Genomic DNA, 140,208 nt, shown 5'->3' with positions numbered 1-140,208 from the left:
CATTTTTCTAACAGCTGCATAGTATTCCATTATATAGATATACCAGAGTTTCTTTAGCCAATCATCTGTTTTCGGGCACTCTGTTTTTTTCCATATTGTGGCTATTGTAAACAGAGCGGCAATGAACATGGAAATGCAGATGTCATCTCTACTATACCTTTTTGCCTCTCCGGGATGTATTCCCAGGAGTGGTATTGCTGGGTCAAAAGGGAGCTCAATTTCTAACTTTTTGAGAATCGTCCATATTGTTTTCCAAAAGGGCTGAACCAGTCGGCATTCCCACCAGCAGTGTAGAAGGGTCCCTTTCTCCCCACATCCTCTCCAACAGTGGTTGCTTTTGTTCCTTTGGATGTGTGCTAGTCTCTGTGGTGTGAGGTGGTATCTCATGGTTGTTTTGATCTGCATCTCCCAGATGATTAGTGATGTAGAGAACTTTTTCATGTGCCTTTTGGCCATTCGTATCTCTTCCTTGGGAAAGTTTCTGTTCATTTCTTTGCCCCATTTTCTGATGGGGTTGGATGTTTTCTTTCAACCAGTGCTTTATATACCCTTGATATCAACTCCTTATCTGATGGGTATTGTGTAAATATCCTTTCCTAGATTGTCTTTGTATTCTGGTCACTGTATCTTTTGCGGTGCAGAAGCTTTTTAGTTTAATGTAGTCCCATTTGTTGATCTCTGTTTTCACTAGATTACTTTTACTAGATTCCGTGTCATCTTTGAAGATACCTGTATCTTCAATATCATGGAGGGTTTTGCCAACCTTGTCTTCAATGTACCTTATTGTTTGTGGACTGATGTTGAGGTCTTTAATCCATTTTGATCTGACTTTTGTGCATGGTGTCAGATCAAGGTCTAAAGCCCATTTTTTTGCATGTGGTTGTCCAGTTATGCCAGCACCATTTGTTAAAGAGGCTTTCCTTGCCCCACTTCACATCTCTTGCTCCCTTATCAAAGATTAGATGATCAGACGTTTGGGGTTGTGTGTAGGGATATTCCACCCTGTTCCACCAGTCTGCGGCTCTGCCTTTGTTCCAGTACCATGCTGTTTTAATTGTTACCACTTTGTAGTAAAGTTTGAGGTTGGGGAGGGTGATGCCTCCCATCGTCTTTTTTCCAAGAATTGTTTTAGCTATCGGTGGCCATTTGTTGTTTCATATTAATTTTAGGATTGCTTGATCCATTTCTTTGAAGAATGTCATGGGTATCCTTATAGGGATTGTGTTGAATCTGTATAATGCTTTGTGGAGTATTGCTATTTTGACAATATTGATTCTCCCTATCCATGAGCAGGGTATATGTTTCCATTTCCTCATGTCCTCTTTTATTTCACGGAGTAGCGTTTTATAGTTTTCTTTGTAGAGGTCTTTTACTTCCTTGGTTAAGCTGATTCCGAGGTACTTGATTTTCTGGGGCACTACTGTGAATGGGATTGCTTTTTTCATGTCCCTTTCCTCTGCCTCATTGTTTGTATATAGGAAGGCCATGGATTTTTGGGTATTGATTTTGTAGCCTGCAACTTTACTATTCATCAGTTATTTTATATTTTTCCCCTTTATATTTTTTTCCTCTTTTCCTCACTGTTGCTAAAATGATAGGAGTCACACCAAACTTAGTTTTGGTGTCTGTACACTTGACTGTGGTCCTCACGAGGGCCATGGCTTTGACTTACAATGCTAGCAACACGTTTGCACTGGACTGTCCTCCTGGTCGTGACACTGGCACACAGCTTAATTTTGAGTGCACCAGGGCTTACACCCTTTAACTGAAGTGCTCATATACTCTTAGCTGCCATGCTTCAGAGATCACAGCCTCTCTCAAGGCCCAAATATCAGGGCAGTAAGGGCCACGAATGCTGTCTGTGGTTGGCACCAGTGACCAAAGTAACCACCACCTCATGCTTGCAAAGCTGATGGTTTGACCAGTAGGTCAACCCCTAGGATCTCACCTTCTATCTCTCAAAGATAAAATATGGAGCTGGAGAGATAGTACAGGAGTTATGGCACTTGTCTTGCTTGTGACCAACACAGCATATGGTCCCCAAGAGTAATTTTGAGCACAGAGTGGGAGTAAGACTAAGCACCACTGAGTGTGTCTCAGAACCAAAACCAAAAAGAACCAACTGAGGAGGCCACACACACGCACACACACACACACACACACACACACACACACACATACACACACTAGTCAGGGTACAATTTTGGAATCAAAATAGGATAAGAATTGCATTTTTTTGTTTTTGTTTATTTATTAACTTTATTTTATTTTTATGAAGTTGTTCACAATAATTACTTACATTTAATATTCAAACACCAATCACACTACCATTGCACCTTCCCACCACCGTAAAATTTAGAATACGAATATACAGTAGATACACCCGTGGGTGAGGCCTATGGCTGCTCACTTCTGGGAGCTTTCTTTCTTTTATTGTTTGTTTGTTTTTTGTTTTTTGGATCACACCTGGCAATGCTCAGGGTTTACTCCTGGCTCTGCATTCAGGAATTACTCCTGGTGGTGCTTGGGAGACCATTTGGGATGCCGGGGATTGAATTTGGGTTAGCCATGTGCAAAGCAAACGCTGTACTATTGCTCCAGCCCCGGAGCTTTATTTCTGAGTCTCTGGATCATGGCCATTTGAGAGATCATATGGTGCCAGAGGCAGTTTGTGGGTGTGACTGCCAAGTTACTGGTAAACTTGGGAGATGGGGGTAGCAGGCCCATTCATGCTCCGAGAGGACTTGGAGATTTCAGTCACGCATCCTGCATACCTGCAGGTTCCCTTGTGGGTGAGGCTTGTCCAAGCCTATGGAGAGCGGCAGTGAGCGTGGTGGCAATTGAGTTCTGGAGATTTTCAGCTGCTGGGGCTCTGTTGGGATGGAGAGGGAAACTCACCAGCCCCTCCTCGAGTTGCCCCTATGAGGACAGCCTGTTGTGGGGTCTAGACGTTTTATGTTGCTCTCTCCTGGGAGCTTTATTTCTGAGTCCAAGAATTGCAATTATTTTAAACGTATGAAGCAATAAGTGTATAATAATTGTGTACATTATTGTACACAATAATAATATATGATCACAATTATTATGTATAATAATAATATATAATAATGATAATAGTGTATTATTATCATTATAGTGTATTATTATCAATAGTGTATTATTGTCATTATAGTGTATAGTGATAATAATAGTGTATAATAATAATAATGATCACAATTATTATGCACTTATTGCTTGGATGTGATAGCACAGCGGATAGGGCATTTGCTTTCCATGCAGCCAACGCGGGTTCGATTCCTCCGTCCCTCTCAGAGAGCCCGGCAAGCTATTGAGAATATCCCGCCCACACAGCAGAGCCTGGCAAGCTTCCCGTGGCATATTCGATATGCCAAAAACAGTAACAGCGAGTCTCATAATGGAGATGTTACTGGTGCCCACTCGCGCAAATCGATGAACAATGGGACGACAGTGCTGCAGTGCAGTGCTATGATTTCATAGGGACCACATCCATGAGTGCTAAAGGGCATAGGTGGGGAGACAACCCCTGTGGATGTCTTTCCAGGGTGCAGGCCTGACAGATGGTTGTGGGTTCCGGAGGTGTATTGTTTGGGCTGGCAGTGCTTAGAGAGTGGGGGATGTGGTACAGGGGATTGAATTTAGGACCTCGAATGTCCTGCACATGTGCTCTGATTTTTAAATGGTTTTTAAAGGGGACAGAGAGTAAGACAGACTCTCTCTGTCTTAGAACAGATTTTCAAAGGGGATTTAAAAGATTTTTTAAAGGGGACAGACAGTGGGTAAGAGGCTTGCCTTGTATACAACTGACATGGGCTCAATCCCACTGTGATCCCCCACGTCCTACCAGGCATGATCCCTAAGCACAGAGCCAAGAGCACTGCTGGGTGTGGCCCAAAAACCAAACTGGCCCCCCAAAATGATTTTTCAAATGAATAAATCATCTTGAGAGACTGATCTGAAACTAATTCATTATCTTAAGTGAATTGTGCTGTCTGTCTTCCCATATAAACTGTACCATGGGTAATTAAATAATAATAGGTTATGCATAACGGTTTTCCATTTAATAAATGAAAAAAGGAATTAAAAAATTATAATATCACTATTCTGCAGTCCCCGATGAATTAATAAATCCAGGCATTAAACATTTATACTATCATCACAAAGAGAGAGCTGGACCTTGTGTGGCATCCGGGTGAAAGAACCCACAGCGTTGGGTGATGAGTCTGAATCTGATCTGAACTCTGCATCTGGCTGCCCACTTTCAGAAATGTGAAGGACTAGAGAGATGCACTCAACTGAATCAGAAATAGGCATCGGCAAAATCTAGGATTCGTGAAACTGCGTGTCAAACTGTCCAGTTATTCAGTAAAAAGAAACAGCTGAGGATGGATTCTGTATATTAAAAGATACTTAAAAGTATGTAATGATATTTTTTAATGGACAAGACTACGCTATGGTTTCTAGAATGTATATATGGAGAATAAGACCACAAAGTAGCAAAAAGGAGTGATCACTACCCAAAACAGGATCTCTACTCTGATCAGGAAGGAGTAGCCGGGCCGGATCTAGTGAAAATAGCTAAAATACTAGACAAGATAGATGAAAAAAAAAAAAAAAAAAAACGTTTTGGCCCTGCAGCCGCGGAACTGCGCGGAGGCGGAGGCACGGGTGCGTTCAAGATTCGGCTCCACCTGTAATACACCGCCATGGCCGAGGAAGGCGCTGCTGCTGGAGGTGTAATGGACGTGAAGACTGCGCTGCAAGAGGTGCTGAATACCGCCCTCATCCGCGATGGCCTCACACGTGGCATCCGCGAAGCCGCCAAAGCCCTAGCCAAGCGCCAAGCCCATCCTTGTGTGCTTGCATCCAACTGCGATGAGCCTATGTATGTCAAGTTGGTGGAGGCACTTTGTGCTGAACGCCAGGTCAACCTAATTAAGGTTGATGACAACAAGAAGCTAGGGGAATGGGTCGGCCTCTGTAAAATTGACAGAGAAGGGAAACCCCGTAAAGAGGTTGGCTGCAGTTGTCTTGTAGTTAAGGACTATGGCAAAGAATCACAGGCCAAGGATGTCATCGAGGAATACTTCAAATGCAAGAAATAAATAGTTTTGGCTCTAAAAAAAAAACGTTTTGGATAACTCATTTTCTGGTTGTACAGAATATGATCCCAGAGCAAAGGGAAGCCAACGGAGTGAGTTCTACAATCACCCTAGCGCACTTTCTGGGGAGACATACAAAGGGAAGGCAGAAAAGAGAACCCATTTTCATTAGCTGAGAAGAAAGTTTGGAGGTTCTAGGAAGCCAAAGTAGCTAGAGAACACTCGACAATGGACTGCAAAGGCGAGGGGCCAGCAGACAGTGTGCTAAGTACTGACCAGAGTCTCCTCAAATCCAGGGAAAGTGCCACTCCAAAGGAACCAGGTGGGCCTTTTCTGGAGCTCACACAGAAACGGGGGAAGACCAGCGTCTCCGCAACCAAGTGGGGACACCGTGAGTGTAGAGATGAGGCTTCCCTTGAATGGAAGCTGCTCTGACTCCACCAAACAAAACTTCAAAGCAAGGGGCTAGAACAATAGCACAATAACGTTTCTATTGTGAGACTTGTTGCTGTGCGTTCCCCTGGAGATCTCTCCGGCCCGAGGAGAGACAACAGTGGAAAGCACTCCTAATTGGGTGGATTCTGTGAGGGTCCCGACCTGAAATAAGACTAGTGAGGTTAGTAAACAGGGGGCCCAAGACGACACATGCCAATCAAGGGCAACTTTATTAACAGCCATGCTGGTTTTATACTTTTCTTAGCGGGGGGTTGGTACATAAGTTGTCAATCATCAGGGAAGTGTCTTCTCAGACCAAATAAGGAAAGGTTCGGGGCGTACTTTGGTGGGCTTACAACATTCTCCAAGAGTAGGTTGAGAAATAGTGGGGAGAGGAAGGCAAGGGTTTATCTGGCAGGAGCATCTGTCAGGAGGAATTACAAGGTTTTTAGTGTAGAGGAAGGTATTCTACTTTAGGGCTTTATGGCATCTCTTAGTTAACTGCCCTGGGCTACTTTTACCTCTTGAGTTTGGCTATTTCCTTTGTCACAAGGGCACCTTTGCCTCAGGTCATGCAAAGCTGGTAATGGAATTTTCCGGTTTGTCCAGGGTAAAGGTTTCGGGGTCCTCTTTTGTTCAGGGTCCTGAGCAGTCCCCAACATGTTGCTACATACTGGAGTGATAGCCCAGTGGATAGGGTGTTTGCCTTGCACGCAGCCGACCCGGGTTTGATTCACAGAATCCCATATGGTCCCCTGAGCACTGCCGGGGTAATTCCAGAGTGCGTGAGCCAGGAGTAAGCCCTGTGCTTCGCTGGGTGTGACACAAAAAGAAAAAAACAAAAAACAAAACAAAAAACCAAAAAAAACTTCAAAGCAAGCGTCAAAGTCATCCAACTGTTTACAAGTAATTTTACTGAGTCCCAGAGACAAATTCAAGAGTATCTGCCACAGTGAAAACTATGCAGCATAGCACATGTTAGCATTCACACTAGCTGAAGCCAAAAGCGAAAAAGAAAATATCCAGGCAAGCAAAAGAAAATATGGCCCATAAAATGAGATGCAGACATGATGCAAATAGAATTAGTAGGCAAAGAGAGAAAAAAACTACTGTAAGTGGGAACCAAAGTGATAGTACAGTGTGTAGGGCACTTGCCTTGCCTGCAGCTTACCTCGGTTTGATCCCAAACATCTCCATATGGTCCCCCGACTCCATCAGGAGTGATCCCTGAGTGCAGAGCTAGAATTAAGCCCTGAGCAGTGCCAGGTATATGCCCCTCCAACATCATAAATATACTATATAAATTTAATCACTGTATCACTGTCATCCCATTGCTCATCGGTTTGCTTGAGGGGGCACCAGTAACTTCTCCAAGTGAGATTTGTTGTTACTGTTTTTGGCATGGGTAGCTTGCTAGGCTCTCCAAAAGGGATGGAGGAATTGAACCCGGGTTGGCCGCATGCAAGGCCATGCCCTACCCACTGTGCTATCACTCCAGCCTGTAACAAGTCTCACAATGGAGACGTTATGGTGCCCGATCAAGCAAATTGATGAGCAACGGGATGAAAGTGATACAGTGATATATTGTATAATTAGAAGAAATTTTGGGTATGTTGAAATATAAGAGATATTTACAGGGGCTGGAGCAATAGCACAGTGGGTAGGTGTTTGCCTTGCACGCGGCCAACCCGGGTTCGATTCCCAGCATCCCATATGGTCCCCTGAGCACCACCAGGAGTAACTCCTGAGTGCAAAGCCAGGAGGTAACCCCTGTGCATTTCCGGGTGTGACCCAAAAAGAAAAAAAAAAGAGATATATTCATAAAAGACTAAAATGAACACCTAGAGATAGAAACTACAATGTCTGAGATTTTTTAAATGTTTGATGTGGACAAGATAACTCAAATAACAGCACTTGCCTAGCATATGCAAGACCCTGAATTGGAATCCTGGCACCGTATGGGTGCCCAGTCACCACCAAGTATATACCCTTGGTGATCCCAGAGCAAAGGCACATGTAAACACTTTGAATATAATTTTTACCTTCTGGAAGAAAAGATCCCTGGGATAAATCTCGGAAGAGCACATCAAGCTGCAGAGATGCCTCCAGATCCTGCACCAGGCTGAGTCTCATCCAGGGCACTCTGGAGGTGGGAGGGTGAACCCACCACCCACCCAAACACAGCCCTGGCAATAAAAAACCTCCAGAACCGAACCGGCACCATATTCGCAGCCCATTCTCCACAGGCTTGAGGTCAGCCTCATCCATCAGTAAATCTAATGAAAAACTCAGGTATGTAGGCTTTGTGACTGAAATCTCCAGGTTCTCATGGAGTCGCGAATGGGTGACTGTAGGATAACATTGGGTTTGTCATTTTAACCTTGCCAAGGGAAACTTAGTCTACCTTAAAGCAATGTCCTTTCTGTATGGACACAGGAAGACAAGTTAATATTATGCTTTGTAACTTGGGAGCTGATTGACTCCAATAATATTTACTCCTGGGCATCTGCTTTCTCACTCAGTTGCCCTTAGCTCCTAACATCCCAAAAGCAGGGTTCCGATGAGGGACGGAATGGACCCAGGGCAAGATGTGAGCTACCCCGGCATCAAAATGGGCCAGGCCAAAGCACCACAATACTCAACTATAAGTTGAGAACATGGTCATAGACAAATGCTGTCATGATCTAAAAGTAATGATGAGACTATGACCCTGCTGGGTTTAGGAAGACTAATCTGAACTGAGAACTGTGGTCTGGAATATATAGTGAATGTCCTCAGGAAGAACCAAACTTTAAAATATCTTATATATCTGATATATATCTGATATATCTCTTACTGTGCTCATACAGAATGACATTGCTATAAATATTAGAAGTAAATTTACTATAAGTATTTAAGTAGTTTACTAGCTGAGGAAGGAAGAAAGCAACACACCCTTATTTGGATCCGACCCTTGAGCGGATCTCCTAGTAATCTGGAGTAATCTCCTTAGATGAGATTTTGTTAATCTCCTGGAGAAATGGTCTTACCCCTCTTTGTTGATTTGTTAATGTTCAACCCACCTTTGTGTCACCACCCCATGTGACTGCTATACTACTGTAATCGGGAGAGGGGACAGAGGCAACACAGAAAAGGCAGAGGCAAGACAGAAGCAAGGAGAAGAGACAGAAGTGGAGAGAAGAAACAGAGGAAAGGCAGAAGATACAGGAGAAGACACAAAGAGAGAAGACACAGAAGCAAGAGAGAAGACAGAAGTAGAGAGAGAGAGGTCGGAAGATACCAGAAGAGAGACTACAGAGACAGAGACAGAGATAGAGAGACAGACAGAAGAGAGCACAGAGGCACACACAGAAACAGAGATGAAGGAGGAGCCACCCGATCCGGTCCATACACAGCGGCTCAAGAACACTGAACATGAGCAGCGAGAGAGAGAGCGCTGCCTCGAGAGCCCTCGAACAACACAACACATCATCACACATCATCGCACCCTCCCTTGCACGTATTTGTATTTTTTACAGGCGACCTCCCCCCATCTCCCCGTTCTTCCGGGATCCTGGCAGTCACACCCATGAACTGCCTCTGGTGCCATATAAGCTCATTAACGGCCATGATCCAGAGACTCACAAATAAACCTTGGAAGAGAGCAACAAGCTTCAGAGGTGCCTCCAGACTCCAAAGTCACCATCCAGTTGAAACTTTAAGTCTAGCTGTATCACCCTATTTAAAATTTTAGATTCCTGGAGCACGTGGCTGTATTCACGGCCATGCGACATCTCATACCCCATACCACTAATATACCAAGAGTAGCACACCACATTGGATGGGGTGTAAAGTAGAAGGCAAATTATCTCAATACAAAAAAATAGCACACAAGACTCAATCCTTAACAACATGTTACTAATCTCTTATGCAAGGACTTAATGGCTCCAGGGTGAGATATAACACTCTACACACACTTTCTTCTTTGTTAAAATTTTTTTTTAATTAATGAATCACTGTGTGGTACAGTTACAAACTTATGAACTTTTGTGTTTGCATTTCAGTCATACAGTGATCGTTTACCCATCCCTCCACCAGTGCCCATTCTCCTCCACCAATGGTCCCAGTATCCCTCCCACCACCACCACCCCATCCTCCACAACCCCACCTTACCTCTGTGGCAGGGCATTCCCTTTTGTTCTTTCTCCTTTTGAGTACACACACTTTATTCTTCTTTTTACTTTTATTGAATCACCGTGAGAGGGTTACAAGCTTTCATGTTTGGGTTACAATCACACAATGATCAAACACCCATCCCTCCACCAGTGCACATTTCTCACCACCAATATCCCAGGTATACCCCTCCTTTCCCATCCTCCCCCTGCCTCCATGGCAGACAATATTCCCCATACTCTCTCTCTACTTTGGGGCATTATGGTTTGTAACACAGACACCGAGAGGTCATCATGTTTGGTCCACTATCTACTTTCGGCACACATCTCCCATCCCAACGGATTCCTCCAGCCATCATTTTCTTAGTGATCCCTTCTCTATTCCATCTGCCTTCTCCTCTCCACTCATGAAGCAGTCTTCCAGCTATGGGGCTATCTCCCTGGCCCTTGTATCTACTGTCCTTGGGTGTCAGCCTCATGTGATGTTATTCTATACTCCACAAATGAGTATAGTCCTTCTATGTCTGTCCCTCTCTTTCTGACTCATTTTACTTAGCATGATACTCTCCATGTCTATTCATTTATAAGCAAATTTCATGACTTCACCTCTCCTAACAGCTGCATAGTATTCCATTGTGTAGATGTACCAAAGTTTCTTTAACCAGTCATCTGTTCTAGGGCATTTGGGTTGTTTCCAGATTTGTACTATTGTGAACAGTACGGCAATGAACATATAGGTACAGATGTCATTTCTACTGTGCTTTTTTGCATCCTCTGGATATAATATTCCCAGAAGTGGTATTGCGGAGTCATATGGAAGCTCAACTTCTAGTTTTTGAAGGACTGTCCATATTGTTTTCCAGAAAGGATGGACCAGTCGGCATTCCCACCAACAGTGAAAGAGCGTCCCTTTTACCCCACATCCAGGCCAGCGCTGATTGCTTTTGTTCTTTTGAATGTGTGCCAGTCTCTGACACATTTTCTTCTAAGGAAACTTTTTTTGATCATTTTTAGCAGATTATTTATAACAAGCAACACAAAATAAATTATTTAGGGCCTGCTATTGGGGCAGGCTTGAGTGTTGGTTGGGAAACTTGAAATAATGGTGTGGGAAGGTTAATGGTGGTGGGATTAGTGTTGGAATATTGAGTGTAATAAAACATTGTGAACAACTTTATGAAAATAAAATAAAAATTTAAAGAGAAAAAAAAGAAAAGATACCTGAACCCAAAGACATAGCAACAGAAAACAAAGTGCATGAGGGCTGGAGCAATAGCACAGTGGGTAGAGCGTTTGCCTTGCAAGTGGTTGACCTGGGTTTGATTCCTAGCATCCCATATGGTCCCCTGAGAACTGCCAAGAGTAATTCCTGAGTGCAAATCCAGGAGTAACCCTTGGGCATCACTGGGTGTGACCCCCCCAAAAAAAAGAGCAAAAAAAAAAAAGAAGTGTATGAGAAAAAAGACAGTAAAGAAAAACCCACAATGTTTATACAAGAAGTAGAAATATGCCCAGGAGCATGAAAATGTAGATTGGGGGGATGGAGCAATAGTACCATAGATAGGGTGTTTGCCTTACATACTGCTAACCCATCTGGGCCAGAACTAATTCCTGAGTGCAGAGCCAGGAATAAGCCCTGAACACCACCAGGTGTGGCCCAAAAAACAAATAAAAATTGTTTTAAAAATAGGTTGGAGTTTCCAGAGGAATGTGAACAGAGGGAGGGCAAAAATTGTCATTGAAGAACTGTTGGCTGAAATTTTTCTCAGAATAGTAAATCCAAGAAGCTCAGTGAACCCAAATCAAAATAAATAAGAAAATACCACCAAATTACTCAAAATTAATCATCAAGATAAAAGTCTTTGTATACAACTATACAAAAAAACACAAGAATACAAAAATACAACTGATTTCCAGCTAGAAACAAAATAAGTCCAAAGGTACAAGTTTCAAGTACTCAACAGCAAAGAAAACTCATAATGCCATCATCATCATTTTCCACCAAGAAAAAAAATCTTTCAAAATCAAAATGAAATGAAGACTTTTTCAAGCTCCAAGAGGTTGAAATCCTTATTAGCCACAGATCAGCGTGTCAGGAAATGTTACTGGAAGTTCTAAAGGCAGATGGGGAAATTATAAGATAAAATTCTGAAACTCTGCTAAGGAATGAAGAAAAACAGAGATGGTTAATATCTGAGGAAATGGGTTTCTTCATTATTTTAAAAATTGTTTTAAAGATTATTGATAGTTTAGCACAAAAATAATAATGGGGGGGCTCAGAGAGATAGCCCAATGTGTACAGTGCTACTTGCCTTGCATGCAGCCGACCCTGTTCAATTCCCAGCATGTTACCCAGAGTTTGGGGATCATCTAAAATCAGTGAATGCAAAGTTGAGGGATTGGGCTTGCTGTGGTCATCAGTTTGTCTGAGATGTTTGGGTTTTACTTTTTAAATCGTTTTTGCAAATGCAAGGGATGTATAAACCGCAACCTGCAGTGTCCACACATTGCTGGCTCTGTACACTATACCTTATTTGATGCCCCTGAGTACTGTCAGGAATGACCCTTAAGCCAAGAGTAACTTCTGAGAGCGCTGCTGGGTATGGTCCAAAAATGAGGAAGGAGAAAGAGGAGAAGGAGGAGGCAGCTAAGCATTGCATTTATAAACTATATAGAAAAATTTCTGGGTTCTCAGCATTCCTTACAAAAACACAGAACGCCTCATAAATCCCATCTGACAGAAACTCCTTGCTTGATTTAGCTGCCCCCCAAAGCACGGGCAGACCTAGATGAAGGCGGGCACACACTTCTAACCTCACCAAAAGACCAGATCCCACAGGAGGGAAAAATCAGACCAAAGAAATTACCAGGTTGGACTAATAATATGATGACCTGACCAAGACACAGCCTTCTACAAATTCAACTGCTCACGGAGCAAGCCAGCAAGTGAAAACACACCAGGAACGTCTGTTGTCTGTGAATGTCTAGGGTTAGGCAAGTGAGATTACCCACATAGGATATCACCCCTGTAACATTTCCCAAGAAAATGCCTTATGCATTCATTGCTAAACGATTAGCAAAAATTTAGTAGTATACTTTTAAAAGCTACGATGGAGGTGGTTATTGGGGTTTTTTTTTTAACTTAAAAATGACTGTGTACTGCCACATGGACAGTCAAATTAACTCATGAAGAGTAACAGGAGGTTTGTTTGATGATAACAGGATTCCAAAATTGGGACCTTGACCCAACCTTAGAGCAATATGAGAAAAGTTGAAATAATTCCAAAAGAGGCACCAAGGGCTATTAAAGCAATTAAATCATTAATATACAAAAACATTTTAAGAATCTCTAAGTGCAAACCAAAGGGCATCGGAACATTTATTCTGCTTGGGAATTGGGAATATGCTCACAAGACGGCTCAACCACAGAGTTTATTTTGCAAAGAAATTCGAGAGCATTTCGATGGGTATACATTTGTTTCTCTGGGTTAGGTACTATAATGTTCTCAACCTAATGTTCATTACAAATGAGTCTCCGGGTTACCAAAGCAAACATATACATCACTGCAACTCTCTCTGGCTGAGCATGCGGGCCTTTATGCCACCTCCAAGATGGATCACGGAGGCCGGGAACCATTTCCTAGACAGAGGACCACTAGCCCTTAATAGACCCGGGTCCCCTGTGACACATTGAAAGCAAGATTTCTCGCGCCTGTGTTTCAGCAGCCACCGTGGAAAAGAAATAAACACTTTGGAATGGAGCGAGAAGCCCCGCTGTGCAGACAGGCTGGTTCTGAGCCAGTGGTTCCTCCCTCAGTCTCCGAGAGCAGCAGCTGTCCTCACATCCGCAGGCAGGGACGAGTCTTTTTTGAAAGCCCTTAAGGTCTTAATTGTGACTGTCCCTTCTGGCTCCAATCAGATACTTCGAGCTCACCTGTCATATTATTTGGGTGGCACTCAATTTCACAATCATCAGCACAGAACCAAGCGGTGAATGTACTCATCTAAAGAATGGGATGAGAGAGACAGACAGAGAGAGGCAGCAGCGTGGACTAGAGAGAGAGAGCTGGACTCCCCTGACCAAACTGAATTCAAAGAACAGGCTTCTGCGGCCTCAGACCCAAGGAATGGCTTCCTCAGTAAATGCATGAGTGCTTGATCTTGCTGTCCTAGATCTTTAGAGGCCTCTTGGAAGAGTCTTTATATGAAAATAAGCATGGAGAAATAGAGAGCATGGGTCATTTTCCCTTCTCCACTTAAAAGTCCCATTGAAATATTTGTCTGATGGGGTAATGGAGCCAGTTTCTAGGCTCTGATCTGCTAGAGGCATACACACTCCAATGTATGCCAATGAAATTTTGCTGGCAGAATGAGGCAGCAGGGGAAGGCCCAGCTCTGATGCCTGCTGAGCTGTGGGCGGTGTGACTTTGTGCCATAAGACAAGGTCAGGGGCTAGAGCGATAATAGCAGGTAGGATGTTTGCCTTGCACGCGGCCAACCCGGGTTCGATTCCCAGCATCCCATATGGTCCCCCGAGCACCGCCAGGAGTAATTCCTGAGTGCAGAGCCAGGAGAAACCCCTGTGCATCGCTCGGTATGACCCAAAAACAAAAACAGGAATAAAATAAAATAAATAAGCACAGCTTAGGGCGTTCGCCTTTCACGCGGCCGATCCATGTTCGATTCCTCCGCCCCTCTTGGAGAGCCCAGCAAGCTACCGAGAGTATCGAGCCCACGTGGCAGAGCCTGGCAAGCTACCCGTGGAGTATTGAATATGCCAAAAACAGTAACAATAAGTCTCTCAATGAGAGACGCTATTGGTGCTCAAACAAATCGATGAGCAACGGGAAATAAGCAGAACTTGCTGTCCCATTACACCACAGGGGGACTCAAAACATGTGTCTAAAGAGAGGAAAATAAGTTGGCCAGATTCTCCGGGCACTCTGCTTTCACTGCTCAGCTTGCTCTCCCCTCCATGCTTTCATTGCAACCGCACAGCTTTCAGGGAATCCTCCCCTAAAACAGGGCCTTGGGTCTCCTCACTCCCTGATTCAGAAAAGCCTCTAAGTGTGTCTATCAGAAAGGGCTGGAAGCAGCCAGTGCTGCTGGGACAAACATGTATTTTCCCGATTACACCTCTCCTGTGTGATTACAATGGTTAAACTGTCATTGCACATCTGCCAGAGACGCCCTGTCCCCTCGTCGCATTGACCCATGTTAAGTATGCATTGCAACAGGCTTCCTAAGTGATCTGGGACCATCTGCCAGGGCCCAGGACCAGGGATTAGTGTGGCCCTTCAAGCAGATCAAAAAGGGCTTTTTTCCCAACAACTTCCCAAACACACAAAAATACATATCTGCATATCTGTTTTATTTTTGCAGCACTTAGTACAGCGGCTGTGTAAGGAAACAACCCAAATGCCCACGGACAGATGAATGGATGGAGGTCAGATGATGGTACGGCAATTGGGGTGCATGGCAGGTGCCTGACTCCCAGCACCACATGGTCCCCCAGGAGGCAAGAGGCAGCCCTAGGGGCTGGAGCGATAGTACAGTGGGTAGGGCATTTGCCTTGCATGCGGCCGACCCAGGTTTGATTCCCAGCATCCCATAGCGTCCCCCGAGCACCGCCAGGAGTGATTCCTGAGTGCATCACCGGATGTGACCCACAAAGAGAAAAAGAAAAAAAGAGGCAGCCCTAGAGGCCCCCAAACTGCTGTGGGGGGGGCAGCAGTTTCCTTGTATTGTGCAGCCAGCCTGGTTGACTGAATTGCCTGTGGGGTTTCCAGGCCTCCTGAAGACCCCAAAGTGTTTTGGTGAGACACTTCAACAATTTGTGAGATATATATATATATATGTATACATATATATATCTTTTAAAAAAATGTATATATCTTTTAAAAATTCTATGTTATCTGATAGAACGATAGCTGTACTGTCTTTAAAAATTGCCATTTATTTATAGGATTGCTTCCCATAATTATTTTTTAAGCCTATGTTCATCTTGAAAAGAAAGATGTAAAAAGCAGTCTAAAACTAATATCCAACGCCTGAGAAAATGGGCCAGGAGGACTGGTCAATGGTTGGAAATTCCCACAAGGGTGTGGGGGTGGAGGATAGTTAAGATAGAGGAGGGTCCTTATGACAACATTAGTTGAAAATAAACACTCTGGACAAGAACTGAGTGTTGAAAGTAGGTAAAGGGACATACATGGTAACCGTTCAGCATCTGTATTGCAAACCATAATGCCTAAAATGAGAGAGAAAGAGAAAGAGAGAGAGAGAAGGGAAGCAGGCGGGGTTGGGAGGGAAACTGGGGACACTGGTGGAGGGATGGGTGTTGGAACATTGGATGACTGAAATCCATCGTGAATAGCTTTGTAAAAATTAATTAATTAATTAATTAATTTTTAAAAAAGAACTAAAAAATGTGTGAGGCCAGAGCAATGTGTGAGGCCAGTGGCTTGTCTTGCACGTAGCCAACCAAGGTTCAAATTCCACTTCTTCGCCAGCGTGAACCTGCGAGGAATGAATCCCTGAGCACAGAGCCAGGAGTAAGCCCCGGGCCTCAAAACTAATTTTTTTTTTGGCTTTTTGAGTCACGCCTGGCGATGTTCATGGCTGACTCCTGGATCTGCACTCAGGAATCACTCCTGGCGGTGCTCAGGGGACCATATGGGATGCTGGGAATCGAACCCGGGTCGGCCGCGTGCAAGGCAAATGCCCTGCCCACTGTACTATCGCTCCAACCCCCTAAAATTTTTTTTTTTTGCTTTTTGGGTCACACCCGGTGATGCACAGGGGTCACTCCTGGCTCATGCACTCAGGAATCACCCCTGGCGGTGTTCAGGGGACCATATGGGATGCTGGGATTCGATCCCGGGTCGGCCGCGTGCAAGGCAAACGCCCTACTCGCAGTGCTATCGCTCCAGCCCCCTACCCCCTAAAATTTTTTTTTTAATCAGAAAGAAGAGGAAGATGTGTTTCATGTGGGAAGTGAAAGTCAAATTTGTTTTATGACTCTTTCTGCCACTCTATGCCTTTTAACTGGTGGATTCAGACCGTTAGGCGATAGTTGCAATGCAGTTATTGAAATATATTCAAGTATATTAAAAGATAAAGTATGACATTTTATTATTTTATTATTATCTTTAGGATTTTCTAGATTTGTTATTGATCTTTTGCCTTTTACATAATTTTTTCTCTTGAATTTTAGCAACACCCTTGTATTGTGTTGGAGTTTATTCTTCACTTTCTTCTGTTTTACTTCCATAGAGTTTGTTTTAAGGTCCTGAGGTTTATATATAAAGGCTCAAGCCTATGACCTTCTAGGCAAATTAACATCATAGTCATTTAAAAATATCCAATGGTACTTTTCTGTCTCCTGGCCCTGCACTGTAAAATTTGATTTCTTACTAATTCTAGTGCTATTTGTTTGACAGGTAAATGTTTCCTGCAAGGTTGGTATGGCACTGATGAATTAGTTTTATTTATCTGTAAGACTACCAGTCCTGCCTTCTATCCTAAATTATAGCCTGGCTGAATGAAGTCGACTGAAATTCTTTTCCGGTTGGACTCGACTGTCTTTAGGGCTGGGAAAGACCTAAAGAGCTCAAGCATGCGTGTCCCTGTGAGAACTCTGGGTTTGAACCCTGACATCGCCTGGCCCCCTATCACTATCATGTGTGGTTCAAAGACAAAAACCAAAAGAGAGCCCTGGATACCTCATGTAATTTGCATCGATGCTTTCTGCGAAGAAGTGGGCTGGCGATCCTGCGGAGGCTTCCTTACGCGTACCCGCTTTCTCTCCAGGTCCTCAGTCTATCCTGGCCTTATCTCCGGCTCCCTAACACTTGATGTTATATCTTAGGTTTTGTCTGGTGTGGGCTGGTTGTGTAGGGAACTCGGAGCCTCTCGTATCTGGACGTGTAGCTCTCCTTCTGAATGAGATAACTCTTGCCCTGGGGGTTTCTGACCCTCTTCCCCTTTCCCCTTCTGGGACTCCTACACTGTGAAGATTGTGCCTCTCATGCAATTCCACTGGACTCTTACATAGTCTCTGAAATTCATAATTCTTTATTTATTTGGCAAGGAGGGTCCCCAGTGGAGCGGAGGGTACCATGTTCCACCCCCAGCAAGTCTCAGCCAACTGGCGGATCAGTGCAAGGATCCAAGGCTGAGGGGCTGCCTGGGGGCTCTGTCAGGGATTACCCAGCCCCTGAGACATGCTTGGAGGCCTCCGTGGCCACACTGGGGCCGTTTGGGGAGCTCCAAATCCAAACCAGAAGATGCTGGAGGGACCATGTGGTGTTGGGGATTGAACTGGGGTGAGCGGCATGCAGGGTGTGTGATTCCCCGCCCTGTGCTCTCTCTCTGGCTCCTGTGTTCTTTTCGGGAGCACTCCATGATCACGCTTTCCAACTCACTAACTTCCTTCTTGATGCTTTAGCTCTGCTAAAAGTCTAAACTTGTCGTACAAGTCTTTTATTTCCTTTTGAAGCACTTTAATACTCTTTCTCACTCTCCCTGTTCTAAATTTCATTATTTTCCATAATTTTTCTTTTTTGTGAGGGGGCCCTCCCAAATGGTGCTTGGGGAACCCCCCACCCAAGTGATTCTAGGCCAACCAAGATGTCATTTCAGTCAAGGACCTGAGCATGTGGTGCTACTCAGGCCCTGCAGAGAGAGGAGTACCTTAGTCCCCAGGGCCACCTCGGGCAGTGCTCTGGGGCCTTCAGGGCTACTCCAGTGATGCACGGGGGATCACATCGCACAGGTCTGGTATAAACCCAAGCAACTGTACTATCTCCCAGCCCCCTCCATTGCTATTCTGATTTCATTTAATGTGATTTTTAACAGCTCTCTCTCTCTCTCTCTCTCTCTCTCTCTCTCTCTCTCTCTCTCTCTCTCTCTCTGGATTTGGGGCCATATCTGGTGATGCTCCGGGCTTACTCTCTACTCAGGGATCATTCCTGAGGGTGCTCAGGAGACCATAGGGGGTGCAGGGAATTGATCCTGGGTCAGGTCAGAGGCAAGGCAAGCACCCTACCTTCTGTTACTATCGCTCCTGCCCCTTAACTGTTGTAAACTCATTTCCAGGCAGATTACTCAGTTCTGCTACATTTGAACAGTCCTCTGGATGTTTATTTTGCCCATTTGTTGTGGCAAATTCCTTTGTATATTTTATGTTTTATTTAATATTGTATATTAATTATTTTGTGTTGTATGAAGTAACAATCTTGATTTTCTTGTATTTTGTGAAATTTTTTTTCTATATTTTTCAGAAATATATTGCTCTACAGTCTTCTTTTTTGGGTAACATCCTTCGCATTTACATATTACATTTTATATTGTTTTATCTATTCTGACAACCTTTGAACTTACACTGGTAAGCTTAAACAGATCAAATTTAGTGCAATTACTGAGAAAGTACTATTCAAATCTCCCCTTTCGTCATTGACACTGACAATCCTTCCGATACTTTTAACAGTTGCCGCACAGAGAATTTCTTCTGTAGGTCCACATTTAATATTTTTAACCTTTCCCCTTGTTTAGAATAAGGAATAAACGGGGAATAACATTACTTGCTTTTTCCCTGAGCATCTGTCACATTGTTGAGAAAGTGAGTCTCAAAATTGGGGATCTTTTGTTGTGGATGGCTATTGATTCAACAACAATAATGATTTAGATTTGACTATATTTGACTGATTTTTATGCACATATATGTTTCTTATATCCTCCCCCCCTCTCTTTTAGGATCATATCCATTGGTGCTCAGGGCTCACTCCTGGCTCTCTGCTCAGAGGTCAAGCCTGGTGGAGCTCAGGGGACCGTATGGGGTATAGGGGTACTGCAAGTCAAACAGGATCCAGCAGCCTGCCAGGCAAGCACCTGCCCCAGTACTATCTCTGAAGTCCCTGACAAAGTACACTTTCTAGCAAGGATTTCAATAGGAGTTTATGTTCCCAAAAGTATTGAGTCTCATATATTTGAACAAATCTTTCTGTTCTTCTTGAATAATAGTTTGACAATGAAGTTTAAGTTCAAAATTATTTTGTGTCAGAATGGAAATTATTTCTACATTGTCTTCTTTGAAAACATATAGTGGAAATGACGTCCAACAGAGAAAGATTATGCCAGTGTAAACGGCCGCATATCCTTCACCAGGATCTACGAAGTGTTCACATTTCCCCTCATCGTTGTGCTATTTCATTTTGGTCTTTTATCTTTTTCTGTTTCACTAAGTGATCTGACAGCGAGTTGTGGGTATCCTTCCCCTTGACTTCTAAATCACTGTGCCTCAGTGAAGGGGGAGAATTTTCGCATAGGGCTGGGAGGACTTGCTCAGGGGCTTAGAGAACGTGTGTTTGTGTGTGTGTGTGTGTGTGTGTGTGTGTGTGTGTGTGTGTGTGTTTGTAGTGTTCAGGGGTTCAAATCCCACACGGCCCAGCACAGTCCTGCCAGCCCTGCAGTCTCTGATCCACAGTGCCATAGGAAATTTCTGGCTGCACTAGAGACCGCCATGTGAGCACCACGAGAGGAGGCCCAAGTCCCTCGAGAGCACCACAACTGAACTGTGGTGTGAGTGCTGTGGCCAGGAGGTCTGGCTCTTGGCAAGAATTCAAGTGAGCCCTCCAGGGGACCCTGGTGAGCCACTCGTCAGACTGTGTGTGAACTGCATAACTGAAGGGTCACAGACTTTCATGAGCACTGCGGTAGAGCACTACAACATGATGTGTAACCCAGACAGCTCCCTGGGAACAAAGGGAGAGTGACAAAGCCAGCCATGCATTCCACTGCAGTCACACCAACGATGGCATCTATGACAGGGAAGGGAAGGGGGATCGGGAGGAGATAGAAACCTTATTTAAAATTCACTTCTCTGACCATAATGCCATTATGGAAACTGAACGTTGATGCAGTGCTCCAGTCTCAGTATCAGACCCCATTCGGATGTTTCTACATGCCCTAGAATGAAAGAAAAAACTATTTTACTTCTGGCCCAGGATTTATTCAATTTTCATGTAATTTTTATTCATCAATCCTGATCAATCCTTCAATCTTTCTTTCTTTTCTTTTCTTTCTTTTTTACTTTTTGGGTCACACTTGGCGATGCACAGGGGTTACTCCTGGCTCTGCACTCAGGAATTACCTCCTGGTAGTGCTCAGGGGACCATATGGGATGCTGGGAATCAAACCCGGGTCGGCTGAGTGCAAGGCAAATGCCCTACACACTGTCCTATTGCTCCAGCCCCAATCCTTCAATCTTTCTTGACAGTGAATCTTTGAGTTCAGACCAGTGTTTTACTGAAACTGCTTCTATTATTTTTCTTCACTTTTGGGTGCTGCATAGTATTCAATTGTGCATATACACCACAGCTTCTTGATCCATTTACCCATAGTTGGTGTTGGGGCTGTTTCCATATTTTGGCTAAGTACAATGATCATAGGTGTGCACATATTCTTTAAAATTAGTGTTTTGTGTTTGGGGGATAGATAGCAAAAAGCAGTATTGTAGGGTTGTATGGGAATGCAAAAAGTAGTTTTCATAGAGAAAGAGCAAGAAAACACATTTTTAGGAGGGAGGATTGCAAATGGGCTTATGCCAGAATAGTAAATAAATTTTCTCCTGAGCTGGCTCCCTTATTTCTAGAGCAATCCTTTTTGCTGAAAATATAAATAAGAGTATCAGAGATATTTTTGGTTTGGGGCCCATAAATGACAGTGCTCAGGGGCACTCCGGACTCTGTGCTTGGCGGACTCACTCATGGAGGTGCTGGAAGTGTCCCCTGAGCTGCCAGGGGTTGAATGGTGTCTGCACGCAGACACCATTCCTCTGAGCTATCTCCAGCCCTGGTTTTTAATTTTTAATTCAGCCCTAACGTCTTTGGGGTCAGTTTCACTCCAAATCCAGAGAGAACAATCATCTCCTTTTGGAATTCTCGGTACCTAAACTCCTCCTGGTCCGAGTAAGCTTAAGTCTTTACAGATGACGCTGGTGTTCTTGTTTGGGGACGCTTACTGCTTTCTCGAATCAAGCGTGAGCAGAGAAAGAGATGTTTACGACCTGGTGCTCTCCAAACCAATCTCCCCCCACATGCCGCATTTCCCCTCTAATCTCCGAGTGGTCACACACCGACTTGTTTCAACCTCAGCAACTAGAAGCTCATCAGCTCAAAGACCCCGCGGCCGCACGGTAGCTCCGGCTGGCGTAATGGCCTCAGAAGAGATGTCACGTTGAATCTTTCCACTTGATGAAGAAGCAGAGGCTCTGGAAAATGAGGTGCTGATGAAGGCCCCAAGACGCGTGCCACAGCCACAGCTTGGATTAATCTTCTGATTTATTACTTAAACTTGAAACGATCCAGAAGGGAAGACTACCACTGAGCAATGGCAAGGATACAGTGACCACGTCAGTGACATGAATCCTGTGGAGAAAGGGAGTGTGGAGACCTCGCTCGTATCTCCAGACTGAGATGATAAGAATTTGCCAGCCTGATCAGAAAGTCCAGGTGGGGGGGATGAAGTTGATCATTGGATTTGGGACTATGAGGTTGAAAAAAACAACAACAACGAAAGCTTGATTCATTATTCTAAAAGTGTCTTAACTGTCAGCACATTGAATTAAGGGGCCAGTAGCAAAGAGATCCTTCCAAGTTACCACAAATGTGAAGAGTCAGGGGTCTTCAATTCAGAGGAAAGGCCCGAGCCTAATAAACATGGAGATTTATTGCTCCCCCCAGTGATGAGTGCTATGAGATCCGAGGTCAGCACCCTTCACTACATCTGCTTTTGATAAGCTCTACCGAGTTATTCACGTCGAGTCCTTAGCCCCCAGCAAAATGGGGTGGGGCTGGACAGGGATAGTGGACAGGGAGAGGGGTGGGCACAGGGGTCAGGAGGTTGATGCTCAAACAATGACTTCATCAATATCTGCTTTTCCAGGCCACGTTTACCAGCATGTGTGTGAGCTGGAAACGAGGGTGGGTTTTGATGTCTGGGAGGAAATAAAGAGGATCCTGGCTTTACAGTTGTGGGAGAAAATCGTGTTTCAGAAGGTAGCTAGACTTCATCTGTATCCTTCTGTGTTACAAGATGCTAGACCTGTTGTTGTTTGGAGAGGTTCTGCCATCCTTCCTAGCTTGTATGAATTCTGTCTGTTCTGATAATGACCATGTACTTGGGCCCATTTGCAGTTCATCTCAGCTTTCCTTAACTCCACATAACGTGGGCTCTTATTAATCTGTGTTTCTATTAAATTTTCCACTGACCTAATCCCATGCATCTAATGCATCTTTATTTTTAATTTTTTTTCTTTTTGCTTTTAGGGTCACACCCGCCCAGGGGTTACTCCTGGTTCTGCACTCAGGAACTACCCTTGGCGGTGCTCAGGGGATCATATGGAATGCTGGGAATTGAACCTGGTTCGGCCGCGTGCAAGGCAAACTGCTGTGCTATCATAACTTCAGCCCCATCTAATACATCTTTAATATGTCCATGTTTAAGTCTACGTAAGAGTCTTGATTTTGTCTTTTTTAAAAAATTCATCTCAAAACACATAATCCTGTCACCATGAGCTTGCTTGAGAGAGTTTGGCAACGCTCCTCGTCCCCTTCTCTCTCAGACTCTGTCCCACAGATTAGCTCTCTGGAACCTTCTTCACTGCAACTTGAAAACACCTTTCATTAAAAACAAAACAGTTGTTGCCTCTTCCTTTTCCTTTTTGGGGCCCTGTTCTGGGAGGCTGGAAGGGCTATGGTGGGTTTATTAGCTGGGTGTCACAGGGCTGTGTAGCTAAAGCTTTTACCTGGGCCTGGGTAATGGGATGGAGAATGTTGGGAAACAGGAGCGCATGGGAGGGCTTTTCATAGGGGTCACCCCTGACAGTTAACATCTCGGAACAGGAACGGCTTATGGGGACGGACCACAGCAGACCCAGACCCAGGTCCCATCTCTCAGACCATGGCTCTGCTCTGCTTTTGGGGATAGGAGGAGCCTTTCATTTTAGATGACCCCAACCTGACCCCCAAACTCTACAGGACACTCGCTGCTTTTCTGATGTCTTGATCCAAAGACAGAGGCTGGTGGGTGGCTATGAGGTACATGCACCAAGTCCCCTGACAGTGGCCCGCCTTTGTGTCCTGCAGAACAAAGCTCAAGAGCGGGGCCCAGAGGGTCCTACTGACCCCAGCTGTGTTTTCATGTGCTGGAAGGAGCATGATGTTGAGGGATCTTGGGTGACTTGCACCCATTAGCTGCGCCTACACAGATGAGAGGTGGCCTGTTTGTGCTGCGTGTCAGGAGCACATGCCCAACTGTTTCAGTCCCTTGGGGCGGGAGGGGATATGCAGACCATCAGGACTTTCTTTTCTTTTTTTGCTTTTTTGGTCACACTTGGTGTTGCACAGGGGTTACTCCTGGCTCATGCACTCAGGAATTACTCCTGGCGGTGCTCAGGGGACCATATGGGATGTCGGGAATCAAACCCGGGTCAGCTGCATGCAAGGCAAACGCCCTACCCGCTGTGCTATCACACCAGCCCTGCATCAGGGTTTTCTTATGAAGTCTCTTATGGAGTTTTACTCCATGTCCTTTGATTATTCTGCTGCCTCAGTAAAGTTGTTCACACCACCACCCCATGGGCTGTTAGATAGTAATGAAGAAATTCTGGTCAGTCCCAGAGCCTATTCAAACCTTAAGTATTTTGTTAACAATTGTTGAACTTTCCCCAGTACTCTTCAAAGTAATGAAATAGTTATGATTCTTAATCATGGTCTTTAGACGTGCCAATAAGAAAAGACAACTTCACACTCAATTTCCTTTTAGCTTTGTCCAAAAATAGAACTCAAGTAAGATACACTGTTGAACAGAAATCTTCTGTCTACATAGCACCCATGATCTTTTGGTCCTAATGCGTATGTGACCAGAATGACATAATAAAAACACATCCTTCCAATTCCATGTACTTTTGTTACCTTTTGGAACAACAGAGGCAGCTGTTTTCATTTTGAGATGAAGCTCCAAGAGGTTAAGTGACTTGGGCCGTCCACCTCTGGTAATGAAAGAGCCCGGACTCAAACCCACTCTTCTGACCCCTAATCTTTTCCTCTTCATCAGGCACCATTAGTCAGTTAGGAAGGCTCTCTTTAATCATGAAATTCTCTTTCCCTTCTGAAAGATATTAAAGGACAGGTATAGAGTTTCTAAAGGAAAAAGAAGACAAGACGTGGATGATTTGCATTTTTATTAATTGAGGTCAACTTCCATTTTAGAAAAGTCAGAAGCAAAATATATAATCCATATTTACATTTCTTTTTACAAAGGAAATATTTACACCAGAGATATAAAGTGCGAAATAGCATATAAACACCCTGGGACGATGCAGATGGGAAGGACTGTGATTTCAACAGGGAATTTTTCTGGCAGGTTTTTTTTTCCTCTTACAAGTTGAAGTGTAGAAGACTGTTGCCTAATCATGTCACTAAGTTCAACCAGGTCCTCTCTCATCTTTTGAACTTGACGGGCTCTCCAAAATTTAAAAGTAGAAAAAAATCTTTGTTTCATGTGATCAGTAGCCTTGGGTTTGCCGCACAATCTCTGGCTTTCCCTTTGGCTCTGTTCCATCTGTGTGAATCGGGTCTTTGCCTTTTATGGGCTCCTGGCAGGTAGGACCTCACATTAAAAGCAGTTATTCTCTTTTGCTAAAAGTCTTCACTTTTGGACAGTAGTCAGGTAGCAAAGTTTTGCTGGGGTGGGCTTATTTGAATAATCTGGGCCCAGTCTTAAGGGGCAGATTATCCAATTTACAGAGACGGTCTAGCCCTGCACTTTATAGGAAGGAGACTCAGAAAAGGTGGTCAGTGAGTGGACTATGGTACCAGACTCCTGATGCCTCACGGGACTCTGGTAGTCACTGGTTGGGATGAAGTTGCTCAGAATTCCAGGTTGTGGCCGACCAAGAGGTGGTGAGGTGGGAAGAAATGTGAACACATGTGGGTGGGCTTCGCTGGGGGCTCCTCCCGATCCTTAGGAAACACTGAAATCACTTGGGAGTCACTAAATTGTAAGTCCTCAGGCAAATGCAGTTCACTATTATACTAGAAGTGACTGAAATGGGCTAAAGACCGTTACTTAGGATGGAAAGCTGTCTTCACCTGGTTATGTTCAGGTTTTGGCAAATTTACTTACTGGCTGTTAAAAATCAAAGTCAGAATGAAAAGCACTGAATAACCATCTCCCCCAACCCTCCATGGGAACAAGTACTATTGAAATAGCACCTGATTTTGGTAAACAAACCAAAATAGGTAGCATTTAAAAAGACCGAGCATTTAATATCAATGTATCTTCCTCAAAGAGCTTTAGCTACACGCTTTCTTATGTTTACTTATGCCAGTATGTAGAATACGTCTAAAATATCCAGTTGATTAGAAAAATAAATCTAGTGCATCAGAAAAATTATTCAAAATGAATAACTATAATGAAATAATAGAGTGATCACAATGAAGAGAGACAATGCTTGAAACACGGAGATAGGTTAAAGGGTACTTACATGTGGATAGTTAGCAGTGTCACATCATATGTTAAATGGTGTGGGAGGTTTAAACATTTCAATTTTGTTGTTGGCACCACACCCAGTGGTGCTCAGAGCTTCCTCCTGGCTCTGAGTTCAGGGGTCACTCCTGGCAGGGCTTGGGGGACCACCTGGGGTGATGGCGCTCGAATCTGGGCTGGCTGTGTGCAAGGCAAATGCCTTACCTCCCTTACTATTTCTCCGGTCCAGTTTTAAACATTTTTTAAAATTATCTGAAGGCCATGGGAAACAAGAGAAACTGTTCCATTATTAAACTCATTCATCACCAAAATAAAATACCGTGCGTTCAAACGTTGTGCATCCAAATGTACCCCAAAAAGGGGGGAACAGAGAAACCCTTAGAAGAAAGTGTGAAGCAACACATGTGACAAATATTCAACCACTCCCATAAAAAAGGCTGGAAAATCAGCCAGGGATTGCTGGGAAAGCTCACAGAGTCCAGCTGGGCATGATGTGCTGGATTTAGGCGTTTTCACTCCGTCTGAAACGTGATCACATCTTTCTTAGAAAGGAAGCGCTCCAACATAGGGTGTGATTAAAATTCTTCGGGGTGGTTTTCTCGCTCGTTCATGGAAGGGGCCATGGTGGAGTGTTAGAGGTCACACGGTTGCCAGAGAAAGGCTGTGGCGTGAGGCAGGGATTCTGCCCAGAAGGGAGAGGCCAGGCCAAGAGTGAGAGGCCAAGGTGAGACGAGGGCCTTGCAGCCCCACCAGACCATGGTGCTTAGGATGTCCTGAGGGGGCGTCTTCCTGGCACTGCCTCCGGTCCTCCTGGCAGTGCTTCAGGGACCATTGGTGGTGCCAGGGTCTGAACAGGGGTTGGCCACATGCAAGGCAAGTGCCTCATTGCTGTAGTGTCCCTCTGGCCCCAGAGAGATGGTTGCTAAGCAAAAGATGAGCTCTTCCATTCTACTTTATTTTTCTCTCAAACATCTGGCACGGGCTTTCCCTAGTGTCTCATTGTAAGCAGGATTTCCCTGCAGATTCCAGCAGGCCCTGCTCGGCAGGAAACCACCGGGAGCATCTGACTGAAGGAAAGGGAAGGGCCAGCCCAGGGAATCTTAGCCCCACCCTGTCCACTGTAGCTGTTTGTCCCGGTTGGACAGAGAGAGGGCACGTATCCAGCCACTCAGGCCTGAGCATGTCTTCAGATTAGGAAGAAAAAGCAGATGCCTTGGTGGTTTGAGCCGAGCCAAGCACATCCCTTGCCAGGCATAAGGACAAATGCCGTCAACTTCAGGAGACACATTTCGGAAAGCTGCTGGACGAGAGTCACAAAACCCTACCTCGAGCAGTCCCTTTCATTTCCAAACTGGAGACACAGAAACTGCGCTAGAGCCCGTTGCCTTCCCTCTGGGTGGAGGCGTCCTGGGTCTAGACAAAGCCTGCCGAGATGCTGAACTTACAACCAGTGGGACACCCGAGACACTTGCTTATGACTGAAATATCGAAAAGCCAAGGGAATAAAGCAGCCCTTCACTAGGAGGTTCCCAGGGGCTAGCAGACTTAAACCCAAGTGAAAAGGGTGTATTTTCCTTCTTACGGAGAGTGTAGGGAAAGAGAAGAAAATCGAGTGCTCATAGAGCAACAGAGCCTGTCAGAGGCTGCTGAAACGAAAGGCACCAGCAGGGCTGGGGGAAACAGACCTCACCTGAGGTCTGGGCGGCGCCCTGCTTGGTGAAAGAGTGGGCAGCGTGGGCAGGGGGTGGGCAGGAGAGAGGAAGTTAAGAGAGCAGGAGCTGAGCGGGCTGCCGTGAGAGGTGAGTGGGGGGAGAACTGGAAAGCGCAAGAGAAGGAGGTGAGGATTCTCAGGAGTGGCCAGGAGAGGGGGTGGAGCCAGGGAAAGAGAGGCCAGCTCTGGTCACGTCTCCTGGGCTCCAGTGATTCCTGAGGGGAACCATTTGGTAAAGTGCCAAAAGGTGCAAGAAGTTATTCTTGAGTCCTCGCGACTCCCCCCATCTGTTCTGTTCTGAAGGAGGAAGCCCCCAGGCACTGTGTGGGTGTAAAATTGGGCTCCAGGACCCCTCTGGCTGGCCTCACTACCAGCAAAGGCCCTGCTTGTTGAACACATTACCCCAATTTTTTTTTTGGTCTTGGCCACACTCAGAAGTGCTCAGGGCTTACTCCTGGCTCCGTGCTCAGGGATCATGCCTGGTGAGCTTGGAGTACTCTGTGGGGTGCTGGAGATTGAACCCGGGTCAGCTGCATGCAAGGCAAGTGCCCTACCCACTGTGCTATCTCTCCAGCTCCACCCTCTTTTGGGTAAAAATAGGGAGTCAAGTTCGAGGGGCAATCCAGGAGAGGACCCTGAGTGAGGGGGCTGCCTCTGTCCAGGGGCTTAGCACCAAGTTGCCTTCACAGGAGGCGCTTTTGACCCAAAGAAAAATTTAGTGGGAAGAAGTGACTTTTTGAAAGTCATAGGAAAAATACAAGAATTCATGAAAAGAAGACAACTTGCCTGGCATTACAACAGAAGTGGTAGAAACACTTAAACCATGAACAAACTATATACAGGGGAACGTTTTCTCCTTTCATATAAAAGACCCATGTAGTGTGGATGGGTCTTTCCAGAATCACTGTCTCAAGAAAAAAAGTCATCATCGGGCTTTTTCCATCTTGAGGCTATTCTGGAAAACCGTGTTGGCTCTGGCTGCATCCATACAGCCTGTCAGACAGATAGGCTCTTGGCTGTCCTGAGGCCAGGCAGAAAACTAGGTTCTGACTTGCTTAAAAGGTGTGGGAATCGATTCACTACACCAAAATGTCCTATGAAGCATAACTAAAATAACGCTTAAAAAACACTTTAAAATCCTGAGGTAACGGTGGTGAAATTTAAGACATCTTGCGCCCCGTGTGGATGGGACCACGGGGGGATCAGGTGCTGTGTGGGAGGAAGGAGGATTCTCCTTGAGGTGGAAAGAGGCCCAGTGTCACGAAACATCTTATACCAGAGCCCCAAAGGGGGACGGCCTCAGTCAGCCAGGAACACGAATCTTAAAGCAAGATAGAAAATAAATTAAAAAAAAAAAGATGACTTTTGCTTTCAGAAAAAAAAAGAAAAAGAAACATGAACAGTGGTGGAATTGAGACTTAAAAGTGACCTCCCAGGGGTGAGTCCACACTTGTCCTCAGGTCCCACCCCTGGCCACTGTGTCTCCATTTGTATTTCCCAGCATCCTCTGTGTGAAAAACAGGGGGGCCTGCCCCTAGCCAAATTTCACCAGAAATTTGAATAAATTTGAATAAAGCCCAGTGACAACAGTTCATTGAGGTTTGATCACAAAACCCCATTTGTTTGCTGGTTTGTTTTCCTCCTGGACAGTGAGCGCTGACCACACTGCTCAGTGTCTGAGTCCTGCCCCGCACAGCCCTCCCTCCCCTTCTCGGCACAGTACCTGCCCAGGCCAGAGGGGGCAGAGTGGAGGTCGGGGCGGCCTAGGGGCCGGGCTCCTTCCCCCCAGGCCAGAGGACTTCCCTCCGGCAGGGGGCAGTTGCAGGCCCATATAGTTTGGTGAGGTTTGCGATAAAACACAGTCTTTGGAATGGCGGAGTGCTAGGAAAGAGTCTCTTAGCGGGCGAGCCCAGAGGGCCAAGTCGTTCCTCTCAGGATGTGGCACATCTCTGCCCTCTTTAGCTGCTGCTGGCTCAGAGCGCGGCCTGCTGGCAGGTGAGGGAGGCCCCTGGGCTATCCTGAGGGCTAGGATCCTGCGTGTCAGGGAAGGTCCTCGAGCCTGTTCCCCAGGCCTCCTGTCACGGAGGGAAGCCTGCGTGGCTGCACAGGGGGTGGTGAGCTAACTTGGCTGTGAGGACGCAGTGGTACCCAGTGAGCCGCAGGTCTGACCACCATCAGCCATGACTCCCCCCACATCCCTTTATGTACACCCTTGACCCTAATGCGAGCAGAAGGGTCCCCTGGCATCTGTCTGGAGCAGGCTGCTGTTTCTAAAGTGCTGTCGAGCATCCAAAGTGGGAGAGACGCGGGGTCGTCAGTGTGGCTGGGCTGAGCTTTGCATGCTGGACACTGAGGGTGCGAGCAGGGCTACCCAGGCTGCTCAAGCACATTCCCTTTAAGCCATGACTGGGCACGATGTTGTGTCTTTAAAGCTAGGATGTGTGTCCTGGTGATCCAGCCTCTGCATTCTGGAACATTCTGGAAAGGGAAGAATTCCTCCAAGACGCGCGGGTTGAAGACGCCTCTCTTCCTTTCCTGTGCCTGTCTCCCCTGTGGCTGCAGTGAACTTCGGCCCTGAGGCGAGTGGAGGTGAGACCCAGGGAGCGTTTCAGTGTCTACCTTTTGTGCGGGGGAGGCAGGCAGTGAGTGGGCCTGCCTGGCGTGACGGAGGGAGAAGGGGGTGGCCGGAGATGCCCCATCATCTGTAGTCTTGCTGCGGAAATGGGCTTGATGTGCCAGAACAGCTGCACGATGCCTCTGTCTGCCGTTGGCTCCGTGCGGGCTGGGCCCAGGCTCGGGGTGGCCCCCTGCCCAGCCTTACCCGTGGGCTGCTCCCCTCTGGGTAGCTCTGCCCCTCCCTCTCGCCGCCAAAGGCATTCTGCTTTTCCAGCTTGCTACCTTAGGGCCTTTGAGAGAATTCCCGGAGTAACCAGGTTTCTAGTGCCGACGGCCCTGGAACTGGAAGGAACTCGGTGGAGAAGCAGGCGGAGAGGTTACAGGCCCTTGGCGGTGGCCTCGGGGGGCTGCTGGGCCTGATGGGCACCTGGCAGTGCGGCACCCCTCCGCAGAGAATCTCAAGTCTCTGTGAGCAAGGGGGCCGGAGCAGCAGCATTGAGTCCAACAGAGCCGGAGGGCCGGGCCGGCCGGAGTCAGCACCCCCGAGGGGCTCCAGCCCTGGGAGAAGGGGACTGGCCCCCCTCTCCTGGGAGCACCGTGCAATCACCCCCTCAAGCAGGTCCCCCGGAAGCGCTTGGCTCGGGACCCTCCATCCAGGGTCTCCGAGCATCTCCCACCTTTTGGCCAGTCTCTGGGCTGCTGGCTTCACTTCTTGGCTACTAGCCACGGACTCTGGCCCTTGGGGGAAGCACAGAGAAGGGCGTTGAGAACGACGCTGCGGGCGTCTCCCGGGAAGGGGTCCTATAGATGCGCAGTGTGTGGCCCGTTCGGATCCTCTCTCTCCCCTCCCTCCACTTCCACGGCCCCTGGGTTTGAGAAATGAGCTTGGCTGAGGCTCACGGGAAGGTTCTGTGGCGGGTGAGTTGAGGGGACGAGAGAGGGGACCTGTGCTTGGTGGCACCCAGCTGCCGTTGGTCTGCTGTGCCCTTGCCTGCCCATCACGCCCCCCTCTTCACCCCAGCCATTCTGGTTGCCACAGCCACACCGCTGGGCAGTCAGCTGTGCAGGGACTGTTGGGTGCCAACTACTATGCTTATTCAGCCACCCCGGCCGGGCAGAGCAAGTGCTTGGGACACTGGACCGCTCGCTTGCTCTGTGGGGCCGAGATACACAGGAGCCCCCCTCAGGGGAGCCGGGTCAGGAGAGACAGGATGAGCCAGGTTTGAGGGGCCCTCCCCGCTAAGCCTTCACCCTCGAACACAAACGCGTGCTTCCCCACCCCCACGGAAAGCGGAAGAAGCACGGGGCAGCCTTCTGGCTTGCCCCAAGGAGGGAGGCTCAAGACAGCCCAGCCATCCAGGAATGCGTTGGCAGGACTGAGCTGGGGGCAGGGGTTGTGTGGGGAGGCCGCGACAGCCCCTCGTGAAAGGAACTTGTGTCCCACCAGCGTCACCCTGCAGGTGCTGGTCTCCCGCCCCCACAGGTGAGGGGCACCTGCTCCCAGCAGGCCTGCCCCGTGGCTGGCCTCTCTGCCCTGCTCCTCTCTCCAAGGGCTGCGGCGTTGGAAGGCGTGAATGCCCAGGGCTGGGGGAGGGGCGCAGAGCCCGAGGACAGATGCCAGGCTGCTGACTGGGACCCTCTGTGTGCCTGTGGTTCCCTTTACACTCCACATGAGGAGCCACAGCTAGAGAGAGGCATTCCCATGCCCGCTCCCCAGGACACTCCCCCGAGCCGTGTGTGTGTGTGTGTGTGTGTGTGTGTGTGTGTGTGTGTGTGTGTGTGTGAAGCATGCACATGCCAACACCCAGGTTTGCAGCACCAACACCATGCACGGTACATGCCAAAGGCCCCGAAGTGGGGAGAGCCAAGGATGCGCCACAGTCCTTGACCCCCCTTCCCCCCCGGTCAGCACAGGCAGTGGGAAGGGAGGGCGCCCATGTCAACACCCTTGTTTGACATTTGGGGAAACTGAGGCCTTGGAGACAGCCCAGGAGAGAACTAGAGGCTGAGCTTGTCCCCTGGGAACTCTTCCTCTCACGGGCCACCTGCCCTCCCCACAGCCTCGGCGTCACGTCCTGCCCGGTGAAGGGAGAAGGGTGACCAGTGCCCAGCCTGGGTGCGTCAGAGACGGGGCTTGTGACTCGGCGTGAGAGAGGACACCCCTTCCTGAGCGAGGCCCCGGGAACACAGAGACTCGAGCCGCCCACCCTGTGGGCAATCAGCATCTGAGCCTGGATCAGCCCGTTACCCTGTCGTCCATGAGGACGCTGGTTAGGGGGCCGGTCAAGCGGGGTCAGCTGTTTGCAAGACGCTGGAGGTGAAGTAGCCGCAGTGGCTACTTCTCGGCCCCGATGTCGGGCTGGGTGCCCCGGGCAGGCAGGACTCCACAGAGAGGGCCACCGGGAGGGCCGTGAGCCTTTCTGGCCACCCTCTGGCACTGCCCTTTGCCCCCTGCCCCCTGCAGTGAATCTTCTAGCACCCATTAGCCGGCCTGGGTCTCCTGCTCTGCGGCCAGCCCACCCAGCAGCTCCAGTCTGCCCTTCCCTGTCCCTGTGGGCACTGTATTTGGCACTTTTTGTGCCCACGCCTGCAGGGGGGCCGGGCTGATGGGGGGCGTGGAGGGCAGTGTGGGAACATAGCTCACAGCGCAGGAGGTACGGAGCTATGTGGGGCAGCCGTGCCCGGGCACAGGGATCCAGGTGCAGGGAGCACGGCGCGGGTTGTGGGCGCGATGCTCATGGATTGTCTCGGCGCCTGAGGGACAAACTTCTCTTACTCCTGGAACTCTCTTGTTCTCCCACCTCTGGGCACATTTCCCTTGACCTTGGCTTTTTTTCTTTTTGAGCCACACCCATCAATGCACAGGGGTTACTCCTGGCTCATGCACTCAGGAATTACTCCTGGCAGTGCTCGGGGGACCATAAGGGATGCTGGGAATCGAACCCGGGTTGGCCGCATGTAAGGCAAACACACCTTACCCACTGTGCTATCGCTCCAGCCCCTACCTTGACTTTTTAACTTCTGTCACTGTCACTGTCATCCTGTTACTCATAGATTTGCTCGAGTGGGTACCAGTAATGTCTCCATTATGAGACTTGTTGTTACTGCTTTTGGCATATCGAATACGCCACGGGTAGCTTGCCATGCTCTTCCATGCAGGTGGGATATTTTTGGTAGCTTGCCGAGCTCTCTGAAAGGGATGAAGGAATTGAACCCGGGTCGGCCATGTGCCAGGCAAACGCCCTACCCGCTGTGCTATTGCTCCAGGGGGAACTTTCTCTACCCAGGGTCACTGGGATACTGATAATACCAATGGGGGGCCCTCCCATGAAGGCAGATGGACCGTGGAGGATCAACAAGAAGCGCATTCTCTTGACTGATTATCACTAGGCGACTCAGGCTCCTTCCTCCATCTCTCCATTTTTTCCTTAGCTCTAAATCTGCACCTTCATTTTGCTTTATTGATATCAGAAGCCACATTCATGTAGATCATTTTATGTCTGTAATTAAATTAATTCCTCCTATTTAAAAACAATGGCTTTGGGGCCACACCTGGGGATGCTCAGAGATCACTCCTAGTGGGCTCAGGGAACCCTTTAAGAGCCGGGGATCTCACCCGGGTCAACTGTGTGCAAAGCAAGGCCCTTGCCCACTGTATATATCTCTGGTCCCCAGAACTTAGCTTTTGTTTTGGGGGAGGGGCCCAAAGGCAGTGCTCAGGGCTCACTCCTGGCTCTGTGCTCAGGATCACCCATGAAGGGTTTCGGGGGCCATATGGGCCACTGGGGATGGAACTCGAGTTGGTTGCATTCAAGGCAAGTGCCCTGCCCACAGTACTATTGCTCCGGCCTCAGAGTTTAGCTTTTGGAACAAGGCAGGAAATTAGAAAGGCACTGTCTGATTTCCAAAATGAGTGGGCAGGGAAGGAGAATGCCCGTGAGGACCTCTTGGTGTGGGCAGCAGGGTGTCCCATCTATGTAAGTGCTTGAGTGGGGAGCACCCCCACCATTCGTGGGTCTCTCCTGAACGGGATGTCTCCGCTCTCCAGTGTGTGAGCGAAGGTTTGAGTCTCCTTGGCAGTGCTCTAAAGAAAGGGCATTTAGAGGTAAGCGCAGAGGCCAACAGGATAGAGGGAGGTTTCAGCTACCCAAGCAGTATGTGTGGCACTGCAAGCCACGTTGATCTACTCTGTGAAATGAGTTTCTCAGGGGTCAGAAAGATGGTACAATGGGTAGGGTGCCTGCCTTGCATGTGATCTAACTAGTTTCAATCTCTGGAATCACTTAAGATCCCCTGAGCCTGGCCAGGAGTAAGCCCTGAGCACTGCCGGGTGTGGCCCAATAACTGAAAAAAGAGAAAAAAGTTTCTCGAGACCTTTTCTAAGCAGTGCACAGGAGGTCCTCAAACAATATTGTCTAGTTATTGATGGAAAAGGAGAAATGCCAGCTGCCCGACACCAGTAACATTATCTGAAGACTTGCTTTTCATATATGTTGTCTTGTTTAAGGCAGTATCCAAAAACCTATTTACAGTGTTAAGTGGGACTTACTGTACAATGACTAGAAAGCAGCAAAACTCTCTCTCTCTTTCTCTCTCTTTCTTTACAGGTTTGTGACTTATTTTTTAAAAAGATTTATTTTATGTTTATTTATTTTTTCTTTTAAAATACTGACTTCTGGGGCTGGAGTGATAGCACAGCAGGTAGGGTATATACCTTGCATGCAGTTGACCCGGGTTTGATTCCCAGAATCCCATATGGTCCCCTGAGCACCGCCAGGAGTAATTCCTGAGTGCATGAGCCAGGAGTGACCCTGTGCATCGCAGGGTGTGACCCAAAACAAACAAATAAGCAAACTGACTTCTCAGGGCCAGAGAGATGTGGGTAGGGTGCTTGGCTGACCCAGGTTCAATCCCCGGCAAGAGTGAATCCTTAGTACGGACCAGAAGTAAGATTTGAGCATTGCTGGGTGTGACCCCAAAATGAACAAAAACAAACAAAAATAACAACAACAACAACAACAACAAAAACCCACAGGCAGACTGACTACTCATTAGTTTACACCATTAGAGAATTCAGCTTCACCCCTTGCTATGTGCCTTACCAGCCTCAGAGTTCCAGGTCAGTCCACTGGGACCCCTTTAGTAGAAAACTTTATTTCTTAAGCAACTTCAGATTGTCCAAGTGGCCGAGATCTGTGCTGTCTCTGTCAGATCAGAACAGCCCAAGCAATAAACTTTCCCACAGCTAGTTTTGTGTGGAAGGTCACTTCTTAATGCCGTGGACAGCCATCTGCAGGCAGAGAGGGGGCCAGTGCCTGCAGTCTAACCGAGAAAAAAAAAACCCACCTCCAAGCCTCTGTCCCCCTGAGAACACATGGAATGTCCTGCAAAAACAAACTTTAAGACACTCACTGCAGGAAACATGGGGTCCAAGACACGAGACCCCTCCTCATTGCCAGACCAAATGTGTCCACACGCCACTCTCTGCCTTGGGTCCCCCAGCAGGAAGGAATGGGTGTCATGCAATGATGCGTCAGGAGTATGGATCACTCATTTTCAATTTGTCTTTAATAACCAAAGTCCACAAGTTTAAAGTGTCCATAGTCACGCGTTGCTTGGCCGATCACTGTGGCCCTCTGCGTTTCTGTGAATTCACTTGAGGGGGAAGGCAGCCTGCACCTCGGTGCCGGTGGAGCCCCCTTTTGGCACCAGAACTCAATAATTTATTAAGCGTCCATCCTTAATAAGTGTGCACAAATACCATGCAAACATCTGGCCATGCTCACGAACAAAAAGTGTATTAGGGTCCAGGACTTATGCGTCTTGTAAACAAACAAATAAAAAAACGTTATTTCTGTACAAAGTATGTAAGGCTTTCTTTTTTTCTTTTCGTTTTTTAATAATCTGTAATATGCATCATCCTTCTGGCATTTTCAGAGAGTGAAAACTGTATAAAAATAAATATTCTATGTACACACACACACTCAGGCCAATCCCAGGTTAGAGGCATCACTGCAAAACAAACACAAAACAACAGAGTTAGTGTATGTGATGCTGGTGTGTGTGTGGGGGGGGGGGTGGCCCGAAGGAGCTTATCCCACCTGACTCGGATGGGAACTAAGGAGGGGAACCTACAGGCACCTACGCTCTTGAAGGCAGGGAACCCCTGCCCCCACATTAGGTGTCCCCAGGCTGGGGGACTGGCAGGTCAGGAACTCCCATTCTCAGCCACCAGGGGGCACTTTCTCTCCACGCTGCCTGCCGCGGTGCCTCTGCTGAATCCTGGGTTTTGCCGGGCTTTTGCAGAAGGGACCATTAGCGGGAGACTCTCCTTGCTTCTCCGAGAACACTGAAGCGCTGGACAGTGATGGGGCTGCCCCCCCCCTTCGCCAGGTCCAAACACTGTCCCCCTAAGCATCAGCAGTGACCCTAAAGGCTGTTCCCCAGACCTTCCCTGGTTAATCCAGGTCCAGGGGTCTCTGCAGGAGGAGACATGGATGGAGGGACAGGCTCACCCAACCTGCACGTCCTACTTTTCCTTCCTCTGGCTCTGGGGGTGTTTGTGGGCGCTGGATTTACGGAGAGTGTTTGGTGATGCCTGTTTCTCCACTGCCCCGGGGAGAACCCAGAGTCTCACCCGCCTAAGGTGAGACTCTGACCCAGCCCAGCCTAAGGGTTAGCGTTTTGGTGGGTTTGCTGCTGCTGCCCCAATTCTATGAACGAATGAGATTGTGGGCAATCTACAGAGGGGCCTTTATTCACATAAAGGGGCCAAAATAAGGGGCCTTATTTTGTTGTTTATGGGCCACCCCCGGCCATGCTCGGGGTTACTACTGGCTCTGCACTCAGGACTCACTCCTGGCAAGCTCAGGGGACCATGTGGGATGCCAGGGACCGATCCCGGGTCTGCCGCGTGCAAGGCAAGTGCCTTAATCACGGCGCTATCACTCCAGCCCCTATTCACCTCAATTTAAGCCCAGTCCTGCCATCATCGGGACAGGGGGGATCTGTTATAAGCACAGGGTGGGCTCTCAAGCCCTTGTGGGAGGATGTACTAGCTCCCTGGGGCATGGTGCCCGGGTGAGAGCTGCCACCTTTCCCAGGGGCCAGCCTGGGCTTCGGGGTTAGCAAGCAGCAGGGACCCTTAGGCTCAGCGAGGTTGCCCTGTGCTGGGGAGCCCGGCTGGGCAGGCTGACCTCAGCGCTGCCACAACAGGTGTCATGAAGGAACCTCCCCGCTATGAGGCCCTGTGGGAGCAGGGCACCCCGACTGCTGGGTTTAGGGAACAGCAGAGCACTGGCCCCACCCCGGGAAGGTCCCAAAGCCACGTGAGAGCACAGGCCTCGTGCAGTTGGACGAACGTCATCAGACGTGGGCTTAGAGGAGCCCTGAAGCACAGCTCATGGGGACGGACTGCAAGTGGTCCACGGCGAGTGTGAATCCCTGGGTTTAACCCCGGCCTGGCACAACAGGACTAAAACCTGTGGGGCAAGGGTCTGTCTCCACGGACCACGCGGCGTCTCTGTGTGGCCGCATGAAACCACACGGGTGGGGCGGGCGCTGGCACCTCCCTCCACAGAGGGGAGAGCGTGCCCAAGGAGGGCAGGCCGGCGCCGGGCTTACCTTGTTCCAGCAGCCCTGGACGGGTAAGCCGTCTTCGCCCTGTGGGAGCAAGGGAGGTGGCGGGATCAGAATCTCCGTGAAGGCCTCCCAGGCAGGCGCATGCAGGTGGGCATGACTCACAGGCCGCCCTCTCCCCAGCCCACCTTGTCCATCTCTCCTTCTTTTCTTTTGGGGGGTTTGGGCCACACGCGGCAGTGCACAGGGCTGAATCCTGGCTCCGCGCTCAGGGATTACTCCTGATGGGGCTCAGAGGACCAGATGCCGTGCCGGGGATTGAACCCGGGTCAGCCTCGAGCAAGGTCGGTGCCGACCTGCCCTGCTGCCGCTCGAGTCCCTGTTGTCTATTTCTCTGTCTCCCAATGGTCTCCCTGCTGAATGCTTACAGGTGCTTACAGGTGCCTCAGTTTTCTCCTCTGTCAAACCCAGGTCATGAGGGGGCTCCCCGCTGAGCTCCCCACTTCTCTTCTCTCTCCCTCTGCATTGAGGAGGAAATCTCCCCAGTACCCAGCCATTCGAGGGGGGCAGGACACTCGCAGGGGATGGTGGTTCCCGGGCACGGTGACGGGACCTGGTGCCTGCAGCAAGACAACAGGACTTCGGTCCCAGCTGCGGGGTCCACCGGGTTCGGGGACAGATGGACAAATAGGGCGGGGGTCAGCAGTGTGCCCCAGCTCCTCTGTGTGGGAGACACTCCCAGAGCCTTGACACATGCTGAGTTTTCTCAGCCCCTGGTGCCCTCAGCTAGGAATCTCTGAAAGACAGGTGGGGATGGGGTCACCAGTCTGGCTCATCTTCTTTTTGTCTTTGGTCACACCCAGCAATGCTCAGGGCTTGCTCCTGGCTTTGTGCTCAGAAATTACTTCTGGCGGTGCTTGGGGACCATGTGGGATGTCGGGCATCGAACCCATATTGGCCACGCCCAGGACAAATGTCCGCCCACTGTGCTATGGCTCTGGGCAGCCTCGGTGTTCGTAGAGGCAGACACTAGAATTCCAGGCTCCCCCAGGGAAAGAGAGGTGGGAAGACTGTTCCCAGGGGTGGAGCCAGGGCTGAGCCCTGAGGTATCTCTCCTGGCCTAGCCCCAAAGTTTGACTAAACTAAAGCTTCACTACAACTCAGAGCAATAGTGCCCAGCGTCCTGCAGCCACGCTCTGGCAGGATGGCAGGAGGCGGGGCAACACTGTGAGACAGGAGCAAAGCGGCCCCCCGCAGGGAAGCCCACAGACCAGGGCATGCTGGGGCGGTGCTGGAGAGAATGCCCGTGGCGTGAGGGTCGGCTCAGATGGGCCTGTTCTTCCCTGGGCGGGAGGCCATGCACCAGGGCGACCCCCGGCCCCTTTGGGACTCCTCCCCAACTCCAGAAGCCAGAGGCGTGTCTGGGGATCACAGCGGCATGCCCACTGGTACGGGAAGGGTGGCAGGGAAGTGGGGGGGGGGGAGCGGTGGGCACAGTGGAAGGAGCAGGCAGGGCTGCGCTTGACAGCCGAGGTGCTGAGACTGGGGCCTGGGGCCGGGCTGATGGTTAATTGGGGGCTAGGAAGTTCCAGGGTGTATGCAGGCAGCATGCTGGGGTGCAGGCCAGGCCAGGAGGGGTGCAGGGCTGGAGTACAGGGTGGGAGTGGGGGGGCAGCTGTATGCTCCTCAGCCGGCTCGGTCTGGGCATGCCCTAGACCTCAAAGAATGGGGGCCCTCTGGCCCCCTCCTGCCTGCTCATGGCCTTATAAGTTTCCTTCTATCTCTCCTGTTCTAAGGTCACGAGTGGGCACGACCTGGGGGACACGAGGGGCAGGACATTCTATTAGGGCATGAATGTGGGTCCATGAGCTCCGAACTCCTGGGGAGATTTTTTTCTTTTCTTTTTCTTTTTGGGTCACACCCGGAGATGCTCAGGGGTTACTCCTGGCTCTGCACTTAGGAATTACTCCTGGCGGTGCTCAGGGGACCATATGGGATGCTGGTACTCGAACCCGGGTCGGCCGCGTGCAAGGCAAACGCCCTACTCGCTTTGCTCTCACTCTAGCCCCACTCCTGGGGAAATTGAAGGGTCCTCACCAGCTCCCCTGCCGTGGCGGGGCGTCCTCTCTGTGGGGAGGACAGTGGGTGGAGAGGCCAGAGGCTGTGCCGTGGCCACCTGGGCTCGTGTATGCAGGGACACTCAGGGCCATGTCCCCTGTGCCTGTCCCCTCCACTCCCTGTGGCCTCTCCCCAAGCCCTCCCTCTCACCCTCCCCAGACTCCTTGAGACCCCCCGGGGGTGAACCAGCTCCAGCCCGGCCCTGAATGGGGGGGGGGGTTGTGATGGATTTTGGGAATGAGGCCAAAGGGTGAAGTTTTTGGGGTCTCAGTTGCAGACCTGAGCCTGTCCCTAAGTTTGGGCTGTGTCACCCGCCACTACCCCAGGCCCGGCCTGGAAGGAAGATGGGAAGCCCCTGTTTCAGGTCATCCTGGAGCCCCTCGTTACCCCACCTAAAGTCCTCTGCCAAATCGAGCTGGGTGCTGAGGGCGGAGTGGGGAGGCTGACCCTGGCACCTCGCTGAAGCGTGTCAAGTGCCCAGTGTTCGTGCCACCAGCTGCCATGGGTGGGACAGGGGGAGTCGCAGTTCTAAGAACCTATCCAGGGGCTTCCCTGGTGCCCCCCGCACCTGGTTTGTCCATTTCCAGAGGAGCAGTCGAGGGGCCAGCACTGGATGTGGGGTGGGGTGCAGGCTTTGGGCTTTGGTGGGGAGCCAAAGGACTTCCTGGCACCCACAGCATGCAAGAGGGGTGTGGCAGGGGTCCCTGAGAAGGGCCAGAGCGGGCACTCTGGAGTGAAGCAGGGCGGGGGCAGAGGCGGTGGCTGGAGTAGGAGCAGGGAGGGGCCCCAGGCACAAACCACACATGGGAAGCCGAGTCAGTCGGCCGTGCAGGCGGGGCGGGGGGAGGTGCCATACCAATGGGCACGGGGCATCCAGTCCGTCCAGCCCAGGTAGCCCTGGCTCCCCTTTCTCGCCTTTAAAACCTCGGTGTCCCTGTTCACAAAACCAACCGTGATGATTACTGAGGCCAAGGCTGGCCACTCCGGCGGGGGAGTGGAGAGGCGCAGCCCCACCCGGCCATGATGCAGGACTCCGAGGGCGCTCGGGGGTGGGGGCAATGCCCGCTGCTTCCCGTGCTCCCAGCTCCAGGTTCTCCAGGGCTGGGGAGGACGCACGGAGTCCCTCTTGGAGGAGGTGTCATGAACCCCGAGTGTCACACCCTCCAGGCCTGGCCCCTGGGCCCTCTGCCCCGGGAAGGCTCCCCGACGCCCAGGGGTGCAGCCCCGTAGGTTCGTCCTGGAGGCGGGCAGCAGGCGGAAGTGGCCAACCGACAGGCGGCCTTTCCGCGCTGCTGTGAAGCCGGGCACCCTCAGGACGCGCTGACCCCCGGGGTCCTGCATCTTGACCGAGTGAGGAGGATTCAGCGGCTTGAGCAGCCGTCCACAGGGCGAACACGAAACCAAGAAGGCAGAGTGAGGTGAGCAGGCTGGCGGGGTGAGTGCCCTGACGCCGGCCCCGAACCCCTTCCCGCCCCGCTCCCTCCTTGACAGGCTGCCCAGAGGAAGGGGCAGAAGTGCCCGAGACTGTGCTCTTGGTAGTGCCCACTCGAGGGCCTGGGGGGCAGCATTGACCCCTGGGTCTCACCCGCCTCTGTTTGCCTTCTTGGTTTCGGACACGCCATCCCCCTCCCCCCAGGAAATAAACCCCAAACGAAGCAAGTGATAAATGCCAACATACCAACGGGCAGGGGGCATCTAATCCGGGTGCGCCTTGGTCTCCCTTATCCCCTTTAGCCCCTCGAGATCCTTTCTTTCCCCGCTCCCCCTGTAAATAATGATTTAGTCCAAGAAAACACAACAACATCAACACTTGGGGATGAGTCCCACATTCGAGTTAGAGGCAGAAAGAAATGGAATAAACAGTGGTTGTGGTTAATTCTATCCCATAGGACAGGGTTAGGGGTCAGTACTGACCCGCTCCCGGCCAGGACCCTGACAAGGTGGCCGGGGCAGGGGGTAAGAGCAAGGAGACTGGGAGAGAGAGAAAGAGAGAGAGAGAGAGAGAGAGAGAGAGAGAGAGAGAGAGAGAGAGAGAGAGAGAGAGAGAGAGAGAGAGAGAGAGAGAGAGAGAGAGGGATGGGGTGAGAAAGACAGAAGGAGAGAGGGAGGGAGAGAGAAAGGCTAGGACAGAGCAGAGAGAGAGAGAGAGAGCACTTGGCAGGGAGGCAGGGGCGGCTGGCTTGCTGACGCCACGTCCTGAGACATCTGTCTGGGGGAAGGGGGGGCCCTTCCTTCTCTTGGAGCGCACTCATTCAAGAAGTGGCTGCTAGTGACTTTTGTCCCAGCCACCCCTCGCCCCTTGCTATTCCAGGAGTCAAGTCTAGATTTGAGTTCGAGGGACTGCGCGTACATGAGTGTGGGGACGACACGTGCCCCTATACTGTGTGTGTGCCAGTGGCACAGGCCCAGGAACTTGTGTGCATGTGCCTATGTGTGTCTGCACATGTGTGGTCCCGGGTGGTCGCTGGTTCTCGGCAAGGCAACCCTGGCTCCTCCTGTGGGGGTCGGCTCCATCCTGGTCCCTCGCCTCCCTCTACTCCGGGGCTGTGGGGGCGTCTGGGGAACGGGCTGGGGTTGGCTTTTCCAGGGTGGCCCTTCATGGAAACTGTTCTCTAGGGTCCATAGCGTGGGGACTCTTGGTGTCACCCAGGGCCCGGGCCTGGAATGCTGGCAGGAGAACCTTGCAGGAGCTCCCAGGAGGTTCTGCCTGTTCCTTGGCCTGGCCTGCCTGTGCGTGTCAGAGGACACGGGACAGGGCCTGGCAGTGCTGTGGCCACACACGAGCATGGTGCCACGAATCGGCCCCAAGTAGGGGATGAGCATGGCGGCCAGCAGCCTGCTTGGAGGAGGCCCAGGATAGCTGCCACTGCCACCCCCCTGCACCCCACCCCCAGGACCCTCTTGGGTCAGGCAGTGCAAGAGGCAGCACGTACTCCTAGGTTCAAAGGGGGCTCTGGGTCCCTCTGGGTTAGTGGTTCGGGGCTGGTGGTGGCCACGGCCCTCACCTTCAGAGGGACAACTGACCTGGGGGGGGCAGTTCTGAGGGTGCAGGACATGGCTTCACATGGGAGGTCCATGGAGACATCGCAGTAGTAGCCTGAGCCATAGCCACTCTGCCTCCAAGCCCAAAAAGCCACAGGGAGGAGGGGGGGCGCCAAGAGGCGGGGGACAGGAGAGGCTGAGCGGCAGAGCTCTCTCCCGGAGGCCCAGGGCGTGGAGGGGGGACAAGAGGAAGTAGATCTGGGCTGGGGAGCAGGTGGGCAGGGCCGAGGGAGGTGGCATCATGATGGTGGGGCGGTCACATTTGGGGGCGGGGTGCTGACGGAGTCGAGGAAGGAGGAGACAGGCCTAGGCCTGGAGAGACAGTAAGAGGGAGAGGGGGAGAGGAGGCGAAGGGGCCTTGGGAGCCGTGTGGATAGATGCACGCATGCATGCATGCACCCCCCACCCCATCCCACCGGGAACAGTGCTGTCACATGCATGCCCATGCACGATCTCCGTCCCCCCGCCTCCGGCCCCGCATGCTTGACCGACAGTTGGCTGGCACACACACACAGCTGCACGGCAGCATTCATTTTCCTGAGGCCCAAAGGACTAAATCCTCCCTACCCTGGGGCTCTGGAAGAAATCCTTCATTCTAGAAACTTCTAGGCGCAGTGCACAAAAATGCGGAGAGGGAAAGGAGGTGGCCTTGGTGACGAGGCCGGATACTTCTTTCCCCTCCTACGTGTGTGCCCTTAGCAGAATCCTGCCACCACCTTGGATCTGGACCAACACAAAGGGGGGCTTCCTCCCCGCCATGACAGGGGAGAGGGAGGTCACCCTACCCCTAGTGGGATCTAGAAAAGCACTTCTGTGCTAGGTGGGTCTGGGGTCCGGGGAACAGAGCACAGGAGAGTGCAGGCCTCTGACAGGTCCCCTTGGGCCCGACATGGGAAGGAGTCCCCCACCCCATATGTGGTGAGGTAGGGGGCAGGGGGCAGGCTTTGTATACCTCTGGCCTCACCTCCACCCCTGGCCCTGTCACTCGACCAAAATCCCTCTCTTCTGGGGTTCCAGCCACCCCGCTCTGGGAGAACAAGTTCTCGGGGGTGTCGAGACGGGGGCACATTCTCCCCTGATGTTCTGATGTCCCGAGAGAGTAAGACAAGTGGCTGCTTCTTGTTGGGGATAGGGCTGGGTCACCCCAGCAGTGCTCAGGGCTGACTCCTGGGTTTGTGCTTTGAGATCACTCCTGGTGGGGCTTGGCGCCCGCACATGGTATAAGAGATTGAACTAGAGTTGGCTGCATGCAAGGCACGCACCTTCGCCCCTGTACTGTTGCTCTGGCCCACGCACGAGCTGTTTCTTAACTCAGAAACCTACTCCTTGCAGAAAGTCAGTGCAACGAGCATTATGATGCTCCCCAAATAAGGGTCCCACAGCGGACTGTTTCCTGCACTGGCATCGTCTCGCTAACTTCTGCCAGCCAGGAGAGCCGTGTAAAAACTTACACAGAGGAAGTGGAGAAGAAATATTTTCCCACCTACCCCGGGCCCCACGGGCTCGTGAGTGCTCTCTGTACCTTCAGCAGGAGAAGCTCTGCCCCCACATCTCCTCCACCCGGGCCAAGGGCGGTGCCTGCCCTGCGTGTGCCTCGGGAGCAGTGCAGTGTCGGGAACACGGCCTGTGCCCGCCTCAGTGCTGCAAGCCAACTGAGAGGGTCTTAGGGAACAGGGCTCCATGCTAGGGACCGAACACAGCGCAGAGAATCAGAAACACACAGGGAGGGAGGTTAGGAGGCTGCCAGAGGTGGAATGATCACATCTGCGAGTGGCTCAGAATGCCACAGAAGGGACGGTGGGCTTTCCTGCCCACCCTGGCAGGCAGAGTTCCTGGGAGCAGGTCTTCTCTCACTACAGCGTACTCCCACGGGCAGTCTGCAGGGCAGCCCGTTTCTAGACTGTGCAGGATGAATGGGATAGCTCGGAGCAGGGCCAGGGAGAATTCAGGGACACAGAAAAGCTCAATAAATACATCTTCCATGGACTAGGAAGGTGTTACTCTATACAAGCACGCTTATTTCTTCTCTCTTCCTTCCTTCCTTCCTTCCTTCCTTCCTTCCTTCCTTCCTTCCTTCCTTCCTTCCTTCCTTCCTTCCTTCCTTCCTTCCTTCCTTCCTTCCTTTCTCTCTCTCTCTCTCTCTCTCTCTCTCTCTCTCTCTCTCTCTCTCTCTCTCTTTCTTTCTCTCCTGTTTCATTTCTGGGCCACACCTGGCAATGCTCAGGCTCTGTGCTCGGGGATCACTCCTGGTGGTGCTTGGGGGACCATACGGAGTTCTGGGGATCAAACTCGGGTCAGTTGAGTGCAAGGCAAATGCCTTAACCTGCAGTGCTGTCTCTCTGACCCACAAGCACACATTTCTATGCATGAGCTTGGCCAACTGGGGTTCGAAGGTGAGCGTGAAGACCTGGGTTCTAAAAACTCTACCTTCGCTCTGACAAGTCAGAACCTTTCATTATCGATTTGGGTCTTGATTCTCCATTTTCCCACCACACTTCCTTTCCTATGCTAAGCCTTTAGACCCTCGTGCCTCAGAAGATGTTCTTGGAATGCATTGCCCTCTGAGGACTCATTCCAGAAAGAAACCCAAACATCACCCCTTGGTCAGCTATAGTTCAGTGATTCCTGCGTGGCTCACTGCCGTGGTCCGTTTCACATAGCATCGCGTGGGTACAGCCCTTTGAGAATGGTGTCCTTGTACAGATGCAGAAATCAAGGCAGAACAAGAGACCTGAGCAGACATAATTTATTTCCAAGTCCTGCCTCCTCTCGAGAGAAATCATGGCAGGAGACTCTTTTTAAAGAGCTTCTCACTGCTGTCTACTTATCCTGGCCACTGGCATTCATTCTCTGTCACCGGGAGCTTGAGATGCCCGGTGAGGCTAAGTTTCCGGGGGTCAGGACCAGGGGGTGATGGGTTGAAAAGCATCCCTTAAGGGGTTGGGGGTGAGCCGACCAGGGATGCAGTGTCTGGCTGCCAAGGCTAATTCACTGGCCATGGTGGGATTTGGAGCCTCCTGACCATTCAGAAAAAGTCGTGCTTCAATTTCAGGATTAGGCCCCAGGCTCCTGCCGGCCATGGATTAAGTTCCAAGACTACAAGGACTTTTAATTGAGGATGATTTAGCAGGAAAAACTGCAGGCACCAGTGAGGTCAGGGATCTCTAATTGATCATTCCACCACATCGGGAAGACATTAGTGATGAGAGAGCTGAGGCACATGGCTCAGACTCACCCGGTTTCCTTTGTCCCCAGGTGGTCCGTGTAAACCCTGCAATAAATCAGAGGGACAAAAACGAGTTCAGGATAAGACCTGGGGATGGGGGGGGCGGGGCGGTGCTTCCTCCAGGGCCCCAAGGCTCTGTCTGAGGTCTGATTCTTCCAAGATAGCCTTGGCTGGGAAGGAGCAAAGGCGAAAACTGCTCAGGGAACTCAACCTAGAAGCAAAGGGAGAGTCCTGGGCCAGGCTGACGGGGCCAGTTCAGGTTTTCCCGCTGGTGCAGGACCAGCCCCTCCCAGCTCCCTCCTGGGAGAAGGATTCTGAGGTGCTCCCCCCTGCCCCCCTGCTCTCCTCCCAGGCCCTGGGAGCAGCCTCACACACTCCCTCCCAGAGGAAGTCACTCTGGGGATTGTCCCCAGTGCCACCAGCGCAGGCAGAGACCAGGGGGGGTCACTTAGCCAGAGCCAAGCTGTCCGGGCACGGGAGGATCACCAAGCTGTTGTCGGGAAACCACAATCGTGGTTCTCTCAGGGGGGACCAAAGAAATGGTTTTGGTTTGGGTTCACGGCAAACCCGGCGGTGCTCAGGGTTTACTGCCTGCTCTGGGATCATTCCGGCAGGGGGTCAGAGCACCTTGCAATGTCAGGGGTGGAACCGGCGTTGGCTGCAAGCAAGGCCAGCGTCTAAACCTCTGTATTGTCTCTCCAGCTCACAGCAGATTGAATAAAACCTTTCGAATTGTCTTGGAGCCCAACCCTGACGGTGTTCAGGGATCCACTTGGTGCTGGGGGCTGAAGCCCACGCCTCCCACCCGTGGGGCATGCGCTTTTACTGCTGAGTCCCACCCCAGGCTCTGTTGGTCTTGAATGAGGGGGCAGTGGGATGCTGGTGGCCACACCGGAATCCTGGATGTGAGGCGGCCCCTGCCGGAGGGTCAGACCTCTGGCACATTCGGACGTGAGACATTCACTGCTCTGGACGGTCCCCGGGCTGAGGACCTAGACTCCCTCCCACCCAGGGGCCGTGTGTATTGACTTTGCCTTGTGCACTGCCAGCAGTGGGTCGGAATCTGTAGGCCCCTTGGCTTTTGGGGATTCCCACGGGGCCCCGAGTTCCTGCCGCAGGGTCTGGGGGTGGGGGAGTGGGCCGAGTGGAGGGAGAGACCCGGGTACCCAGGAAACTCACAGGAAGCCCGGCTGCTCCCATTGGTCCTGTCATCCCAGGGTCACCTTTGCTGCCCTGTGGGAGAAGGAAGTCATGAGCCTCCCCTGAGTGGTGACAGACTGGCCACCGCACTGTGTCCTCCCGGGTCCCTGAAGGGGGCCTGGCTGGGCTGAGATATGCAGGGGCTCTGGCGGCCCAGGACTGCCACTGACAGGAGCAGGGAGACCCCAGGGAGAGGGGCAGGGAAGGGAGGGGCCGGGTTCTGGGCAGCCGCAGAGTGACCACCCCTCCCCCGGAGCCTGGACGTCTCAGGGAAGCCTCTGCCCCTGGCCCTTGCTGTCCTCCCCACCCGCTACTGTGTCTCCCGGAGCTGAGGGATGGAGCATCTCGGGGGGACTCTGCCAGGCCCACTTGCTGGCCCCAAGGAGGAGCGGGGGGCACCAGGGCAGCTGGGAGGAGCCGGCACCCGGCACCCTCATGGGGGCTCATCCTCGCTGCTGTGAACAAAACCCCCGATGACTTGGCACTGTCCCCCTGCCTTTCCTGACACCTGCACTTGGCTCTCTGCGCCCACCCCAAAGCATACAAAGTTCAGGGGCGCCCGAGCATGCGGTCCCACGGGATTTGCCAGACTCAGCTGGTGTTGGTACTGGGGCCCAGAGCGGAGTGGGGGACACTCTTGGGGTCTCTGTCCCTCCCTACTGTCCCGGGGCCCACATCTGCCTGGCTCCCATTCAGGATGTCGGGAGGATCCCGGGACTGATGGAAGATAGGGGTGCTGGTGGCGTTAGGAGGAATGGACGGGAAGGCCGAGGCTAACGGGGGGATTCTGCACGGGGGTCAGCCCATGCTGGACCGACTCTTCCCTCTGGGGGTCGCTGGGCACTCACCCTCTCTCCCTTTGGTCCCACTGGGCCTGGAACTCCAGTTGGTCCCGGAGTACCCTGGGTGGGGGTGAAGGAGAGCAGAGGTGATGGTGCTGGCCCGGGGGGCCCTGGGAGCCCCGCCTGGTAGAGCCAAGCCCAGAGGCGCAGTTTTCAGGATTGGCCAGGCTCGCTGAGGGCCGTCATCCAACTGGCCCTTCGGTCGGAGAGGAGCTGTTTGGGCTCGGGGGCCAGATTCGAGGAAGGAAACCCTCTGACTTCCCAGCCAAGCTTGCCAAGGCTGAAAACAGGAGGAGTTGATACCATCCCGGGGCGGGGGGTGTCCGGGGGCTGCACCCCGGGCGCTCTCAGCTCCACATGCAGCGAGGGGGGGGTCTTCATGCCACAGACCGAGGCGGGCACAGCACACAGGCAGGCATGGAGGGTCATTCAGCTGCGGTCCCCACCCCCGGCCCTCCCCATCCCGGCTGCACTGAGAGGGGCTTAGCAGGTCTGGGGCTGCCTGACTCTGGCCTGGAGGGGGTCGGGGCCCCATGGGGTCTGTGTGGCTGACACGGGTGCATGAAAGACCCCCAATCCCTCTCTTCATTCCTGAGCCTCCATCGCTCTGCAAACCACGTTGGGCGGGTGCCAGGGGGCAGTGGCCCGTGCCGGGGGTAGGGAGTGGCTGTGAGAGGTGGGCGAGGGCCCGTACCATACACTATGCGAAGAGAGAGCGAGAGCACGTGGTCAGCAGGAGGAGGGGAGCAGGAGGCGAGCAGGGACACCCCACGTGAGCGATGTGGGAACTGCAGGGGGGATGTGGGTCAGAGCGGATGTCCCAGGGCCCCCGGGGGCTTCAAGGCCTGTCTGCAGGACCTGGGTCCTCTGCCTCTGCATCAGCAGGTGAACACACGCCCTCCATTCGCCCCCTGACACGGGGGTGGCCATGCACGCAGGTGGGCACTCTCGGGCGGGACAGGGGCCTGGGGGGCTCATTCCTCCCCTCTCCCCCTTTAAATTCCTGACAATGTTTGTTTGAGCAGAGTTAGTGCCTGGGCACGGAACACGACGGGACGGGAGGCCTGGGGGAGCATGACTTGGGCGGAGGTGCAGGGGCGGCAGGGATGTGGGGGCTGGAGGAGAAAAGCCACAGCAGAGACGGCAAACGGGAGTGTGTGAGCCAAGTGTGAAACCCAAACGGAGGGACCGTGGAGACGGGGGTCCGGGCTCGGCGTCCCCTTCTTCCTCAGGCAGACAGGCAGGAACGGGCTGAAATGCTGAGGGGTTGGCTCTCGGGCCCCCACTAGCTAAGCTCCAGGCGTCTGTGGGCGTCCCCTTGAGCCCCACGGCCTCCAGCTCCGCTCAGATCCTCAGGGAAGACTCGCATCAGTGGGCCGCGCCCCACACACTCAGCTTCCGTCCCCCCCACCCAGAGTCACTCCCGCCCACTCGCCCGAGCCTTATCCGAGGAGGAGACGCTCGCTCTGACCCTGTCCTGCAGGGCAGAGCTGGGACTTGAGCACTGCCAGGGGCAGGCCCACGAAGCACGTGGACGCTCCCTTGCGGGGCGTCCAGCCTCTGGTCCCTTGGAGGTCAGTGGCTTGAAGAGTCTCCAGGCTTTTCCGAGTCTAGTGTTAAAGCCTCTGCAAAGAGTGAAAGCTTGACCCCTTCCTTCCCTAGCTGGAAGCCCGGGTTGTCTTTTCCCTGCCCAACTGCTATGAAGGTCAGTGATCTGAGCATTGTGGGGAGGCAACTGGCCCTGGGTCTGCTGGGTGCTCTGGGTGTAGCGGGGAGAGGCCGTTTCTGAGATGTGGTCCTGGTTTGTCCCAAGTCGGGCCGAGGTGCTTCCTAGAGAGACCCGGAGAAGGCCTGCTCTCCAGACTCAGAGCAGCCGGCGGATCTTGTTTCTACTGCAGCAAGGCCCCGGCCGGTTTGCCATGGGGTGACCGGAAGTAAGAGGCATGGTCGTTACAGGCCCACGGACGCCCCTGAGGACCAGTTCTGCCCTGCCCTCCGGTGCGGCCTCCCTCCCTCCCTCCCTCCCACTGCAGACTGGAGCTCCCCCGGGAGGAGGCAGCCCTGGCAGGCAGCAGAGACAGCTCACAGCATGGAGACACGCGGCGGGGAGCACACAGACACAGGGGGGTTGGCAGGAGGAGCAGGGTGCCCCCCCTCCCCAGGCCTGGGTTCTCAGACTCAGCTCAGCCTCCCACCCCACGTCTCCCGACCTGGAGGTTCAGAGGGAGGACCTGGCTGGGTCCTGCAGCAGGTGACCTGCAGCCACCTGGGTACAGCGGGAGAGGGTGGTGGGAGAAAGCAGGCACGACTCCTCGGGAAAACAAGGCCACAGGGACAGACGAGAAGGACCACAGGCTGGGGGCGGGGGCGGGCGGGGGTGGGTGGGGGAGGGGTCAGGGGTCATGAGTGACACTCACCGGTGGCCCAGGCCTGCCGTCCAAACCTGAAGCTCCCTGGACGAAGGGAACAGTTGGGCCGAAAGAAGGGGAAGGGGGAAATGGGAGGGAGAGAAAGGGAGCGGGGAGGGGAGAGGTGAGTAAAGCGGTGGCTCCGGACAGACACACGCTGGTGCTCGACACGGGGGGGGGGGGGGGGGGGGACAGATGACGCGTCCACATGGAGACCAACAGAAGCATGGAGACGCTGCCTGCAGTGGGGAGGGCTGCCCTGCTCCTCCCTGCCCTGCGCCCGTCCCCACAGAGCACTGGGAGGAGGTGGGGGACCGGGCGGGGGCTTGCCTAGCCTTTCTGGTAAATCCCCTGGGACCCCGGGAGGCTCCGTGAGGGCCGAGCTGATGGGGCCGACAGATCCCCGACTCAACTGCCCGCAGAGCCAAGCCCGGGCTCTGGCCCCAGACGGGGGCTCTCGTAAAGGCCCGGGGACAGCTGGCAGGGACAGAGGTGGATGGCTGGTGTCCCCTGGAGCAGACTGGCTGGGGCCGAGGTGGCCAGCCGGTGTCCCCCGGAGGTTGCTAGTACAACCGAGTTGCGAGGCTGACCTGGCTGTCCAACCCCTGATCGAATAATTTCACAAATCATTTCCTTCATGTTAGAAAGTGGGGTGACCCCGTAGAGCAGGCAGGTGGCCAAAGGAGAAGATTCGAACACGGGGCCCTCATTCCCCACAGGCAACGGTTCGTTGACCTGAAGAGGCTGTCCAGGGTCTGCTCCTGCCCCTCCCTGAGGCTGTCTGGGGGCATGCACAGGCTGAGGACGTCTTGTTTGTTTGTTTCCTTCGGCTGGAAAATGTACTTCCCTGCACACCCATTTTCTGGCGCCCTGTTGCCTAGGACCAGATGTTCGAACACGAGCGATCGGGCTCTTTGCTTTTTCTGGGGCATCGTGGTGGGCTGTGCCACCTGTTTGCGTGCCAGCCCCTGCTTGGGCTCTCCAGGGTTCCCTACCAGCTGGGGGAACGTGTGACTGAGCCAGGGGGTGGAGGGGGGTGAGGGGTCCTGAGTCATTCCAGACACACTAAGGCATGAGGAAGCGTCAGCAAAAAGCATTCACTCTGGCGACAGCCAAGGGCCCAGCTCAGCTCGCCTGCATCGATGCCCACGAGAGGGACCTGGTCTTTGCTCCCATCATTGGATTCCTGTGGCGACATGAACCCCATCCGCCAAGTGGGGGGGGACTGAGTGCCCCAAAATGCCCCTGGCTCCTCACTGCTCTGGGGGCAGGACCAGCTTTGCATGTACCTGGGATGGACAGGAGGCCCCAGTGTGGCCTCTGGTCCTGCCCTGCCACTGACTTCTATGTGACCTCCAGTGACCCACTGCCCCCTCAAGGCCCATCAAGGAAAGTGACAGGAAGCCTGGTGAGACCCCTGCCAGATCTCGCGAAACCAAAAGTGTGCCGAGCCCACCGGGGCCTGGGGGATAACGGAGCACAGCGGCCCTGGACTCCAGGAAGGCAGCGAGGAGGCCAGCAGCCTTGGGGCGCTGTCCAGCCCCCATCTGGCAATGCAGAGGCCCTCTCAGTGGTCCCCCATCCCTGCTAGGGGGAGTCTGGCCCGGGCAGGCTGAGAGCAGAGATCTGGGGAGCAGAGCAGCGGCTGACCCAGGGTCCCTCCGGGGCGGGGGTGGGGGCAGGCCCTGTCCCCGTGGGCTCAGACCCGAGGGTCCGGCCTGCAGCTCTCATGGGTGCCCCCGACGAGGGCTCCCAGTGGGGCCTGGCCTGGCCAGCACCCCCGGCTCCAGGCACTCAGACAGGGCCAAAGTCTGCGGCCCGGCTCCTCGGGTAAGAGCACGCAGCTGTGGGACGCTCTGGTGTCCGGTGGTCTCCCCGAGGGCCTGCCCAGCGCCTGGCCCGCTCAGGGCCCCCGGATACTCACGGGGAGGCCCAGCGCCCCTCGGTCTCCTTTTTCTCCCTGGATGCCTTGCTCTCCCTTCGCTCCTTCCAGTCCCACTTCCCCCTAAAGGAGAGAGAGATGGGGGGTGGGGGGGTCACAGAAGGCACGTGCTGGAAAGCCCACCCGTATGTTCTGGGGTCCTGGTGAGGAGGGGCAGCAGGGAGGAGGGACTGCCACAGAGGACCCCCAGGCCTGAATTCTTAGCTCTGTTGGGAGTGTCCCAGGTCGCCCCATAGTTTGCTGCCCCCGGCCCCAGCCCCAGTCACACAGCCAAACCTCACGAAGGGGAGGGGGCTGGGAGGGATGCAGAGCCACAGGGGAGGGGCGAAACCCCAGGGCAAGGCCAGTTCAGCATTGGCAGAAGTGATCACTCGCAGGACAATGGGGGCCGGGCAGTTGCTACAAAGGCACCTTTCAGCAGCTCCCAGGCCCCCAACATCACTGGGAGAAGAAAGGGCTCTGGTCAGCAGCCCTCTATCGTGTGCCCTCACCCGTACTCAGGGGCGAGGGCGGGAGGGCCAGGCTACGTGGGACAAGGCTCCGTCCTCAGGGAGTGCTGAGTCCCAAGGCTCCCTGGTGCTGCTGGGACGTACAGGGCTCTCCCTGCTGTCCTCACACACGCCACTGGCACACTTAGGGGAGGGACCACCCCCTTCTGAAGCCCACCCTCTCTTCCCGCTGCACCCAGCCCCCTGCGCCGTCTTACCTTTGGTCCAGGAACGCCCTGGAGGCCCTGTGTGGGGAACCAAGACAGGAGGCTTAGGAGGAGGTCTGGGGTGCAGCCCACATCCTTGTCTATAGCTGGGGCTCTGGGAGAAGGCTTCGGGGTGGGGGTCTGAGTCACCCTCTCCACAGCCCCCACAGGGCCCCCACCGGCATCTCAGAGGAAACAGCAGAGAGAAATGAATAGATGTAAGGCGCGAGGATGCTCCCCCAAGTCTTGCACTCCTGGGTCCTGCTGCCACCTCGGCCAAAGGCCGGTGATGCCCACAGAACCCCGGGCACCTGCAAGGACCAGTGTCTGCTGGTGCAGAGCCGGAGGACCTCGGGGTGAAAGGCAAAGGGGCTCCTGCAAACCCCTCCTCTTGTCACCTGTAACCCGGGAAGCCAGACCCCCCCGCCACACACACACCCCCCACCACACTGGCTGGTTTAAATGGGTCCTGAGAGGGGCCTGATGAACTTCCGGAGGAAGATCCCTGGAAGTGGTGTGGGGGCTACGAGACCCCACGCTGGGAGGAGGAGATGGCAGTAAACGGAGCTGTGTGAAGCCCCTGATCGCCAGGGAGTGGGACGGGAGGGACCCAGTAGCAGTGGGCAAAGAGGCTTACGGGGGACAAGAGGAGGGCGTCACACTCACCGGAGGTCCGGGAGGCCCTTCTGGCCCAGGTGGCCCAGGAAGCTGGAATAAGAGGGAGACGGTGAGTGGACAGGGCTGTGGGCATGGCCGTGCCTTTGGTTGGGACCATGAGTCAGAGGCCAGAGTGGTGCCCTGGAGTCACCCAGAGGGAGTTCGCACAGGACAGAGACGCGCCAGCCTGCACAGGGTTGGGGGCACCAGACAGCCCTGCTGGGACCGTCCTCGAGCGTCTGGAAGACCACGGAGTGTCCGCCCTAGATCCTGCTCACTCCCGGCCACGCGGCCTAGAGCTGAGTGAGAGCTCTGGCCTCCAGGGCCCCCGGGACCCTGCTGGGCCCACCCACCACCACTCCCCGCGGTACTGAGCCAGAACCACTCTGCCGAGCTGGGGCCTGCCTGGCCCCCTCCGGGCATCTCCATTGCAGACCTTTGTTCCCGAAGAGCAGAGCTTGGTTACCCGGAGCAAGGGGGGGCTGCTGAGGAACATCCCCGAGCACCCCCAGGTTTGGAAGAGACTGATGGAGTGTTTCTCGGAGGGCAGGCGGGCACGGGAGGGTGAGGCAGGCCGTGGGGGGAGGCCAACCTCATGGCCTCTCTCCTGAGCCTGCCACTCCAGAGGCTGGAAGGGGGCCTGCCCCCTGCTTCCTGCCCTGGTCACCCCACTTCAGAGCTGCCACTTGCTGTGAGCCACTCATCTGCCCAACGCCGAGTTGCCTGCCACGTGGCCGGGACAGGGACCCCAGGCCAGACAGGCAGCCCCTCCCCCTGGGGAAATTCAGCCTGCAGAACCTCAACTCCCCTTAGAAAGCACTTCCAGTGTCTTATTATAAAGACCTCACACACCTCCACTGCGATGCCGGTTCTACAAACCTAGGCACGAGTCAGCATTCAAATAATTGCACACACTCCCTGTGCTCCAGGCCTGTTTGACTCTATGATGGTTTTGAAAATTTTAAAAATTAAATTTAAAAGTAGGAAAAACTAAAGTCATAGTTCCCATTTCAATAGTTTATAAATTAAAGAGAATCGAGGGCCCAGAGCAATTAGTACAGCGGGTAAGACGCTTGCCCTGCACGCAGCCAGCCCATGTTCCATCCCCAGTGTCCCAGATGGTCCCCCAGCTCCGCTAGGAGTAATTCCTGAGCACCGTGCCAGGGGGAGGAAGCCCTGAGCAACACTGGGTGTGCCTCCAAAACAAAACACAAACAAACAAACAAAGTTGAAAGAAGGAAGATGAATAAAAACTCACACTTATCTATCTGGCAGAAAAGGACAGCTAATATTTGGCTTTCTTTCTGCTTAAACACATAAAATGTGTTTGAATGGATGTTTATACTTAGGGTGACATTATATCTATAATTTCGTTCTCTGCTCTTTTTCACTTAACACGACACTCATTTTCCCATATTTTTCGGGGGGAATGTGCCCCACCAGGCTCCTTTTAATGTTGATGTGGATTCATTAAGTGGAATAAATGAGTTGTAGGCCAGCCAGGCCTGAGCCGTGCTTGGCATCAGGACAGCCTGAGCCTGGAGACCATTATTACCATTAGTATTATGACCATAAGCTATTTGATCATTTCCTTCTCGTTAGAAATGCAGGCTGTTTCTGATTCATCTTTAAATACTTCTGGAAGAATTTTTTTTTTGCACACTAGGCTTTACTTGCATTTAAGAGCGTTTCTTTAGGAGACAGCATCTCTCAATGAGGAACATGCATGTTCTATAATCAGGCCTGTTTTGCTAAATACTGACAGGGCTAGTGACTTGAAGTGGCGACAGGGCCCTAGGGGACCTCTCCAGGGACAACAGCTTGGTGGTCTCTGTCTCGGCTTTGAGATGGCGCCTGGGTGGCCCAGCACCCATAAAACACGACTTCCGGTACATATGCTTGTGTTCTTTCTTTTAAGTTTTATAGAATTATGGTGTTTGGGCCACACCCAGTAGTGCTCAGAGTTTACTCCTGGCTCTGTGCTCAGGGGTCACTTCTGGCAGGGCTCTGGGTCATATGGGGTGCAGGATGGTACCTGTGTTGGCTGAGTACTGCCCACTGCACTGTCACCTTTCTCTTCCTTCCTTCCTTCCTTCCTTCCTTCCTTCCTTCCTTCCTTCCTTCCTTCCTTCCTTCCTTCCTTCCTTCCTTCCTTCCTTCCTTCCTTCCTTCCTTCCTTCCCCTTTCTTCGCTTTCTTCCTTTCTTCCTTTTTCTTTCTTTCTTCCTCTCCCTCCTCCCCTCCCAGTTAAGAACCCCTTGTCCCCTCCACTGCTTGCAGGGGTTCTGAGGCCCCCACATACTAGTGTCTTCTGTAGCCTTCCTGCCTTTCTTCCTTGAACCTATAAATAGTTATCATTTCCTCCCGTCTCCAGAGAACCTGCTCCCACCCTCACCACCTGGCCTGTCCCCCACCTTGCCCTGCCCCAGAAGGCCCACCTAGAAGCTTCTAGGCAAACGTGTACAAAGCCTTCCAGATGCTGCCTAAATGTGCCTCCTTGGGGGTGCATCCCCCAGCCCCGAGCTGCTGGGGGCTGCATTTTCCTCTCTATAAACTCCAGTACCTGGAGTACTATTGGGGGCCCAATCAACAGGGGAGCCGGGAGACCCCCCATGTGGGCACAGGGAGCATTCGGCTTCCCACCCACTGAGGGCAGGCGTCCGTTTCCTGCTAGAACACGACGGTGTTGTCTTTGCTGGAGACGCATGTCTGTGTGCTGGGGTCACTCAGAGAGTCCACATACCTCTGCTCCTGAGTCCCCCTTCTCCCCGGGCTCTCCTTTCTCTCCCTGTGGGCACAAAACACCAGGGGTGGGTGCCCGCACTCAGGCCTGGGCACGTCTCCTCACTTCCGTGGCCAGGCTGGCCTCAGTCACCCAGAAATGTGTAGAGGCTGTTGCGGTCAGCGCAGAGGACAGAGCACCAAGGCTCCAGGTCTGGGGTTCCGGCACACAGGGCAGCTCCTGTGTGTGGAGCTGGCAGCACGGTCCTCTGTCCCCCAGGGACCCCATAACCAACATCCTGTGTCAGACAGGATGGACTCTGACACTCATGATTACGGGATAACTTGTATGACAGGATGGCAGCAGATTGATCAGCAGCATGTTGACATTATGTTTAAAATATATCACATGGGGCTGCAGGGACAATACAGCAGGTAGGGTGCTACACCCGGGTTCAACCCCCACCACCCCATATGGTCCCCGAGTACTGCCAGGAGTGATTCCTGAGTGCAGAGCCAGGAAGCCAGGAGTAACCCATGAGCATTGCTGGGTGTGACCCCCAAACAAACAAACTCCCAAACAAAAATATATTACACACAGACATACTTACAGAATACTCAGAAATATGCACACACACACACACACACACACATGCACACACTTGCCCCATACATACATACATACATACACACACATACGTACAGACATGCACATATATACACACCCATGGAGATAGACACACACCTCCACTCATACACAGACATACAATATACACACCCAAAGGCACATGCACACTCACACACATGTATACATGTGCACAGACTCAGACCCAGAGATACACTGGCATACACAAACACAACGTTGTCACCCTCATCTGCAGACACACGAACACACACTCATAGACACAGTCACACACGTACACAGGCACAAAGCGACACACGTGGCCACATTCCCACCCAGACACACAGGCACACACACAACCGGTTGTGCTGGCCCATGTGGACACTCCCTCTGGCCCTGGCCTGGAAGGACAGGCAGGCTGCTGGCCAGGGTCAGTCATCTGGGGCTGTCGGGAGATGGGGCGGCCTCTCACACATGCAGGGGGGTAGCCCGTGTGGGAAGCGAGAGGGTCATGCTGCTCTCGGAGCTGAGGCTTCCCCAGTGCTCGGAACAGTACAGCCCATGATGCTGATGGCTCTGGCAGAGCCCCGGGTCGGGGGATGGCTGAAACCCCAGCCCCCAGCACCTGTGGGGGAATGCGTGAGGAGCAGAGGTGGCTCCGCTGAGGGTCCAGCACAGCTGGGCACTGGCAGGAGCTGCCCGGCCGTGCAGGGGGCGCTGAGGGGGCACCCTGGGTAGCCCAGAGTTGCAGAGGCAGTGTTGGTCAGCGGTGTGAGGCGTGCCCACCTGCCCAGTGCCCGTCGGGGCGGCAGCCATCCAGGGACCCCCAGGTCTGTGTCGGGCTCTGGTGCTCGTTGGAGCTGCAGCCCTGGTTGACACTCAGACGCCCGCGCCCTGGGCAGGTCTGGGGGTCCCCCGCCCCTGGGCTGGGCTGAGCACAGCCCTCGCTCGGCCTTACCGTGAATCCCGGCAGCCCGATGGGGCCGGGCAGCCCTGTGGCCCCTGGTCTGCCTGGGCTGCCTGGTTCTCCTTTCTCCCCAGTTGGGCCATCCAGACCCTGCGGTGGGCAAAGGTCTCAGTGAGCAGGTGTGCGATTCACGGGGGCGTGTGCGGGGCCCGGTGGCATGGCTGGAGGGGACCCCTTGCATACCCGGGAGCCCCGAGGCAGGGGCAGTGGGTGTCCAGCAGGACTTGGTGAAGGTTTCTGTTCTGTGCATGCATTGAAGACCCCCCCGCTCCCCCCACCCCGCCCCCAGCAGCCCAGCGAGGAATCCTGGAAGCCGGGCTTGTGCCATCTCAGAGATGGGCCTGGGCACCCTCCGAGATGGCAGAAAAGGCCCAAGAGCTCCTGAGGGCTGCCTGTGGGGGGCCCTGGGGAAGCCCCCACCCAGCCCCCAGCCCTGGCTGTCCCCCCCAGTACTGTGCTCAGGCAGCTTGCTGCCGTGGGGGCCCCTGCGACACTCACCGGAGAGCCCGCCTGGCCCGGCTCCCCCTTGGCCCCCTTCTCTCCTGGGCTCCCCGTCTCTCCGCCTTCTCCCTTGGTGCCTGCAGGCCCGGCCTTTCCCGGGGGGCCTTGGGGACCGGGCGGGCCCATGTCTCCGGGTTTGCCTCGAGGCCCCTTTGGAAAGTAACAACACTCGTTGGAAACGCTGATGGAGAGAGGTGAGAGAGACAGAGGGACAGACAGTGACAGAGGGACGGACAGAGACACAGAGACACAGAGAGATAGACAAAGACAGATAAAGATAGACAGATGGACAAGAGAGACAGAGGTAGACAGAGAGAGAGGAAGAGAGAGAGATGGGGGGGAGAGAACACTGAAAGGAGGAGCACAGAGACCTGCTCTCGGGGTCGGCTGGACCAGGTGAATACGCGGGTCTCCGGCCACCATGAGGGCCATCAGCACCCTCTGGGCAGCAGGGTGGCACCCCCTTCCCTGGCCCTCCCTGCAGAGCTCACAGCAGAGCCGGGTGCTCTGCTGCCCTCCCTGGGCAGGGGCCCTCGATGCTTTGGCAAGTGTCCATCTGTCCTTACCTTTTCCCCGTCATGGCCTGGAGGCCCCGGCAGCCCGATCTCCCCCTGTGGTGGAGCAACACAGGTCACACTTGGGTCACGGGACACGCATGTCCCCTCAGTGCTCATGTCTCAGCACGCACCCAGCAGCAGCTGCACCTTGTCCCAATGGCAGGGGCCAGTGCTCGGGGCCAGACAGCCTGGCCACGGGTGGTGTGGGTGCCACAATCCTTGTTTGCACCACAGTGTCCACGGCCCCTTCGAGCTCGGCCCTCCCTCCTTGGGCTCCCCCAAACCTGCCCTCCAGGCCCCCTTCATCCTCACAGCTCAGGAGGGTGAGGAAGGAGAGAAGTCTGCCCTCAGAAGGCAAAATGATGCAAGTGCGGACAACAGAAAGAGAGTGGGTGTGTTGTCTGGACAGACTGTGTGTGTATGTGTGTGAGAGAGAGAGGAGGGAGAGAGAGAGAGAGAGAGAGAGAGAGAGAGAGAGAGAGAGAGAGAGAGAGAGAGAGAGAGAGAGAGAGAAGGTGTGCAAGTATGTGAGTGTTCGAGTGTGTTTGTCTGAATGTGAGTGTATAGTGTGTGAGTGGAATGTGTGATTGTGTGGTTCTGTGTGGACTGTCAGTGTGTGGGGCAGGGTGTATGTTTGTGAGCATGTGGGTGAGTCTATGTAAGCATGTGTGAGAGGATGTGTGTAAGCGTGTGTGAATGTATGTGGGTGTGTGTGAGGGTGTCAGTGTGAGTATGTGTGAGAGGGTGTGAATATGTGTTAGTGAGCATGTATGTGAGTATATGTGAGAGGGTTGTGTGAGTGTGTGAAAGGGTGTGTGAGTGTATGTTTGTATGTATGTGTGAGAGGGTATGTATGAGAGAAGGTATCTATGAGGGAATGTGTGAGGGTGTGTGTGAGGTGTGAGGGTATGTGTGAGGGTGTATGTGTGTGAGAGGGTATGTGTGAGTGTGGTGTGTGTGTGTGTGTGAGAGAGGGTATGTGTGAGGGTGTGTGTGAGTGTGGTGTGTGTGTGTGAGAGAGTGTGTGTGAGGGCAGGTGTGAGGGTGTGTGTGTGTGTGAGAGAGAGAGAGAGAGGGTGTGAGTGTATGTGTGTGTGTGAGTTGTGAGGGTGTGTGGAGACAAGCGTTACCTTTTGGCCTGGGGTCCCTGGAGCACCAGGTGGGCCGATTTGCCCGGGAAGACCAGGTGGGCCCTAGAAAAACAGAAATGGAAGTGGAGGCGCGGTCTGGTGAGGAGGGGCCCGGGCGCATCTGAGGCTGCTCCTGGGAGCTGCCTCTGGCGTCTCCCGCTGGGCAAACACTGCAGAGGCAGCGCCAGGAGCTGCAGAAGCGAGCAGAGATGCCCCAGTGAGTCTGGGTTAGAGGGGGCAGGCGGGGGGTGCTAGACCCCTGGCTGTGCTGCTATGCCAACGTTTCTGACCTGGGGGGCTCATTGCCCTCTGGGGCCCACAGGATATATTCCCAGGGGCCACAGGTGAGAAGTGCATACGTGGGGGGCCACAGCACAAGATCAGGGGGGCAGCCGATAGGAGGGGGTCACAGGAAGGAAATAGGTGGGGCCAGGCGAGATAAAGGGCCCTGGCCCCCAGGGGCTCCAGGAAGACACAGTCATTGGAAGGGCCCCAGGAAGCAGCCTGCAGGGGCCGCAGTGGGCAGCTCCTGGGAGGAGCCAGGAGGAGGTGATGAGTGCAGGGAGAGGCAGGCAGGAGCTCAGCGGGAGACCCCAACACCCTCTGCCCCTGTTCCCCCTCTCCCCCCAGGCCTCTGCCGCCCCCAGCCGGGGAGGCTCACCATCAGGGCCAGCGTGCGGATCTCCTGGAAATGAACAGCACAGGGTCAGTCAGAGGGGGCAGAGTGGGCACGCCAGCCGAGGGGCCTCCGTCCAGTCTTGGGGCACACGGACCCTCTCGGCAGGCTCAGTACCTCCCAGCCCCGCCCCACCCCACACCTGGCCCAGAGGTTTGCAGCCACATCTCACAAATGCTGCTCCGGGGTCTGTGCCCACCGGCCTCCCTGGCCCCCACACCTGCTGCTCCACTGAGGGAGGGGAGAGACCCCCTCATTCTTGTTTGCACACAGGGACCCTCCGTTTGGGAAATGGGAGGGGGGTCGGGGCCACACCTGGGGGTGTTCAGGGCTTACACCTGGCTCTGTGCTCAGGAGTCACTCCTGGCGGGACTCAGGGACCCTACGGGTGCCGGGGATTTGCACCGGGGTCAGCCATGAGCAAGACAAGCGCCCTGCCCGCCGGCCGTTCTCTCTCCTGCTTCATGGCGGCCCGCCTTTGCTTTTTGCTCTTTCTCTGAGCTCTGGCATTTCCCAGACAAACACAATATAGCAAAATAGGAGCCCCCTCAAAAATCAACCCCCGGGACCACTGTTGGCCTCCGCCAGACCTTCTGCTCTGGAAACACAGGCACAAAGATTCCTTCGAACCCAAAACTGAGAGGCCGCAAAGTGTGGTCACTCGACCTCATACCTCTTCATCCTCAGCAATGGAAAACAAATTATCTAATGCTTCCTTTTCAGCAGGTCTGACTTTAGGGGAGAGACTCTCCAAACAGTAATAGTGAGTTTTGTTGAAATATTGTATGCAATTAAAATGAAAGTAAAGTGAAATTTATTAGTTACACAGGCGGGGGGGGGGCTTAGGGTGGAGGGGCTAGGGGCGTGGGGAGGTTTGGGGTGTGAGGGGGCAGGGTGGAGCTATACTGGGATTCTTGGTGGTGGAATATGAGCACTGGTGAAGGGATGGGTATTCGAGCATTGTATAACTGAGATTTAAACCTGAAAACTTTGTAACTTTCCACATGGTGACTCAATAAAAAATTTAAAAAAAAAAAAAGATTCCTTCGAATGAGGGGTCTCGAGCCCCAGAGTCGCTCGGGGCTCTGGGGGACACCAGGCGATATCTGGGGACACGTTTAGGTGGCTCTAAGGAGGGGTGGACACGGCTGGTCTTTGGGGCTAATGAGTCAGGCCCGCCCTCCGGACACCTGCCCCCAACAACGTCCTCACAATGGCCGGAAGACCACCAGGTCCGAATGGGAACCGTGCAGGATGAGGGACCCCTGCGAAGGTCGTCCAGCTCCTGGGTGCCCTCCTGGGCAGGAGACCTGGCCAGCTGGGCTGAGAGACGGAGCCGGTGCACCCTGGGGTGCTGATCCCTCCCGCGCACCTGGAGCGCCTCGCTGATGTTGCCGTTGTAGCCCACCATCTCGCCTTTGCCCGGTTCCCCCTTGGCGCCCTGCAAGACAGAGGAGGGGGCGGGCCCGGGTCAGCGGGTGGCCCCAGCACAGGTGCAGGGGACAGAGTGGCAGGGGTAGAAACGTGCCAGCCTGTCCCGGGGTCCAGAACCCCCCGAGCAGACCCCGCATGGGCAGCTGGACCTCGGTGGGTGGACCAGCCCCCGGATTCTGCGATCCTGTGATCCTGGCCTGGTCGCAGCCTTCCCCTGGCCCCTCCCAGGCCCGGCCACGCCCCTGTGACTCCGGGGAGGCCCCTCCTGTGCAGTGCCGCTGGGTGGGACGCCACGTACCGGGGGGCCAGCGGGTCCCTGCACTCCAGCTGCTCCGGGATCCCCCTGTGGACGGAACATGGGGGTAAGGAAGGGACAAGGGGACAGGTCACTCAGGTGGCCCTGTATTTGCAGCCGGGCAGGCGGCCCGGGCACTCTGCTCCCTCCCTGGGCGGGCACAGACGCCAGGGGTCACTCATCCCTCACCCTGCATGAACCATCTCCCTTTCCAGAACCTTCCGTCCCTTCCCTGTGGGGCTCTGTGGCCCCTCTGTCCCCTCCACCCTGGACAGTCCTCTGGGGCCATGGAGGGCCTGGCCGGCTCTCCTTTTTGAGGTCCCTCTGCTTATGAAAGGCCCCATCTGCGTGGGGCGGGGGGCAGTGCGGGGCACTAGCAGGGGTCAGGCACGTGGCGCGCCCCCCCCCGGCTCGGAGCTGGGGTGTCCGTCATGGAGACCCCGATAGCGGGGAGTTCCAGCCCCAGAGGGACACAGCCTTCCACCATTCCCCGCCGCCCCCCCCCTCGCTCAGCATCGGAGAGGAGGGGAGGAGCCGGGCCCTGGTCTCTCCCCAGCCCACATCTCTACCCCTCAGCACGTCTGCTGTCTCCAGAAGGTTCTCTAAGGACGGCCCAGTGACAACCCTGCACCCGACTCCTGTGGGGGCCTGGCTGTGGGGGGTCCGGTTCCAGGACACTGACACGGCCGTGCTCATGGCCGGGCCTCCGTACCTTGCTTCCTTGCTGTCCAGGGGCCCCGGCCTGGCCCTCAGCGCCAGCTTCTCCCTGGGGAAGGAGGGCAGGGCTGAGGCGTGGAGTGCGGCAGGTCAGGCCTCTTCCACTGCATGGGCTCCTCGCTCCCCCTCCCTTGGGCCCCGCCCAGGGCTCCCCCAATATCCCGACACCCTCCTCCTCCTGCTTCCGCCCCAGTCACTAGCACCTCCCGGCCCCCTCAGGATACCAGCCCAGGAGGGTCTCAGCCCCCCACAGAAGCACTGATCCCCGCAGAGATGCTGCCCCCAACAGAGATGCTGACCCCTACAGAAACGCTGACCCCCCCAGAGATGCTGCCCCCAGCGATTCTGACCCCCATAGAGATGTTGGCCCCCCAGAGACACTGACCCCCTCACAGAGACGCTGACCCCCCCAGAGATGCCGACCCCTCACAGAGGTGCCGACCCCTCCTTAGAAGCCCAGCCCACACCTCCCAGGGCTGCTCAAATCCAGCGGCCCCTGCTCTGGGGGTCCCAGCCAGGTCTGCAGGCCCCTCAGTGCAGGGAAGTGGCGGGCGGTCCATTACAGGGGGGGCCCTGCTGCACCTGGCTGACTGCTCAGAGTCTGGGGCCGGGTGTGGGGGGGGGTCTCTCTGACTTGGTTATGTCACCGCCACTGGGATAGGGGCTACCTGGGGGCAGCCCCCCGGCCTGCTGACCCTCCTGAGCCAGCGCGGGCAGTAGCAGGGGTCTGGGACACAGAGGATGCACGTCGAGGTGCCGTTCCCCAGGAGAGACTCACCTTTGGCCCCGGGGGCCCCGGGAGTCCTGGGGGTCCGGGCTCCCCTCTGCCTCCTCCAATGGCGTTTCCTGCGTCGCCCTTCTCTCCCTGAGGGCGAGCGAGTGAGTGAGCGAGCGTCACCGTTGGCACCCCTGGCTGCCAACCCCAGGGCTCGGCAGTATCCCCGCACCCGACACCCTGGGGGGGCCAGTGAGGGCTGGTGGGCCCAGGGGCTCGTCAGGGCAGCCCGGAGCATGCTCAGTGATGCTCCGGGCTGCCCCCGCCCTCAGCGTGTGGGGAACCTCTGCACAGACCCTGACCGGAGACCAACTAAAACGGGGCGGAAGTGATAGTAAGTACAGCAGCGGGGGCATTTGCCTGACACACGACAGACCCGGGTTCGATCCCTGGCATCCCATATGCTCTCCCGAGCACTGCCGGAAGCAATCACTGAGCGCAGCTGGTTGTGGCCTCCAAACAAAATAAAGCGTAGCCACTTTCTGGCTACTCAGGCCCTCCCCTGTGGCCCCCATGATCTCCCCTCCCGGAGAATCTGGCTGTGTTCCAGTGCTGCTCCGTGCCCGGTCCGGAAGGGACGGGGTGGGCATGTGAGTGCAGTGGGCAGTGGGCATGGGCCCGCGGCCAGACTCACCTTCTGCCCCAGGAGTCCAAGGAGCCCGGGAGTGCCCGCAGCCCCCTTCTCGCCCTGCCGAGGAAACACACAGCACAGCTCTGGGATACCTCCGGAATGCTCTAGAAGGACCCAGAAGCCAGGCCTTCCTCTCCTTCCTCCCTGGCCCTCTGAGAGCAACCTCCAGGAGGCCTCTGCTTCCTGGGGCCACCCCTCGGTCCCTGCTCCTTCCCCAGACCCTTTCACACGGGTGACAGGGTGATGGCCTGTGTCACTGTCTCATGCCAAAGGCCAAGACTGTCCCTTCAGGGCTGTGCTGGGGCGTCCAGAGGGCCTTATCCAGGGAACCTCTGGGCCCTACTCTGCCCTTGCACTGCGGGTGGCCTGGAGGCCCTCCTAGCCACTTCCTCCCTAGGGAGAGAAAAGGCCCCAAACTTCTCAGAAAGGAGCACTGTAAGAAGCTCGCCTCCTTGTTTTCCCGGGGGCCGGAGTGATAGTCCAGCAGGGAGGGCGTTTGCCTTGCATTCAGCTGACCCGGGTTCGATCCCCGGCATCCCATAGGGTCCTCCAAACACTGCCAGGGGTAATTCCTGAGTGCAGAGTCAGGGGAGACCCTCGAGCATTGCCAGTGTGATTCAAAAAGAAAAACAAACAGAATCTCGTTTTCCCCAGAGCTGCCGCTGAAGGCCCTAACCCCCCCGGCCCTCCAAGTGTGGCTCCTCAGACAGAGCGGGCTGGGCTAGGAGGTGGCTGGTCAGCCTGGGCCCCTGACTCAGCAGGCCCCGTGTGCTTGTCTAAGGGGGAATCAGGACACGAACAAGTCGGGTGGGCAGAGCTGGGGCTGGGGCGCTGTGGACAGGGGCCCCAGGAAAGCCGGAGAGAGGCCGGCCCGGCTTCCCGCAGCCGGTCTCATCCGCCCACTGCCTGGCGGGAAGGCATGCCGGGGCCGGCCACCCAGTCTGCGCCCTCGGTCCGGGCAGCTGGGGCACACTTGGCGTCTCTCTGCCGTGCCTTCTTCCTCAACCCCAGCCACGGAGCCTTCTCGACGCGGGCCGGCATGCCCCCCCGCTAGACTAAGATGCTCCTTCACTGCACAGCTGGGCCCCATGGCTGACCCCCTTAAAGAAAAGCCAGGGAGCTCTGTGGTCGGGAGACGGCTTCTCTGGCCCCCGAAGGTCGGCACTGGCTCTCAGGGGTGGCAGCTGCTGCTCTGAATCTCGTATTTCCTAGATGTATCTGACCGAAGAAACATTTTTCTTTTTTAAAATTAGCAGGTTTTTGTTTTTGTTTTGTTTTGGGGTCACACCTGGCCATGCTCAGGGCTGACTCTTGTCTCTGCTCTCAGGAATTACTTCTGGCGGGGCTCGGGGGACCCTATTGGATGCCGGAGATCAAACTCGGGTCCAACATGTGAAAGGCAAGCGCCCTCCCCACTGTGCTATCTCTCCAGCCCCTGGAAAAGTTTTCAAGTCTCCCTCCCTCCCTCCCTCCCTCCCTCTTCCTCTCTGCCTCTCTCAGGGGCCACACCCAGCAGTACTCAGAGCTGTTCTGGTCCCAAGCTCAGGAGTAACCCTTGGCCCTGCTTGGGGCCGTACGTTTTGCTGGGCCTAGAGTGGGCGTGTCTGCACACAAAGCAAATGCCTTGACCCTTTTATTTACTTTTTTTTTCTTTTTGGGTCACACCTGGTGATGCACAGGGGTTACTCCTGACTCTGCACTCAGAAATTACTCCTGGTGGTGCTTGGGGGACCATATGAGATGCTGGGAATTGAACCCGGGTAGCTGCATGCAAGGCAAATGCCCTCCCCGCTGTGCTATCCCTCCAGCTCCGTGCCTTGACCCTTGTACTATCTCTCCGGCCCAAGTTACATCTTTTTAATGTGGCGTTCAGGTGGGTCCCCCATGTTCAGGGGCCTGAGGGCCGCTTCCATGGATTTGGTCACCTGAGTTGATGATTCAACGCCAGGATGCAGAGGTACAAGGGCCCAAGCGGGCACAGGCGTCTGTGCCTGGAGGTGCCCAGGGGCCCTGTGTGTGGCTGGAGGTAGAGCCAGGCTCGGCCCTGAGGAAGGCCTGTGTCCTGACCCGTGTACCGTGTCCCTGACCCTGTCAAGTTCCATCTGTTATCATCCCGGATCAGGGTCCTTCTACCCTCCGACACCAGCCTGGCATTCAAACACGCTGTCCGAGGGCAAGAGAGAGAGGACAGGGGTTAGGGACTCGCCTGGCACGCTGCTGACTCAGGTTCCATCCCTGGCACCCAGGTGGTCTTGCCAGAGTCAGCCTTGAGCACTGCCAGGTGTGTTCCCCCAACCAAAGCAGAAACCCACCAACCCCGCAATGGTGCAGTGTCCTAGACAGGCCCGTGACGTTGTCGCTGGGGTCCACACTGCTGTCCGTGGGGACTGGCCAGGTCAGGGGCAGAGGAAGGCAGCACCATCCTGGCCACAGACAGGCCTGAGCTCAGCTCAGGAAGGCCCCACTCCCGGGCTGGCCTCAGGGGGCCCAGAGCAAAGCCCCAGGAGTCCGGCCCGCCTCCAGCCCGCCCTGCTCCATGCAGCCCAGAACGTTCCCTGGGGTTCGGTACCTTGGCTCCTGGGGTCCCAGGCTCACCCTGAAGGGGGAGAAATAAAGGAAAATGGGTGAGAAAATGGGAGCACAAGGCAGGAGGAGCTTGAGCGGCTCCAGGGGCCACGGCTCCAGCTGGGCGCTGCCCACCTGCCTTCCCTGAGGAAGATCCCCCCAACTTCGGCAGAAGGGGCGGGAGGCCTGAGGGGGCGTTTGGCTGTACACAGACGCCCAGACGCCCAGGCGTGGCACTCAGTACAGTGGCGGGCCTGTACTGTCCCCTCAGTACAGGGGAACCTGCTGGGGCCAGCCGAGAGGCGCCCGGGATGCAGGGGCTGATGGGCTCACTGCCCAGTGCTCCTCAGGCCACACCCCAGTGTAAGCCAGAGGGCCACGTGCCAGCGTCAGGGTGTTCAAAAGTGAGAGCCTCATCCACTCCCAAGGAGCCTCGAAGCCCGAGCTGTCCAGCTTCCCTCTGCACCCCCAGCTCTCCACCCAGCCCCTCACAAGGCGCCACTGACCTTCATCCCAGCCACCGCGATTCCTGGCGCCCCCTGGAAGAGAGAAAAGTCAGGTGTGGGGAGGAGGGGGCGCCCCCACCCCCGCCCAAACAGCGCCCCGGGTGAGGAGCGGGATGGAGACCCAGTGGGAGGTATGCCTGTGTGGGCCTGGCACCCACCCGGAGGGGGCTGCCGAGCTCGGGGGGACATCCTAAGAGGCCCCGGGAACACCACTGGGGTCTCCTGTGGGGCCCCCCAGCTCCTGGGGGCATGACAGGCACTGTGTCCGGGGAGCTGGGCAGGGGGGTAGTGGCGTCACTGGGGGAGGGGAGGAGGGCGGGCGAGGCTAGTGGGCTGGGACGGCCCCTCTCCAGCACCCCAGGTGTGTGTGCAGGGCCCAGGGCTGGGAGAGCGCAGGGGCTGAGTGCAGTTTGCTCCTGAGCCCTCCCCGCACCTGCTCCCGGGCGGGCGAGCAGGCTGCTCACTCAGGAAACCCAGCGAGGGGCCCTGGTGGGCCTCGGGATGGCCTGACTGGGGCTGCTGAGGGCCTCGGGGTCTAGGGCAGCTGGGGGCAGGCAGGGAGGGGTCGGCTTCTCTGGCGTCCCCCGATGGGGTGCCCCGGGGCGGTGGGCACTGTGGAAGTACCTTGGCGCCGTGCTTGCCGGGCATCCCTGGCATGCCCCTTTCTCCCTGGGGGAAGAGACGAGAAGCAGCGTGAGAGGAGCTGGGGGCGCGGGGCTGGCCCTGTTTCCAGGCTAGAGCAGGTGGCCATCTTCTGGCCACTCCCGCCAACACCCTCTCTCGCCTCAGAGAGGGCTCCCTGGGAGCCCAGTCCCAGAGGGGGTCAGGGAGATGGGATGTGTGTGTGGGTCTTTAACTTTTTTTTCTTTTTGGGTCACACTCGGCGATGCACAGGGGTTACTCCTGGCTCTGCACTCAGGAGGTGCTCAGGGGACCCTATGGGATGCTGGGAATCGAACCCGGGTCGGCCGCGTGTAAGGCAAATGCCCTAACTGCTGTGCTATCACTCCAGCCCCCGGGTCTTTAACTTTAACACCAGGGGCATGGCAGGGCCCTGACTGAGCGCGCAGGTCTGCACCATGGCCAGCAGAGGGCGCCACAGGACCTCCCTGACACCGGGCAACCTTGACAAGCGGTCTCACGCCATGAAGGGTCCCATCACTCTCTTCTCAGAGGCCCGGGTCCCCTGCTAATATGCCAAAGAGCACAGTCATGTTGACTCAGAAAGAGACACTTCCTGAGTTGAGGGGACAGGTGGGAGGTCAGCTCGGGCACCCTCTCCCCGCCCCCTGCCCCAGCCTCTCCGGAGGACGGCTGTTAGTCCACCCTCTTCCTCTCAGCCCCCTCCCGCGCCCCTGCCCTCCTCGGCCTGCCTCTATTTCGGGGGGCCGGGCTGAGAGTCAGGAAAGGCTGTGCGTGTGACCCCAGATAAGCCACATTCACTCGGGCAGGACCCTTGTCTGCAGAATGAGATTAGGCCGACACTTCCTACTCAGCCAGGCTCCCTGGCCCCCTCCACCCCCCACAGCCGCCTGTGCGTCCTCAGCAGGGACTGAGGGCCGGGGAGGGAGAGGGAGGGAGAGTTCCTTCAGGAGCCCCGGGCGTGCTCAGCCCTGTGGGTCTGGAGCCCATTCACAGGAATGCCCCCTGGACCGCTCTGAGGCACCGCCCTTCTTGCAGAGATGGAGACCATTGCCCCCTCCCTCCCGTGTGCCCAGGCTCCTGGCTCCTTGCACCCCCACCCGGGGGCAGCTAGCCTGCCTGCCTGACCACACACAGCCACACGCACTCATGCGCACACATATGTAGGCACATACACCACATGCACACATGGGCACACATACCCGTGCACAGACAGATGTACACACATGCATGCACACACTTGTAGGCACATACAACGCATGGACACACACACCCATGCAATGCACACCATGCTCAGACATACGCACACACAGATGCAGACCCACACACGTAGGCCCAGACATAGCACACACATGAATGTCTGTGCATGCACATAACTGCTCCCTGCAGGCAGGCGGCAGGGTGTCCCAGTGACTTTTGTCCCCTAGGCTCACCCACTCTCATTCATCTTTCTTCAGGGTGCGTCCCAGCAGGCCGCCCCACCTGACCTCAGAACCCACCGATGGGTGCATCTGTCTGTAGCAAGCACCCTTCCTGGGCGGGGCGAGTGCAAGCAGGGGAGGGCACATGGGCGTGGGGACCCAGGCTGTGTGGAGGGGTGACTTGGGCTGCTAATGGACTTGCCACACTGCAGAGCTTCCCGGGAGCCTGTCTTTGTCACAGACCTTCCTTCCTATTTCCCTGCTACAGTGATTCTGCCAGGAAGAGAGAGAGCGATTCTGCCAGGAAGAGAGAGAGCGATTCTGCCAGGAAGAGAGAGAGCGATTCTGCCAGGAAGAAACTGATTCTACCAGGAAGTAGAGGGAGTGATTCTGCCAGAAAAAGAGAAAGTGATTCTGTTAGGAAAAGAGAAAATGATTCTCTTGGGAAAAGAGAGATTGATTCTGGTAGGAAAAGAGAAGATGATTTTGTCAGAAAGAGAGAAAGCGACTCTGTTTGGGGCGGGGGTGAGGCTCAGTGGCTGAGTACCCAGCATACATGTGTGAAGTCCTGGGTTCCAGCACCCCCGCCCTCTCTCCCATTGGGATGCTATTTAAGGTTTCTAGTGTGGCTGCATTTGGATCCACTCACCAGCTCTCGCTAACGCCACCCTCCTGTTTGTTCGTTCCTAGCCTCGGTCTCAGTTTATTCCTCTTTAGCCTATTTGCTTCCTCGGGACCCCCAGAAGCCCCCCTAGTGAGTGCTCAGCCTGTTTTGTCCTGCCTGGTAAGTGACCTGGAGCCGGAGGTGTGGACGCAGGGAAGCCAGTCTCTCCCTGTGGGAGACCATCTCTCAGCACCCCTGCTGGACAATGGCCCACAGGGGGACGGCCCCTCCCTGAGTCACGGGGAGCACAGGAGGGGGAGCGCGGCGGCCTGGAGCCCCGCACACCGGCCCGCTCTCCTGCAGGGCCCCGCAGCCCATCCCAGCATCAATAGGGTCTCTATTCTGCCCCCCACTTCCAGGTGGGGGATCCATCCGTCATGGCAGACAGGCGGGGCAGCGGGCCCTGCGGTCGGCCGGGGCCTCTTAATTTGGTGATTTATTGTTTGTTGAACCAGCGGGGCCGGCTCTTGGCTAGAAGCTGGCAGTCTGGGGGAGCCGGGGGGCTTCAAGGTCAGCTCCCAGCGAGGCAGGGTCAGGTCAGAGCAGCCGGGGTAGATGAAGGAGGACAGGCTCTGGGGGGCGGGGGGTGGGGGGCAAGGCAGACACAGACCCTTTGTTCTCTGCAGGGGGGGAGGAAGCCTGGCTGAGCAGGGGGGAGGCTGGGGGGAGCAGGAGGCTCAGGCCCCGAGCCTAGACTGGGGCCCTTTTACAGGACCAGCTCTCCCCACAGGGTTCCCAGGGCTTCTTTCCGGGAAAAGGGTGGAAACGACAGCGCCTCCTGCAGCCCAACCGGGGCAGCTGTACCTGAGCCAGGGCCTTTGGGGTCCCGAGGCCCATGGGGCTAAGGCAAGCGACAGGCTCGACCTGGGAGAGGGGGACTCTGTAATGAGCTCCCAAAAGAAAAAGTCAGTGCTCATTCATCTTTGGCCTTTGGAGGGGAGAGGGAGAGAGGGGGGGGGAGAGGGGGGAGGGAGGGAGGGAGAGAGAGAGGGAGGGAGGGAGGAAGGGAAAGAGAGAGAGAGGGAAAGAGGGGGGGGAAGAGAGAGAGCGTGGGCTGGGGCCAGAGTGTCCTCAGCGGCCCCGTGACACCTCAGATAGATCTGGGGGCCAAACGGTGTCTCAGCCCCCTCCACCTGCGTTGCATGACATGCTGTGGGTGTGCCGTGGGATTTCACAGCCTGGAGAGAAAGTGTCTAGGGTGGAGGGTTCCTGCTTCTCTGTCCTGTACGGAGAGTCCAGTGCTCGAGGGACCCTGAGGGCTGGGGGCACTAGGTGGGGGCATGGACTGCTGCAGGAAGTCCTGGGGAGAGCAGAGAAAGCGGCTCTCTGGAAGCCCTGTCCCCCTCTCCAATCTGGGGGAGAGTCCCCCAGGAGCCCAGGGGCCACAGAGGAAGCGCCCACTTCTCACCTTCAGGGACTCAGCTTCCCCCTTTCCTTCTCCTGGAAAGGAGGGGCAGGCCCAGCAGGATTCCTGGGGCTTGGCGGGGTTCCCCAGACTCCAGAAGCCAGATAGTTTTGAGCCAGGTTTGGGGGTTCAGATAGACCCAACTTCACTGCCTCCAGCCTATGATCCTTTGGGGATTCACCTTTGGGAGCCCTAGTTTGCCCATCTGTAAACTGGGGCTGAAGCCCAAACTCACCTCCCAGGGAGGTGCCGAGGCTCTGAGAAGCTGATGCCTGAGATGGGGCCTGGCACGGACCACAACCGAATACTGCCAGAGCCCCTTCTTGGCTTGGCATCACGTGGTCCTTTTGATTGTGGGACAGAGAAGGGGGACGCAGGGCGGGATGGGGGAGGGCCACAGCCCCGAAGCTTAACTTCCAGACTCCTATGGGAGTCAGCCGCAGCCCTGCGTGAGACAGACCAGCGCTGCCCAGCTCCCCGCGCCTCCTTCTACGCTCGCCCTGGCCAGTCCCCGGGGTGGGGGGGGGGGCAGCCCGGCCTCGCATCAGGAGGCAGATAGCGTCACGCCCCTGGGTCTAATGGTGTCCACGTGGGCCTGCCACGGTTCGTGCAGAGTCTGGTGTCCCCGTGAGGGGCGGGGGCAGCGCGGGGCCTGCTGGCCGTGCCGGGCTTTGATCTCCGGGAGCTGGTGGGAAAGTGGCCCGCTGGCCCCAGAGGCGGCGCATGGAACTAATCACTAGCAAATTGCACTGGCCGAGAACAGGCTCTGCCGAGGTTCCCATCCACCCCCCGCCCCCCGTCCTGCGCGCGTGTCAAGTCACAAGTGACGCAGACACGAGGGTCTCTCTGTGGCCCTCACAGCCCCCCGTGACACTCCGGACACAGGGGCCAGCCCCGTGGCCCCTCTCTGCTCGTCCTGGCCCTGGCGCCTGCTCTCTCCTGAGCAGAGACCAATCGCCTTAATGTTGGTGTCCTGAGATGCCTCAGCCACAGCAGGCAGACAGAGGGAAGGGGAGGAGGGGGGGCTTGGGGAAGGAGCCAGAGGGGCAGGGCGTCAGCGACCCGGTGGCTCAGCAGGGCGTGAGACCCTCGGAGCAGACGTTTTGCACCACGGGAGAAGATAGGCTTCCGGGCTGAACTCGTGAGCTGGAGCTTCTAATGCCAGCGGCGATGGCGCACCTGCTGTGCAGCCTCAGACAGAGCCTGTGCCTCTCTGGGCTTCTCATCTGACAGCAGGGATTTGGCCCCCAGCCCTGGCCCCTGGGAGCCAGGGACTGCGCGGAATGCAGCTAACCCGAGCTAGGAAGGATTGCCGTGTTTCAGAGGCCCCGAGGGGCGCAAAGGTCTGCGGGCACAGCAGTCCTGGGGGCTAAGCCGCCCACCGAGCCCAGGGGCGGGGCCTGGGGATGCGTGCAGTCCTCGAGGAGTGGTCCCGAGAGGCCTTTGCTGAGGGTTGCCCAGTGCACCCTCTGACCTCTGTGGACGGGCAGGGGGGTTGAGATGCTGGAGGCGGGTGGGGGCAGCACAGCGACCTCCCGTGGGCCCAGAACTCGAGAATAACAAGCTGGAGCCTGGAGGCAGAGGGAATCTTCCAGAAACCAGAGGGAGGCAGTGGGACAGGCCTCCAGATTCCACGAGGAGCAGGCCAGTTGTGAAGGGGAGCGGGGGTGGGAGCTGGCGGAGGAAGAAAGGGTGGGGGAGGGGGGCCGAGAAGGACCCAGCTAACTCCCCAGAGACCTGGAAGCCACCACTCTGACCCGACCCGGAGGTGGACGAAGTCTGACGAGGGCAAAGACTCAAGATGCCCCCAAAGCGGCAGTTCCCCCGAGCTGGAAGGAATTTTTCTTTTTCTTTTGTCTTCTGGGTTTTTTCTTCTTTTTTTTGGGCCCACACCCAGCTGTGCTGAGGGCTGCCTCCTGGCTCTGCGCTCTGGCATCACTCCTGGCAGGGATCAGAGGCCATCTGGGGTGCTGGGGACGGCCTCTGGGCTGGCTGTGTGCGAGGCAAGCATCCTACCCACTGAGCATGCGCCAAGCCCTGTGTTGCCTCATTCGCTGGGGAGAGGAGCAGCTTCCTGGGGGCTGGGAGTCGGACAGACACGAGCCAGAGGAAGCACAGTCTTGGCCGGCAGTAAGTGGTGGCCGCGACCGAGATGACTTGAACGGGGGCCAGAGAGATAGTACAATGTGCAGGGCACCTGCCTTGCATGCGGCTGACCCAAGCTCGATTCCCAGCATCACATAGGGTTCCCTGAGCCCCGAGCACAGGAGTAAGCCCTGAGTGGTACAGGACTCGAACCCTTGGAACTAAAATAACTGGAATGTTATTACTGTTAAAGGTAATGCCCACCGCTGGGCCACTGGTCGGGTCATTCTCCTGAAATGCCTCTGACTGGCTGAAGGGCTGGGTGGGAGATCTCTGCCTCGCCCGGGAAGGCTCTGGGAATGACCCCCAGCATGAAGAAGACTGGGGGAGGCCTCAAAGGCTTTGCTAGTCTGAAAGGTGTGAGGGGCAGAAGTCGCAGGAGGGGCTGCTGAATGCTCCTCAAGGGGGCCCAGGGGACATGCCAAGTGACCTGGTTTTTTGTTTTGTTTTGTTTGGGGGCCACCCCTGACCATGCTCAGGGGCTACTCCTGGCTCTGCACTCAGGAGTCACTCTGGGCGGTGCTCAGAGGGCCAGAAGGGATGCAGGGAGATCAAGCCCAGGTTGGCCGTGTGCAAGGCAAGCGCCCTACCCTTTGCACTAGCGTTCCTGCCCCTGGCCTGTTTGGAAAGGCCACGGCGAGACCCCCAGCCCCCAGCCCACGTCAACCACCAGACATGAGGCAGCTTTTCCATCCCTCACCAAATGTGGCCGTAAGTGAGAGTGTGGGGGACCCACACCCCCAGCACCTCCAGGTGCCCCCCATGTAGTGGTCTGAAGCTGGGCATTTAGGATGTTCCTTTTCTTGCAGGAGGCAGGGCTAGGCCAACGCACTGCCCAGGGCGCCCTCCCGTCTGCCTTCTCCCTGGACCCTCCAAACTGCCCCCTTGGGGCCCCCATGCAGTCAGCCCAGCGCTCACCCCCTCGACTCGCCCTCTAGGGGGACCCCGGCCTGCCTCTGCCAGACACTGACACCAGGTGGGCAGTGGACACCCTCCTGGGCCTGAGGCCCATCTGGACCCCGCGTTGCCCAGGCCACCGCCCACTTCGTGTGCCAACCGGGTGGAGACTCAAGCCTCTATATTTTGGCAGCTTCACAAACACGCCACAGCGGCAGGCGGGGGCTGAGCATGTGGCAAGGTGGTGCACAGCCAAGGCCCGCCCGGCGTGCATGGGGTCACCCCTCGAGCCCCCAGGCTCCGCTTCTTACCTTCCGGCCGTGGTAGCCCTGGACTCCAGGGTCTCCCTGGGGGAACAGACAGAGACTGCTAAGGGCAGACCCAGTGCAGACCCCCTCAACCAGTGCTTGCCCCCAACCCCGGTCCCTGCCACCGTCACAGACTGTCCCACTCTCCAGCGAAGGGAGGACATGGCAGGAGCACGGGAGAATGTGCACCAAGGGTTTGGGTTCCACACACCACCCGCCGAGGGGCCCATGAGACCTTCTCCCTTGGGGACTCCCCACGCATGCAATGTTTCGGCAGGATTGGTGCCTTGCAGCATCTCGTGCCCAGAGCCTGGGCGGTGGGTAGGGGGTCCCCAGCCTCTGCAGGCGAGTCCCTTTGACCTGTCCATCCCATCTGGTCTCCCCAGGGGCCAGGACCCCTCCCACTTCCAGCTCTCGTAGGGGGGAGGTGGTGGCAGGGGCCTGGCAGCCACCTTCCCTCCCCGACGAGCCCAGAACCAGACGGTTCTTAGGGAGCTCTGAACGTTTCTAAGAGGACAGAGCACTGGGAAGAGAGCCAGCAGGAAGCGTCTCACCATCTGTCCTTTCTCAGTGAGTGGGGGGCAGCGTTCCCACACTCCCCGCCTCACCCAGAGGCACCCTCACCTTGGGTCCAGGAGGTCCAGGTAAGCCCTGTGGAAGTGAGAAGAAAGCGTGTGACCCGGGCTCCCAGGTGGGCGGCCGAGGTTGTCAGGTCCATGGTGGCGGCTGGCTGGCCCCGGGGGCCGTGAAGGAACTGTGTGTGCTGGAAAGAAGAGGCTCCCGGATTCCCACCCGGGTCTGAGGCCTGCTGAGGGCATGTGGGGACAGTCGGCCCTCTCCCTCCCTGAGGGCCTGTGGGCTCTGTGGGCACCCCTGTGCCTGCCCGCTGGAAAATAAGTCAGTGGTGGCATGTGGAAGGGACAGTGTGGCTTGGTGCACTGGGCCGCCACCACCTGCTAATTGGAGCTGTCCCTGCGGAAAGCCAGCCTTGCTCGGGGCCCGGGCGGCCGCAGCCGCTGTGGGGGCGGTGTGGGCGCCCTGGGCGGGGGGAGGAACCGCCCCAGCCGGGCTGGAGACAGGGCAAGGATGGGGTCTGTTTCTGCTAAGCCCAGGCCTTCTGGTTGCTCCCTTTATACACAAGACCCCAGAGAAAGCCACCTGGCGGAGGTCGGCACTGTGAATCTCCAGCCCTGTTTTTGGGGGATCCTTCACCATTTGCTTTGGTTCAATTTCCCTCGCCCTCTTCCTTTTGGGGTTTCTATTTTGTCGTCTAGAAATCCCCGGGAGTCGAATGCCCCTGCCGGGGGTTAGGAGAAGTCACAGACACACACGTCTGGGGGTTTAGAGAAGCTGATGTGAGCCCTCTCGGCAAGGGAGGGGGTGCCCTGCTCCGGGGACCCTCCGTCAGCCAACACCGACGTCACAAACACGGCACCTCAGCCAGAGGCAGCCAAGGGCCCCAGGCAGGAAAGCCCGGTGATGTGAGTGGGTGCTGCTTCTCGGGGCCATGGGGGACGGACGGCCCTGGCCAGGTGACGGCCCTTCTGGGACTCTCGTTACGTATTGGAATGAGCCAGAAGCACAAGCATTTCTGCCCGAGCGACTACCTGTTGTCCAAGGGAGCTCATTCGCGTCCTTGGGAGTGGGTCCAGCAGCCAGGAATAGATGTCAGGGGAAGGCCTGCCTCAGCCATGGCCGGGCGTATGCAGAGGGGCGATCTAACAGGGATCTAATGTTCCCACAGCACCAGTGTGGGAACACGGCCACGTGCAGACCCGTCTAGAGGGGCTTTGTCGAGACGCTGAGCTACAGGCTCACACAGCGGCTAGGATGCTTCGGCCTCAGAAGGAAGGCTCTGGTTCATTTTTGGTGGTCGGTTGGTTGGTTGAATTTCTTTGTGGGTCACAGCCGGCAGTGCTCAGGGGCCAAGGCTGGCAGTGCTCTCTATGTGGTGCCCAGATTGGACACGGGATCGCAGCCATGGCCACATGCTAGGCAAGACCCTTGACTCTCAAGAAAGGGACAGTCTTTTTGTTTGTCTGGGGGCCACACTCGGCAGTGCTCAGGGCTTGCTCCTGGCTCTGAGCTCAGGGGTGCCTCCTGGTGGTGCTCGGGAGACCATAAGCTATGCAGTGCTAGGCTGGGCTGTAGCTGTGTGCAAGCCTTAGCCCCTGTCCCACCTCCCTGGACCCCCACACCTTCTTAAATGCTTTGTCCTTTTCTGCTGCCCCCTATGACTCCTGGCCTGGGTCGTAGCTCTGGGGGGGAGAGGCGTTTTCTCTGTGGAAGACCAGGAGCCTGCAAGAGACGCCCAGCCCTTTCCACACTCATTTGGGTACATTTTTGAGTCTTAGCCAGGGCTTGATACAAGGGACTTGGTGGCCGGTGGCCTCGCCCTGTCACCTGTGTGTGACAGGAGCCTGGGTCCCTCCCTGCAGTGTTTGGTTCCCACGGTCTGCAGGCTGCATCCCCCCCACCAATGTACCAGCACAGGCACTTTATTTCAGGGTGCCTTGCTATGTCTGCTGCCTTGCCCTCTGCTTCAGAACTGGCTGGCCCTAAGTCTGGTTTCCTCGTGCCCAGAGGGAAGGGCACAGCCTCCGAGGGAAGCAGGGGCTCTGCCCCCCCGCCCAGCTGGGAGGGGCTGCCAGCAATGCGTTTTCCCCTGGACAGCGATCCTGAAGTTGGGGGTCCTGCCCGGGGGGATGTATTTGCAGAACCCGGAAGCAAGCGGTGAGCGTGAGGCCCCTCCTCACATCTAGGGCCAGGTGTTCTGCTGTCTGGCGGAAACTCGGGGGGTTCTCGAGGCTCGTGGGAGGATCCCGAGATAAGCGTGAAGAGAGGAAGGGTACTTACAGGCGGTCCCATGGGGCCGGGCAGTCCTGGAGGCCCCAGAAGGCCACTTGGTCCAGGGGGCCCCGGGGGGCCTGGGGGGCCTTGGATGCCTGTCTGGCCCTGTTCGCCCTGTGATCCAAGGAGACAAGTGTCAGGGAGTGCCCAGTGCACCGGGTGCCCGCCCCGCCCCCAGCCGTGCTCTGGTGGCAGGCGGTGCACGTGGCGAGGCTCCATGCAGGGTTGGTGGCGAGGCAGTGCCCCTGGGGCGAGGCAGAGGAGAGGGAGCTGAGCCCCACCGCCCGGCCCCAGGCCTGCTCCCTGCGCCCCCCGCTGCCTCCCCCTGCCCTCTCAGGCTCCAGGTGAAGCTCGAGCTGAGATCAGAGCCCACCCAGTTCTGCCGGGGCCCCTGGCGTGGGGCTGCGGGGTCCTGTGCAAACTGGGTGGAGGCTTCTGATGGGAAAACCCCAGTGACGCTCCCACCCGGCTCCTCGCTGCCCGGAGCCCCTGCTTCTGTGGGGGCCTGGCTCTGCCACCACCACAGAGCACAGGCCAGCCCAGAGGCCCCTGGCGCAGGTCTGGGCGCTCCAAGGGCTGTGTGCCCTGGCGGTGACCTCAGCCCTCCTCAGACAGCTCTGAGGGTACAGCCTGCGCCACCCGGGGCCCCTGACGGACAGAGGGCCCAGGAGGGAGGGACGGCCTAGAGGGCCCTCGGGAGGAGGCGGGGCCTGTCCCATGGGGCTCTTCTGTGACCTTCTCCAGGGCCATCGCTCCTGAGGGGGCGCCTCAGACTGGGGTCACAGAGCACCTAGCCAGTGGGAGCTCCAGGCCGGTCTCCCCTCACAGTGCTCCAGGCTGGCCTCCCCTCACAGTGCTCCAGACTGGCCTCCCCTCACAGTGCTCTAGGCTGGCCCTCACCCCTCATGACCTCCTTCCTGAGAATGCTCCAGGCAGGCCTCCCCTCAGAGAGCTCCAAGCCGGCCTCCCCTCAGAGTGCTCTCTGACTCCCGTGCAGAAAGGGACTGGGTGGTCCCCTGACAACTGAGGGGCAGGTGTCAGGCGTGTCCAGCCCCAGGAGGCCCACTGGAGATTCTTGCAGTGCCTGCTGACGCCTTCTCCTCACAGGGGCCTCCATGGGGACAAAACCGGGGGCTTGGTCCTGTCCTGCTCTGAGAGGCAGCTGAGGGCTCAGAGAGCAGAGGCCAAGGACGTGGGAACGGGCCTCTAGTCCAGGAAAGAGGACTGAGGCTGACCAGTGGGGCTCCCTGCCCTGCCCCAGGAGGAGTGGGGGCGGGTGCCCAGCCGCCAAGTCAGGTTCAGACTCCATCCCGTTAGTTCCCATCCTGCCCCAGCCAGCACACGGAAACATCCCGGGAACACAAGGGCGGGGCTTGTAAAATCCATGTGGTGATTGACAGGGAGTGGCCGGGGGCCCTCCTGCGCTCGTGCTGGCTGAGCGGCTGGTCACTCTGTGAGGTGGCTGGGAAGGTGGCATTCCACGGGCAGGAGATGGCGTGGAGCTACATGAGATGGTCCAGAGAATCCGGAGCTCAGTGCCCGAAACCCAGAGAGGCCTGGACAAGGGCAAGCGAACGCAGTGCAGGCTGCCCCTTTTCATCTTACCTAATTTTTTTTGGGGGGGGGGAGTTGGGGTTTAAGCCACGCCTGATGGTGCTCAGGGATCACTCCTGGTGGCATCAGAGGGGCTATCTGTGGTGCTGGGATCAAACCCAAGTCAGACACGTGCAAGGCAAAAGCCCTACCCACTGTACTATCTCTCTGGCCTCCAATTCTGCCTTCTGCTGTTTTGGGACCGTTGAACATACAGTCAATTGTCCAAGCCTCCATTTAAAAATCCTGAAGGCGGAAGCCTTCCCAGCAGGGAGGTGACGTCACTTGCCTCAGGCCCCGGGCGGCTAGCGGGGAGCCCTGGCGCTCAGCAGCTGAACCAGCTGTGTGCCCTGAGCCGACCCACTCACCCAGCTTGGCCGCCTCAGCTGGGAAGTGAGGACTCACACGTCAGGCCTGTCTTGGCATACGCAGGGGCTGAAGGCGGGGGCAAGTGAGGGGGGGTCTTGGGGCACCCAGGCGCCGTGCAGACCCTGCCACTGTGTGCTCCGTCTGCTTTTGTCTGAATTCACTGGACTGGAGTGGACTGGCAGTCTGGCTCCTTCCACAGCCCCCGCCGGCCTGGCAGGGCCCAGAGCCGTGCCGACCCCCTTGGCAGAACCCTGGGGGGGGCCTGTGCAAGGGAGGGTGTCTACCTGGAAGGTGCGCCTCTTAATGACCGGGGGCGGAGCCAGGCGCACGGAGTTGAGGAGAGGCAGCAGCTGAGGAGGGAGATGGAGGTGGAAGGCCAAAGGGCAGAGGTCAAAGATCACAGGTGTGCAGCAGGATGCCAAAAGTCACCAGGAGGGCAGGTGGCCGAGAGAGAGGAAGGGCAGAGGAGAGGAGAGAAGAGAGAGATTAGCGAGCATGAGGAAGAGGAGGGTGGGGGGAGCTCTCGCTGCTGGGTGGAAGCGTGTCCCTGGGGAGGAGGACCGGACGCGGGGTGCTGGTCAGCAGCGTCCCCTTCACGGACCGAGTGTGATCCCCCCCCCCCGCTGCCCAGGCCTTCCCCCACATGGCCCTAACGCTGCCCCACCAGCCACCCTTCCCCACCCCTACCCCCGTGGGTCGGAGCCTCAGGAGCGGCTAAATTGGTACTTGAGGCCGGCGGTGTGCAGCAACCCCTGGGTTCTCTTTTGGGGTTGGACGAGAAAGCCCATGTCAGCGAATCTGGGGAGGCCGGGCAGGGGCAGTGCCAAGCTGGGTGTGGTCGGTGTGGGCACCAGCTAAATGCTACCCAGGTCTCACCCTGGGGCCAGAGGGCCTGGAACGCAGACGGCGGGGGAAGATAGCCCAGCATGTGCAACCGCTTTTTCGGGGGGCCGTGGGGGGCGGGGCGTGGGGAAGGGAGCAATTTGCAATCTCCAAATTATCTAACGTAATTTTCTTTTCTGGAAACTCCTGCTGTTCCCAGTCCTGCCGCCCACTGGGGCCGAGCTCCCCGTGGTGGCAGGAAGTGGCCCCGTGAAGATGATGTTGGCACCCGATCAACCTCCTGTTTCTGAAAGACACCCCCAAACCTGTGGAGTGTGTTCAGGCCCCGGGATGCTCTCGAAGGCCTGGGGTGGGGGCAGCCTGCGCTGCGCTTAGGGCAGGGGCTGGGCGGGCGGCAGCTGTGGGGGCAGGAGTGCGGCTCGGGCAGTGGGGGGCAGCTGTGTGCAGGCGGCCTCTGAGCAGAGCGCAGCCTTGGGGCCTCCCGGGACCCACAAACCTTCATGGTCACTATCTGGCTGGCCCGCAGAGCTGCTAGCGAGCCACTCCAGCTCGGGGGTTCCTGGTGCGGGGGGATGAAGGAGTTGTTAAAGATGGGGTGGGGGGCGGCGAGTGGTGAGGGGGCTGTGCTGGCTCCCCGAGTCCCGGGCTTCCTGGGGGGACGCTGCAGGCTGCAAAGACCAGCAGCTCGGGAACCCCCTGCCCGCAAGGGGCCCCCCATGAAGCCAGAGCCCGCACCAGATCCCATTGCTCCTCTCACCCCCGCCCCACAACTCATCAAATGTCTGCCCTCACCCACTGTGCTCCATCACACCTGTCCCCAAGGTGCTTCTAAAACCTTCTGTCCCCACCCTCTTCCTCTTCCTCTTCTTGTGCGGGGTGGGGGGGTGGGGGGTGGGCGGGGATTAGTGAGCCTGCCTGCTCATCCCCTCCCCTCCCCCCCACATCCTCTCAGGCTGACACACTGCTGAAGTGTGTGCAGTTGTGTTGTCTTTGGTGCGGATGACATAACAATCCTGTGAGCCCATCTTTGCGAATAAACACAGCTGACCTTCTATTATTGTGTCAGGATCAGGCTGGCCGGAACTCCGGGGCCCCTGTGTCCCCGGCGCACATGCCACTGGTGGCCGCCTCTGCTCGGGACGCCACAGCCACCCGCTGCGTCCCTGTTCCAGGCCCAGCTCAGCTTCTCTGGGGTCCGGGAACTCAGGGTTCAGCATGGACAGGGCCCAAGTTCACTTCGGACCGGGGAAGGTGGGTTTTGGGGTCAGGCCCGGTAGTGCTCAGAGCTTCCTGCTGGCAGTGCTCAGGACCCTTAAAGTGTCAGGGATCCGGCCTGGGTCGGCTGCATACACGGCAAGAGCCTCACTCCTGAATGATCTCTCAGGCCCTGTTTTGAGTTTCTGTTTTGCTTTGTTTGTTTTATTTTCTGTTTCTTTCTCGTGTGTGTGTGTGTGTGTGTGTGTGTGTGTGTGTGTGTGTGTGTGTGTCTGTGCTCAAGGATAACTCATGTTCAGGGGACCGTTAGGTGGTGCCCATGTGCACAGGAAGTGTTTCCCCACTCTGCGTCCCTTCAGCCTAGACCCCAACCTTCTGATTGGCCTGACCCGCAGTGAGGTCCTCCATGGGTGGACTCTGTCACCAGGTCACCTCAGCCTCAACCTGACCCCCAGGACGTCCACTGCCCAAAGTCCACTGAGTGGACGTGCTCCTGGGCACACTGAGGGTGATGGGGGTCGGCGCCTGGATGTCCTTCCTCCCGCCACTGGACCTGAGAGGCGTTCCCTGGCCACAGCCTCGGGCTCGCTCTGGGGGCAGCAGGGTCACTCCACCCTGCCTGGCCTGGAAGGGACCCTGGGCTGGTCTAAGGGGCTTCCGGGCACAGCTTCCTGGGCTCCGACCAAGGCACAGGGCGGAGCTGGGGCTGTGGGCGACCGTCCAGCCCGAGTTCCTCCCCCTGCCCCAGGCCTTTCCTCTGCTGAAAGAGGCTGGTGGACTCGATGCTTCAGTGCAGCCGGTCAGAGGGCCACATCCCCCCACCCTGGGCTGGGTCCCCGGGCCCATGAATAGCCCGAGGTTCCCCCCGATGTGGCTGGGTGGGTGGCCAGACACGCACACACAGTCCCCCGCCCCTGCTGGGAGGGGTCAGGCCCCGGCTCTGCAAAGCTGCATGGCCTCACTGAAGGAGAAGGCCATGTGTGGCTGAGACTCAGGGCCACACGCCGCACAGAAGTTTCCAGGAACACGCTCTGGCTGGGCAGGCATGGCAGCACAGCCACGTCAGGGCCCCCGCCTAGGCTCTGCTCACACCCTGGTGCCCTGGAAGGGACAGCTGGACTGCCCGATCACATACCAACCCACAACTAACTGCGGAGCAGAGGGGCTCTAGTCCTTGTCCTGAAGTCTGCATGTAGGGGCTGGGGTCCTGGAGGGGTGAGGCCGAGTTGGGGGCTGTGTGTGTGCGGGGAGCACTCAGGCTAGGGGGGTCACTTACCCGGTGCGGGTACTCTCCACACTGGCCCTGGGGATGGAGGGAGGGAGAGCAGATGGTTAGGCACTTGTGGGGGGCTGTCCCTAGGGGCCACTTCAGATGCGTAGATGAAACACACACACACACACTCACGCATACACACACATACACATGCACATACACATGCACACACAGAGACACACATATACACATAGACATGCACGCACACACACAGACACAGAAACACAGACATACAGGCACACACAGACACACATGCACACACAGACACATAGACACAGTGTGCACACATGCACGCACACACAAACACAGATACAGACACATACATGCACGCACACACAGACAAACACAGATACAGACACATACATGCACGCACACAGACAAACACACACACAGACACACACATGCACATGTACAGACAGACACATGTATACATGTAGGCGCGCACACAGACACACACATACATGCACACACAGAAACACACATGCACACAGACACACACAAGATACATGCACACACATAGACAAATAGATACATGCACACTCACACTCACGCACACACACACATACACTATTCACGCACATGCACACACACACACATACACACGCACACTGCTGGGCCTTTTGTGCACACTCTGAGGCCAGAACGAAATGCCTCTCTCCAGTCCCCCAGAGCCTCAGGCCCGTCATCCCTCCCCAGAGAATGATTGTTCATTCTCTGTTCACAGGCAGCTGGCGGGGAGCAGACAGCGAGGCGGAGGCCGGTGTCTCTGAGCCGAGGGCCCTGGATGGGTGGGTAAAGCAGGTGGCCGGGCTGGGGGGCAGGCCCACTGTCTCGAGACACACCAGTCCTAGGGGCTCAGGAGGGGATCAGGAAACAGGGAGGGAGCAGGGGGGAGGCCAAGGAGGCCGCTGGGCGCCCAGCCCCGAGACAGACCCCAGGGTGGCCCTGGGGGTGGGGCGCCCCCAGGGCTCTCCCGGCTGTTCCCTGACCATCAGGGTCCCCTCAGACTTACCTTTTCTCCTTTCTGTCCCTGAGGACCCTGAGGAGAAACGGGAGAGCCGTTAGAGAGCAAGTGACCTCAGGAGGTGCTGCCCGGGGCAGGCCCTATGGGGAGGGGCAGAGGAGGGCTGAGCAGCACCTGGGGGGACTTCTGGTGACCCTCCCACCTGCCCCTTGTCAGGGCCCCACCCTGCCCTGCCCCCGAAAGGTCACACCTGGGACCCTGACCAGGTGCCAGCCCTGGCCCAGTGGGCGGGGGCACTCCCAGGGGTGCAGAGCAGGAGGAAGTACTGGGGGTGCACTCTGCTCCTGGGGGTCCTCACACCAGCTCTGCACGCAGCTCATCCGGAGGAGGGCGGAAGCTTCCAGAAGAGACTGTCTGTCCTGTCTCCTGCCCTCCGCAACCTCAGCCTGGAACCCCGTCCCAGAGCCTGCAGGACAGCTGAGGGGTCAGTGGACGGGGACCAGGCCACAGACTTGGGGGACTTTGGGGCGAGAAGCCAGCACTTGGCAGCCGACGCCATCCCGGAGCCCCCAGGAAGAATATCGGGTCTCAGGGCTCTTTCCTGCCTTGTCCTGTTCCCAGGCCCACCAAAGACGCCGGGTTCGAGGGGGACCTTTGTCCCCGGGGAACGGGCAGCACACAGCTGGCTGTCTGCAGAGCCAGAGCTGAAGAGGTGCGAAGGACACCTCTCGGCTGGCTGGACTGGCGGGGGAGGGAGGGGCTCGGCCAGCTCGGGCCAGCTCGGGGCACTCCCAGGGGTGCTGAGCTTGCAGCCGCAGCCAGGGGGAAGATGCGAGCGTCAGCCTCACCTCCCGAAGGAGGTGACAGAGACAAGACCCCTCGGCTCAGGAGTGCTGGCCCAGCTGCTCTGACGGGCCCTGCCGGCTGCTTCCCCTCGGCCGCACCCTGAGAATGGGGCCTCTGGGTGGCGGGGCTCCCGGAATGAACTAGAACCTCGGGCCAGGGGCCTTCCAGCCAGCAGCAGAGGCCTGGGACAGATTTGCGGCCTGCAGGCCTCAGGCTCTGGGTGGCTGGGGAGGGGTCTGTCTCGGCCCCCACGTGCCACCAGGACGAGCGTCCATTCTGGGAAGTCCTCTGGGTGTGTGTGGGTGCGGACAGTGGCTTTGGGACAGTAGATGTGCTCCTCACCACCCACTCAGCTCCCCCCCACCCCCCTTTCACGTGGCTGTCCAGGTGTTCAGAGCCAGGTACCATGGGACACAGTGTCCAGTGGAGGCCGGGCTGTGGGGAACAGAGGCCATGTGGGGGCATGTGGGAGATGGAGGGACGTGGGGGATGGAGGTCAGAGACCCCAGTTGTGGATCCATGAAATTCCAAGTTCCCCTGGAGTGGTTCAAGGTCCACCCAGGCAAGGTGGCGCTGGCCGTCACAGAGGCCGCTGTCCCGTTAAGAAGGTCAAGGCAGGTGTACTCTGGGTGCTGGATGCTAGCTACTATTCGGTGGGTTGGGGGACAGCCCTGTGAAGGAGTGGGGGGCAAGCTCAGTTGGGGGTCTCCTTCCTGGCACCAGGGCCCCTCACCCGCCCACACTTCCGGCTCTCGGGGTGACTGTGGGGTGCCGGGCCGAGGGAGGGGATACTTTTCTGACACCCAAGAGAGCAAGTGCCAGGGCTGACATCTGCTTCAGCTGCCCTCCTTCAGGGGGGCTCTGGCCCCCAGCTCCGGCTGAGCCCCCAGGAGGGGAGAGGGCCCCACCTTTGGAGCGGGCCTCAGACACAGGCAGGACGGAGAGCCGAGGGCTCTTGGACCCCACAGAGGCTGGGCCAGAGGGCCAGGACGCGCCCCTCCCAGAGTGGACGAGGACACAAGAATGGGGCAGTCTCAGGGCATGCCGCCCACTCCTAATACCAACCATCTGGCCGAGAACTGGCCGGCACATTGCCATGGGAGGAAGGGGGAGCCTGGGAGATAGGAGAGAGGGGGGAGGGGGGAGGGGGAGGAGGTAAGAGGCATTCAACAGCCTTTGCAGGAAAAGGAGAGGCCGGAGGAGGGATGGGGGCACCAGGTGCTTCACGGGGTGTGCCCGGGCCAGTGGGTGCTGCTCTGGCAGATCTCCTCATGGCCTGCTGCCGGCTTCATGTCCCCTGGGTGTGTGCTGAGGGCAAGGGGTCCCGGGCAGCACGCGAGGCTTTCTCTGCCTTCTGCTGGACCACTCTGTGCCTGCCCCGCCTCCCTGCGTGGGGGTGAGGACTGAGCTGGGTCGGCCGTGGGGGCAGCGCCCACCCTCCCGGGGACAGGCGAGCCGGGTCTTACCATCTCTCCTTTGGGTCCGGAGTAACCCTGGAAAAAGGGGATGAACCAGGTCCACCTTTGGTCATCCCAATCCCACCCCCAGCCCGGCCACGTGTGGTCCCCACATCCCTGATGGCTTCACTGGCACATTTCTTTTTTTTTGTGGGGGGGGTCACACCCAGTAGTGCTCAGGACCCACTCCTGGCTCTGTGTTCAAGTCACCAGATGGGATCGAACCCGGGTTGGCCGTGTGCAAGGCAAACACCCTCCCCGCTGTGCTATGGCTCCAGCCTCTGCTTTTGCACATTTCTTCCCTGTTCCCTCGCTCACTCCCCACCCCGCTCAGGAAAGACTGAGTGGGTGGGACAGGCCGTGGGATCTCTGCCCTCACATGTGGGGCAGCCCTGAGGGCAACGGAGGGGCCCAGTCACCCCCAGCTCACTCCTTCCTAAGTGTGGAGGGGCCTCTCCTCTCCCCCTCGAGCCTGACACCAAGCCAGAGGGTTGGAGTGCACAGAGAGAGGCACCGGACTGGGGCGGGGACCCTCAGCGTCCCAGCGGTGTCAGGCCAGACCCAGGAGGGCCAGACACTCCTGCAAAGACAGAGGCTGAGGGCCTTTGAGGAAGAGGGGTGCGGCGCCCCCCACCCACGGATGCACTCACCGGCCTGCCGTCCAGTCCAATGGGGCCCTGAAAGCAGAAGGAGACGGATATCAGCCCCGGGCAGCCCCTGGCCCTGCCCAGGGGGTTACAACCCAATACGTGAGGGCTCAGGCCTGCTCGCCACTTACGGGCCATGTGACCCTGGGATAGGCCAGGCCTCAGTTTCCCCTCCTAACAGGGCATGAGAACAGCAGACCTTCCCCGGGTCCTAGTGAGGGAAGGAGGTGTTGCAGATGTGCAGGTGTCGGGTTCGAGGGAGACCCCCGTGGACAGCAGAGACTCAAGCCCGCTGTGGGTCCCCAGTGGGGAGGGGGTGGTGGGTTTCCAGGCCGCCAGGGGCTGCCCAGCATTGAGGGCTGCAGAAACAGGGGCAGATCCCTCCTCCCCTCCCCTCAGAGCCTCTCTTGGGGCAGGAGCCTCCTCATGCGTGACCTGACACCAAATGGAGGGGGCGGCCCACATCCCAGTGTCCTTCAGGGCCCCTGCCCTTCCCAGCTGGCCCTGATTGCTCTGCCGGGGGCCCTGTCCTCCCGAGTGCCTGGCTCTGCTCCTCAGCGGCTCTCCGGGCAAGGCTGCGGGAGCAGGTGCAGGGGCCGGCCAGGCTGGCTCCCCCCACTCACCGGGAATCCGGGGAAGCCTCGGGTGCCCGGCTGGCCCTGGAAAGAGAGAGAGGCGAGGGTGACGAGGAGGAACAGGAGCAACCCCCGAGTCCCTGCCCGACTCCCCCGGGCCCAGAGAGGTGCCCCTCACTCAGCACCGTGAGCAGGCTGGGAGGGGAGAGAAGGGCATGGAATGTTCTAGGTCTCCAGGCACTGAGGGTGGGGCCGGGTAACAGCCAGCCAGTATCCCTGGGTCTTCTGGAATGCTCCCTCGGCCTCAGAAGCTCTATACCTGAGCTTACGTGTAAACAAGGGATGGGGCGTGTGGGGCGCGTGGAAGGTGAGGACCTCGGGGACAGCGGGGGCTCGGCCCTACCCCCCCTGTCCTCGCTAGCCACACAATCACAGCCCAGGGCCACTTATCTGGAGATGGTCTGGATGTCAGCGACTCGCGGGACTTTGACCTTCAGCAAGCATTTGCGGCCCACTTGGCTCACTTTCCCCTGCCCGGGCTAGCAGGCAGGACCCCGGCTGCCCCCTACCCCCCGGTCCTTGGGGGAGGCTCGGCAGTTCCCGCTGCTTCCCCTGATGAGTCAGGCCGTTGCACAGATGGATTTCCAGGTGGGAGACCTGGAGGAGGGTCACCGGCCACAGCTCTTGGTTTTGTGGTCATGTTTCATGACGAGAGACTCGGGGCCCCTCAGGGTTGTGCACCCAGGCGGGAAGGACTAAGAAACAGGATCGTCACCTCCTTCCCGCCAGCTGGGGTCTGTCCCTGTGGCCTGTGTCAAGGTCTACCAGAGCTATCGTGGCGGCTCCTTTGCTACCTTGATGTTTGGGTACCGTGGCTCACCCCTTCTCCTGGAGTCCCCAAGTTGGCACATGCCTGGCAGAGTCACCGCCTTGACCGGGAGAGGTGCAGTCCCTCCCTGAGCTTCACTGGCTGAGACCACGTGACTCTATTCCCTGTGCCTCAGTTGATAGAATGGGGACACGAGGACCCCTGTAGGAGCCACAGAATCACAGGCAGGCCGTAAAGTCTCCTGAAACCTGCGGCTGTCCTTGGCCATGTGTGCTGGCTTGCGTTGAGCCCGGCACACGGAACAGAGCAGGGGAGCGTGTGACCCCACCCAGCTCAGGAGTGCTGGCTCGCCAAGCCCCGGCTGCTCTCAGAGCCAGATCCGAGCCAGAGGAACGTCTCTGCAGACATCAGCTGTGACCTGGCCACCTGGATAGAACATGTGGGTCCTCTCTGAAGCCGCGGGTGTGAGGCATGTGGGGGACACTCAGGCGAGCTGCTGGGAGAGCAGGCGGGCATACTGGAGGGGCAGGGACTCAGCTGGACTGAGCCGAAGGTTCAGGAGGGCCCGTGGCTGGCACCCGAACGCTCAGGAAGGAGGAGATGCCACAGAGATCAGAAGCGCCCCGGCCGTGCTCCTCTCGAGGGAGAGTTATGCTAAGAATAGGGCCAAGGAGAAAACCCGGAAACTGTGCAGGGTAACCCCTGAGACCTCTGAGTGTAAACTTTCAACTTGGGCCCGACACGAGAGGCCCGAGGGAAAGGTCAGCAGGACGGGGTTCCAAGGAACAGCTCCCAGCCCCATCCCAAGAATGTTTACATGGGAGGGATAATCACGGTTTGCTAATGACAGAGCCGACCCTGGTCAGGGGCACGCATCCCTGTGGCCAGAACCACATGCAGGGGCTAACCAAGGCTTTTTTGGGGATGTTGGGAAGAATGCTGTCATAGACCAAGTGGAAACTGGTACTTCACTTCCTGGAGAGGAGGGGCCGGGGTGGTCCTAGCCCACATCTGCAGGGTGAGATGCTGCGGTCGGACATCCCTTCCCGTGTTTACTGGCCTGTCTGATTTATTTGTGAATGGCCTGTTTGTATTCTTTACTGATCTCTTCCACTGGGCTGTTTGTCTTTTTCTGATTGATTTGAGCAAAGCAATTAGTCAAGCATAGGAACCCGTTGGGACTGCTCTGTGCTGCAAATGCGGCGTTTATCTTTGCTCTTGTTTACAGTACAGTTTCGGCCATATGGAAGCCTGACATGTATATCCACAGCTTATCAAGTTTTCCTTCTGGCTCTGGGTTTGGGGTCATGTTCCAAAGGGCCTTTTCTGAAGAATAATGCCTGCCATAGAGGGGGTGCGGTGGGGGTAGGGCAGAGGGAAACTGGGGACATTTGTGATGGGAAATGTGTGCGGGTGAAGGGATGGGTGTTGGAACATTGTATGACTGAAACCCAATCAAGAACAAATTTGTAACTTTATCTCACTGTGATTCACTGTCATAACTGTCATCACTGTCATCCTGTTGCTCATCAATTTGCTTCAGCTGGCACCAGTAACATCTCCATTGTGAGACTTGTTACTGCTTTTGGCATATCGAATACGCCATGGGTAGCTTGCCAGGCTCTTCCAGGCGGGCGGGATACTCTCGGTAGTTTGCCGGGCTCTCCAAGAGGGGCGGAGGAATCAAACCCGGGTCGGCTGCATGCAAAGCAAACGCCCTACCCACTGTGCTATCGCTCCAGCCCCTCATTGTGATTAAATTTAAAAATAAGTAATTTTAAAAAGCATACTCTATCAATAAAAAGTTTTAATAGTACTTACTATTATATGTGAAGCACATTTTGGGCCTATAGGCCCTCATCTAAAATCTTTCAAAGAAAAAGGGCCTTCCTATTCTGAATTATAAAACATGCATGTATGCCTTTATTCTGGTTTATTTCAACTTCATGGTTTATATCAAAGTTTTACTTCATTGGAATGGAGCCTCATAGGTGCTAAACAAGTAGAGACTCACATATATTTTTTTAAATGTTTGCTTTTGTTTTATCTTTTTTATTTTTTTAATGGCAGTAGTCTGAGTTTGATTTCCTGAACAATTTATTTTTCTCTTCCTATTGTGAAATAAAGCCTTTGTCACGAACCAAATTCCCAGATGTCAAGTTCCCCGGGTGCCTTCGCTTCATTTCTGGCCTCTCCATTTCTTCTCTAGTTGTTTTTCTTTTTTTTTTTTGTTTGCTTTTTGGGTCACACCCAGCGATGCACAGGGGTTACTCCTGGCTCATGCACTCAGGAATTACTCCTGGCAGTGCTCAGGGGACCATATGGGATGCTGGGAATCGAACCCGGGTCGGCCTCGTGCAAGGCAAACGCCCTACCCGCTGTGCTATCATCACTCCAGCTCCCCCCCCCCCGCCCGCTTACTCTATTTTTTTTTAGAACTTCTCTGACTTCCATGCAAGCTCATTTTCCCCACAAATAAAATGGAACGTTATTTTGATGGACTCCAAGGCCAAAAATATAATCACTAGGATTAGACCATTTTATGTTTATAGGTTGATCAGGAGACAGTTCACTGACTGATAGTAACCAGGAAATCTGAGAACCAGGGAAATAAGCTTTACTGATGCCCTGAAATTACCTCCCTTGGTCCCGTGGCAAGGTGAAGAGAGTCCTGTGGCTCCTGGTTCTATCTGCTCCTGCCTCCCACCTGCCCCTGGTGTGGTGTAAAGCCACACATCCAGGCTGACGATTCTAGCTGGGAAGGTTGACCAATGTCCCCCTTCTCTCTGTCTGACCCTGGAGGTCCCCTCCAGATCTGCCCGGACCTAGCCTAGTCTTCTCCCCACTTCTGGTCAGTGCTGTCTTCCCCAGGGAGCTGCCTCTGGAAATGAACCTCTGTGGCTGGGGAAGGGGAGCGTGCAGCAGAGGGCATGGGCCTGGGCAACAGCCACCATTCTCTGTGGCTCCAACACTGCCACCAGGGCGGATGCCCAGATTTCCAACACAACGGCACCTGTTCCCGGCTGTCAGACACCTCCGTGGAGGCTCCAAACATTCTGAACATTCCACATTCAACGTGCCACACTTTCTACTGCCCGAACCTGCCACCCCACAGATACACACCCACTCAGCCCGCAGTCAGGAGTACTGCAATTCCTCTTTCTCTCTTCAGCACCACCCTTGACAGCTCCCCAATATCTCTCCAGGGCCAGAGAGATAGTGCAGCACCGAGGGCTCTCTTGCTTGGCACTTGGTCTACCTAGGTTTGATCCCTGGCACTCCATATGGTCCCCTGAGCACTTCTAGGAGTGATTCCTGTGTGCAGGGTTGGGAGAGAGCCTTGAGCATCATTGGGTCTGGCTCCAAAACCAAACAAAAGCCCATCATCTCACTCGTCTCGTCTACATGTAGCCAGGGCCAGAGTCTGTGCAGGGCCAGAGTCTGCCCTCCGGGAGCCCACGCATACTCCACACACACGCATGCACACACTTTCACGCACACCCCACACACATGCCACACACGCTCCTTGACACAACAGCAGCACTGGCTGCTCCTTCTGGCTTCCCGTGCCCCCGTGGCTGTGTTCCCCACACTCTCAGGAGGGAGGGCCGACTCACAACCTCCCGTCGTGGGCCTTTGTGCATAGACCTTCCTCACAGCTCACCGCCTCGCCCTCGCTTTCTTCCGGAAGGAACGGCCCATTTCTCCCACAGCATGGCCTGGGATCCTCCTTGTCGCCAGCTCGGGAGGGCTGGGCAGTAGCAGCCACATGAAGATTTCAAAGTCCTCACAGACGTGGAGACCCGACTCGGACCGCCTCCATGTGCAGGGGGTCTGGAGGGCCAGACAGCTCCTCCTGGCCCCTGCGGCGACTATGGAGGTGTTCAGGGAGTGGACACAGTCCCCTTGAGGTGGGGAACGCGCCTGAGGCCCTACTTGTGCCTGCCGAGCCAGCCTCTGCAGCCCCGGGCACCCCTGACTTAACCGGGCACAGCACTCTAGACTCCCCTCTGTAACGGGAGCCACCCTCTGGGTGGCTTCTCCTCTGCACAGACCCTTAGCCAGCTCCAGAGTGGGGGCAGGTGCGTCCTGAGAGTGGCATGGCGGGTTCTGCCAGTGGCATTTATTCTGGGATCTTCCTGGAAAGCTGCTTAACTCCTGGCCAACACTAGCCACCGAGAATTTGCCCGCGAGAGCCAAAGGCCCTATGTCCAGGGGCTCCGCGAGGAAAGCACAGTGGCCCCAGTCCTCTAGGTGGTGGGCACAGACACGGGCCCCGGCAGAGGACACTGGGCTTTGGGAAGCTCCCGGTGCCATAAACAGTCTCTGAGCACCCGCAGGGAAGACGGGCCTTTCCTTCGGGTGAACGGCCTTGGCAGGGTAGAGCTTAGCAGGGACGGAAGGAGAAGGCAGCAGGAACACTGGTTTTGTGATGACTGCCAGCCGGGCCCAAAGACTCCAGCCCTGTCTATGGGGTGACCACATGCCCAGTGTTCCTCTGCAAAACAGGCCGGTGGGTGGGTCAGAGAGAACAAGGCCCAAGTGGGCAAGGTGCCTGTCTCCTTGGTCTAGGCCATGACAGCTGCCCAGCCTGGGATGCCGCTAGTGCTCAGTGAGTCACCCCAGGCAGGAGGTGGGTCCTGGTTAGGTTTCTATGTGTCCAGCTGTGGGGCCATGCCACATTTAGGGGTACTGGCAGGCTTCTGCTGGCAATGCGTCCAGCAGGGGCTGAGCCCTGGGGTGCCCAGCATGGCGAGAGCTGATGGTCAGAGATGGCGCCCAGGGCCGCCTGCATTGGGCATCACTCTCCCGTCCCACCTCCCAGTGGCACCCTGGGACTCTCTCCTTCCTCTGTGGCCTTGCGTGACACCCCTGGCCCCCTGCTAAACCTCACTTTTATCAAAAGCAAGTGACCTCGGGACACTCATGCCACGGTGCCCCCATCCAGCTCACAGGGGCGGTGGCCAGGGGCAAGGGGGTCAGCTATGGCAATGGGGTTAAGCCTGCATGAGCCGTCAAGCCACTGGCTCGCACTTTCTGGGTATCTGAACCGCCCAGAGGACCTTAGCCTCTGCCCAGCACAGCCGCCTGGGGTGCAAGCCTGGGGGCTGGCCTGGGTGACGTGCCAGGGTGGGGCCAGTAAGCCAGACTCAGGGCTACCGTGTCTATGCTGGGCCCAAACCCCATCTCAGATGCTAAGTGGGGCTCCGCCCGCACCACTGCTCCTCTGGCCCTTGGCTTCCCCTTCTCAGGGGGCCTGGGGTGCTCCCACTCGGTTTGCTAGGAGTGGCTGGTGCTGTGTCTGTGAGAAAAGCTGCCCGTCCACTCAGTCACTCACGTTGGGTCCCCTCCAGCTGTCCTGGCCAAAGAGAGGGTCTCTGTTTCCCAAACCCCTAGCCACGGGCCAGGCCCAGGGCGTCCCCAAGATGGGGGCTGGGGGCTGCCGAGACCGGGAGGAGGTGCCAGGCCAGTGACTCTGGGTTCTGGGTACCTGCTCCCTGGGCTTCCCGAAACAAGACTCATTCCCGGGACAGCTGGAGCGCCCACCCCGCACCCCTGCACCCCCAGGAGGAGCCGGCTCCTTCCTCCGCGTGTAAACAGCGGGGCCGCCTCGCAGCTGCTGCTGTGTCAGGGCTGGCTCGGGGCGGGGGGGGGGGCCCGGAGAGGCTGTAATTTAGGGACATCTCGGCAGGCCACTTTCTGTAACATCAACAGAAGCCCGGCCCAGGGATCACATCACATGGTGGCGGCCGGCCCTCCCCGTCCCCCCTCCTCCCCACCCCCAGACCCTTTACATTAACTCACCACCTCCAAGAAGAGCAAAACCACTTACAGGGGGGCCGCGAGGGCCGATGATGGACATCCCGGCGTCGCCTGGGGCCCCCTGTGGGAGAGAGGGGTGCAGAGAAGGGGGGCAGGGCAGTAAGGAGAGAAGGAGTGGGGGAGGCGGTAGGTAGGGAAGTGGACCAGGGGGACGCGGGGAGGCCAGGGAAGGAGGAAGTGTTTGCAGGGGTGAGGAGGGGGCCCAGGAGAAGTGGCTGGGGAGAGGAGAGGAACTGTGCGGGGCGGGAAGGGAGAGGGCGGGGGGCCGAAGGAGGAGGGCACGGAACCCAGGGAGGGGGCAGGCGCATGGCAAGGGGACTGGGGGACACTCAGCTCAGCGGTGGCCTGCCCCCGTGGCCGCCCACCTGCTCCCACTCATCACGTCCATCCCAAAGCCCCCAAGGTTCGTTCGTCCCAGGACAGCCCTGTAGGTGGAGGCCGAGGGACACACCATGGTGCTAGCAGCCCATCCCGCACAGCGTCGGCCCGAGGGACCCTCTGTGCCCAGTCGTGGGGCCGGGAGGGACCCACAGCCTCCGGGGCGGGGGGTTCTGGGAGCAACAAGTGCAGGTGGAAGTGGAGCAGGAGCTAAATGCTCGTGTGCAGGGGGGGCAGGGCTGGGGTGACGGGAGAAGGACAAATGGGCTGTGCTCAGAGTGGGTGAGACGATGGACTGTGCCCAGCCCGGGGAGTCAGGGTCCCCTCCCCCACCCCAGCGGGGGCGCCAGGGCAGCCCTCTGACCAAGGGTCCCAGGGCATGAAAATGTCCAGGACCCTGATTCTGCTGTGCCAGGCGCTGCCTGTGGTCCTCAGGGCACCCAGGGGCCAGGGCTGACTCACGGGCCTTTGCACATACTCTGTCACTTTCCCACAAGCTACTGGGTATGGGCTCCAGAGCACCCTGCAGGGAGAGGTGCTGTGCTTCCTCTCCTTCTCCCTCTCTCTCCCTCTCCCTCTCTCACTCCTTCTCTTTCCCCCCTCTCCCTCTTTCCCTCCTCTCCCTCTTTCCCTCCCTCTCTCTCCCTCCCCCTCCCAACAAGGCACCTGCCTCACAGGAACATGGGGAACATCCGAAAGAGCCTGGGGGTGCTTTCAGGGTCACCCGGCCCAAACAGACCTGGACTCTGGTCCTCACACAGCTGTGGGGTCTTGGGCCTCAGCAGAGGGGCCTGGCCAGTCATTCGTTTGGGGGGTCCCAGTCTGGAGTTGGGTCCACGAGGGCTTGTCTCTGCCTCTGCCTCTTTCTGCTGTGTGATTCTGGGTATGTGAATCTGCCTCTCTGTGCCTCAGTTTCCTTATAGGACAGGGAGCAGCCGGGCGTTCCTGGGCGGCCAGTGTCAGGCATGGGTCACGGGGAGAAAGGGGCAATGCTCTGGAGATGTGGAGTGACAAGCTGGGGGCAGCTGAGGTGACCGTGGGGCTACTCGTATTTCAGATCTGGGGGTCTCTGTGGGGTCCTCAGCGCAGGGCACATACGGGGGCCCTGAGCGGGCACAGGAGGCCTCCAGGCCTTGCTCACCCCCTCTGGAGAACCCAGAAGAACCCTGGAGAACCCAGAACCAACGTCCCAGCCCTGCGACCTGGGGCTCCGGCTTCCCAACAGGCTCCAGCCCTGCAGCCCTGAGGCAGCCCCAAGGGAGTCTGTCAGCCCGGAGCACCCGGGGTGGCAGGGATGACGCCAGCCAAGCAGCTCTGGGCTTCTGCCTCGTGCAGGGTGATGCCTTTGGGCAGGAACCAGGCCTGTGCAGCCCCGGCCAGAGACAGTTCCACTGGGACAGGGGAGCTGGGACGGCGGCCCAGGAGTCCTGAGACTCGTGTGGAAGCTGTTAGGAAACTGGGTCACAGGAGGCTGCTCGGGAGGCTGGGGGCAGTGCAGGCTGGGGGGGCCAGGAGAGTCCACTGGGAGGGGGGAGGCCGGGGCAGAGGGCAGGAGGACCCATGTGGACTTGTGGACTCACCTTCTCGCCTGGTTGGCCCTTTACTCCCTGGGGCGGCCACATGCAACGCGGGGTACGGGGAGCAGAGCGGGGAGAAAAAAAAGAGGATGAGAGAGGCACGCACACGGCATCTGGGCCCGGCACAAGGACCAACCACAGAGCTCCACCGTGAAACAGGAGACCAAACGAAGCACAGATGCCGACACAGGGTCCCACCCCGGCCGGCAGAGCCGCAGGCAGCTAAGGCCTCCCCCGCCAGCCCTGCAGGGCACTCTGGGGAGAGAAACGGGCCGGAGACACAGAGAACATGTGCGCACGCGTGGGTGTGCATGCATGTGTTTGCACGTACATGTGTGTATGCGCGTGTGTGCGTGCATGTGTGTGTGTGCATGTGTCTTGTATCTACAAAGGCTAGAAAGAGAGCCTGTGAGAGAATAGGAGAGTGAGAGACAGAGAGGGACAGAGATCAAGAGAGTGAGAGAAGAGAGAAAGCAGGAGAGAACAAGGGAGAGACAGAGAGCAAGAGTGACAGGAAAAGAGTGAGAGAGACTGAGAGTGAGAGAGACAGAATGAGAGAGAGAGAAAGACAGAGTAAGAGATACAGAGATTGAGAGAGAAACACAGAGAGTGAGAGAAACAGTGAGAGAAACACACACAGAGAGAGAGAGAGAGAGAGAGAGAGAGAGAGAGAGAGAATGGCAGGCCTTCCCAGGTCTGGAAACCTGCTGAAGCCCTGGCCACAGGGCCTGTAGGTGAGTTGGGCCCATAGTTGGCTGGTCAGCTGGGCATCAGCTAAGGCCTTGGTGGGGACATGAGGGCCTGGGGCCACAGGGCAGCACACAGGAGGACAGAGCATGGGGCTGAAAGGAAACTGGGGGTTCCCTCGGGTCCCGATGTCCACCGACACTAGTGGCTAGAGAGCCTTTCTCCACCTTGTCCAGAGACGGTGGCCACTGGGGACCACAGAAGGGCCCACTGGCCACCCCAGGCCTTCTCAGGTCAGGCCTCCCCCCAGGCCGCCAAATGGGCCCATTGTCACATTCTCAAGGGCACAGCAGTAGGAAAGGCCCAAAGCAGCTTGGGAATATTTTCCTGGAGGGAGAGGGGGCCCTGCCACGGCAGGCCAGAACCGGGCAGTGACAGAACCAGGGACAGAGCCCAGCAATGCCCCAGCCCCGGGCCAGCTGAGTGCCCAGACAGGCTGGCGGGACCCAGGGCAGCGGGGCAGTCAGGGATGGGCCAGGGTGGGTGGGAGCTCCCGTGTGGCAAGTGGGGAGAGGGTCTCCCGGCAAGGGGCTTGCTCGGGGCCCCTGGCCTCGGGTTCGGACCCACAGCTGCCGTGAGGACCTCAGAGCTCTGGGACAGGGGTCACTTTTCAACTCGGAAAGGTCCTGGCTTCTAGAACTTAGCCCTGCAGGCTGCATCCTCCTGAGAACAGGCCAAGGTCAGGGCCAAGAGCACAGGGCTGGGGTCTGGCTGCCGCCTGGGTTCAAGTCCTCAGCAGCCACTTCCTGCCAGGAAAGGACTTGGGGTAGACCTAATACCTCAGTTTCCCCATGTGAAAAATAAGCGCGTGCTCTGCACCCGCCTCCTGCTGCTCTTAGGGTGACCCACAGGCCGAGCGGGTCAGACTCCTCTATGCCAGGCCCAGCGGGCAGCCACCCTGTCATGTGTTTGCTGAGACTCAGACACCTTTTGCTGCTCTCGGCAGCAGGCCAGCAAACTCACAAAAGAATGCCAGGGCCAGGGCAGAGCAATAATACAGCACACAGGGCGCTTGTTTGCCTTGTTCACGATGGACCGGGGTTCCACCCCTGAAGCCCCCCAACCACTGCCATGAGTGATCCCTGAGTAGAGAGCAAGGAGAAAGCCCTGAACATTGCCTGGTGTGCCACAAAACCCAAATTCATTAAAAAATCTGGGCTGCAGTGATAGGACCATGGGTAGAGCTCCGCCTTGCATGTGGCTGACCCAGGTTCAACCCCCTCAATATCCCATATAGTCCCCCGAGCACTGCCAGGAGTAAGCCCTGAGCATTGCTGGGTGTGGCCCCCAAACAAAGCCAAACAAGAATATCAGAGCAGGGGTAGGGCCAACACAGTTCAGAAACGGGGTTCGGGGTAGGGGGTGGGGGTTCTAAGCAAAGCACGTGGAGAAGCACAGGGGGAGGTTCATCGTCCCTGAGCCAGTGTGGCCACGACCACCTCAGGCCACTGGGAGGCCTGCACTGCCCTTCCTAGGCTGCTGAGACCATCGCCCGGAGGCTTCCAGGGAAAACTGGGGTGCAGGGAGCACCTCCTAGGCCGCACTTCTCACCTCTGGGGCATCTTTGCTTTTCTGCCAGAACCTGGCACATTGGACCACTCACCTAGCCTGGAGGCTGGCTCTAGGGCAGGGGCCCCGAGGCAGTGCCTGTTCACTGAGACTGAGACTAGGCTGCAGTTTCGGGGGCAGGGACAGAGCGGTGGGAGTCCTCGCCCGGTCCAGGGGGGCTCCTACCTCTCTCCCCCTGGGATTGGCCCTTTGCCCCGTAAGCAGGTGGGAACACAGTGGTAGACGAGGTCTGAAATGTCCTTCCAAGCCTGGCTCTCTCTAGGGGGAAGGAGGGTCTGGGTGTCCCCTGCCATGGTGTGGAGGACAGGCCAGTGTGGGCAAGCAAGCGGTTAAGTGCCGAACAGCAGAGCATGCACGAACTCACCACACGTCCTGGCATCCCAATGGCACCTTTGTCACCCTGATGAAGGAGGCAGAAACAATTAGATTTAGTGGTTTGGGCCACGTGCAAAGACCCCAGGCACCCCTCCTCACCCCACATAGCAAAGAGGATGCCCAGGGGTTGTGTGGGCGAGCTTGCCCACAGCTTCAACCAGCCACCATCCCGCTCATTTCCTGCTCTGCCCTCCTGGCATAGGGGGTGCCAGGGAAAGAACCCCCGAAGATGGGTCTGGTCCTCAGCTTGGACCTCAGTTTCCCTGTGCATTTCATCAAGGACCCCAGGCCCTTTCTTCCTTTCATTTTTGTGTCCACAAACATCCCAGCGCTGGCCTGGACACTCGCCTTCTGGGCCCAGAGCTGGGCTGAGTGGCACTGCCACAAGACCGGTGGGGGGATCACTGCTCCAGGGCTGATCCTGCCAGAGCGAGGGAGCTGTGCCCACACTTCCTAGACCCCTTCCGGGTCCCAGCTGAGGAAGCATCAGGGACAGTTCAGCCCTACAGTCCTTTCTCACGGCCACTCGGGGCACAGGAGGGACAAAGAACCAGGGGACGAAGCCCACCGATGTCGTGTTCGGGGGTACTGAGGGAACGGCTGGGCTCCGTGGCCAGGACTGACCTCTTCTTGCTCTGGAAATCTGCTTACTACGTTTTGTCCCTCCCCCTGGGTAGAAAAATCTTTTTTTGCAATCATGTGTGCGGACGTCATCAAGTCTCGGGTGGAGCCTGGGTTTCACTAAGAGCCTGGAAGGACAGACACTGAAGACGGCCAAACAATCAGAGGATTTGTGAGGGGCCGGGGGTGTAGGAGAGATCTGGGGGCACGTGTCCCAAGGCTTCGGACGCTCCTGGGGCGATCCTGTGCGTGTTGACCCTGCTGAGGCAAGATGCCTCCAAGGACAATTAGCACCCCGAGATACAGGTAGACACATCAGAGCCAGCAGTGGGTTCTGAGATGCGGATCTGGTTAACTGGGTCTGGGTGACGGGATCAGACTTTCCCAAAGGGAGGCCGAAGGCAGCACTGACCAGTGTCTCCTGAGCTTCTGTGACCAACTGGGTCTTGCAGGGGCTGCTGGGATATCCCGTGGACGCTGTCGGCAAGCTAACCCCAGTGCCTGGCTCCTGCGCTACTGACCTTCATAGCAAGTCTGCTTGTGGCACTCCCTGGGCTGACAGGGGCCAGAACCAGTGACTCTTCTCTGGGTCCGTCCCCCCCATCCCTTCCTGTGGGGGAAGAGACCCCACCTCACTGCTGAGGCTGCCAGGCCCACGGGCCATTGACTGTGACATTCCATGGCCCACTCACTCTGGGGCTTGTGAACGCTATTTCAGAGTATGTGTTTTGGTATCTTTGAAATACTAATGTTCTTTGCAGTCGGGGGCTGTAAACCATGGGTGAGGGGCAGGCGTGGAAGGGCCAGCGGCTGGAAACTGCACACTCTCTGATCTGGGAATTGCCCCAAATGCTTTTTCAAGGTGGCTGTTGTCAGCAGCAGCCTGGTCTGGCCTGCCCACGTGCCCCCCAGTCACCTGGTTTCCCCTCCCTGGATTCTGAGACCAATTTCCCCATCCTCCTTTGCTCCGGGGCTCCTGCATCAGGGGAGATTTTTTCCTTGTCTGGCCAAACATCCTCCCACACGCATTTTATGGAGAAAGTCACTGCTGGGCATGCATTCTAGAAGCTGCTGGGCTACTCAAGAGGTGACTGTATGAATCGTGCCTAAAGGAGCGACGGGGCTGGAGGGGTGCTGAGGAGGGCCTGGGAGCTTTGGAAGGGGACTTAGGTGGAGGGAGGCAAAGACTGTTTTGCCTCACGCTCTCTGTGCCTCGCATCGGCCCTCTGACTGACCGTGGGATTTTACCCAAGTCGCCCCCCATGAACGGGCCCCTGGTACCCAGTACTAAGGCCCCTGCTCAGAGCCGCCGTCCAAGGGTCTCAAAAGATCTCCCCCAGGCTGGCTCTTGAGCACAGGAACTGGCCCTTTGGCCCGGGACCAGGCCCCAGCATCTTACAGCGGCCGCCTGGACAGTCAGACAAGGTATCTCTACCCATGGGTCTTGTCCTCATCCATAAAGCGGGAAGAACAAAGCCCATTTCACTGAGTGCTCGGAGAGTCACACGAATGGGGACGGCAGAGGCCGGTGGGGCCGGGAGCCAGAGCCTCCCACTCAGCGTCTGCTTCTGAACCACAGTCTCTGATTTCCGACCAGCTTTCCCAGCTCCTTGGCAGAGCTCAGGGATGATGACGGGAGGGGCACCGAATTCTCGGGGTTCCTCTCACCGGGGAGGACAGGCTGAGGGGCGGTGGGGGGCGGGTGCTTCGCAGGAGGCCCCTGGCTGCCCTTGTCTACCCATGCTAAGGTCGACAGCCCGCTAGGGGTGGCCCCGGAGGGGCTGAAGGAACTGAAGTGACCGGTGCAGACTCCTGGCTCAGAGGAGGCGGCACCCTCAGTCTCAGCAATTCCAGAGGATGGTCTCTCACCCAGGGACCCCTGCAGGCAGCAGCCCCCCAGCATGGCCACCCGCACAGGGGAAAGCCAAGTAAAAGGAAGGGAGAAATGAGAGGAGCTTACCGGGAGGCCGGGCTTCCCAGCTGGGCCCTGAAAGAAACGGGAAAGAAAGAGAAGCTGACAAAGGCCAGTAACTGGAATCTCAGGGGGTCTGCGTGAGGCCCCACGAGTCTCTGCGACTTAGGACCCGTGTGAAGAGAAGGTCTTGGACACTAAGCTTCCCTTCTGGCACTCACTGATTCACTCACTTGCTCATTCATTCATTCGTTCATTCACTGACCCATTTAATCATTCACTTATTCATGCACTGACGCAACCATTCATTTATTCACTCATTCATTCACTCACCTATTTAATCATTCACTCATTCATGCATTGACGCAATTGTTCACTTATTCACTCAACCATTCATTTATTCACTCACTCACCTCACTCATTCATTCATTCATTCATTCATTTCACTCAGTCACAAATTTATTTATTCACAAAATAAATAACATGGGGGATCCTCTCCAGGCCAGGCCCAGGGGAGGTACAGGGTACAGAGAGATGAGCATGACCCCTCTCTGAGTTTTTCTGTCTCAGCACCTCTATTCTGGGCACCCCCATGCATGCCTGTGCTAGCCTGAGAGAGGGCCCAGAGGGAGAAGGGGGCAGGCGCCCTGCCCTGTCACCCAGGAGCCAGTTGTGGTGAAGCAGGTCTGTGAGGTGGCGGCCGTGGAACCTGCCACGTCAGAACTAATGACAGAGGAGCCAGGTCAGAGGGCAGGGGGCCCAGGGAGCCTCCCCTCTTGGTGGGGACAGTGAGGGCAAGCCTCTACTCACTTTGGACGTCTCTCTGCAGGATGGGTCAGTGTTGGGTGGGAAGCTGGGCTGGCCCCAGCCTCTCTGGGGTCCCAGGAAACAGGGGGAGCCTGACCCCACCGACCACATGTTCATCCCAAATCCCTTCTGTGGGACCCCCATCCTCCTGCTTAGCACAATTCTGGGCACAGTCTAAAGACTCCACAGAATGATGTGACATCTCCCCCCATAGAAGAAAAGAGCAAAACCTATGCCTGAAGCCAATTCTTACTGGCATGCTAAGAGCCAAAGGACACAGCTTGGGACCCCGGAACACTGTGTGTTTGGACCAGAGAGTGGCTGAGAAGCTGCCCCTGGAGCTGTCTCAGCGGGGCACCAGGTCGCGCCTGGCATTGGCAGAGAGCCCCGGGAAGGGTTTCTGGCCCGAGCAGGGTTGGTTGGTAGAGGCGGGGGGTCTGGCTCTGGGGCACAGCAGGGCTGACCCGCATCGGTTGCCCCTCTGCAAATTCTGGCTTTGCCGCTCAGTGACCTTTTGAGCAAGTTGCTTGGCCTTCCCGTGCCTCGGTTTCCTCATCTCATAAAAGGGAGAGCAATCACATCCACATGTGCTGCAAGGAGTGAAGAATGTGAGTGGCTGAGGAGAGGCCTGGAGGGCAGAAGGACCGACGGGGGCTGGCTGGGACATCTCCCCCTCCCACGCTCCAGCCCCACTTTGCCCACTGACAGCAGGGGACGGCTGGGGTGCTGGGGGCCTCGAGATCGGCCCCTCACAGCAGGCGAAGTGGGCTCAGACACACTCACTCTGGACCGAGAGCCAAGCTCAGGGGGCCCTGGGGGAGACTGGACAGCGCCCTCCTGGACACGACCCATTTCCATCCCCCTCCCTCTGCTGGATTTCACTGAAAATTCTGCTGGAAGATTCTGGTAGCTCCCATGCAGGGGATTGTGTCCCGTGCTTTGAGCTCAGTTCAGACTGGCAGGCGACAGGGCCCGAGGGCAGACACAGGAAGCACAGGGACCAGCCTCTTGCCGCCCCAGACCCCCACCAAGCCAGCCCGGCACCAGCATCCTCCTTAACCAGAGTCTGGGCACAGACCCAAGCCCGAGGCTGCCAGAGAAGAGGAGTGGCTGGGGCCTGGGATAGCCCCTCCTGCCTCCGTGTCCGGGGAAGGGCTCCGTCTTCCAGAGCAGGGCCGTGAGTGCCCTACCTTGTCCGGACAGGACCTTCCCCTCGGGACTGACCCAGATGGGGCCCGGGGTGCGACCCTAGAGGCCAGGCCGCTCTGAGCTCCCTGCAGCTCTGTGCCCGCACCTCTGCTTCCCCCTCCTCTGTCCCTCACGGGGCATGGGAGCCCCTGAGTCCCTCAGTGCAGCGTTTCCTGACTTCCACCCACCCCACCGACTCAATTTTCTGTTCGTGAACCACCCCAAAATGTTTCTTGATATAAAGTGGGCTAGAAACACATGAGGTACTTAGTACTAAAGACACTGGGAATAAAACAAAAAAAGCATGAAAGGACTGTTCAGGGACACCTAGGCAAGCCTCCATTCCTAGGAATAATTTGTTTTAAGTAGAAAAAAAACCCCTATATATATATATGGGAGCAGGTAGGGCACTTGCCTTGCATGCAACCAACCTGGATTCGATTCCCAGCACCCCTCAGAGGGGTGGTCCTCCGAGCACTGCCAGGAGTAATTCCTGAGTACCGAGCCAGGAGTAACCCCTGAGCATCACTGGGTGTGGTCCCCAAACAAAAACAAACCCCAAAAACCCTACATGCAAATAAATGTGTATACACACATACACAGGCACACAACTATATGCCTTGATTAGGCACATGAGATTGTTATCCCATTTCTCAGATGAGAAAAGTTAAGCACAGAGGCGGGTAAATAACTCAAGGTCACACAGCTAGAGACGGCAGAGCTCTAGTGCCCAGTGGCTACACCGCATCCTGGGACACTCAAGAGTGCCTGGCACAGCGAGAATCCCACTCAACCAAGTCTGACAGCTCCTGTTTCTCTCCGGAGAAAGAAATAGCTGATTCCTGGGCTCGAGCCCCGCCCTCCCCCCCCCCCCCCCCCCCGGCCAGATCCCATCCCTAAGACATTCTCTGCAAATGTCAGCCTGAGTGCAGCTTTCCCATGGGGTGAAGAAGTACAGGGTAACATTAGCATGTCGGTGACCAGCTACATCTGCACTGCAGACACCTAAGCATACCCTCCTCGGGGCACTGGCCCCGATTTGGTTTCCACCTGGAATGCAGCAGCCCCTGTCAGGGCCCCTGAGAAGCCCTCAGAGGGGAGCAGCCAGCCACGGCCCCAGCGCTACCTTGCCAGGTTGTCCTGCCTCTGGCCTCAGACTGTCTTTGCCGCAAAGGGACAACAAAATGAGGGGGACCGTTTCTGCCTGGCCGGATGCCCCTGCCTCCTCGGCTAGAGTGGGTCAAGTCAGGAGTCCCGCGGACGCCAGGCTGAGTGTGGACATATGGGCATGGCCTTGCTGTGGACACTTCCCCCTCATTTGCTCACCCTGGACAGGCAGCTTGGGACTTCTTTGAAGAGGCCACCTCAAGCTCTCAGAAGGACGGGCACTTGGCCCAGAGGTGTGGGGCAGCCCCAGCCACATGGGAGGTAAGGACTCATCCCCAAGAGAGGCGAGGGGTTAGCCCATGGGCAGAGAAGATTCTAGAAGGTGGATGGCGACTCTGGGGTGGACATGAGGCCCCACTTCCATTTGTCATTGCCTCCTTTCGGGCCCTGAGGTGGGGGCACTCCCTCCCTCAGCCTGGCTCTCAGGTGGCCGGGCTGGGCCGCCCGCGTGGGCTCCTTGGCAGATTTCTCAGGGCCCAGACAGGCATTCAGCTCTGGGCTTATCTCAGGGAAATATGGAAATGGCTGCTTTCAGGCTCCTGAGATCTGATGCCGGGCTCCGCACTCTTGCTCCAACCGGCCTGCCCACAGCGGCCTCGAGGCCTTTTGTTGGAGTATCAAATGCTGTCCTCATGGAGACGCTCCCATTCTCGGCACAGCCATTCTCTGGCCTCTCTTCCCTAGCCTTTGAGGAAGCGGCTCCTTGGGCCTGTCTCAGGTTCTCTGGAAGGGGCCCCCGTCACCCTGGGCTTTACTCTGCTCCATGCCACCTATAATTTCTGTGTTTCCCTCCCCACAGCCAGGCTACCGCCCTCTCACAGAAAAACCACCAGTTCCACCCACCCCTGCCAGGGCGCCTCAGCCAGGAGGCGCTGCCTGAGCCCCAAAGATGAGCTCTTTCTTCTTTGACTCCAGAGTGGGGGGATAGGGGAGCCCCAGGGGCTGTGCTCACAGGGAGTCCAGTCTGTCTGTCATACTGAAGTTGGGGACCTGCTCTGCCTGCGGGGGAGGGGTTGGTAACAGAAAGGAGGCACCATCTGAGGGACCCTCTGAGTGGGGCAGAGGGGGTCAGGGTGCCTCTGGAGGACAGTGGGGGCCAGTATCGGTGTCCCCACCAGGGGCCCGGTTACCACAAGGTGGGGGATCTCCGCAGTGGCGCCCAGGTGCAACCGGTACTTACAGGCGGTCCTGAAAGAGAGAGAGAAGGGCAGTGAATTCTTCTGTTAGGAGTCAGGGACTGTCCAGTGAGCTCCTGTCAGGAGTGGGGGACTATCCAGTGAGTTCCTTTCTGTCAGGAGTGGGGGGCTGTTCAGTAAATTCCAATCAGGAGTGGGGTCTGTCCAGAGAGCTCCTGTCAGGAGTGTGGGGCTACCCAGTGAATTCCTTCCTGTCAGGAGAGGGGGGCTCTCCAGGGAGTTCCTGTCAGGAGTGGGGAGCTGTTTAGTGAGTCCTTTTGGTCAGGAAATGGGGGCTGTCCAGTGAGTTCCTATCAGATGTGCGGGGAAGGGTACTGTCCACTGATTCCCTATGCCAGGAGTTGGGGTCTGTCCAGTGAGTTCCTGTCAGGAGTGAGGAGCTATCCAGTGAGTTCCTTCCTATCAACAGTGGGGGCTGTCCAGTGAGTTCCTATCAGGAGTGGGGGACTATCTAGTGAGTTCCTATCAGGACTCGGGCGGGGGTGAAGGTGCTACCCAGTGAATTCCTTCCTGTCAGGAGAGGGGAGCTCTCTAGGGAGTTCCTGTCAGGAGCGGGGGGCTGTCCAGTGAGTCCTTTAGTTCAGGAAGTGTCCAGTGAGTTCCTGTCAGGACTGGGGAGGGGAGGTGCTATGCAGTGAGTTCCTTTCTGTCCGGAGTAGGGGACTGTCCAGTGAGTTCCTGAGAGGAACTGGGGGATATCCAGCGAGTTCTTCTATCAGGAGAGGGGGTCTATCCAATGAGTTGCTTCCTGTCAGAAGTAGTGGGCTATCCAGTGAGTTCCTGTCAGGAGAAGGGACTATTTTCCAGGGGCTGCCAGGAAGGGGTTTCCCACTGCTCTAGGAAGTAAGTGTGTTGGCTTCCCTGACAGCCCCTTCTCCAACTCGGGCTTCAAAGGGCATTGCAGAGATGGGGGGCCCCCTCTGGGCTGCATGGGGCTCCTCATGCCCCAGGCTCTCAGCTCTTTTGCTGTCAGGCCTGGGGCTGTCCAGCTTCCTGAGGTAGTGAGTCAGCATTTCTGCCCTCCTGGGGCAGCTGCCCGACCCTGCGCTCCTCCCGCTGAGCTTCTTTCTTTGCTCCTGGTGGTTGTTGCTCGCTCTCCCTCCTCCTGCCCCCACAATAGCGCTGGCTATCTCCTTTCTGCCACATTCAAACGTTCCCCACTTGGAGCAGGAGGCTGAGTGGGGGGTTGGGGCGCTAGAGCAGAAGCAGAAGGAAGATGGGAACTCTGAGAACTGACCAAAACCTTCAGGGTCCGACTGACCTGAGCACCCCCACCCCCCACGCCCGCCCCCTTTGCTCCTTTCAAGCTCAGCCAGATTTTTCAGGCCTCCTTTGCCCCCCTGTCCCGCAAGTTGGCCTCTGTTCCCCTCCATCTGCCAGCTTCCACGTCCTGGTTCCCATCCAGGAGGAAACAGCTTCCTTCAGACTGACCTCTGTGAGGCCACTGAGGTGAGACGAAGACGGTAAATCCAAGCGGTATAGTGACCAGAAGGAAGGTCCCAGGGGCCTGTCTGCAGGATGGGAACCGGGGGAGGGAGGCAAGGGGCCATCTGGGACCCATTAGGCTGAGGGGCAGTGGGAATGTCACCCTGAATCGGAAAAAATCCCCCTTACACTGGAGAAGCCAGCCCCCCCTGCTGGGTCAGTGCTTCCTGGCTGGCGGGCGTGTCCTCCTTGTGGTGACAGGTCAGTCACATGCAGGCAGAACTCAGCCCTGGGTCCCAGGGTGGGGCCCCCAGGGGGGCTCTGTGCATAGTCTCCCCCATGGAGCTGGGAAGCTGGCTTGGGGTTGGCCCCTCAACCAGGGCCCCTTGAGTTCTGACATGCACGGTTCTGGGTGGTTTTTGATTTTGTTTGGTTTTGGTTTTTTGGTAACTAAATTCAGGGCTGTTTTATTAGGTGGGTCAGAGTTTCATGGAAAACATTGCGATCCTGGGTGTTTTTAATGACAGAGTCTGTTCTGTTCTCCCCATCTTGCTGACAGGAGCCGAGGCACAGATTGAACTCCTCCTTATAGCCCCTCTCTCTACACCTCTCATTCGAAGGGGACCCCCAAACTGCCTGCAGGCCTGATCCTGCTCCAAACCTCCAGTTCAGATATTTGCCCTGCTTGACCGGTGGCTTCTTCCTTCAGACCCGGTGTCTCCAGTTATGCCGTCCCCTGCCCCACCACACCAGATCACTTGTTTTTTTGATGGGGGAGGTTAGTAACACCCGGTAGTGCTCAGGTAGCAATGCCAGGGATGGAACCAGGGTTGGCTGCATGCAAGGCCAGTGCTTGGCATTCTGGCCTTATAACTTCTGAAGCCAAGACAAAGCACCGTAAGTTCGGCATTCTCTGGGGGCCCTCCACTTCCCTTTGTTGTGTCCCCTCCCTTTGAAGGGGATTTTGGCCCCGTCAGGCTCCTCCAGGTGGGCTCCCCCACCACACCACTTCAGGAACGAGAAACCCCTATTTGTTAGCTGACTCTATAACTCAGGAAAGGGAAGAGACGTGGGGGCAGATATTTGGAAAGAAGGCTTCCTGCCCCAAACATTTCTCCCCCATAGAAATGGTTGATATCTGTGACACCATTTTAAAACTGGAGCCAGGAGCCATCACGAAAAACTTGCTTTAGCTCTCTCTCTGAACAGTGCCGAAGACCTTTGCGCAGAACCCAAGACCTTTACTCTGTGCTAGACAATTGCTGTAAAAAAACCAGCAAACAAACGATTGTTTGAAAAGCCTGCCTGATCAGAGAACTGATAATTAGGGGCATTTTCTGCCCAAGCACAGAATCAATCAAGTTCCCCTTAAATCCTCACCATAAGGAATTAGTAACCAATTATGTACAGTTAAGAATAGTTTAAGCTCGTTAACAGGAATCAGCTGTTTTATTCAACTGCTTATCTCTACTTTCTTTTTCTCTTCCCACCAGTTGTCCACTGGGTTGTGGGGGGGGGCGGTTAGGGCAGGCACACAGGCTTTTAGGTTTTCTCCCTGAATCAGGGGACCTCAACAGTGTAAATCTTTGAGCCCAAATAAACATCCGCTGCTTTAAAAAAAAAAAAAAAGCCTCCTGAAATTTTCAGGTCCTTATCTGTCAATGATGATTCCCAAGGGCCCCTCTGTAAAATTTAACTGCCACCCACCCCAGCCAGCTTTTACCAGGCCAGAGGCTCTGTGACACCCAGCTCTGCCTGAGGTCTCTGCAGGGTGACAGGCTCCCTCAGTAACACAGCTGCTGACTGATGGGTCACCCTGATCAGACACCGAGGGACAGAGTCATCCAGAAGGGTCTACATCCAGATAACTGAGGTCTCGGGAGTCTAGTGATCATTCAGGTGATGGGGTGGGGTCGCACCAGGCCATCTGACCCCCCATTCAAGTGTCTTCCTAATAAGCTTCTTCTTCTTCTACTAGGGGGATGACACCCGACTTGACCCCCGAGGCCTACTGCAGAGGGAGAGAAGAAGCCTATCCTGATCCCTGGAGCCTGCTGGGCAGTCTTAAGCAGGGCTCCCCGGAAGGGGGACACCCCGTGTGCTGAAGTCAGCCCCTCCTGCCTTCACAAGACCCCGGCACCTCCCTCCAGGAAGCTCTGTCCATGGTTCAGCTGACTGCAACTGAGCAGCCTGTCCCTCCGTGAAGGGACATTTAGGAAAGGACTCCCAGAAAAGATCCTGGGAGGGGTCTTGCCGTTCATTCATTCATTCATTCATTCATCAAACAGGAACAAAGGCTGCCCGCAGTGTGCCGTGCTGAGCCATGTCCACACAAAACATGAATCGGGCACCGGTCTTGGCCCATGCGGAAGGAGAACTTCATTCTGCAAACACCCAAATAGCCACCAGCTCCATGCTAACTAAGCTCGAGGGTATTGAGATGAATAACTCATTTCCTCCCCTTGAGAAGTCAACAGTTTCCTGTGTCAGAAAGCTGGAGAGATTCCAGAGGGGGAAAAAAGCAAAGTCAAGAATTTAAGGAGCAAGAGTGACTTGGGGGGTGGGGTGGAGGGCTGGGCATGAATTCCTTCATCCGACTGACATGACCCTCCATAAACCAACGGTTCATTCAGCACAGTCCCGTGAAACACTGGTGAGGGGACAGCAGTCCTGACAACGGCGCAGAATGGCTTTACTCCTGCTCCCGTTACTCCTCATCTCATTCCAAGCCATTGCTTTCAGGAACCCATCAATGATGCTGAAGGAGGCCCAACTGCACTTTGTGGCCCGAGTAAAGCTCAGGATGGTCATTCTCGTTGCGCTTTGCCACACCAGGGGAGGTGGACATGATCACCCTATTTCACAGAGCAGCTGGCCTCGGGGTCTCCCTGGCCTTCAGAGGCGGCCTCTCGGTGCCCGTGTGTTTCTTAGGTTTGGTTTCTCCCGGGGCAGAGCCTGGAGGTGCACCAGGCTAGTCTGTGCTGGCCAGCCGGGATTCCTGAGAGTGAGTGAGGGGCAGCGGGGAGAGAGCACCCGGCCACACCCTTGGTCAGTCCAGGTCAGGCACAGCCCCAGCTGGGGGGGGGGGGGGTGCTGGCTTCAGTGTCACTGGGCAGGCAGCAGCTGGGGACCCAGTCCCGGCCCACGCTTCTCTGTCCACTGCCAGACTGCCTACAGCTGCCTAAAGCCACACACTCTGCCACGTGCCGCCCTGCCCAGCAGACGCCCGGCACAGGGCCCTCCTCAGACTTGGCGAGAGCAGCTTGTCATGCCCGGCCTGCTGGACGGGGGCTCTCAGACAGGGGGGCTCTTTGGCCGTTCAGGTGGCCAGAGAGATCTTCATTTCTATTGGCTTCTGGCCTCTAGTGCGTAACGCCAGCTGTTGTGGAATATCCCACAATGCATCACTTCCGATAGCAAACCCCCGGGGCCCACAAGGGGAAAAGCTCACCCGGGCTAGGGGACAAGCCTGCCTCTGGGGTCCTCGAGCAGCCATGACACAGCCTCAGTCCAGGTCTCTGTGCTACCCTGGGATTGGCCAACTCTGGGGTTCTCACTCTTCCGGATAGCTTAGCCTATTCTACTCCACTCAAGATCTTCTTGGGACAAATAATGGTTCATCGAGGGAACATTTAGCCATTCCTGCCCTGAGAGCACTCAGCCCAGCCCGCGACTGTTACTCGTTCCCATTCTGCGGCTGGGAGAGCTGAGGGCTTTGTCCTCCCCTGGAGCTGCTACTTGGGAGTCCGGGTGGCGGGATGCCACCCAGGTGCGAGCAACAGCCTCTGAGGACCCCCAAGGGTCCCTGCAGGAGGCACAGATGGGAGAAGAAACACAGAGGGCCGAGCCGGGCAGAGGGAAACGGGAGCAGCTCCCAAACCATCAAGACAAATTGGTCAGTGACAGGCCTGATGTGCTGGGAAAGAAAAAGGCAGGACTTTGAGGCGGATTCTGCGCTTTGAGATTGACATCAAAGAGAACAACCAGCCCTTCTCCCTTACAGCCCGGGGCAGGGACACTGCCTTCGTGGGGAGGACCGAGGCTGATTTCTGGGGCAGGCTGTCTGGATTCGGTGCCCCCACCCTGAGCCTGTCTAAGAAATCCAGCCCCGTGACGGACGGGGCCCTTCGCGCCCTGAGCCGCCCCACCGCCAGCCTGCCCGGCCCCAGCGAGGAAGCCGAGGCCTGGAGAGACCTGAGCGTGCCTGCAGTGCAGGGTTGCTCGGCGGTCCTGAATCCTGGTCCAGCGCTCCTTCCTGAGTGGCCTGACCCCGGGGAGCCTCGGGGCCGGCAGGAGGCTTTATGTTTCTTAGAAAACATCTCCAACTTTACTCGGCCCAGCCCGAGCTGGAGCCAGCTGGTCTCGGAGCCCTGCACGCACCGCGAAGTCCCACTCCGCGCAGTGGCTGCTGGAGACCGGCCAGGGGGGAGCCTTCACACCAGGGAAATTGGCAAAAGCTACAAAGCCGGCCTGCCCCCACTCAGAGAGACAATTGTTAACTGTTTCTCAGCACATGGTGGCTCGGATCTGTCCCCTGTTGGTGTCTCTCAGCCGCAAGACATTGCCTGCCTTTCTGGCTCGGGCGAACGCGAGTTTCAGGCCCCCAGAGGAATGGATGGTAGTTAAAAAATCACACAGGCCATTCTTTCCCCCCGCCTGCACGCCCAGCAGACATGGCCAATTGATCACGGCTTCCTCCCCGTGAACCTCACGAGGCTTCCCAGCTTGAGGCGAGGCCCAGGGAAGCCAGCAGGAAAAGCACAAGGAACGGCTGCTGCCTTAGCAGACCAGGACAGGGATGCAGTGGCAGGGATGGAGACAGAGGCTGGGTGCCCTGAGGGCATCGTGGCAGTCTTGTCCTGTTCCCACTCAGAGGGCCAGGCTGGCAGAGGGGCTGTGGGCGAGGCCGGGGCCAGCGAGGGCCCTTCTCCCTCAGCTCACGCCCAGAGACCCCAGATGCTCCAACAGTGTTGCTCAACCTTCTGACCAGGGCCTCTGTCTGAGCTTGTGCCCACCCCATCCCCCCAGCTGCCCCCATCTCATTCTGTGGCCCCTCATCTATGCGAATCATCTAGGCCCCTCATCTCTAGCCCTCACCCACGGCTCCTGTGGGATATCACTGGGCGCCCAGGAAGTCCTCTGCCCCCAGCTGGACACGCTGCTCCAGAAAGCTTCAGACCCCCCCTGGGTGATGGGACATGTGCAGCCTCCCTCCCCGCCAACCCCTGCGACCAGCTCCCGTAGACTTGGAGGATGAAAATGACCCTCTAGGTCCCATCCCAGGGGCTCCTGACTGCTGTGCCCTTGCCAAAACCCCCGGTCACTCAGGAGTTTGTCCCTTTTCATGTCCTCGCTCTCTGTCTGGGTTGGCACATGACAGGACAGTGAGGCTCTTGCTGGAAGCAGGAAGGGCAGGAGGCCCCCCGGGCAGGAACTGGGTGTCTGAGCATGGAGGGGGAGTTGGCGGCTGCCCAGCTTCTGGGCAGGGCACTTGGGCAGGGCCATGTGCAGCATGGCGAGGGGCATGGAGGGAGAAGAGGCTCTCACGCGGGGCCGGCCCACTTTGCCCCCTCCCCAGGGCTGGCTTCTTGCCTTCCCTAGCCTGCTGTGCCCTCCCCGTGTGCCCTGGGTGCTGGCCTGTTCCTGGGATTGCTTCTCTAACTCAGGGCTCCGTGACACAGCCAGCCAGGGCCCCCGCCCGGCCCCCCGCTTCTGGCTAGCCCTGCCCACTAGTGGGGGGTCCTCTGTGTCTTCTCCTCATCAGAGTCCCACAAAACCTCCCCGAGTGAGCCCGGGAACCCTTGAGTGCCGGTGCCCTCCAAAACGCTCCCATTCTGAGTGGAGGCCCCAATCCTGAGAGCTGCTCCCTTCTCCTCATCCCTCCCTCCAGCCCCTGTGAGCTCGAGGCAGGACTGAGCCACCCACTCGCTGCCCCACGCCTGCTCAGGCCAGGGGAACTTTCCCCCACGGGCCCACAGAGCACCCCGGAAAGCAGCAGTGGGAACCCCACTTTAAGAGAGGTGCTGCCTGAGCTTCCTGAGAGACCAGGGATGGCCCCCACCTGGAGCCCCCGCCTGGAGCCCCCGGCCTCCCTGCAGGCGGGCTGACCTCCTGGACACCCGCCTCTGACCCAGGAGCACTCCTGACTCCGGATATTGCATCACCGAGATGTTCCTGTGAAAAGTTTTGGGGGGCTGCCCCCCTCATCTGGGGGGAGGGGGCATCTGCTGCCGCTGCCAGAGGGGCCGGTCAGGGGTCTTGGCTCTGTCCCAGCCTCATGGCCAGGCTGGGCTGCAGGATTCTGAGGGTGGAGTTTTACAAACTGCCTGAACATGCCTCTGGGCCTCACTGTGTCCCCATTCCTTTGAAGTCACAGAACAGAAACTCCACTTGACTACGGGGCTACTTTTGCTTATCTAAAGGGCTCCCGCCCAGAGTCCGCCCAGAGGTTTGGTTGGTGGGAAGGGGGGGCGGACATTATTGGAGAAGTAATACAGCAGATAAGAGATAAAGGTGCCCACCTCAAACACAGCCCACCCCCACTTAATTCCCAGCACCACTGATGACCCTCTGGGCTCCGCGGGAGTGACTCTTGGGCACTGCCAGCCATGGCCTCAAAATAAAATTAAGAAAATAGGAGTTTGGATTATGGAGTCAATCAGGGCTTCAAATCCCCACTTCTTTTTTTTTTCTCTTTTTCCCTTTACTGCTTCTTTGTTGGGTTTGGTCCTAAATCTAGTGGTGCTCGGGGCTTTCCGTTAGTTCTGTGCTCGGAGATCATGCCTGACAGTGATCAGGAAAGTGGACATCAAACCGGGGTCAGCCATGTGCAAGGCTGGTCCTGCCTCTCGTCCCCAAGCCCCCACTTTGTTACTAACAGTGTGACCTTAGGCAAGTAGCTTACCCTGAGTACCCCATCCTTTCCTGGAAAAGATTGGGGACATAAATTAGTATGGACCCTGGGTGGATTTTGAGGAATGAGTAGAAGAATATAGGCCAGTGGCCCATGTCGCCCCAGGGTTCGAGTGAGCACTGGAAAGGAATAGTGTAACTGTTTTGAGGGTTGACGTGGGAGTCAGTGGCACCCATGCCCAGGAGCCCAGGGGACCTTCTCTGTGTTCACCCCAAAAATGCAGCTTGCTCTTCCATCCACACGCGCTCCCTCCCTGCCCTGGCCATGTTTAATCCTGACCAGCCTCGTGAGACGCTCACCTTGGTCAGGAAATGGCCCCAGAGAGGTGGCCACTCCTGCAGGGCTGAGAGTAGCAGGGGACAGGCAGGCCCAGGCCACACCAAGATAAGCGCGGTCGGCCGGACGCGGCTGTGGACCCTCGAGTCAAGTTGCAGAGGCTCTGAGGTCATGAGCTTTGAGCGGGCGGGACAAATGACGCATTTTCTCTCTTCCCTGGGCTCCTGACACTTCCAGGTTGGGGTCAGAATGAGGAATCTGAGCAAGGACACCTCAGGAAGGGCACAGGGGACTGTAGGTCAAGCTTTGCAGAGTCAGTCAAGGGCAGGCATTGTTCTTGGCTGCGTTTTCTGAACTGTCTTTCTCCAGCAAAGGGCTGGGGGTGGGGGGGGCAGGGTTTAGGAACAAAGCGGGGTGGGCAGTGGGACTGGGGGATGCCAAGACAGTCTCTCTCCATCATCCGCTCAGGGCTGGGGTGCCCACCAGACTCTGCCGGCCCGGACTCCTTAACCCTGTTTGGACAAGCATCTGAACTCTCCCATGAACTTGTCCCCTGTGATGGAATTTCCTAGAAGAGGTGAGATCTTTCCACAGGGACCAGGAGATTGACTTCCTGCCCTATCCCCACCCACACCCAGAGCGACCCCAGGAACTTAGCAGTTGAGCAAGTGGTGCCCCCCACTTCCTCCCAAAGGCACAAACCCTTCCCCAGCATGCTGCCACTTCCTTCAGACAGTTGGATTTGATTTACTCCACCCTTACCAGACCAGGCGCCATTCTCTCCCCAGCCCTCCGAGCACTCCTGGAGCTGCCATTCCTACTTCTATCTGTGGATGCCCAGTCCCTACCCTACCACCTTGCCTTTCCTGTTAAAGCTAAGATCTCTCTAGTTGTGTTTAGAAAGTCCCTCTCATATCTGAAAGTTCAATTCTTGAGCCTGGTGGTGCCTAGAGAGGGGGTACCAGGCGGTGCTGGGTATCAGACTTGGGAACTGTGAGCATGAAAGTCACGTGCTCTATTCCTCTAAGCGATCTCCCTGACATTTATCTTTTTTTTTTTCTTTTTTGCTTTTGGATCACACCCAGCGATGCACAGGGGTTACTCCTGGCTCTGCACTCAGGAATTACTCCTGGCAGTGCTCAGGGGACCATATAGGATGCTGGGAATCAAACCTGGGTCTGCCGCATGCAAGGCAAACACCCTACCCACTGTGCTATCACTCCAGCCCCTATCTTCCTGACCTTTAAATCCCACTTTTAACTGCACATAATCAAAAACGTAAACCACGATTATGAATTACTAAACGCTGTGCTTGGTCATAATATAGCATGTTTTCTGGGTGCAGGTCTCTACACCCAGAGAATTAAGGGGATGTCAAGAAACCAAACTCCGGAGCCCATGATATCTAGGGAAGTAAGAAAAGCGAGAGGTGCAGGCGAGGGGTGCAAGGAGGAAGAGTGTGAAAAGTCGCAGGCTTTGCTCGTGCTCCTGTCCAGCCAGTCCCATCAGGCCCTGCCCACTGGGGATGTGGACAGGGAACAGATCTTGAAAATATTCAAGCCCCACATTTGATACTTTCATGCAAAACTTTCTGATTTCTTCCCACGGAGACTAATCCGAGAAACTTTCAAATGACTGCAAGCCAAGCGAAGCTGCCCTTGGCCTTCCTGCGGCCAGTTCCCAATACCAGGCTCTGCCATGTGCCAGCTCCCTGGCTCTGAGCCGCCCCCCCTCCCCCCAGATGCCCAGTAAACCCTTGTGCGTACATGACCTCACGAGGCTGCATCACAAGGTGTGCGCCTGCACCAAGGGAAAAGCCACGTCACCACAGGGTGGCCTGTTACTCCACTGAGCCGGTGTTCAAGAGTTATTTCCAAGCCAGGGTACAGCTGCTTGGTTCTGAGCCTTTGAATGAGTTGCATCTCTCTAGCCCCCACTTTTTTTTTTTAATTAGTAAATCACCATGGGGTACCATTACAGACTTACAAACTTGTGCTTGCATTTCAGTCATACAATGATCGAGGACACATCCCTCCACCAGAGCCCACTTCCCACCAACAATGGTGCCTGCATCCCTCCCCCAACCCCACCCCGCCTCTCTGGCAGGGCATTCCCTTTTGCTCTCTCTCTCTCCTTTTGGGTGTTGTGGTTTGCAGTCGAGGTATTAAGTGGCCATCGTGTTCGGTCTATAGTCTACTTTCAGCCCGCATCTCTCATCCCAAACGGGCCCTCCTAGAACCCTTTACTTGGTGGTCCCTTCTCTATCTGAGCTGCCTTTCCCTCCAGCATGTGAGGCTAGCTTCTAAGCTGTGAAGTAATTCTCCTGGTACTTATCTCCACTGTTCTTGAGTGTTAGTCTCCTGTTCTGTTACTTTATATTCCACAAATGAGTGCAATCTTTCTATGTCTGTCCCTCTCTTTCTGACTCATTTCACTTAACATGATACTTTCCATGTTGCTCCACCTATGTGCAAATTTCATGACTTCATCTTTTCTAACAGCTGCATAGTATTCCATTGTGTAGATGTACCAAAGTTTCTTTAACCAGTCATCTGTTCTTGGGCACTCAGGTTTTTCCCAGATTCTGGCTATTGTAAACAGTGCTGTAATGAACATGTAAGTGCAGATGTCATTTCTACTATACTTTTTTGCATCTCTGGGATAGATTCCCAAAAGTGGTATTGACCAGCCTCCACTTTTCACTGGGCATGGAAGCCCATTGGAGGCTGGGGGCTGGCACAGAGCAAGGGCCCAGCAGCCTCAAGATACCAGGTGAGTTAGAACTCCGAGTTTCACTCAGGCCTGGAAGTGAAGGTGTTAGAGAGGGACTTGGATTAGTTAGTAACTGTTGAGGGACTTAACTGTCCCTGAGTATCTATTTTAAAAATAAAATAGCTTATTCATCTATAGAGGTCTCTCTAGTTGTGTTGAGAAAGTCCCTCTCATACCTGTAAGTTCAATTCTTGGGCCTGGTGTTGCCTGGAGAGGGGGTGCCAAGTGGTGCCGGGTATCAAACCTGGGGCCTGGAATATGCAAGGCACGTGCTTGTTCCTCTAAGCTATCTCCCCGACCCTTAAATCCCACTTTTAATTGCCCATAATAAAAAATGTATACCAGGGTTAGTAATGACTAAGTGTTGCGCTTGTTCGTAATATAGCATGTTTTCACCCCGAAGGCTGTGGTCAAGTGAAAACTGCTCGTCTCAGTCTTTCCATCACCTCTCAAGCAGCTGGGTTACTTGCCAGCAGAGTCCTGGCTGAGCTGGAGCTGTGAGCCAGGGAGTTACGGGGGCAGCAGCCTGTGACCCTCCACTCACTCCCCACCTGCCTGAACTGTACCACCGAAACCTTGGGGTTTCATGGTGGCCAGAAAAACAGCTACCAAGCTACCAAATATACGAGACATTCCCTTGCCACTAGTTCCAATCTTCCTGATACATCTTATCTGCAATCATCCTAATTTACAACACAGTGTGGTCATGGAGATGATCCAAGGGAAAAGAACTAGTAAAAGAACTAGCTGTGGATTTGTCTTCCGGGTCAGCCAGATTATAAATCCCTTCTCTTTCATGCAGATACCACCCCCCCCCACCCCAGGAGATCTGGCCCTCTCCCCACAGCTCAGAGGAGCACAGTTCCCAAGACCCTCCAGGGAAGCAGCAGCTGGCTTGAGTTCAAGGTTCAGATGTCAGAATCCTCTGTTAATACCAGATGATTCTGGGATACCAAGCATTTGGGATGTGTACCGCTGCTTTGCCATTCGGGGCTCAGGGCAGACATAACTAATCTATTTCAGGTCTGCTTATACTTTCGGCCTCCTCAGCCAACCAGTCAGAGCTGGCCCCTGTCGGGAAACAGATCTGGCACCAGGACAGGATCTCCACCTAGCTACAAATGAAAGCGTTTCCATAACCAAGGATGTCGAAACTGCCCAGAGTCTGGGGGCGAGTAGGAAGATCTGGAAAGCATTATCTTGGAAGGGAAAAGGGCCCTCAATACGTCCACAAGGTGAAGGGCAGGTGGAAACTGCCCAGATGAGGTTAGGAGATGGGTCGGATGGGCTCCTGCAGACGTGTTGGGGCTGTGGAAGGGCTGGGGTGGACAAGGAGTGAAGGAACTAGATACATCGGAACCCAGAACACTGAAAACACTTTGGATCTTACATTCAACTTTGCTTTCCAAAAAAAAAAAAAAGTTTGTTTTTCTGACTTTTATTTATTGTTAGAGCAGCTCTTTAAGAACATTAAAGAACATTTTGTGAAAGAAAAGCAGCACCTCTAATCCCCCAGCCCCTTCTCACACGACTGTTTCCATTTTCTCTCCGCTCTCTGATCCTCGCCCACATGTGTCCCGGGGTCAGCGGAGTGGAAATCAGTCCTTGGGCCTGTCTGGGCCACTGTTCACTGAGTACGCCCCCACGGCTCACGGCCGCCCCCATGACAGGGAACGTTGGCTGCACCAGCCCCCAGTGGCCTCTCTTGCTGGCGACCTGGACTTATCTGTCATTTTCCATTTCTGCAGCAATGCCCAACTCCGTCAGTGGGTTATTTTCTTAAGCAAGGGAAGAGGGGCCATGGGAGCGACAGGACAGCCTGGGCTGAAGTTAGGACTTCTCGCATGTTTGGACGCGCGTGTATCCAGCCTTGAGAACGGTCGGCGCCCTGCACACTTGAGAGCTTGGAGGTTAAGAACTCGCTGCAGGTCCCCCAGGAGAAAAGCAAGGCCCCCTTAGCACCAGCCTTGGTTTCCTTCTCCCCGGCCAACGCGCCTTCTAGCACTGAGAACAGTGCTGGGGGTGAGAAGGTTCCGGAAAATAGACTGGAGGGAGGCAGGAGGAGGAGGGCAAAGTTTCTGGGAGGGGAGGCAGTGGCTGCCAGTGTCCCCTCCTCCAGGAATGTTCCTTCCCGACAGGAGGCTCTGCCTGACTTTAATTAAGGGAAGATGCTGCGGGTGGAGGGGTGGGGTACCCTGGGGAGCCAGGCCGCGTTATCAGGTGCTGATTCCCAAGACGGCCTCAAAGCAGAGAAGCCCCTCCCCACTGTATATAGCTCCGCAGGGCCTCCTCCACGCCCCCCCCCCCCACTCCTCTGCAGCTGGACAGCCCCAGGCGAGCGCTGGGGGGGCAGGGTGGGAGCACAGCAGGGAGGAAAAGGCTGGGTGGTCTGCAAAGCTCTGGTCCCTTTCTGCCGCAGGCACCAGGAAAGCACAATAAACACAGCCATGGAGCAGCCCTGGCCCTGGCCCCCGCCCCAGCCCCCAGCCTCTACCTTGGCGGACAGCATCAGGCCTGCCCCGATCCCCACCCCGCACCCCAGGCTACCTTCCAGCCTGGGGATCCACAGAGCCACAGGCTCGGCGCCCACATCAAGGGCTGGAGGCCTTCAGCCTTGCACCTTGCTGAGTGCTACTTGGGTCTCTGACCATCTGAAGTCGCTCCTGGGGCTGAGGGGAGCAAGAGCCAGATGTCCTGCCAGCTCTCCGGCGGGTGACTCTCTGTCTTCCACGGCCTCAGGAGTCACAGGGGGAAAGCATGCCTTGAGGGAGGGGCGGTGTTGGGAGACATCAGGGAGATGAGGTGGGTGAAGCGCGCCCACGGGGTCCCCAGGGTCACACCGCACGCGCCATGCAAGCGGGACGGCTTTCACGGCGCTTACTCCTTCCAAGGCCGTACACGTGTCAGAAAGGAAGGGGAGTATGGAGGAGCTGGAATTTGGAGCCTCGGAAAGGCTCGGGGAATTGAGGAAGGCCTTTCTGAGGGGGGGCGCGAGGCTGGAACAGGAGCAGAGGCCAGGCGCTGCACCCAGGCTGCTGACGGGACCGCTGCTGTGAAGCTCCCCGGGGCTGCTGCGTCCAAGGATGCTTCAACTTCACATGAAATAAAGCGAGTTTACTGGCCACGTTTCAGATGTTCGAGAGTCGCTCATTCCGCCACTTGAGAGAGTGCTGGGTTAGGAGCTTTCCCCAGGACTCCGAGACGGAAGGAAGCAACTGACATGAGAAGGGGGGGGGGGGGGAAGGGCGGGCAGGCAGGGGCGAGAACACCAAGGTCAGAGCACGGAACTCGGCCTCGGTCCTAAGTGCACTGGGAACCCCGAGAGAGTCCAGGTTTGGGGGACTTTGCTTGAAGAACCCTCAAGAGTCAGGCTGAATGGGGAGAGATGCGATCCCCAAGCCGGAAGGAGTCACACGCTCAGAACCAGCTACAGACGCTTCCAGAGACAGGGTGTTGCCCCAAGGCGGAGCTCCTGGGCCTCAGGTTGCTGCCCTGGGCCCTGGCACCTAGAAGAGGCCCCAGGGTGGGTGCTAAGCCATGGGTGTCCCCAGCCCCCCTTCTCCCGGGGACTAAGGACTGTCCTGCAGGTGTAGAAAGGGCCTCCAGCCTCCATCCCCCACGCTGGCCCTTTTCAGGAACTGCCTTGGCAGAGAGATCCACCTTGTCTCCCACCCCGCCCCCGCCGGTGACAGCTCTAGGCCTTCCCAGAAACTGTGTCACAGCCAGCTTCTCCCTTGCCCACCCTCACTTCCTTCCCTTCGTGCCTCTCGGCTTCCCAGGGCCCCCGGTGATACTCCTTATCTTGGAACAGCCTGTCCCCATGGCCCTGGGGACAGCATGACCTCAAGGACTGTCCAGCTCACAAGGCAATTTCCTCTGAGAGAGGTGGACACGGGAAAGCCATTGTAGCTGCATGTGCTGCCCTCGGACCCTGCCCCTCGGCGGGCTTTCCTCGGGGTGGGCTTGTTGATCTCTTCATTGCACTCCTGGAGGTGCAGAGGAGAGGCTGAGCCCCAAGTCCACTCTGTCCTGTGCCACATGGCGTGGAACGGCGAACACAGGTGAGCAGCCAAGCTCCTTCCGGATGGTAACACCTCAGGGAAACCCCACCCTGCCTACCTCTCGTCAAGGGGCCCTCTCTGGGGGCTGGAGCAATAGCATACTGGGTAGGGCATTTGCCTTGTATGCGGTTGACCTGGGTTCGATTCTCAGCATCTCATATGGTCCCCCAAGCACCGCCAGGGGTAATTCCTGAGTGCAGAGCCAGGAGTAAGCCCTGAGTATCACGAGTGTGACCCAAAAAGCAAAAAAAAGGGGGGGCCCTCTTCGGCCTCCACCCCCATCCTCATTACAGCCGCTTACCCTGACCAGTCCCTGCTGCTCTGATGTGCTAACTGCCCCTCATGGCAGATCCACAGACCAATGGAACAGGGTGGAATATCCCTACACACAACCCCAGTTGTATATTCCCAAAAGTGGATATATTACCACTTCTGGGAATATATCCCGGAGAGGCAAAAAGGTACAATCGAAATGACATCTGCACTCAAATGTTCATTGCAGCACTGTTTACAATAGCCAGAATCTGGAAAAAACCCAAGTGCCCGAGAACCGATGACTGGTTAAAGAAACTTTGGTATATCTACACAATGGAATACTATGGTGCTGTTAGAAAAGATGAAGTCATGAAATTTGCATATAAGTGGATCAGCATGGAAAGTATCATGCTAAGCGAAATGAGTCAGAAAGAGAGAGACAGACATAGAAAGATTGCACTCATCTGTGGAATATAAAATAAAATAACAGAATGGGAGACTAATACCCAAGAATAGTAGAAATAAGTACCAGGAGGTTGGCTCCAATACTTGGAAGCTGGCCCCACATGCTGTAGGAAGGGGCAGCTTGCATAGAGAAAGGAACACCAGGTAAAGTGTGGTTTGAGGACCCGCACAGGATGGGAGATGCACTCTGAAAACAGACTATAGACCAAACACGATGGCCACATAATGCCTCTGTTGCAAACCACAACACCCAAAAGGAGAGAGAGAACAGGGGAGAATGCCCTGCCACAGAAATAGCGTGGGGTGGAGGGATGGGGTGGGAGGGTGGGAGGGATACTGGGAACATTGATGGAGGGGACTGGGCACTGGTGGAGGGATATAAACAAAATGCAAACATGAAAGTTCACAAGTTTGTAACTGTAACTCATGGTGATTCACTAATATAAATAAACAAATAAAAAAAACCTGCCCCTCATGGGGGCGAACACATCATTCAGCGGAGTCCAGCATGGTCTGTCGCAGCCCCTCTCCCAACCTCTGACCTCACTTGGGCTCCTTCATGTCCCAGGCACAGGGACCTGAGCGTGGAATGGCTCAGGGAGCCCGTTACCCACACGCCCTCCCCCAGGCTGGCGGGGGACAGGGAGCACCCGGGCTTCAGCAGATGGGGAAATGTCCATGGAAGCATCCCTAGGACTGCAGCTGCAGCCCGGGGACAGGCTAAGGTTCCAGGGAAGACAGAGGGGACACTTCCGGTCACCAGTCCCTGAAACACCACTCGAGCACCATGTATATGGAGGACTCTGGAGAAACAGCGAAAGTAGTCCAAGAGGGTCTAAAGCATGGGGGTCCGGGCAGGGCTGGGGTCACGGTCCAAAGAGCATGCAAGAAATGCACCTTCTCCTCTTATTCAGAAGAAACGGGCTGGGCCAGGTGTAGGGAGAGGCAGCTCACATGGCCATGGTCGAGCACGGGCCTTGCACTGTGAGGTCCCAGGTTCCAGCCCCAGGTGGGCCCCGAGCTCTCCTGAGCGTGCCCCGCCGCTAAACACCCCAACAATTTGTTAACAATAAAATAAACATGTCAACAAGGCCCCAGACTCGCTGGCTTGGGACACTGTCTCCCCCACCCACAAAGACAGGGCGGGAGACGTGATGGGGAGGGGCTCAGTGAAGGGCAGCGGAGTGAGGGGCATCGACCCTGCTGCCCTCTGACCCTCCCCCTTCCTGGAGGAGGATCCCCATAGTGAGAGGAGAGAATGGGATGGAAGTCCGGAAGTGACCCTCTGGGGGTTTGGTTGGTGCTTGCTGCCCTCCGTGACATTTGAGGACACTTTGAAATAGAACCTTAGGGGTCAGAAAGGTAGTATATCCGGTAGGGCGCTTGCCTTGCACGTGGCCAACCTGGGTTTGAGCCCCAGTATCATGTATGGTCCCCTGAGCCCGCCAGGAGAGATCCCTGAGTGCAGAGCCAGGAGTCAGCCCTGAGCACCACCAGGTGTGGCCCCAAAAACAAGAAAGGAAGAAATATATATATTTTTAATGACTGTGATAGTCGCTTTGCTCTGGACAGAACTCTCATGGCCATTCAGCCCGTCTAGGTAGGGAGGATCGTGGGCATGAATGTGGTGCAGAGACGGGGGCCAAGGTGCTGGGTGGCCCCGAGAGGAACTCCCATGGGAACCGCCAAGGAGCAAATGCAGGTGGGCGTCCACTGCCTGCTGAGGCCACCACTGGCTGCCCGAGGAGTGGGGCTGGGTGACAGTGTGGCCCCACTTGCCCCCCCCAGTGCTCTTTGTTTCCCTGTGAGGGATGCGCGTACCATCTTCCTAAGAGAAGGGGGCCCTCTGGGTCCAAAGAAATGTCCCCATCCGTCCCCTCTCTCTCCTGAAAGGGGCCCAAACGGCTGGTGGGCAGCCCTGCATGCAGAGGGCTCTGATTCAGTCCCAAGCACTGTTGGGCACACCCCCCTGAGCACTGCCCCATGAGCACAGCTGGGTGTAACCCAGTGTGGAAAGGAAGCGGGCAAGCTCCCGGCCAGAGGACCGTCATCAGATGCCCCAAGAGGGGTCGGTCAGCATGCAACCACCGGGCAGTTCCTTCCCAGGGACTTTGTTTGCACCCCAGCCCTTCCTTCCGACACAGAACCAGCAGCTTCAAAAGGGTCCGGACGTGGAGGCACTTTGGGGTCGGACAGACCCAGATGCACATCTCTGCGATGCCCGGGGGGGCGGGGCAGAGCACACAGAGGGCGCACTCGCATCTTTGACAGGCTCGGAATCTCCATCCCCTTCTCCATCCAAAGTTCCCGCTGGTCCCGAGTCTCCAGGGTGGAACGAGCTGGATTTGGGGGGCCAAGAAGGGACCCACAGCTCACAGAGCTCAGCACAGGCGGCCACCTGGCCGCTTCTTGCCCAGTCGCCAGGCGGGCTTAGGTTATTAGCCACGGGCGGAGTTTAATTCATCACAGGCCCATGGCGCCCTCACACTGTCAGCAGGCCCAGCTGTGCCGCGGTGGCACTCCCAGGGCCATCTGATCCTCGAATTCTTGGCACCCTCTGCCTTCGTCCTGTCTCGGACCGGGCACAGTGGTGCCCCCCGCCCCCACACACACAGCCTGAAGGACTGGAGCAAGTGGCCCCTTGACCCACAGCTTGAGGGGCCCCGGGGACCCCCAGGTGAGCGCCCACTCCAGCGGTGCCTCCTGCTCGGTGTCCACCCACCGCCTTTCAGAAGGTGCCGTTCTTTGGGGTCTGCAGGCCTCCCTCCCCCACGGCCCGGGTCGGGAGGGCCGGGCTGGCTCACAGAGCCGGCCTGACTCTTGTTATGGAGCGCAGTGGGGAGGGCGGAGGGTGATTAGGAACCTCTCCTGGGCCTTGGCAGGAGGCCCCTGTCTGCAGGCTCCTAATCCCCTGCCTGAAGAGCCCCTCCAGTCCTCACAGCTGAGATGCTGCAGGGCCGGACGTTTAGACAGTCCCGTTATTTACTGGGAGGCCTGGGGCCAGGACGAGGTCTGGACCGCACAGCCACATTCTCTCCTGCCCTGGATCTTCTCACCTGGCCTGGACACAGGGAGGAAGGAGAAGGGGACGAGGCAGTGCTCCGGGCTGGCTCTGTAGGGGAAGGCAGGGGCGACTTCATCAGGGAGACTGGCAGCAAGAGTCACTGGCCCTGCTGCTGGTGGCACAGGTGTGAGCAGAGTGACTGTGCACATGCGTGTGTAAGCGTGTGTAGGTGTGTGCAGGCATGCTCCGGTGTGCGCTCGTGTTTGTGGGCATGTCCGAGAATGTCTGTGTCAGAGGCAAGCTGCTACCGCGGACGAGAGCACAGCAGACACAGTGATTGCCTTGAGCCTAGCTAACCCTGCTTCGATGCCAGGCGCTGCACAGGGTCCCCCGAGAAACACCGCGAGTGATCCCGAGCACGGAACCAGGAGTCTGCCCAGCGCTTAGCTGGGTCTGGTCCGAACCTTCTCTCCCCTCCCCCAAAGAATTCCTATTCTGGAGGCTGGGGGAAAGGCTTAAGGGGCTGCAGTTTATACCCTACATGCAGGAGCCCGAATCCAATCCCTGGCTCTCCCTGAGGTTCTCCCCAGCACCTCTTGGGGTGACCCCTGAGGACCCACTGGATGTGGTAGGAGAGACAGCTCCAGAAGCAGAGCATGTGCCCGAGTGCACTGGGCCCCGAGTTCACTCCCAGCACTGCCCGCGGTGGCCCTGGTGGCCCCCAGCGCAGTGACCGAGCACTGTGTTGGCTGCCCCCCTCCTGGAGGGGCATCGCCCTGCCACCCCTGCACCAGCTCTGCAGGGTGACCCCTATTCCACAAAAGCATTTCCATCCCTAGAGGTCGAGAGGGGTGGAACCAGTCCCCCAGGATTAGCGCCGGGCACCCTGGAGCCTGCCCTGGGTGCTGGGGTGGGGAGAGGACACCAGGGCCAGCAGCAGGGAAGGTGGAAGAGGGGAGGCTGCAAGGAGGGGTGTCTGAGCGGAAGGCACTGCCCAGGAGCGCAGGGGGAAGGGGGGCGGGGTTCAGGAGGTAGAGCTGCAGCTGCCCCAGTGCTGCACCCCCAGCTTTCACCCACACAGTCTGCCCTCGGAGGAAGTGGCACCGGGCCTGCTCCCTCCTGGGTTCCTCGCTGGGACTCCCAAACAGTGCCCTGTGTCTTTAAGGAGGCGCCTACGGTGAGTGCGGGAGGGAGGAAGGTTAAGATGATTAGCTGGTGCTAACAAATTTAGGATGTGGAAGAAGTCTTTTCTTGGCTGTCCATCAAAGGGAGGATTGAATGTCCCCGAGCCTGGGGAGGGGAGCCTGGGGAGGGGGGCGGCCCCGGGGGAGGAGGTGGGGAGCAGGCGGACTCCGTGCTCACCAGCTGAGCCTTCTCCTCGCCCCGGCCCTTGGTGGGGGTGTGGGAGAGGGGCAGGCGTGCAGGGCCCCCGCAGCTGTCTGTCCAGACGCAGGCTCCCGGCAGCCCTTCTGTCTGTCACCGCCCCTCCCCCACCCCAGCCCCAGCTCAGGTTCTGCCTCAGCAGCTGGGCTGAAAAGTGATCCTGGAGGAAGACGGGCCCTTCCTGTTGACTAGGAACCAGGACACTCTCTGCAGCCCGGGCCCCCTCCTCATAGCGGCTCCCTGTCCTGGAGGCACCCCCGGCCCAGCCAGGAGGGGCCACTGACCCAGAGAAAAGGGCTGGGCGAGCAAAGCTCACGCAGAGCTTCCAGAAACGTCTATGTCTGGCAGGGAGGGTGTGTGGGGGGGAGGGCAGGGGAAACTGGCCAGGTCCAGGACCGGTTCATTCAGAACTGCCTGGGCATGGGTTTGGACACCCCGTCTCTGCCCCAGCGCCCGCCCCCCCACTGCTCACGGACTAGTAGCGGGGGGGTGGGGGGGAGAGATGAGCACCCACGGATGCCCGAACACACATCTTTGTCCCCCAGCGGCTCCCGAACCCAGCGCTTGAGGGGACTTGGCAGGCACCCGGGGTTGGCATCTCCACCCCGCTGGGAGACGCGGGTGCTGTGGGTCGGTGTGGGCCTCAGACACCCACGTGCCAGGTGGGTCTCCTGTGGGCCAGAGGAGTGCATTTGGAGGACCCTGGGCGTGGGGAGTAGGGGGGTGCGGAGGGATGGGTGCGGGATGGGTGCAGGAGGCAGAGGGAGCCTTCTAGGCCAGGAACTGGCAGCCCCAGTCTGCTGGGAGGGAGGAGAGGGCAGGGGAGAGGAAGGGGAGCAGTGGGTGGGGAACAGAAGACAACACCAGACCCAAGGAGCAGAGCGCTTCATGGCGATTCTGGAAGCCTCCCAGGGAGCTCCAGTAGGAGCAGTGTGGATAGGACATGAGCGGGTCCCAGATGCCAGAGGACAGAGGGGAGAAGGGGCTGGGAGGAGGGTCCGTGGGAAGCCAGGGAGGATCCGGTGGGAGTGGGGGGGGGGCTGGGAGCCCCGAGTCTCTAGCTTGGGGGTGGGTGGAGAAGGCTGCTTCTCCCCGAGGCCGGGACTCAAGAGAAATGGGCTGATTCAGGAGGAAAACAGGGCATTTAGTTTGGGGGTCACCTGGGGCTCCCCTGGGCCATCCTGGCAAGGACCCAGCAGTGGGCAACTGGACACCATGGGCAGAGCACAGGCAGGAAGAGTGGGAGAAGGTGTAGATCCGGGAGGTGAGCGTCAGAGTTTTCAGCGGCCGAGGGTAAGCAGTCACTGGGATGTGCCCCCCCACCCCCGGAAACACCCCCTCAGCATGCACAGGACACAGAGGGACACAGCACAGCTTCTCTTTCTGCAGGGGGGAGGCTTCCAAGTGATGCCTGGGGGCCCCTCTCTGTAATCCCCAGCCAGCCAGGCTGCAGCCCAGTGCAGGGCTGAGGAGGCAGAGGGGCCCGGGGGCCGCCAGGGCACACCCTTTGGGGAAATAACGTTTGGGAAATTGATGTGGTGCTGGGGACCAAACCGGGTCAGCCACGTGCAAGGCCTGCGCCTGCACGCCTGTCCCAGCTCTCTGGTCCCACACCTGATACGTTTTTTGATTTCCCTTTCCTTCCTCTGGTTCTGTCTCACTCCCCCCAGACAATGCCGACCCTGCTGCCCGGCAGTCCTGACCTGCAGTTTGTGACCGTCACTGTCTGGCCCGGAGGAGACCCCGAGGGAGAGGTGTCAGCAAGCAAATGTGGGCTCAAGGAGCCCCAACACTGGAGGGACTCCTGGGAGAGGAGAAGGCAGCCGGAGAAGGCCCAGAGCACGCGCGTCTCAGGAGAGGGGAGAAGCCTCTCGGACAGAGAGGACACAGGGTCCGAGAATTCTGTCTCCTCCATGCCGGCACTTTCCCTGCTCACGCCTGGGGGATCACTAAGAAAATGATGGCTGGAGGGATGGGAGATGCATGCCGAAAGTAGATAACGGACCAAACATGATGACCTCTCAGTGTTGCAAGCCATGATGCCCAAAAGTAGAGAGTATGGGAAATATTGTCTGCCATGGAGGCAGGGGGAGGGTGGGAAAGAGGAGGTATACTCAGGATATTGGTGGTGGGGAATGTGCACCGGTGGAGGGATGGGTGTTTGATCATTGTGTGATTGTAACCCAAATATGAAAGCTTGTAACTACTCACGGTGATTCAATAAAATTGTCACTCTCACTGTCATCCCTTTGTTTGTTGATTTACTCGAGCACCAGTAACGTCTCTATCACACTCAGCCCTGAGATTTTAGCAGCATCTCCTTACTCGTCTTTCCCAACATAGCACCAGCAGGGTAGGTTCTAGGCTCCAAAGGTCCCCCCAGAACCCTGACCTGGACCTGACTCAGCACAGGAAGGGGCCTCAGAGGAACCAGGGGTCTCACTAGAGAGGGGAAGTAAGTCTTGCGGAGGCACAGGGGCACTGGGAAATCTCTCCGGCCTCTCGCCCGCCGCCAGCCTCCCCGTCTGGGACCCCATCTCTACAGCGCAATGCCACCCTTCGGGGCCTCGGCAGGGATGTGTGCCCTCCCCTCACCCCTGCCTGCGCTCAGGATCCTGGGGGCTGTGGAGGACATGTGCCTGGGTTAGGGGGCCTCTGTCCCCCCAGCTGTCACTTACGACGACCCGCTCTGTGCTGGGCCAACACCTGAGGGGCCCAGTCGCGAGTGGGCCGAGGCGGCTCAGGCTGGGTGAGAAACAGCCTACATACCCCACACCCCTGAGGGCCTGGGGCCTGGTGGTCATGCATGCCCAGACGGGGACCCACACCTGGCCTCTAGATGCGGAGAGGGAGCCAGGAGGCCGAGCCTGGAGGCGGCTGAGTCCTGAGGCCCTGGGCATCTCCACACCCAGCCCGCGCCTTCGGGGGCTCCTCCACCCTTCCAGCTGCCCACCCTGGCCTGGAATCAAGCGGAGCCCTTGGTCTGCCCTGGGTGGGTTGGCACCTTCATGGTGCCCGGCTCAGAGGCTGCAGGGCTCCCTCCAACCATGTGTCCTAGTGGGTGGGGCAGGGACCCAGCCCCTCATCTGGTCTAGGGGCCCAATACCCACAGTGCTCCGGCCTCCCGGCTCACCGCTGAAGAGGCCAAGTCTCGGGTGAGGGGAGCCCCAGGCCCTCCCGCGGTGAGGCCTGCAGTCAGGAGCCTGGTCTGCGCCCTGGCTGTTGTGGCAGCGGGGAGGGCCCCCCTCTCTCCAGCTGGTGCAGTTCAAACCTCCCTGACGGTGGGGGAGGCAAGCGCTGGCCCGGGTTCAGACGTCTTCAGGTCCCACTCACATGAGCAGGCAGGCCAGCAGACACAGGCCTTCACTGTGTGCCCATCTGCCCTGGCTGAGTGCAGCGGCCCCTTCTAGAATGTTCCTGCGTGCTCCCGGCATGCGCCTGTTGTTCCAAGCATGCCACAGGGATGAGCTCACGGGATGCTCCTGACGACCCAATCAAGTAGCCACTATCACTATCCCTGTGGTGTTGCAACACGGCCACACACACATAAACTCACACACACACACACACACACACACACTCACACACACACACACACACACTCACACACACACACACACACACACACACACAGCTGTGGTGCTTGTGTACCTGGCTCACCAGGGCCCACAGGCATACACTGTGAAGTGGCATGGGTTTTGGAGGCAGGTTAGCCATGGTGACCTGCAGTGGTCACACACTCAAATCCGGTGCCAGATGCCCAGTGAGCGCGAGGGGCACAAGTAGGTGGCACCAGGGATTGAAGTCAAGGTGTCCAAGTGACAAGGAAGCACTTTCACCAATGGGCCGTCTCTGCTCTCTGCGATGGCACCAATTTTAAAGGAAGGGTGTTCCCCACCTTACTCCAACATGTATGCGTGCAGGGAGCATGAGATCAAAGTGGACGGGCGCCCCAGGAGAGAGCACACAGCTCCAAAGAGCACTGTTTCCGCAGTTGGGGAGTGTTCTCCCTGAGCCCTCCCACCAGCCAGCCGTCCTACTCACAGCACAGAGATCTTCCCACGACCCACGGAGGACCCACGCTGTTCCTTTGCTGAGGTGTCCTCTGCTCTCCCCAGTTCAAACTCTACTCCTCCTTCCAGACCTGGATCAAAGTGACACCTCCTTCAGGAAGTCCTCGGGCTTTGCTCTTCCTTTCCTTTGGTTCTGACTCACATCGGTACATTTTACATCCTCCACTTTCCAGGGGGGCGTGTGGTGGGGGTGGGGTACATTGAGCCCCACATCTTGCTTGGATTTATGACCTCTCACAACACCTGACCCAGAGCAGACACAAATCCAATCTTACTGATAAATGAAACCAGGTTTGCTGCTCTCTGGCTCTAGTGCCTTACCTGGGAGCCAGCCCCCTGCCAGTGATGCTCAGGATGGGAGACAGATGGGGGTGGGGCCGGCACATTCTGCCACCACCTTTACCATCAGAGGCTTTTTCAGAGGTTCCCAAAACCTATCTGACCCATTGCCCCACCTGCTTTACGGGGAGGGGGGCAGGGGATCACTGCCTAGCACCCCTTGGAGATGCTCATTTTATTTTTTTGCTTTTTGGGTCACACCCGGTGATGTTCAGGGGTTACTCCTGGATCATACACTCAGGAATTATTCCTGGCAGTGCTCGGGGGACCATATGGGATGCTGGGAATCTAACCGGGTCAGCCGCGTGCAAGGCAAGCACCCTACCCGCTGTGCTATTGTTCCAGCTCCCCTTGGTGATGTTTAAATGAACACAAAAAACGCCTCCAGTAACTAACATTCTCCTGGGTCCCCCCTTGTGTCCCCTGGGGGCGACAATCTTTCCCTCCCTGGAAAGGCCCTTTACTCTCACTTCATCCTCACCCCAGCCCACAGAACCATTCTTCTCACTATCCTCTTTCCAATTACAAAGTTTCCATGAGAACTGAATGTTGCCTTTTATTAATGAAAACAACTATTGTTTTTTTTTTTGGGGGGGGAGGGGTGCATCCAGGGCTCCTGCGTGCCAAAGCATGCATACCTATCCTTTTGAATTAAATACCATTAGCAGAGTCCCATGTGGCTGGTGGCCGTCCTGGTGGACACTGCAGCAGCTCGGGGACTTGTCCAGGATGCTGCAGCTATGAAGTGATGAAGGCGAGACTCAGGGGTGGGTTTGCTCGGAAACATGGGCGTGGAAGCACCGTGCTTTAATCCACCACTTTTCCTCAGCCCTACAGTATGGCTTATCCCGTGGTGCTGATGCAGCCTGCTGACCCCAGAGTCCAGTCCTCTGGTCTCTGCGGAGTGTGACTGACCCACAGGAGCCTTGGTCTCTTGGCTGCACCTCTGCATTGCCAGTGGGCACTGGAGGACATGACCCTGGTCCCCAGCTCTGATGTCCCTGTCCAGGAAATGGTGGCTGTGAACCTGATATTTTCCATGAGGGTGGGGTCATGCTCTGCTTACCCCAGCAGTCCTCAATCCTGCAGTGGCCTGACACACAGTGAGTGCCAGAAACGTGTGTTGGGGGCCAGAGAGTTAGCCCAGTGGATAGAGCACATGCCCTGCAGGCAGAAAGCCCAGGTTTGACCTCTGGTACCATCTCCAGAAGCATCCCCCCAAGCACCGAACTGGGATGGCCCCAAATAAACCACCAATCATGTTGGGTGCCACATGGAAGTGGGCCTGAGTGACGAATAGATGAAGGAATGCTACTGTGATTCTGCACAAGGCAATTCCGTTCTCTGGGCCTCGAAACAGAGGAGCCAAAGAATGCCTGCCCCATGCCAGGTGCTGGGAAGGGCACAGAGCTGCCGGTCTAGGCGGGAAACACATATAGAAGGTGACCATGGGGATCTGCAGGTGGGAGCGGGGCTAGGAATGGGCAGAGGTTACCCCAGAGATGGTAACTAAGGCCCAGTGTGACGGGGCGGGGAGGGGGGCAGATGGAGAAGACAGCCCCTGGCAGCGGGCAGAGCAGGGCAAAGGGCAGGATGGAGCAAGCCCTGGGCAGACAGGGCTGGGGGCAGGGGGAGAGAAGGAGGCAGCTGAGCAGCTAGTGCCCCTGGGTCGCAGAAGGGGACAGCCCGGGGCAGAGTGTCTCCACCGTGCGTCTGGCGCCCAGGACAGGCGATGCTGTGCCTGCTCAGAAGGTTCCAGACTCTGGCCAAGAGAAGCCTCGAGGGGCCGCTCTCCCCCCTGACGTCAACTTAAAGGTCACTCGGATCCCAGGTTTCCTCGGGAGCCGTCTCGGCCCTGAATATTGTTGTCCTTTTCCTCGGCTCCCTTGGGAGACCCCAACACTCCCGGCCTGGACCCCCCGCCCAGGGCTCCGAGTGCCGTGAGAAGGGATGAGGCTGCTCGGCGTGTCCTGAGCTCACCTCACTCATGTTTCAAAGGGGGGGTCTGGGAGAGAGGAAGAAGCGGTGGGGAGGGGAACTCAGCCGACACGCTGCATCGCCACAGGCAGCCTTCTCCCTCTCGGGGCCCTGCCAGGCCCGAGTCCAGGCAGGTCTCGCTCAGACCTAAGGAGTGAGCACTGAGGGCCCAGAAACCTCAGGGGCCTCAGGTCAGCTCCGTCAGGCCCCCTGCCTCCCTGACCCCTGAGTCCTCCCGCTCAGCCATGCCCAGCCAACACTATGAGTCCCGAGGATTCTCTTGTCTCTTATCCCCATGACAGCTCACAGGAAAGCCCTGCCAATGGCTCCTCTTCAAACTGTCCCCTGAGCGAGGGTGGGGGAGAGTCGGTGGGTGGTGGGAGGGAAACTGGGGACACTGGTGCTAGGAAATGTGCACTGGTGGAGGGATGGGTGTTGGGACACCATATGACTGGAACCCATTAATGAACAGCTATGCAGTGGTCTATCTCACTGCGATTTGTTGGATTACACTTCTAAACATTTTATGGTTAATTCTGGTTTGTCTTTTCTCCTCCACCGCAAAAAGTTTAGGTTTATTGAGTTACTCCCACCACAGTGCTCCTGAGGCACACCCAATTCCATCAGGCACTCCTAATCCTATATTGCTTTTCTCTTTCCTTAATGTCTTTTGCATGGTTTAGCAATGTCATTTTTGTATAGACACAGGAAAAGTTGATGCTACGCTTTTGTAACATGGGAGTTTATTGACTCCAAATAATATTTACTCCTGGGCATCCATCATATTTACTTGACTTAAGCCTCAGTTGCCCTTACTTCCTAACACCCGCAAAAGGAGGGTCCCAACAAGAGACTTGGATGGACCCAGGGCAAGCTGTAAGCTACCCTGGCATCGAAAAGGGACAGGCTTAGTGCCGTAAGTATCATAAGTTAAGAGCATGGTCATGGAACAAACTTTGTCATGACCCAAGCAACTGAATAAGGACCCTGCTGGGGTTAGGAAAGACTAACCTGGGTGGTTAGTCCCAGCCTATATATCCCAGTCTGGGATATATAGCGAGATGTCCCCAGGAAGAGCCACCCTTCAAGCTTAATACATCTCTTGCTGTGTAATGGATTACTAGCTAAGGAATGGAGAAAGCAATACGTCCTTCGATAGAACCCTGCCCTTGAGCGGATCTCCTAGAAATCTAGAGCGCTGAACCCCCAGATGTGATTGTGTCCTTGAGTTAATCTCCTAGAAGAACTTTCCCTGAAGGAGGGGCCTTACATCTGTTTATGCTAATGTTCAACCCCACCTCGTGTGCCCCCACCCTTCACAATTTCTATATAACTACACTGTAAGAGAGAAGCAAGCAGGAAATAATTGGTCACTGATTAGCAGCCAGCCTATGGCCCCATTCCCTCATTTCCTGTTCCTTCATCTGTCTGTCGCTAAGTCGGTCAGCCTGGGAAGGTGGTTCTTGGCCACAGAACACACATGTCATGCCCCCACAGTTTGAACTCACAGTGATTCAATAATTTTTTTTAAATGTACCCCAAGCTTCCCCCTTTCCCCTGCTCCTCTGGCAACACGTCTCAACCACCCCACCCCCCAAGCTTCCCCCTTTCCCCTGCTCCTCTGGCAATACGTCTCAACCACCCCACCCCCAGCCCCACCCCCGACACGGCACCTCCACCAACACCAAGCTTGCTCCTAGCCCAGGGCACTGCTCCTTTAGAGATGCTCCTCTCCCAGCCTCGACTCATGCTGCCCCATGGCCTTTAGTTGGGTGCAAAAGGCTGAACCATCCTCAGCTGTGCTCGGAATCACTCCTGGAGGTGCTCAAGGGACCATATGTGGTGCCAGGGATGAAACCTGGGTCAGCTGTGTGCAAGGCAAGTGGCCTACCCACTGTACTACCTCTCTGGCCCCCCAGGGATGCCTTTAAGTGACACGTGTGCTGTGGGGCCTCCCGGGCGTGCTCAGGAGATGCAGGGGCCACTCCAGGCAATTCTTGGCTAATTAGACCAGGCGGTTCAATGCTTGGTCCCTGGGGCACGGTGCTGCTCAGGCCACCCCAACAGTGCTCGGGCCTCCTGCCCTGTCCCCTGTGGTGCTGGGGGCCATGTGATCTTTGGGACAGAACCAGGGTAGCTGTATGCAAAGTGTGCACCTTCACTGTCCTCTCTCCACTCATGTGCCCAGTCCACAGAACCATCTTGCTGGCCCCTACAGGGCACCGTATAGAGCTTTAAATGACCGGAATATGCACTCGTCAAGTTCACAACCATTTTTTAACCCTTTCCTGGCTGGTCCCCGCTAGCCGGTACCATTGTCCCTTTCTCCGGAGGCTTTCCGTGTCCACTGTGGACCCCAAGGTCCCTACGGGAAACACACGCCTGTGCCCTCAGTTTCACCCCTCAAAGTGAAGCAAGTTTCGTATTCATTTCTTCACGTGGCTTTTGGCTCTCTTTGTGGGACCAGAAGTCCCAGGAGATCATAACCTGCTGTCCACCTGTCACCCTGCTCCTTATCTCCCAAGATCCTCACCCATCACCTGCCCACGTGCAATGAATGGCAGGCGGAGAGGTCACCGCCACGAAGAAGTTTGCAGAACCACCTGGCTCGCTCAGCAACAGTGTGTACAAACCGCAGAATCTATCTATGTGGCAAAGGTTTTCTTGCAGGAGCCCCTGTCGGGATCTGGACTTCTAGAAGGCTGGGCTTAGGGCTTGCCCACCTCTGTGCCAACATGAAAGCAGGGGATGCCATGTTCCTAGAGAAAGCCACTCCACCCAGGAGCATTCACCAAAAGTCATCATGGCATGGAGAGATAGTATAGTGGGTAGGGCCTTGCCTTGCATGCAGCCAATACAAGCTCAATCCCCGGCATCCCGTAAAGTCCCCTGAGCCTGGGGTAGAGAGACAGTACAGTGGGTAGAGCCTTGCCATGCATGCAGCCAAGAGAAACTCAATCCCCAGAATCCCGAAACTGCCAGGAGCGATTCCTGAGTGCAGAGCCAGGAGGAATCCCTGAGCACCACCGGTGTGACCCCCAAACAAGTGTAAGCAAGAAAGCCGCATGCAGAACTGTGCTAGCCCCTAAAGGCCACCCCGTGGGGCTGCTGACCCCGTTTTAGAGATGTGGGCGCTGAGGCCCAGAGATTCCCTCCGCCCCAATCTCCTTTACAAAGGCCTGAGCACGCCTGAGCCTCCGGGGCTCTGTATACAGCAGGCGCTCAGGGATGCTCTCTGGCAGCTCAGAGGGCATCTGTCTGCTTGGCTCTGCCAGGGCTGGTCCCCAGGACCGGGCGCTTCGAGGACTCAGGAGGGAGAGGGCTCGGGGGAACAGACAGTTCGGCTCCAGGGTCGGTTTCCCCCAGGCTGGGCTCTGCCTCCACGTGCCTGCTCCCCCTGCATTACTGGGATGGGGTCACAAGGTGGGTGTTGTCACTGTCTCTGTGTGACAAGGCAGAGGGTCATCATTGCCCAGGGTGCACAGTCAGACCTCAGCGCGCGGACAGGCCTGCGCCCTCAGCTCAGGGCTGGCCACAAGTAGCTGAAAGAGCTCTTGGCTTCTCTGGGTCTAGGACCCAAGTTCACACCCAGGTTGACCCAGGCAGGGGAGGGGTAAGGAAGGCGAGTGGCCACGGCTGCAGCACAGGGGTGGAGCCTGTTTCTCCCAGGCTCAGGGCACAGTGCTCAGGGTCTGGCCCGTGGGGGCAAAGCCCGGGATGCACTGAGGATGAAAAAGGACCAGGAAAGTGTGGAGCTCTAGGCCCAAGCCCAAGGAGGGGAGTCTGGAGCCCCACGGGGGGCGGGGGGATGACCCCAGGCCCAGGGCCAACAGATGAAGCAGAGAAGCGGCTCCCAGCCTGAGCTGCCTTGGGCTGACATGGCCCAATTCCGCCCTTTCTTCGCTCTTTTCCTCTCTCTGAGCAGAACCTTGGAGCCGGCTGCTCGGCAGAGACCTCCTCTGGCCTTCGGTGTCCACTCCACGAGAGGGACGGGCACGGGGTGTGGGCAGCCGAGAACCCAGGCCAGTCTCCTGCTCTCGTGGGGCTGAGATGTCAGCCATAAGGTGGGGAGTGGGAGGCTGTGTCCATCACTCCCACTCTGTGGTCCAGCAGCCGTAGGAGTGGACTGGCCTACAAGGCTGGCCGCTGTAGCTGGGAGTCCTCCCTCTGCTCTCAGGGTGCTCCCTCATCAGCTCAGCTAGGGGGCGCTTGTCAGAGGCTGGGGCTGGGTGCTGGATTCTTTCGAGAGCTGAGGACACTCTTGCTCATGGTGGGGCCTCCCGGAGGAGACCCAGAGCACTGGGCTCTCAGGAAAAAGGGGTGCAAGCCTGCAGCTCAGGAACAGGGGTGGAGCTGGAGTGACAGCTCGGTGGGGAGGGCACTTGTCTTTCTCTTAGCCAACTCGGGTTCAATCCCCAGCGTCCCATATGGTCCCCCAAGCACTGGGGGAGCATGCAGAGTCAGGGATTACCTCTGAGCACTGCTGGTGTGCCCCAAACCCAACAACAACAACCACCACAACCACAAAATAATAATAATAATAATAACAATAACAACAACAACACAGGGAATAATAATAATGCAGGGACGTGGGGATCCCTCAGTGGCAAAGTGTCTGCCTTGCAAGCCTGAGTCTGTGAGTTTCACTCCCTATAGCATCCCAGCACGGCCAGGAGGGATCCCCGTGCCACAACAGACCACGCAATCTCTTGTGCACATGTGTAGGCAGCCCCCACATGGCTGACCATCTGTAACCCTCTCCCCTTCCCCACAGGCCGAGCCTGCACCCCTGCACTGCAGGCCTCACTGGCTCCTCCCGGAGACTGTGTCTTGCCCAGGTCTGGGGCCTTAGAACACTCTTGCTGAGCAGGTCGCAGGCAACGGCCTGTTCTCCACACGCACCCCTACCGCAGTCCCCGCCTTGCTCGTGTCCCTCTCTGTGGGCCCAGAGGTCCGGGAGGACGGGGTCCTGGCACTGCAGCCCAGTGTCCGGGGCAAGATGCTGCCTCCTGCCACCTGAGTGCCTCCTGCACCAGCAGCCGTGGAGGCGCTGGAGTGGGGGTCTTCACCCGGTGGGGCATCCCCGAGCTCCCGAGGACAGGGGACAGGGCTGGAAGATGCTGAGCCAGGGAGGGTGACAGACGGGGGCCAGGCTGGCTGTGGCATGCACCCGGCTGAGATGTAAATCATCTTAGGTCTGTGCAGGGGGAGGAGCAGGCCATGTGAGTGTGGCTGGTCCCCCACCCTCCTCATAGACCCCAAAGCCACACGCCTTCTTGTGGCTCCACTTCCTCCCGGATTTCTGCTGCGGCAGAGCCTGCCGCATCGTCCCCTGGCCCAGCTACCCGGGAAGGGCAGGGAGCCCCGCTGCCCATCAGCCCGGGGCCCGCCTCTATCTCAAGACCAATCAAGGGGCGGGCAGGACATCTTGGCACTAAGGTTGGCTGCCTTCTAGCAGGCTCCCCGGCAAAGCTGGCGCGTCCTGTCTCTGAAGCAGTAACCTCAGCGCCGGCTAGGACAGATGGGAAGGTTCCTCCCTCGGCCCAGAGTGTACCCCCACTTCCAGGGCCCTCACTATTGCAGAGAGACATCCTGAACCCCCTGACTCCCCACCCCAAGCCCGCTCTTCCCCCATCCACAGGGCGAAGGTGCAGCCGCTGAAGCCCCGGGCTCAGGTCCCGGCCCCGACTCTTAGCCAGGGACCTCTGACAGTCACTGAACATGCTTGCAGCTGTCTCTCCCCTGCTCTCAGCCCAACACATGGCCGTGTGCTCTCCACCGTGTAACACTGCCACACGGGTCAGCCCTTGCCAGTATCGGGGTAGGGGGGACCCAGGGCCACTGCCGGGAACACTCAGCCAAGCAGGCTGGATGTTTCAGTGATTGGGCCCAGAGCTCCCCAGTGGGGCTCAGACCCAGACACTGAACGCGGGGGTCTGTGCATGCAGGAGTCCCCGAGCACTGAGCTGATCCACGGCTGGCCTGGCCTCTGCGGCCTTACGGCACCCTCCTGCCCCTTCCAGCTGCTCCTTTGCTGCTCCTCTCCTGACTCAAACTCAGCCTCCACTCACTCACTTACTCCACCCTGAGGCTCTTCCGTGCTCCAGCCATTCTAGATGATTCTTCCTTTCTTGGGACAGAAGGGGAGCAGGGCGGGGAAACCCTCTCCTCAGTCTTAGCACTTTGATCTACTTATTTCCTGCACTTACAAAACCCTTCTGTATATTTTCCTTTACTGGCATCTTACTCAACCTGGAACGCTGCTTCTTCCAGGCAGTCTTTCCTGATTCCTTCCTTTAGAAGTAATGGCTATTTAAGGATTTTTCCCTTTTGGAGCTCATGAACTAGCTAGGAGGGGCTGCCTCTGAGTCACCATGCTGCCATGGCAACCAGGAGTGAGCCGGGGGATAGGGCAACTTGTGGACACACAGCAGAGCCGTCCTCTCTCTCACACTCACCTCATCAGGGTGCTCAGCATCCTTTGTTGGGGGTCAGAAATTGAGCCCCTCACCCCGACCAATCACCACCATTCCCTGCCTGGACACATGGTACGGCTGCTTGCACAAGTTGGGGTC

General features: G+C 56.6%; 2 protein-coding genes across 5 annotated transcripts; one reads left to right on the top strand and one right to left on the bottom strand.

The window, feature by feature from the left end:
- Positions 1–4,654: 4,654 nt before the first annotated feature.
- On the top strand, positions 4,655–5,138 carry LOC129405067 (40S ribosomal protein S12-like). Its single transcript, XM_055140068.1, has one exon. It carries the CDS (start codon positions 4,725–4,727, stop codon positions 5,121–5,123), a length of 399 nt encoding a protein of 132 aa, XP_054996043.1. The 5' UTR covers positions 4,655–4,724; the 3' UTR covers positions 5,124–5,138.
- Positions 5,139–36,461: 31,323 nt separating this feature from the next.
- On the bottom strand, positions 36,462–102,403 carry LOC129404887 (collagen alpha-1(XIII) chain). 4 transcript variants are annotated; one of them, XM_055138845.1, is made up of 37 exons: positions 102,381–102,403; positions 99,789–99,824; positions 97,112–97,138; positions 95,164–95,214; positions 88,550–88,585; positions 87,930–87,956; positions 87,289–87,315; positions 85,025–85,051; positions 84,016–84,042; positions 80,966–81,031; positions 78,726–78,833; positions 76,494–76,520; positions 75,873–75,908; positions 69,012–69,056; positions 68,388–68,420; positions 67,886–67,912; positions 65,320–65,373; positions 64,689–64,775; positions 63,906–63,959; positions 63,197–63,241; positions 62,837–62,905; positions 61,450–61,473; positions 60,789–60,851; positions 59,668–59,712; positions 59,099–59,251; positions 58,592–58,690; positions 57,034–57,078; positions 54,301–54,342; positions 53,647–53,673; positions 52,923–53,003; positions 51,008–51,043; positions 48,597–48,650; positions 47,728–47,781; positions 46,558–46,593; positions 41,959–42,045; positions 38,208–38,246; positions 36,462–36,596 (listed from the first exon to the last, which is right to left on the bottom strand). In XM_055138845.1, the coding sequence occupies exons 2-37, from the start codon at positions 99,801–99,803 to the stop codon at positions 36,594–36,596; spliced, it is 1,776 nt and encodes a 591-aa protein (XP_054994820.1). In that variant the 5' UTR covers positions 99,804–99,824; positions 102,381–102,403; the 3' UTR covers positions 36,462–36,593. The 4 variants fall into 4 exon arrangements, with proteins under 4 accessions (XP_054994820.1, XP_054994821.1, XP_054994822.1 ...); XM_055138846.1 differs by lacking the exon at positions 51,008–51,043; XM_055138847.1 differs by lacking the exons at positions 48,597–48,650; positions 51,008–51,043.
- Positions 102,404–140,208: the final 37,805 nt, after the last annotated feature.

This window comes from Sorex araneus, chromosome 5 (assembly GCF_027595985.1).
Source record: "Sorex araneus isolate mSorAra2 chromosome 5, mSorAra2.pri, whole genome shotgun sequence".
In the NCBI taxonomy this organism is placed as follows: domain Eukaryota; kingdom Metazoa; phylum Chordata; class Mammalia; order Eulipotyphla; family Soricidae; genus Sorex; species Sorex araneus.
The sequence above is the reverse complement of the archived record's forward strand: the minus strand, read 5'-3'. Positions and strand labels throughout refer to the sequence as shown.

Coding starts and splice junctions, on each gene's coding strand:
- LOC129405067 (XM_055140068.1), top strand. CDS start 4,725: ATGGCCGAGGAAGGCGCTGCTGCTGGAGGTGTAATGGACGTGAAGACT.
- LOC129404887 (XM_055138845.1), bottom strand. Junction 61,474..62,836: donor ACATCAGCGAGGCGCTCCAG/GTGCGCGGGAGG, acceptor GTTCATTTCCAG/GAGATCCGCACGCTGGCCCT. Junction 48,651..51,007: donor ACGGCAGGCCTGGGCCACCG/GTGAGTGTCACT, acceptor ACCCCCACCCAG/GGTACTCCGGGACCAACTGG.